At 40.3% G+C, this 144,179-nt stretch overlaps 1 protein-coding gene and 1 long non-coding RNA gene across 2 annotated transcripts; both read right to left on the bottom strand.

Annotated features, from left to right (window-relative positions):
• Positions 1–31,055: 31,055 nt before the first annotated feature.
• Positions 31,056–95,064, bottom strand: LOC128657882 (zinc finger and SCAN domain-containing protein 12-like). The gene is made up of 7 exons (XM_053712310.1): positions 94,845–95,064; positions 83,455–83,553; positions 83,148–83,234; positions 73,136–73,234; positions 47,922–48,029; positions 45,485–45,757; positions 31,056–31,174 (listed from the first exon to the last, which is right to left on the bottom strand). Exons 1-7 carry the CDS (start codon positions 95,062–95,064, stop codon positions 31,056–31,058), a joined length of 1,005 nt encoding a protein of 334 aa, XP_053568285.1.
• Positions 95,065–106,399: 11,335 nt separating this feature from the next.
• On the bottom strand, positions 106,400–135,540 carry LOC128655609 (uncharacterized). The gene is made up of 3 exons (XR_008401859.1): positions 135,459–135,540; positions 107,713–107,835; positions 106,400–106,464 (listed from the first exon to the last, which is right to left on the bottom strand). It is a non-coding gene; the product is annotated as an uncharacterized LOC128655609 (long non-coding RNA).
• Between the last annotated feature and the right edge of the window lie 8,639 nt (positions 135,541–144,179).

Raw genomic sequence — 144,179 nt, 5'->3', positions numbered from 1 at the left:
AAATGAACAAAACAATTATTACCTAAACAGATCCATATGGGACACCTTGGGATGTGAGAATGACACATAGTATTACCTGAATTCACTTTTTCCAAAAAAGGTTATAATTCAAGAATGATACATAATAGAATCAACATAACTTTACGTCAATTCTCACAAGGCCTGAGTAAAATGGCGCACCAATCACCTGAAACTTAAAAGAAATTGAACCATCGAATTTCATAGTAATACATAATGGGAACCAGAAATGAACAGGTCCCACTCACTTTGATTATCTATTATACCCAATTACAAACTTGATAAATATCCATTTACCCCTCACTGTTTAAAGTAAACTAAATGTTGCACTTTACAATTCACCAGCACACTTAATGATGCCAGCACACCCAGGACACTAAAAATTTAAGTCCCCATAGGCTTAAGAAGCTCACACCTACATAGTGTTGTCACTATTCTTTATATAATTATCTAGATAGCCCAGGACAATTTGACTCCGGGCTCCCACTCACACATGATGAACATACCCTTTACATCACACTCACATTCTGGGATTTAGAATACCAGTATGTTCAACAATGGGACACTAGACTAAAAGTCTCACGTTTGGCACTAGTTTTTAACCCTTTCTGTTGCTGTTCACCTCTGTTTTCCCTGCACTCGACATCACCACTTATAACCACACCACATTCCAATCTCACACATATAATTGGTCCTGCACTAAGTTCCCTCAACCTCTTTATGTGTTACTCGAGATCTCACAGCAAAGCAGGGAATGTATTTACTTTGTCCAATCTTATTGTTATTGTTTTATATTTTGGTGGCGATCCAATCATTAATATATACCCTAAAAAAGGAAGACAAGCCTATCTGGATGATGTTAGTCACAGCAATCCAGCAAGCGTATTATCTAATATCCCCTGCTGTGTCCCACCTCATTTAGGTATATAACCTCTATAAGATGCCCCAATACCATGATCGGACTCTGAGAATCAGAGATAGGCACACAACAAGCGCTACAGAAATGACGTTTCTCAACACACCCCCCTCTCCTACAGATACGATAGGAGAAACTGGGAACCAATCACAACAGCCGACGAGGGAGTACCTCCCACCGGCCAGCCAATAAAAAGCCCAAAGTTCGGCGGGCGCCCCACCTTTGACAAAGCCTTTGTGGCGAAACATGTCAGGGCAGCTGGAGAACTTTTCTCCTTTTTAAACTTTTCAAACAGTGTGACCTGGTGTATGAATGTTTAATTAGAAAAATAATTTAAAATGGTACATGTGTGAACCGTGTGTGAACTTGAGATCCTCTAGCCAGACAAGCTGTCAATAGCCAGTATTAGTACTTTACTAATCACTACCGCAAAAATAGACAAAACGAAATTAATATATTACGGTTAGAGGGTACTACAACCCTGAATGGTAAGGGATTGATATTTGTGTGTTTATACTATAAGCTGGGAAGGCCAAACGGCAACTCGAATCTTACCATCTAGATTATTATAATTGTTTAGCCACTACATTAACGCTGACTACTGAAAACTTCCGGCTAAACTAATCTCATTTACATAGTATATTGGGGAGCAAAACCCGAAAAAAACGGGGGGTTAATATATACAGTAATGACTGATGTAGTATACTGATAAGTCCTACTTTACGATAAGGAATTTAAAGGTGCATCCGCAATACTAAGAAAACCTATATATAGATAATCAAGCAGGGGCAGGTTTTGATATCACCGGTTTAGAAACCAGCTATTCTGACCTACAGGAAATTAATTTTTTCTGAATACTATTACTGTCCTTTGACAGTTAAGCTCCGCTCATTTTCGCCATTCAGGCTCTCTATATACCAAGTATTACAAAACGAGTAGAAGCACCGCACACTATAACAGATATTCAGTACAAATTGACAGCGTATTTAACGTATAGGTATATTTAGCTCTCTATATGGAATTATAATAACATATGTTGATAACTATAAATAATTCCAATTACCCCACAGGGCTATCTATACAACAGTTAAGAATATCTGTAATATCAGATCAATACTGTAGCACGATCAACCTGATTCCACATATAAACAGGAGAATACCTCCTAACCCTCGTAGATAAGTGGGTTAAACAATTTCTCTACAATAACGTGCTATATTGTCACCCCCCAGTTATAATCTCCACAATATAAGCATATCCATCCAATCCATCACTAAGCCGCTGATAGACTCCTTAGCACAGCCAGTCTGGTGATAATTCTATCCTATCCTTCAACAAAGGAGTGGCAAAGAACTGTACGGGACTGTTACATTTTGGGTTCTAAAATAAAAACCGAAATAAAACACAAACCAGAACTAGTAATCACACTCCCCACATTGCGGACTACACACAACTATTGGGGGATTAGCTACACCTGAGATATAACTCAGGCCCCTACATATAAAAGGGTGACACCCGAGGTATATTGTAGCACCCCATATTAGTGAGGGTACTTTCCCTTGGATTTACCAAAAATGTACTAATGGTCTATTCCTTTCTGGAACAACATTCCCTCACCCCACACTGTTTGTGGATTTTAATGTGTTGTAAAGATTTTAACTAACAAAATAAAAGTTAAGTTTTAATCGCCCCTCTTTGGGCTTCTTTACCTAAGGTAGCATTGGACCAAAATAGATCAATTGCTGGTGAGTGCTACACAAGTACATTCTTGCAATTGCCTAAGGCAATTGATATTTGTGAGTTAGTCTTTCCCTATGTACAGCACCCGGTCTCCCTAATCACTATAGGTATCTCTCATATTTAGAGAAGAAATTTAAAAACCAGTGAGACACAGCATCAGTAGTGCCGTCGCCTTTCTCTTGTCAGTTTCTCAATTCTGTTTCTGTGGTAACACAGTTTTCCAGACGACAGAGCACACACAAATTCAAACAAATACTTGAACCAGATAACGTTATTATCTAACAGTATTATTAAATTAATCTCAAGAGTCCAACATACCTAGGTAATTTGACAATATCATGGCTGACCTTTTCGGCAAAGACAGATCAGATAGACACTCTAAAAGAGCCACTGATTTGGACAATATGTTCAAAAGTAGTGCTACGGATGACTATACCCCTATTGGATCACTAGAGACCCTACTGAAAGAGGTACACAAAAATATGTTCAAACAGGAAAAAGTGTGGTGGGATCAACAATTTTTTGACAAATATATTCAACAAAAATTAATCCCTAGAGGACTAAGAATCCAGTTGTTCCCGGCCTTTGAATTTGAGAATCCAGTATTAACAGAAGACTGGGAAACAGCCTTATCGGAATGCTCCGTTAAACTCATGAACATCCTAATACGCCATGACAAAGAAAAATATGACAAATTAGAAACAACTATTCAAGAGCAATATACACAACTTAAAAAATATGAACTACAATCGGATTTTGAAAAGATGTATAAAACATATCAGAAAGAGTTAGACCAATACATTAAAGAGTTAAGAGACATGAAACAAGGCAAGCTTTTTAGAGATATTAATGACTACAAAGAGAAAAAGATCTATAAGTGGAGAAGAAGAAATTTCTATAAAGGTAACCCCAGAACCAACCATCCCAATATAATTCAAAGTGACATTTCTGACACGGATAGGGAAGACAATGCAATGAATGACAACAATGGAGATACCCCCAGTACTTCTACTGCCACTTTCTCCTTACCAACCAGAAACAAGAGAAAGAATTTTTTAGACGAGGGCACATCAGAAGAGGCAGAACCTCCAGAAGAGGCCAGAAGTACAAACAAAAAACCAACCAGGGCAAGAGGTTACCCGAGAGGAACACCACGGAGGGGCAGACAACACCAGAGAGCCCCGAGTCCCTTCTCACAGATGAGATTAAATCACTAAAAATCATAAACCTGTCAGAGCACTCCTTAACTCCAGATCATATCTCTGTACTATCCAAAGGTCTATCTTTCTGTCCCACGGGACAACTTAATAAATTCGAAATAATTAAAGACATACAGCTGTATATACGAAAACTTAACCTAAAAAAATTCTTTGCCAAAAAATCTGATCCCACCCTGTCAGAAGCTGACAGGATGAGCCTACAAGATCTGGAAAGCTTATTAGAGGATAATGAGTCCCAATCCAAATCCTGGAGACGAAACTTGAAGGCTAGATCCACATTTGTACCTAAATATAACTTATCCACGCAATTGGAAATATACAACCAGGTGGTCTGTGAAGAAATTTCACAATTAAAAGTGGGCTATCCGGAACAGAACCTCACAAAAACCGAAAAACTGGCTCTCAAAGAAATCCAGACATGGGACGACATAATAATAAGGGAAGCGGATAAGGGGGGCAACATTGTCCTCTGGCCTTTACCAATGTACTTGAAACAAGTTGAAAAACAACTAAAAAATAGACAATGCTATCAGAAACTATTTAACAATCCAAGTGAAACATATAGCAAGATCTATAACAACATAATCAATGAAGGCAGTAGTAGAGGAATAATAAATACTGATGAAAAAAAGTTCCTAACAGTCAGATACCCCAAAATCGCTACCTTTTATCTCATCCCAAAGGTTCACAAAGATATCACTAATCCGCCGGGTAGGCCCATTGTCTCTGGCAACGAATGTTTATCAGAAAATGCCAGTAGATATGTGGACCACAGATTACGAGAATTTGTGGAAGCCCTCCCTTCTTATGTCAAAGACACCATGGAGGTCCTACAAAGATTGGACAACAGCAACGCCGGAAAAGAAACATGGCTAGTCACAGCGGACGTGGAGTCCCTATACACCTCCATAGAACATGACAAGGGACTCAGGGCTGTTCAATTTTTCCTTAGTCAAGGCTCCTCGGAAGAGGAGGATCACGACCTGTTCATCCTAAAACTTTTGGAATTTGTCCTCAAATACAATTTCTTCACCTTTGCCAACCAGTTTTACTTACAAGTTCAAGGGACGGCGATGGGCACGGCCTGTGCCCCTACCTACGCCAACCTGTTCTTGGGTTTCTGGGAAAAACATGTGGTATTTAATGACAGGCACTCCACGGAAACAGACAAAATACCGTTCTGGATTCGATATATAGATGACATTCTGTTCATGTGGGAAGGAAGCAAGCAAGAATTAGAAACTTTCCTCTGTAATCTCAATCAGAATGATCTAAACATCAAGCTAACTTACAAAATGAGTCAAAAAGAGATAGATTTTCTAGATCTCACAATCTTCAAAGACCAGGAGGGAAGAATACTAACCAATCTCTACAGAAAAGAAACAGCAACTAACAGCTTGTTACATAACAGCAGCTCTCACGCCCCCGGAACCACCAAATCGCTACCGGTTGGGGAATTTCTGAGGATCAGAAGGAACTGTAGCAATACACATCTTTTCAAAGAACAATCAAAAATACTGGAGCAACGACTAGAGGACAGAGGATACAGTAAAAGAAATATCAAAAGAGCCAAAAACAGGGCATTACACACCAATCGAACAGAATTACTCCATAAGAAATCCAAGACTAAGGATGAACAAACTAGACTAATTCTAACTTATACCCCACAAGTGCATGCTGTCAATGACATACTGAACAAACACTGGCACATTCTCACTCTAGACCCAGATCTGAAGCCAATTGTAGGAGATAAGATACAAATAGGATACAGGAGAACCCAGAACATAAAAGATAGGGTATCCCGCAGCCACTACCAAGTGGGGAAAACCAGGACTGCCATCCGGGCAGGATCTTTCCCCTGCGGCACTTGCTCCTCCTGTAAATATATCCGCAGAACGGATATGATTCAAGATAGGTTTGGCCACACACATAAAGTCAAGAATTATATCAGCTGCACAACAGACAATATAATATATGCACTATCTTGCAGCTGTCCCAAGATCTATATTGGTATGACCAGCCGCCAGCTCAAAGTCAGACTACAGGAGCATGTAAGGAACATTAAAAATGCCGCTAAGGACCTTGAAGATGGGAAAACCATAACTTCAGTGGCCCACCATTTCTTTAAACGTCATCTCTCCAATCCAAGAGAGCTAAAGTGCCAAGGAATAGAAAAAATATCCTTAGGCATCAGAGGGGGCAACATAGAACAAGCCCTGCTAAGAGCAGAGTGCAGGTGGATATATCTGCTAGACAGTGTGTATCCTAAGGGATTAAATGAACAAAACAATTATTACTGTTTTCTGTAAAAATAAACTAGTTCAGAAACCATCCTAAAGATACACACCTAAACAGATCCATATGGGACACCTTGGGATGTGAGAATGACACATAGTATTACCTGAATTCACTTTTTCCAAAAAAGGTTATAATTCAAGAATGATACATAATAGAATCAACATAACTTTACGTCAATTCTCACAAGGCCTGAGTAAAATGGCGCACCAATCACCTGAAACTTAAAAGAAATTGAACCATCGAATTTCATAGTAATACATAATGGGAACCAGAAATGAACAGGTCCCACTCACTTTGATTATCTATTATACCCAATTACAAACTTGATAAATATCCATTTACCCCTCACTGTTTAAAGTAAACTAAATGTTGCACTTTACAATTCACCAGCACACTTAATGATGCCAGCACACCCAGGACACTAAAAATTTAAGTCCCCATAGGCTTAAGAAGCTCACACCTACATAGTGTTGTCACTATTCTTTATATAATTATCTAGATAGCCCAGGACAATTTGACTCCGGGCTCCCACTCACACATGATGAACATACCCTTTACATCACACTCACATTCTGGGATTTAGAATACCAGTATGTTCAACAATGGGACACTAGACTAAAAGTCTCACGTTTGGCACTAGTTTTTAACCCTTTCTGTTGCTGTTCACCTCTGTTTTCCCTGCACTCGACATCACCACTTATAACCACACCACATTCCAATCTCACACATATAATTGGTCCTGCACTAAGTTCCCTCAACCTCTTTATGTGTTACTCGAGATCTCACAGCAAAGCAGGGAATGTATTTACTTTGTCCAATCTTATTGTTATTGTTTTATATTTTGGTGGCGATCCAATCATTAATATATACCCTAAAAAAGGAAGACAAGCCTATCTGGATGATGTTAGTCACAGCAATCCAGCAAGCGTATTATCTAATATCCCCTGCTGTGTCCCACCTCATTTAGGTATATAACCTCTATAAGATGCCCCAATACCATGATCGGACTCTGAGAATCAGAGATAGGCACACAACAAGCGCTACAGAAATGACGTTTCTCAACACACCCCCCTCTCCTACAGATACGATAGGAGAAACTGGGAACCAATCACAACAGCCGACGAGGGAGTACCTCCCACCGGCCAGCCAATAAAAAGCCCAAAGTTCGGCGGGCGCCCCACCTTTGACAAAGCCTTTGTGGCGAAACATGTCAGGGCAGCTGGAGAACTTTTCTCCTTTTTAAACTTTTCAAACAGTGTGACCTGGTGTATGAATGTTTAATTAGAAAAATAATTTAAAATGGTACATGTGTGAACCGTGTGTGAACTTGAGATCCTCTAGCCAGACAAGCTGTCAATAGCCAGTATTAGTACTTTACTAATCACTACCGCAAAAATAGACAAAACGAAATTAATATATTACGGTTAGAGGGTACTACAACCCTGAATGGTAAGGGATTGATATTTGTGTGTTTATACTATAAGCTGGGAAGGCCAAACGGCAACTCGAATCTTACCATCTAGATTATTATAATTGTTTAGCCACTACATTAACGCTGACTACTGAAAACTTCCGGCTAAACTAATCTCATTTACATAGTATATTGGGGAGCAAAACCCGAAAAAAACGGGGGGTTAATATATACAGTAATGACTGATGTAGTATACTGATAAGTCCTACTTTACGATAAGGAATTTAAAGGTGCATCCGCAATACTAAGAAAACCTATATATAGATAATCAAGCAGGGGCAGGTTTTGATATCACCGGTTTAGAAACCAGCTATTCTGACCTACAGGAAATTAATTTTTTCTGAATACTATTACTGTCCTTTGACAGTTAAGCTCCGCTCATTTTCGCCATTCAGGCTCTCTATATACCAAGTATTACAAAACGAGTAGAAGCACCGCACACTATAACAGATATTCAGTACAAATTGACAGCGTATTTAACGTATAGGTATATTTAGCTCTCTATATGGAATTATAATAACATATGTTGATAACTATAAATAATTCCAATTACCCCACAGGGCTATCTATACAACAGTTAAGAATATCTGTAATATCAGATCAATACTGTAGCACGATCAACCTGATTCCACATATAAACAGGAGAATACCTCCTAACCCTCGTAGATAAGTGGGTTAAACAATTTCTCTACAATAACGTGCTATATTGTCACCCCCCAGTTATAATCTCCACAATATAAGCATATCCATCCAATCCATCACTAAGCCGCTGATAGACTCCTTAGCACAGCCAGTCTGGTGATAATTCTATCCTATCCTTCAACAAAGGAGTGGCAAAGAACTGTACGGGACTGTTACATTTTGGGTTCTAAAATAAAAACCGAAATAAAACACAAACCAGAACTAGTAATCACACTCCCCACATTGCGGACTACACACAACTATTGGGGGATTAGCTACACCTGAGATATAACTCAGGACCCTACATATAAAAGGGTGACACCCGAGGTATATTGTAGCACCCCATATTAGTGAGGGTACTTTCCCTTGGATTTACCAAAAATGTACTAATGGTCTATTCCTTTCTGGAACAACATTCCCTCACCCCACACTGTTTGTGGATTTTAATGTGTTGTAAAGATTTTAACTAACAAAATAAAAGTTAAGTTTTAATCGCCCCTCTTTGGGCTTCTTTACCTAAGGTAGCATTGGACCAAAATAGATCAATTGCTGGTGAGTGCTACACAAGTACATTCTTGCAATTGCCTAAGGCAATTGATATTTGTTGGTTTGTAAATAGTTACCTTCCTGCTTAGAGGAAGAGGAAGAGGGGATTCCCTTAAATTTTCAAAAGGAAACGAAAATTACTCTGCCTACCTGCTCTTTGGATTGGAGCTGGAACAGAGAAACCTGAAACCTATATGCTTAGTCATAGAGTTTTCTCTGACTCAGTGATTAATACTATGTTACAGGCTCGTAAATCTGTTTCTAGGAAGATTTGTTATCGAGTTTGGAAGACTTATATTTCATGGTGTTCTTCTCATAAATTCTCCTTGCATTCTTTTAGAATTCCTAGAATTTTACAGTTTCTTCAGGATAGTTTGGATAAGGGTTTGTCTGCAAGTTCCTTGAAGGGACAAATCTCTGCTCTTTCTGTTTTATTTCACAGAAAGATTGCTAAGCTTCTTGATATTCACTGTTTTGTACAGGCTTTGGTCCATATCAAGCCTGTCATTAAATCAATATTTCTTCCTTGGAGTCTTAATTTGCTTTTGAAGGCTTTACAGGATTCTCCGTTTGAGCTTATGCATTCTTTGGACATTAAATTACTTTCTTGGAAAGTGTTGTTCCTTTTGGCCATCTCTTCTGCTAGAAGAGTTTGCGAATTATCTGCTCTTTCATGTGAATCTCCTTTTCTTATTTTCTATCAGGATAAGGCAGTTTTGCGGACTTCATTTACATTTCTACCTAAGGTTGTGAATTCTAACAACATTAATAGAGAAATTGTTGTCCCTTCTTTGTGTCCTAATCCTAAGAATTCTTTGGAGAGATCCTTACATTCTTTGGATGTGGTAAGAGCTTTGAAATATTATGTTGAAGATACTAAAGAGTTCAGGTAGACCTCTAGTCTATTTGTTATTTTAAAAGAAATTAGCCAACTCAAGGGCTTGTATCTTAGCCTGGTACATCAGCCAGGGGAGAGTGTGAGTTAGTAGTATCAGAGAACACATCAGACCATACGCTGTTTTTTGACAGCTGGTAGTCAGTATAAATCCTGGTGTATGATCCCCTTTAAGATCTCACAGACCACTAAAGGTAACTTAGAACTCAGAGAGAGGCAGGACTAGAAAGCCCAGCCTCCAGCAAAGTGGACCATGGAAAAAACATCCTTTTAATGAAAGGGAATGCGGTTCTCCATCCCCATAGAGTCGGAGTCGCCCAGGATAGCTAAAACCTCCTGAGTCACAAACGGAGGTAGCCAAGCTAAGACAAAGGAAAAACAACCTCAGGGCCAAATAAAGAGATAATTCAAACTGAGCCTGAGAATTCCTTGACAGAAAATCCTGAAGTATCTTCCTCTTCGTCAACAGGGAAGAAATGTCTGGGATAGCAATTGTTAAACAATCATGCTGATTGAAATTAATTCCTCTAGAAACGTTTACTTCTACATAGGAAAAACTATGATGAATGAAATGTTAGAGGAAGCGCAGGCCATAAGTGGGCCATAATTATACGTGGCATAGGTCGACCACAGTCAACAGACTCCTATAGTAGAAGGAGGGCAGAAAAGCAACAAAATCTTATTTGCTTTTTTTTTTTAATTGAATAAATCAACACACACATTACGATCTCTTTAAAAATAAAGAGTAGCACATTTTTGTGTGAACTTATTCCATCCTGAGACATAAAGGCTGGAAAAAACAAACAATTAAATAGTAAAAAATCCTAAAGTAAAGACTAACATATAACTCTGTTACTGTCTCTTTAAATTTAAAAAATCACTCATTTAGTGCATACGTGATCCATCCACAATCCCATGATAACTTAAACAAAGAAAACCGTGAATTATGTCAAAGACAATGAACAGACTAAAAATTTTTACTGTCTCTTTAAATTTTAAACAGTAACTTTTTATTCTGTGTGAGCAGAAAGTTCCTAGACTGTAATAACCACGTATAGACACCGGAGGGAGTCTCGGCAAGTTTCCTCTGAGTTTTCTTGAGCATAAAATGTCATGTATTCCTATGGAACAACATGACAAAACACCAAAGCCCCAGATTATAAACCGACCCGGAGCGCATCTGTAGCGCTATCCGGACCCATGGACAAGACATATACAACTAGTCCTCATAAGTAACTCTGTCCCCGCAAAGAACAAGTGCGGTCTAAGTCGGCCCCATCGTGGGCGTGTCCATCTAAGCCAACTACATAGAGTCATGGAGGGGCTGAATCAACAACATAATACGGTTAAAACAAAAGACTTATCCCTCAAGGTAGCCTGCCTGTTTTTAAGAGTCCCCAAAGCTAATTCCTCCCAGTGCTTAAATAGGACCGGTAACAGAGTATGGGCGTAACACACCTGCCGGCATGATTTTCTTTATTATTGAAATGCCGGGAGAAGAGAAAAGGCGCGCTCTTCCAAGGACCGCCCTTCGTGGACGTTAACAACCAATACCGGTCGACATGTTTTTTATAAAAAAAAGATGACCGCAGGGAGCCAGAGACTTTTAACCACAAAAGAGCCCAATTAAGTCCACCACAGACATCTCCCGGTCGGTATATCTCTCTAAGAACCGCCGGGAGATGTGATTACCACATATTATAGAGAGCCCTCCAGTGCCTGCGCTGGCTGTCGCTTGTAGTCTCCCATGTAGTAGAGACAAGTGAAGCCAATAAAAATAAAGTGCCCAATTCTATTAAGGGCTTCCTTATTTCATCTAAACCAAGCAAGTGCCCAACTTCTTCTGAGTACTTTTTCTTCCTGTAACCCCAGAAATAAAAGTCAGCACTCAATCTGCCCGACAGCAAAGGCAGTCCACCCGGCTTGCGAGGTCCTAATTTTCTCCTCACATTGGCCTGTGAAAATAAAAAGTACTGAGTTTTACTTTTCCCTCAGACTTTACAAATAGGGCAGCATCAGTATGGGAGGCGCAGTGAGACTTATGTCCCACAAGTTCCCATGGCTGTAAAGCCACCAAATGCTTCTCTTTTGTTATGGAAGAGACTGATCTGGTCTAGGCTCACCCCAGAACAAAGTAGCACACTGCGGCACCACTTTAAAAATAATAAACTCTTGATTGAAGAATCTAAACTAACACCTCACTTTACCTCTTCCTATCACTAACACAGGCAAAGAGAATGACTGGGGTGGGAGGGAAGGGAGGAGCTATATATACAGCTCTGCTGTGGAGCTCTTTGCCTCCTCCTGCTGACCAGGAGGCGATATCCCATAAGTAAGGATGAAATCCGTGGACTCGTCATATCTTGTAAAAGAAATATATCTAAAGATATCTTTCTATTTAAGGTACAAAATAATCCAAAGGCTATTCATCCTGAAATAAGGATTATTTTTTAATTATTAAAGCTGTGAATTTGTCTTCAGAAATAAGCCTCTTCTTCACAGCTAAAATGTTACAGAATAAACAAAGTTGAGTAGACCTTAAAGGGACCTAAACCCAAAATGTTTCTGTTATGATCCTGATGGAACATACAATTTTATACAACTTTCAGATTTACTTCAATTATCAAATTAATTCTCTTGGTATCCTTTGTTGAAGGAGCAGCAATGCACTACTGGGCTGAACACATTGGGCATGCAGCCACCAATCAGCATCTAGCTCCCAGTAGTGCATTGCTGCTCCTGAGCCTACTTAGGAATGTTTTCAACAAAGGATACCAAGAGAATATATTTAAATAGATAATAGAAGTACATAGGAAAGTTGTTTAAAAGTGATTGGGTTAGTGAGCGAGTCGGGTGTTATTTTTCAACCTTTTTTTCTCCATTGACTTGTATGGGGCATGAGGTTTATCTTTTACGCGACAGTCTAATGGGGCTAGAAGTAACGTGTTTGCGCTCGTTGGATTAGCGAGATAACTTTTTATTTTCAACTCATAATACCAGCACAACGGCACAAACTTCTTAAATGTAGAAATGTTGTCTCCTGGGCTGTGATAAATCTGCCCCATATGATACAACATAGCTGCTCCCATTACTTTATAGGAATTCATGGGAATTGGAAAGCTAACAATTTTAAGAATTACATTACAGGTAAAGGGGACAAAATAAATAATGAGAGTATAATGCAAAGTAATTTTAATACACATAATTACACATTTTATATTACAATCTCAAAGTGTTTAGTCCACATTTCACCTTATAGCTGCTGAACCATTTCACAACCCTTATCTGAGCTACTTTGAGCATTTAGATGCTGCTCATATTTAAACACTATTGGAAGTCATTTGTCAGTGGCAAAACCACACAAACTAAATATTATTGCTTTTTTTTTTAGCTTTGTTGTTATGTTTTTTAGCAGACCCAGCAGATTCAAACTATACCATTATTTTATTTATCATATGTGAGAAATCTACAACAAAAGGTAAAAAAAAAGGAAATTTATGCTTACCTGATAAATTTATTTCTTTTACGATATGACGAGTCCACGGATTTCATCCTTACTTATGGGATTATGCCTCCTGGTCAGCAGGAGGAGGCAAAGAGCACCACAGCAGAGCTGTATATATAGCTCCTCCCTTCCCTCCCACTCCAATCATTCGACTGAAGTTAGGAAGAGAAAGGAAAAGCCAAGGTGCAGAGGTGACTGTAGTTTAACAAAAATAAATACCTGTCTTATAAATGACAGGGTGGGCCGTGGACTCGTCATATCGTAAAAGAAATACATTTATCAGGTAAGCATAAGTTTCCTTTTCTTTTACAAGATATGACGAGTTCACGGATTTCATCCTTACTTATGGGATATAATACCAAAGCTATAGGACACGGATGAAAGGGAGGGACAAGACAGGAACCTAAACGGAAGGCACCACTGCTTGAAGAACCTTTCTCCCAAAAACAGCCTCGGCCGAGGCAAAGGTGTAAAATTTGGAAAAAGTGTGAAGAGACGACCAAGTTGCAGCCTTGCAAATCTGTTCAACAGAAGCATCATTTTTAAATGCCCATGAGGAAGCCACAGCCCTAGTAGAATGAGCCGTAATTCATTCAGGAGGCTGTTGTCCAGCAGTCTCATATGCAAAACGGATGATACTCTTCAGCCAAAAAGAAAGAGAGGTAACCATAGCTTTTTGGCCCCTACGTCTTCCAGAAAAAACAACAAATAATGAAGATGATTGACGAAATTCTTTAGTCGCCTGCAAGTAAAACTTCAGGGCACGGACCACATCCAAGTAATGCAACAGACGCTCCTTCTTAGAAGAAGGATTAGGACAAAACGTCTGTCTGCTCAAAAAGTCCGCTTCCCAGTTGTCCACTCCTGGGATGTAGATTGCTGACAGATAACAAGAGTGAGCCTCTGCCCACCAAATTATCTTGGATACTTCTGTCATCGCTAAGGAACTCCTTGTTCCCCCCTGATGATTGATGTAAGCCACAGTCGGGATGTTGTCCGACTGAAAACGGATGAATTTGGCCGAAGCCAACTAAGGCCAAGCCTGAAGCAAATTGAATATTGCTCTCAATTCCAGAATATTGATTGGAAGTAGAGACTCCGACCGAGTCCACATCCCCTGAGCATTCAGAGAATTCGAGACTGCACCCCAGCCTAGTAGACTGGCGTCCATTGTCACTATCACCCATGAGGGTCTGCGGAAGCACGTCCCTTGGAACAGATGATCCGGCGACAACCACCAAAGAAGAGAGTCTCTTGTCTCCTGATCCAGATCTATCTGAGGAGACAAATTTGCATAATCTCCATTCCACTGCCTGAGCATGCTCAGTTGTAGCGGTCTGAGATGAAAACAAGCAAACGGAATGATGTCCATTGCCGCCACCATCAATCAAATGACCTCCATGCACTGAGCCACTGATGGCCGAGGATTGGACTGAAGGGCTCAGCATGTATTCAGAATCTTTAACTTTCTGACTTCCGTCAAGAAAATGTTCATGGATATAGAATCTATTAGAGTTCCCAAGAAAGGAACCTTTGTCTGTGGAATTCTAGATTCACCTTCCACCCGTGAGTCCTCAGAAAGGACAAAACCATGTCTGTATGAGATTTTGTCAGTTGATAAGATGACGCCTGGATCAGAATATCGTCCAGACAAGGCACCACTGCAATGTCCCGCGGTCTGAGAACCACCAGTAGAGACCCTAGAACCTTTGTGAAGATCCTGGGTGCTGTGGCCAACCCGAAGGGAAGAGCCACAAACTGAAAATTTTGTCCAGGAAGGCAAACCTTAGGAATTGGTGATGATCTTTGTGGATAGGAATATGAAGATATGCATCCTTTAAGTCCACGGTAGTCATATATTGACCCTCCTGGATCAATGGAAGAATTGTCCGAATAGTCTCCATCTTGAAGGATGGAACTCTGAGAAACTTGTTTAGACTTTTGAGATCTAAAATGGGTCGGAACGTTCCCTCTTTTTTGGGAACCACGAAAAGATTTGAGTAAAACCCCTGCCTCTGTTCCTGTATTGGAACGGGACGAATTACTCCCATAGTAGAGAGGTCTTTTTACACAACGTAAGAACGCCTCTCTTTTTATCTGGTCTACAGACAATCGTGAAAGAAGAAACCTCCCCCTTGGGAGAGAAATTTTGAATTCCAGTTGATACCCTTGGGACACGATTTCCAGTGTCCAGGGGTCCTGAACGTCTCTTATCCAAGCCTGGGCAAAGAGAGTAAGTCTGCCCCCTACTAGATCCGGTCCCGGATCGGGGGCCACCCCTTCATGCTGTTTTGGGAGCAGCAGCGGGCTTCTTGGGTTGTTTACCCTTGTTCCAAGCCTGGTTGGGTCTCCAGATGGACTTGGCTTGTGCAAAATTCCCTTCCTGCTTAGCGGAAGAAGAAGAGGGGACTCCCTTGAAATTTCGAAAGGAACGAAAATTATTCTGTTTACCCCTTTGTTTAGCTGCTTGATCCTGAGGTAGGAGATCCCGTAATGTCAGAAATGATTTCTTTCAAGTCAGGCCCGAATAGGGTCTTTCCTTTGAAAGGAATAGCCAAAAGCTTTGATTTAGAGGACACATCAGCAGACCAAGATTTTAACAATAACGCTCTATGCGCTAAAATGGCAAATCCTGCATTCTTAGCCGCCAGCTTGGCGATCTGAAAGGCGGCATCCGTAATAAAAGAATCAGCCAGCTTAAGGGCCTTAATGCTATCTAAGATTTCCTCTAAAGGAGTCTCAGTCTTAAGAGACTCTTCTAAGGCGTCAAACCAAAAGGCAGCCGCAGTTGTAACTGGTACAATACAAGCCGTCGGTTGTAAGAGAAAACCCTGATGAATAAATAACTTTTTTAGAAGACCCTCCAACTTTTTATCCATAGGATCTTTGAAAGCACAACTGTCCTCAATAGGAATATTTGTACGCTTAGCCAGGGTAGATATAGCTCCCTCCACCTTAGGGACTGTTTGCCAAGAATCGCCAACAGTGTCAGCTATAGGATATATTTTCTTAAAATTAGGAGAAGGTAACCTCTAAGTATTTGTCCATCTTGCACAATTTCTCTGGTGGTACCACAATAGAGTCACAGCCATCCAGAGTCGCTAAAACCTCCCGAAGTAACAGGCGGAGTTGTTCAAGCTTAAATCTGAAGGACATGACGTCCGAGTCTGTCTGAGGTAACACACTCCCCGAGTCGGAAAGTTCCCCCTCAGACAGAAGTTCCCTACCCCCCAAATCAGATCCCTGGGAGGGTACATCGGAAATAGCTATCAAAGCATCAGAAGTCGCAGGAACCAAAGTGGCTTCTGTCCTGCTGCGTTTGCCCTGTAACACTGGCAACTTGGATAAAACTTCTGTAAGGGTGGATGACATAACTGCAGCCATATCCTGCAGAGTAAATGGAGTGGACGCAGTTGAGGAACACGGCGTCGCTTGGGTGGCCGTTAAAGGTTGTAATGCTTGGGGAGAAAGTAGCGGCATACCCTGATTCTCATCAGTCTGAAAAGCATCCTTAGACATACTTTCATTAAAGAAAATGTGTTCTTTACATTGTAAGGCTCTTTCAGTACATGAGGGACAAAAAGTAATAGGGGGTTCCACATTGGCATCTAAACACATAGAACAGGTACTTTCCTGAAGTTCAGCCATGTTAAACAGACTAGCAATAGCAATATTAGTCGTTTTTCACTTGATATAATTAGCCTTGAAAGTAAAATCTTATAGTAAAATATTTGAAATAAAAGCCTACTGTGTCTTTAAAAAATAGCGCAATAATTTTTCTGTTTGCAGCAATAATATTTTTGCAACAATAAGGAGCGCCATTCAAGACTTAGCAAATACTGCTCTGTTTGTCCAGTTCAGCTATGTACCAAGCTTAATAACACTCTAGACACTTGCACCTTGCCACAGCTCTGCTGCGGCGCCTACCTGCCCACAGACAAACACTGAATCTTCCGTGAGCGGCGCTCCCAAGTCTATTTGTGCCCTTGTATACACAAACTGACTTAGGCCACACCGGAGCCCAGAGACCTGCTGCCAATCAAGGATCCGTATGACTACTGTGCGGCTGAGTGCGCGAAACCAGGCCCCGCCCATCGTGGGCGTAACTCGAGTCTAACAGAGACCCGCATGGGAAGAAAAACATGTCGGTTTTCACATAACCCAAATAACGAAAAACGCCAATGTGCCCCTCTTAAACACACACTCCCCTGACCAGTTATAAGTTACTACATATAACGATAGCCCTTGGGGAACAATAAGTGAACTGCACAAAAAACACAGTTGATAGCAAACAAAAAGAAAGGGGATTTCAGGTACACCATTTAATTTTACACTGTGCATACTGATTACCCCTCCCCAGTACAGGGAATAATGTCAGTCTGTTCTGATGTATCTAGTTTCCCCAGAAACAAATGACTGAACATACCTCAACGCAGAGCGCAGCATGACATGGTTCCACACACTGAAGATGTTCTTTACACTACCTTCAACCGATCTGTGGTAACCAGCAGGATCTTAGATAATGTTTGCTAAGATCATCAACATCAGGGCAGAAAATAAAATGTCTCCGCTCTTCTTGGGAAGTTATTGACTGACGATTTCTCCCTGAGAAAAATAGTACTCACTGGCACCATTTTAAAACAAAAACCATTTTAAAACAAAAAACTTCCTGATTGAAGAATCTAAACTAACACCTCACTTTACCTCTTCCTATCACTAGGGAGGGAAGGGAGGAGCAATATATACAGCTCTGCTGTGGTGCTCTTTGCCTACTCCTGCTGACCAGGAGGCGTAATTCCATAAGTAAGGATGAAATCCGTGGACTCGTCATATCTTGTAAAAGAAATGCATATTTTATTACAATTTAAATAAACAAGGTTGTAAACAATACAGTGAGAATTTTTTTCTCCACTCTACAGTCAAAACTGTTGTGGATCTATAGTTGTATGAGGTAACACTTTTTTTTTTAAATAGGCAGAAATTAGCTATTGAACTTCAAAAGGAAATCAGCGCTTTGCCATATTTATAACTTTGATCTGCACATGGGGCTTCAGGTGATCACTTGGCTATTTAATTTTTATAGGGACCCTGGATTGCCCCCGGGAATGGCAAACACACTGGGTCAGACAGGGTGGATAAAAATAAATAATACAAAAATGTAATTAAAAAATAATGGATTTTTTTTTTTTTTTTTTTTTTTTTTTTTAAATTTCTTTATTTAGTGAAAAAACCCCAGGGGGTGCAATACAACAAGTGATAGTGAAATACATGAAGAGGCGAAACAGAATTTATGTTTACCTGATAAATTTCTTTCTCCAACGGTGTGTCCGGTCCACGGCGTCATCCTTACTTGTGGGATATTCTCTTCCCCAACAGGAAATGGCAAAGAGCCCAGCAAAGCTGGTCACATGATCCCTCCTAGGCTCCGCCTACCCCAGTCATTCGACCGACGTTAAGGAGGAATATTTGCATAGGAGAAACCATATGGTACCGTGGTGACTGTAGTTAAAGAAAATAAAATATCAGACCTGATTAAAAAAACCAGGGCGGGCCGTGGACCGGACACACCGTTGGAGAAAGAAATTTATCAGGTAAACATAAATTCTGTTTTCTCCAACATAGGTGTGTCCGGTCCACGGCGTCATCCTTACTTGTGGGAACCAATACCAAAGCTTTAGGACACGGATGAAGGGAGGGAGCAAATCAGGTCACCTAAATGGAAGGCACCACGGCTTGCAAAACCTTTCTCCCAAAAATAGCCTCAGAAGAAGCAAAAGTATCAAACTTGTAAAATTTGGTAAAAGTGTGCAGTGAAGACCAAGTCGCTGCCCTACATATCTGATCAACAGAAGCCTCGTTCTTGAAGGCCCATGTGGAAGCCACAGCCCTAGTGGAATGAGCTGTGATTCTTTCGGGAGGCTGCCGTCCGGCAGTCTCGTAAGCCAATCTGATGATGCTTTTAATCCAAAAAGAGAGAGAGGTAGAAGTTGCTTTTTGACCTCTCCTTTTACCTGAATAAACAACAAACAAGGAAGATGTTTGTCTAAAATCCTTTGTAGCATCTAAATAGAATTTTAGAGCGCGAACAACATCCAAATTGTGCAACAAACGTTCCTTCTTTGAAACTGGTTTTGGACACAGAGAAGGTACGATAATCTCCTGGTTAATGTTTTTGTTAGAAACAACTTTTGGAAGAAAACCAGGTTTAGTACGTAAAACCACCTTATCTGCATGGAACACCAGATAAGGAGGAGAACACTGCAGAGCAGATAATTCTGAGACTCTTCTAGCAGAAGAAATCGCAACTAAAAACAAAACTTTCCAAGATAATAACTGAATATCAACGGAATGTAAGGGTTCAAACGGAACCCCCTGAAGAACTGAAAGAACTAAATTGAGACTCCAAGGAGGAGTCAAAGGTTTGTAAACAGGCTTGATTCTAACCAGAGCCTGAACAAAGGCTTGAACATCTGGCACAGCTGCCAGCTTTTTGTGAAGTAATACCGACAAGGCAGAAATCTGTCCCTTCAGGGAACTTGCAGATAATCCTTTTTCCAATCCTTCTTGAAGGAAGGATAGAATCCTAGGAATCTTAACCTTGTCCCAAGGGAATCCTTTAGATTCACACCAACAGATATATTTTTTCCAAATTTTGTGGTAAATCTTTCTAGTCACAGGCTTTCTGGCCTGAACAAGAGTATCGATAACAGAATCTGAGAATCCTCGCTTCGATAAAATCAAGCGTTCAATCTCCAAGCAGTCAGCTGGAGTGAAACCAGATTCGGATGTTCGAACGGACCCTGAACAAGAAGGTCTCGTCTCAAAGGTAGCTTCCAAGGTGGAGCCGATGACATATTCACCAGATCTGCATACCAAGTCCTGCGTGGCCACGCAGGAGCTATCAAGATCACCGACACCCTCTCCTGCTTGATCCTGGCTATCAGCCTGGGGATGAGAGGAAATGGCGGGAACACATAAGCTAGTTTGAAGGTCCAAGGTGCTACTAGTGCATCCACTAGAGCCGCCTTGGGATCCCTGGATCTGGCCCCGTAGCAAGGAACTTTGAAGTTCTGACGAGAGGCCATCAGATCCATGTCTGGAATGCCCCACAGGTGAGTGACTTGGGCAAAGATTTCCGGATGGAGTTCCCACTCCCCCGGATGCAATGTCTGCCGACTCAGAAAATCCGCTTCCCAATTTTCCACTCCTGGGATGTGGATAGCAGACAGGTGGCAGGAGTGAGACTCCGCCCAAAGAATAATTTTGGTTACTTCTTCCATCGCTAGGGAACTCCTTGTTCCCCCCTGATGGTTGATGTACGCAACAGTCGTCATGTTGTCTGATTGAAACCGTATGAACCTGGTCCTCGCAAGCTGGGGCCAGGCCTGGAGAGCATTGAATATCGCTCTCAGTTCCAGAATATTTATCGGTAGAAGAGATTCTTCTCGAGACCAAAGACCCTGAGCTTTCAGGGATCCCCAGACCGCGCCCCAGCCTATCAGACTGGCGTCGGTCGTGACAATGACCCACTCTGGTCTGTGGAACATCATCCCTTGAGACAGATTGTCCAGGGACAGCCACCAACGGAGTGAGTCTCTGGTTCTCTGATTTACTTGTATCTTCGGAGACAAGTCTGTATAGTCCCCATTCCACTGACTGAGCATGCACAGTTGTAATGGTCTTAGATGAATGCGCGCAAAAGGAACTATGTCCATCGCCGCCACCATCAACCCGATCACTTCCATGCACTGAGCTATGGAAGGAAGAGGAACGGAATGAAGTATCCGACAAGAGTCCAGAAGCTTTGTTTTTCTGGCCTCTGTTAGAAAGATCCTCATTTCTAAGGAGTCTATAATTGTTCCCAAGAAGGGAACCCTTGTTGACGGGGATAGAGAACTCTTTTCCACGTTCACTTTCCAGCCGTGAGATCTGAGAAAGGCCAGGACAATGTCCGTGTGAGCCTTTGCTTGAGGAAGGGACGACGCTTGAATCAGAATGTCGTCCAGGTAAGGTACTACTGCAATGCCCCTTGGTCTTAGCACCGCTAGAAGGGACCCTAGTACCTTTGTGAAAATCCTTGGAGCAGTGGCTAATCCGAAAGGAAGCGCCACGAACTGGTAATGTTTGTCCAGGAATGCAAACCTTAGGAACCGATGATGTTCCTTGTGGATAGGAATATGTAGATACGCATCCTTTAAATCCACCGTGGTCATGAATTGACCTTCCTGGATGGAAGGAAGGATAGTTCGAATGGTTTCCATCTTGAACGATGGGACCTTGAGAAATTTGTTTAAGATCTTGAGATCTAGGATTGGTCTGAACGTTCCCTCTTTTTTGGGAACTATGAACAGATTGGAGTAGAACCCCATCCCTTGTTCTCTTAATGGAACAGGATGAATCACTCCCATTTTTAACAGGTCTTCTACACAATGTAAGAACGCCTGTCTTTTTATGTGGTCTGAAGACAACTGCGACCTGTGGAACCTCCCCCTTGGGGGAAGTCCCTTGAATTCCAGAAGATAACCCTGGGAGACTATTTCTAGCGCCCAAGGATCCAGAACATCTCTTGCCCAAGCCTGAGCGAAGAGAGAGAGTCTGCCCCCCACCAGATCCGGTCCCGGATCGGGGGCCAATATTTCATGCTGTCTTGGTAGCAGTGGCAGGTTTCTTGGCCTGCTTTCCCTTGTTCCAGCCTTGCATTGGTCTCCAAGCTGGCTTGGCCTGAGAAGTATTACCCTCTTGCTTAGAGGACGTAGCACCTTGGGCTGGTCCGTTTTTACGAAAGGGACGAAAATTAGGACTATTTTTTGCCTTGAAGGGCCGATCCTGAGGAAGGGCGTGGCCCTTACCCCCAGTGATATCAGAGATAATCTCTTTCAAGTCAGGACCAAACAGCGTTTTCCCCTTGAAAGGAATGTTTAGTAGCTTGTTCTTGGAAGAAGCGCGCAACAATAGCAAACCCAGAGTTCTTAGCCGCTAACTTAGCCAATTGCAAAGAGGCGTCTAGAGTGAAAGAATTAGCCAATTTGAGAGCATTGATTCTGTCCATAATCTCCTCATAAGGAGGAGAGTCACTATCGAGCACCTTAAGCAGTTCATCAAACCAGAAATATGCGGCAGTAGTGACAGGGACAATGCATGAAATGGGTTGTAGAAGGTAACCCTGCTGAACAAACATCTTTTTAAGCAAACCTTCTAATTTTTTATCCATAGGATCTTTGAAAGCACAACTATCCTCTATGGGAATAGTGGTGCGTTTGTTTAAAGTAGAAACCGCTCCCTCGACCTTGGGGACTGACTGCCATAAGTCCTTTCTGGGGTCGACCATAGGAAACAATTTTTTAAATATGGGGGGAGGGACGAAAGGAATACCGGGCCTTTCCCATTCTTTATTAACAATGTCCGCCACCCGCTTGGGTATAGGAAAAGCTTCTGGGAGCCCCGGCACCTCTAGGAACTTGTCCATTTTACATAGTTTCTCTGGGATGACTAAATTTTCACAATCATCCAGAGTGGATAATACCTCCTTAAGCAAAATGCGGAGATGTTCCAATTTAAATTTAAATGTAATCACATCAGATTCAGCCTGCTGAGAAATGTTCCCTAAATCAGTAATTTCTCCCTCAGACAAAACCTCCCTGGCCCCCTCAGATTGGGTTAGGGGCCCTTCAGAGATATTAATATCAGCGTCGTCATGCTCTTCAGTAACTAAAACAGAGCAGCCACGCTTACGCTGACAAGGGTTCATTTTGGCTAAAATGTTTTTGACAGAATTATCCATTACAGCCGTTAATTGTTGCATAGTAAGGAGTATTGGCGCGCTAGATGTACTAGGGGCCTCCTGAGTGGGCAAGACTCGTGTAGACGAAGGAGGGAATGATGCAGTACCATGCTTACTCCCCTCACTTGAGGAATCATCTTGGGCATCATTGTCATTATCACATAAATCACATTTATTTAAATGAATAGGAATTCTGGCTTCCCCACATTCAGAACACAGTCTATCTGGTAGTTCAGACAAGTTAAACAGGCATAAACTTGATCAGAAAGTACAAAAAACGTTTTAAAATAAAACCGTTACTGTCACTTTAAATTTTAAACTGAACACACTTTATTACTGCAATTGCGAAAAAACATGAAGGAATTGTTCAAAATTCACCAAATTTTCACCACAGCGTCTTAAAGCCTTGAAAATATTGCACACCAATTTTGGAAGCTTTAACCCTTAAAATAACGGAACCGGAGCCGTTTTAAGCTTTAAACCCCTTTACAGTCCCTGGTATCTGCTTTGCTGAGACCCAACCAAACCCAAAGGGGAATACGATACCAAATGACGCCTTCAGAAGTCTTTTATAAGTATCAGAGCTCCTCTCACATGCGACTGCATGCCATGCCTCTCAAAAACAAGTGCGCAACACCGGCGCGAAAATGAGACTCTGCCTATGCTTTGGGAAAGCCCCTAAAGAATAAGGTGTCTAAAACAGTGCCTGCCGATATTATTATATCAAAATACCCAGATAAAATGATTCCTCAAGGCTAAATATGTGTTAATAATCAATCGATTTAGCCCAGAAAAAGTCTACAGTTTAAATAAGCCCTTGTGAAGCCCTTATTTACAATCGTAATAAACATGGCTTACCGGATCCCATAGGGAAAATGACAGCTTCCAGCATTACATCGTCTTGTTAGAATGTGTCATACCTCAAGCAGCAAGGGACTGCAAACTGTTCCCCCAACTGAAGTTAATTGCTCTCAACAGTCCTGTGTGGAACAGCCATGGATTTTAGTTACGGTTGCTAAAATCATTTTCCTCATACAAACAGAATTCTTCATCTCTTTTCTGTTTCTGAGTAAATAGTACGTACCAGCACTATTTGAAAATAACAAACTCTTGATTGAATAATGAAAAACTACAGTTAAACACTAAAAAACTCTAAGCCATCTCCGTGGAGATGTTGCCTGTACAACGGCAAAGAGAATGACTGGGGTAGGCGGAGCCTAGGAGGGATCATGTGACCAGCTTTGCTGGGCTCTTTGCCATTTCCTGTTGGGGAAGAGAATATCCCACAAGTAAGGATGACGCCGTGGACCGGACACACCTATGTTGGAGAAAACTCAATTATTCACAAAAATGGTATCATAGCAGGCACTTTACTTCATGGTCTATGTATTGGTCTGAAACAGTCTTGAAGCATTTATCACCCAACCTGGCATTTAAAATTTTGTGCCTAAAATCGGGGAGAAAGGAAAAAAAGGGGGGGGGAGGGGGGGGCAGGATGGGGGGGGAGGTGGGAAAGGGGGAGGGTCAACAGGGAGAGGGGAAAGGAAAGGCAAGGGATGGGGAGAGGGGTTAAGCCCATTGGAAGGGGAAAAGGGGGAAGGGAAGGGTGAGAGGAAGGGAGGGGGATGGGGAAACCAACAAAACAACAATAACAACAGTAAAGTTTCCCATGTAAATAACAAAACCTGGATCGGGTGGCATCATATAGAAAAGCAGTACCCCCGGCGAGGCGGCAATCCGATTAACATAATAACAGCTTAAGATATATGAGGAGATTTATATTTACATCCCATAGCCGGTACAAGTGAAGTAAGTTCCCGGGAAGGTTAGTGTTAGTATAAGTGGTCTCCGGGGAGGAAAGGGGACAAAACACTTCCAGATAATGTAAATAGTCAAAACCTCAACAACAACAAAGCCCTCCATTAGGGCAGTAGGATTCAGCTTTATGTTCCGTGAGAGGAGGCGAAAACCCCAAGACCGCTGGGTTTTTTTTTTTTTTTTGCTGGGGAGGAGGCACCCGGACTGTCCCGCCCGTTATGTCGCGGTTTCCTATACAGATTAGCTCCAACGCTTCAAGGTCTCATGGGAGAGGTAAAGATAGTCAGAAAAGTGAAGGGAGTAAGAGAAGGAAAGAAGAAGCAGGGGAGAGGAAAGAAGGAAGAGGAGAGGGGGAGGGGGGGGGGGGAGAGGGGGGTTAGTGTTTTTGAGAAGTATTTAGCCTTCCTATATGTCCTGACTTCTCAGTCTCTCTGTCATCATGAATGTACTGTTGGCAAAAGGTGTTATTATCTGTGTATAGATGCTGTCGGGTAAGGTCATGAGGTAGGGTTCCCATTTCCTGTAAAAGGTCTTAATTCTCCTCTCTAGGTCTCCCTTAACGTCCGCCTGCTCAATTAAGAGCTGTGTATGCAAGTGGCTAGTAAAGTGTGTGATATGTGGCGGTTTACTAGAAACCCATTGTCGTAGGATTAGTTTCCTAGCTATTAGGATGGCGGTGTTTATGAAGCGGTCCTGTGGGACGCTCCGTGTGTGTCCCCTGAGAAAGAAGACGTCATGCATTGTTAAGACTGATGTCTCGCTATGTATCCTGTTCAACCAGAATTGTATCTTATTCCAGTATTGAGTTATTTTAGGGCAGCCCCAGAACAGATGCACGATATCCGGATCAGGTAGAGAGCATTTAGGACATGAGTCTACCGCGCCCGGAACCCATTTGGCTCTAAGGTGGGGAGTAATGTAGCTGAAGTGAATGAATTTAAGGTGCATCTCCCTATATCGCATTGCTAATGTGCTAGTAGTAAGCAGCTTAAAGCTGTTTGATACAATGTCTTCACTAATGTCGAGGCCTGTGCAGCAGGACCATTTGGAACTCAGCTGTTGCATGATCTCAGTAGATTTGCTTTCAATAATTAGGCTGTAAATGTAGGAAATAGAGTGTGACCCCTGTTTAGTCAGAGAGCAAATGGAATCTATTGGGGATCTCGCTGTGACATCTAGACCTTCAGTGAGGAGCTTACGTGTGTAGTGAGCGGCTTGGAAGTATGCAAATGTACTGTGTCTGGGGAGGTCAAATTTATCTCGTAGATGTGCCAAAGGAAATAGTGTATTAGTGAGTGGGTTTATCAGCTGTGAGATTGCACCTAGTCCCTTCTCCTCCCACTGGGCGAATATTCGCGTAGTCATGCCTGGGAGGAAGTTAGGGTTGCCCCTCAGTGGAAGATGCTTAGTGGTTGCAGTGGAGAGCTTCCACCACTTGCATAATTTTGCCCAGGCACGTAACGGATCCCTGAAGAGAATGCTATTTTTGATTTGGGCAGGAAGAGTGTGAATAGGAGCATGTGGGAGGTGTAGACAAGGGATTTTTCGAGGGTTTCATCATTAAATACTGAGGTTCGTGCAAGCCAATCAAAGACTAATTTTGTCAGCGTCGCCCAGTTGTACCATTCAACGTTTGGGAGCTTTAGACCACCCTTGTCAGTAGGTAGTGCTAGCTTTGTTCTGCTGATTCTATGTTTCTTTGAATTCCACGCAAAGTTACTGAAAGCACTAGATATGCTCTTCAGGTCCTTCTGTGTCAATAGGAGGGGAAGCATCTGCAATGGGTATAATAATTTGGGCATTGCCAACATTTTAATTAAACTCACTCGCCCTGACAAGGGTATGGGTAATTTAGACCAGCTCGCCAATAGCGAGCAAACTTGCTTGATCACTGGGGGGATGTTTAGTTTGTATATTGAATGCGGGTTAACATGTAGGAGGATACCCAGGTACTTGAAGGAGCCATCCGTGATTTTGAGTGTAGTTTGTATGGGTGTGGGGGGGAGTCTGTTAGTTAGGTATGTCATTTCCGATTTGTCCAGGTTTACTTTGTAGCCTGAAATGGTGCCAAATTGTTGAAATATGGAGATGAGCTTGGGTATGTTATCATAGGGCTTGGTTACATATAAAAGTAGGTCATCGGCATAGAGTGAGAGGTGCATTGAATGAGGCCCCACTTGTAATGCTGGAAGCTTATTTCTAATATATATAGCTAGGGGTTCTATAGCCAGGTTGAATAGCAGGGGCGATAGAGGGCATCCCTGCCTAGTACCTCTTCCGAGAAGAAAAGGCTGGGATACCTCTCCATTTACTATCACTGAAGAGCGGGGGCTATGGTATAACGTTTGTATGAGTCTTCGAAAGTCCCCAACTATACCGAATTTTCCCAGGGTAGTCAAGAGGTGATCCCACTCTACTCTGTCGAACGCCTTTTCCGCGTCGACAGAGAGAAGGCAGGCCTCTGGGAGTGCGACAGATTCAGTATTGTTACAGTCTTTTCTTTGCCAGTAGTACTCTATCACCGACAGGGTCTTACGTATGTTGGTGACTGAGGTGCGGTGTTTCATGAATCCTGTCTGATCTTTATGAATGACTGACCCTATTACAGCAGCTAACCTATTTGCAAGTATGGCAGTAAAAAGTTTGTATTCGCTGTTCAAGAGCGCTATTGGTCTGTAGGAGGCAGGGGATGTCGGATCTCGTCCTGGTTTGGGGATTAAACACATAAGTGCGTCTGCAAAGTCAATTGGGGGGGTAGCTATGCCCTTCAGATAGGCTGTAAATGTTTGGGCCAGGAGTGGGCTAAGTTCTGCTTGTAATAACTTATAGTATTCAATGGGTATTTTGTCAGGCCCCGGGGTCTTGCCCAACTTAGCTGATTTTATGGCTTTCAATACCTCGGACGCATGGATCGGGGCGTTGAGGAGGTCTAGGTTGTCTGAGCTAAGAGAGGGAGGAGTAATCTGTTTCCAGAATTCCTCCTTGTCATTCTGTGTGCATGGCTGTGCGGTGTAAAGTGCAGAGTAGAAGTTTAAGAATTCTGACATTATGGATTTAGTGTCTGAGTGTGTCACCCCCTGCGCTTGGATTGAGGGGATTATGGATTTGGGGTTGGCCATTTTCACTACGTTAGCCAGTAGCTTTCCAGTTTTATCTCCAAACCTATAGAACCGGCCCTTTCTATGTGTCTGAAACAAGTGATCCTGCTGAGCCAGGGCATCCTCCCTAAGTCTCTTTTTCTCGTAAAATATGTTTCTGCTTTGGGGGGAGGGATGAGCTAGATATATTGATTATAAGCAGCTGTGACTTCTGCCGTAGTGACAGTTTCTACCTTTTTCCGTTTTGCATTGTAGTGGGCAGTAAAGCTGGTGATCTGTCCCCTCATGACTGCCTTTGATGCTCCCCAAAAAATCCCTGGGGTAAGGAGGTGTTGGGCGTTAAAAGTATAGTACTCCTTCCATTGAGTTTTTAGGTGGCTACTGAACTCAATGTTGTGGTATAGGTAAGTAGGGAATCTCCAGGACTTTTGAGTAGAAGTGTTGGGTTTAGGGCCAAGTAGTAGCCATATGGGCGCATGGTCTGAGATTATAATGTCTGAAATGTCTGTCTGTGGGATTTGTGTATGTAGCTGGCCCGAACACAGGAAGTAATCAATGCGCGAGAGAGTGCTGTGTGTTTTAGAGGCACACGTGAAGTCTCTCCTGGTTGGATTGCGAGAACGCCACACGTCTATGAGGTCTAGTGAGTTTTTAAAGGTTGCTATGGTATCTGTTTCTTTTTTCCGTGTCTTAGCTATAGTCTTTTCCTGTCTCTTAGTGTGTGTGTCAGTTCTGCGGTCTAGTGGCAGTTCCTGAGCCAGGTTGAAGTCTCCACCCATTAGGATGGGAGAGTCGGCGAGAGCAGCCAAGTGGGTCTGAATGGAGCGCCAGAACGATGGTCTGAGTTGATTTGGGCCATAGATGTTACATATGGTGTATGTGCGAGTATCTATCTGCAGACTTGCTATGATGTACCTGCCTCTAGGGTCTATGGTGGTAGGGGTGATTTGTACTGATATTCCTTTTCTAACGAGTATAGCAACTCCTCTCTTACGTCCTTCTGTAGGGGTGTAATAGACTCGATCAACCCACCTGCTTTTTAGTTTCTCATGTTCCGCCCCTGTGAGTCGTGTCTCCTGTAGGAGAGCAATGTCAGTTTGAAGTCGCCCTAGGTGGTGCAGAATGATGCTACGCTTGGCTGGGGAGGTAATCCCCCCCACATTCCAAGATACAATTTTAAGGGGACGCGCCATATTGTTGGGGAGGGGAAGATGTATTTGATTGGTGACGTATAACAGACGTGTAAGTTATAGGTGCATTGTGATCCTGCTTGAGTCTATATTTAGTAGTGGGTTGTGTAGTAGAACTGTTAGGGAATTGGGAAATAAGAGGGTTGTGTACAGAGGGGTGTGTCTGGAGCTTTAGCGACTTACGGTCTGAAGCATCTGCAGGTATCCAGCAGAACGGAATCCGGGTGCTCCTCCCACAGCCTGAGGAAAAAGACATGCAGGTAAGTAAAAGATTGACATCCTGGTTTCCAAGACATAAAGAGAATGAAAGGGAGTGAGAGAGACATATAAGGGCCAAGGTCAGGGTAGGGGGGGGAGGGAAAGAGACAAAAGGAAGGAAAAGAGGTAGGGGACTGATCAGCATAGAGAGTGGAAGGGGGTGAGGAGAATACACAGAGGCCGGGATCAGGGTTGGGGAGGAGGGGGAAAACATACGAGGTAAGATAAGAGGTAAGAGGCTGAGCAGTAAACCCTCAGCATGTTTAGGTATACACATTGTCAGAGTTATTATGCGAGACAAAAGAAATGGAAAAAGATTAACATAGACAAATACAGACAAGGGCAAATACTTAGTCCTTGGGTTAGGTGGTAATAGGAGTCTTTGGTATAGGTCATCCATTCCTCAAACTAAGTGAGGCCAGAGAGTGGATGTATGCAGAATGTTCTTTCAACCCTCGCCATTACGGGTTTCAGCATCCAGGAATTCTTGTAGTTGTTGTGGGTTCAAGAAGAACTTGGGGCCTCCAGGTGTCATCAGCCTCAGCTTGGCCGGGTATAACAGTGAGGCTTGCCGTCCCATGGAGTGTAGCTTGGAACAGAGGGGTGCGAACTCTTTCCGCTTTCTAGCCACCTCAGCAGAGAAGTCTTGAAAAATGAGGAGTTTGTGGCCTTCGTAGAGAAGGTCAGGTGTAGATCGATATGCCTTTAGGAGTGTCATTTTCTCTTGGTATCTGAGCAGTTTGAAGATGACCTGTCGTGGTCTCTGGTTAGGCTTGGATGGGAGGGATTCTGGGCCTATTCTGTGTGCCCTTTCGATATCAAGCGGCATAGTCTCCTGGTCCATTTTCAATAATTTGGGCAAGGTATAGGCTGTGAATTCAAGTAAGTCTTTATTTTTAATTGACTCGGGGACCCCCACAATCCTCAGGTTGTTGCGGCGGGATCTATTTTCGAGATCGTCTAACTTGTCTTGCAATGTGGAGTTGTGACGTTCTAGGCGTTGTATGGCCAGAGTGGATGTTTGTTGAGAGTCCTCCACATCAGATATCCTTTGCTCTGCATGTTGTAATCTATTGGCATATTGCCGGATCTCCGTGGTGAGGGTGTCCATTCCTGCCTGCAGTGTTTCCATCTTAGGCAGAAAAAAAGCCTTGAGGTCTTGGAGTAGGTCAGGAGGTGGGTCAGGATTAAAGTCCCTTTGGATGGGGGAGGGAGGATCCTGGTGGATTTCTGCAACATGCTTCTTAGTCTTGTCTGCTGCTTTTTGCCTACCAGACATGATGGGTATAGCCTGTGATGCTGATACCTTGAAATATTTGTCGACTTTCATAAGGGATGATATTCTTTACCTTCTCTCTTGCCCCTTGATTGCAAGTTTTTTCCTCTTGTGTTAGAAAAGTTAGTGCCAAAGTTCCATATGTGGAGTGTAAGGGCAGTAATCTTCCCCCTGATGGGGTGGTGGACATCTGTTTGGTCCGCTGACAGTTGTAGCGTGTAGGGTTAATATTTGTTTCTTGCTGACTCTGATTACTGTGATTCTCTGCAGCCTTAGGGAGGTCTGAGGCCTAGACCACGTGGGAACGGGTCCCTGTTCTGAAAGCGCAGGCAGCCTAGTGGTCGCTTCACCCCACAACAATATTCGATAAGTGTGCTTCAAAAAGCGTCTTAGCAATGAAGCTGTAGTTTTCCAATGTGTCAGATTTTTCAGGAGGGGTCAGTAGCTGCAGAAATAAGTGGCAGCCTGGGGGGGGGGGGGGGGTACAGCGGCTCAGTCCTGTGCTTTGCTGTTATAGTTATACCAGTGATGGAGGAAGTATGGTGTAGGATCGTGTGACTGAGAGCGTTAGGCTTTAATGTCTATATAGGGGACCTCACTGAAAGCTAGAGGTTAGAGGTTAGGCCTGGTGTATACCCCAGGAAAGTGGCTGGAGCGCTGATAGTTATGAGGATTGGTGTTCTTGCCACTTTGTACTACGGTGGCGCGCTTCAGTCAGGCCTGTCCCTGGGAATAAGTTAGAAAAAATGTCCCCAGCGGCACTATTGTGTGACCCTCCTCTCCTGACCCTCAGGCTCTATGTTAGTGCTAAAGTATCATCAATGTCCCCTTCCAAGATGCACCTTAGTTATGTGCTGTATTCCAGTGTGCTCAGATAGGGGAAAGATTGCAGCTGCGTAGACTGATTGGGGGCAAAATGGCGGGCGCGCCAAGGGTCAGTGTGTGCGATGCTCCCTTCCACCTTACCGCTGTGATATCGCTGTGATACAGTCTGGTTCGCCTGTGTAGTTTCTGATGCGGCAGAGTAGGTAAGGCCAGAGGGCTGCGAGGACACTACTTTCGTCCTATGTCTTCTGCCGCTCCTAAGCGCGGCTCTTTTCGGTAGTCGGTAGCCTGCCGGTGGGGAAGCCGTTTTTGGGGGCTCCCACAGTTTAAGATGCCAGGCAAGGTGCAGTGGTCACCTGTTAAGGCGAAGGGTTTTTTGCTCGGGCTCAATCGCCGACTGCCTTAGTATTTCAGCAAGAGATGTAGCGGAGCTCCTTCGTCTTGCGGCTTCGCCCGCCCACCGGAAGTCCCAATGGATTTTTTTTTAATCTGATTTTATTTTTTATTTAAATCGATTTTTTTAATTTAAATCGATTTTTTTTAAAATAAAATGCGTTTTTTGAAAAAAAAAAAAAAAAAAAAAATCTATCTAAAGATAGTTGCTATTTAAGATAACATAATTTATGTAAGAACTTACCTGATAAATTCATTTCTTTCATATTAGCAAGAGTCCATGAGCTAGTGACGTATGGGATATACATTCCTACCAGGAGGGGCAAAGTTTCCCAAACCTCAAAATGCCTACAAATACACCCCTCACCACACCCACAAATCAGTTTAACGAATAGCCAAGAAGTGGGGTGATAAGAAAAAAGTGCGAAAGCATAAAAAATAAGGAATTGGAATAATTGTGCTTTATACAAAAAAATCATAACCACCACAAAAAAGGGTGGGCCTCATGGACTCTTGCTAATATGAAAGAAATGAATTTATCAGGTAAGTTCTTACATAAATTATGTTTTCTTTCATGTAATTAGCAAGAGTCCATGAGCTAGTGACGTATGGGATAATAAATACCCAAGATGTGGAATTTCCACGCAAGAGTCACTAGAGAGGGAGGGAAAAAATAAAGACAGCCAATTCCGCTGAAAAAATAATCCACAACCCAAATCAAACAGTTTTAATCTTATAATGAAAAAAACTGAAATTATAAGCAGAAGAATCAAACTGAAACAGCTGCCTGAAGTACTTTTCTACCAAAAACTGCTTCAGAAGAAGAAAACACATCAAAATGGTAGAATTTAGTAAAAGTATGCAAAGAAGACCAAGTTGCTGCTTTGCAAATCTGATCAACCGAAGCTTCATTCCTAAACGCCCAGGAAGTAGAAACTGACCTAGTAGAATGAGCTGTAATCCTTTGAGGCGGAGTTTTACCCGACTCGACATAAGCATGATGAATCAAAGACTTTAACCAAGACGCCAAAGAAATGGCAGAGGCCTTCTGACCTTTCCTCTAACCGGAAAAGATAACAAATAGACTAGAAGTCTTTCGGAAATCTTTAGTAGCTTCAACATAATATTTCAAAGCTCTAACTACATCCAAAGAATGCAACGATCTTTCCTTAGAATTCTTAGGATTAGGACACAATGAAGGAACCACAATTTCTCTACTAATGTTGTTAGAATTCACAACCTTAGGTAAAAATTTAAATGAAGTCCGCAACACCGCCTTATCCTGATGAAAAATCAGAAAAGGAGATTCACAAGAAAGAGCAGATAACTCAGAAACTCTTCTAGCAGAGGAGATAGCCAAAAGGAACAACACTTTCCAAGAAAGTAATTTAATATCCAGAGAATGCATAGGTTCAAACGGAGGAGCTTGTAAAGCCCCCAGAACCAAATTCAAACTCCAAGGAGGAGAGATTGACTTAATGACAGGTTTTATACGAACCAAAGCCTGTACAAAACAATGAATATCAGGAAGATTAGCAATCTTTCTGTGAAACAGCACAGAAAGAGCAGAAATGTGTCCTTTCAAAGAACTTGCAGACAAACCTTTATCCAGACCATCCTGAAGAAACTGCAAAATTCTAGGAATTCTAAAAGAATGCCAGGAAAAATGATGAGAAGAACACCAAGAAATGTAAGTCTTCCAGACTCGATAATATATCTTCCTAGACACAGATTTACGAGCCTGTAACATAGTATTAATTACGGAGTCAGAGAAACCTCTATGACTGAGAATCAAGCGTTCAATCTCCATACCTTCAAATTTAATGATTTGAGATCCTGATGGAAAAAAGGACCTTGAGATAGAAGGTCTGGTCTTAATGGAAGAGTCCAAGGTTGGCAAGTAGCCATCCGAACAAGATCTGCATACCAAAACCTGTGAGGCCATGCTGGAGCCACCAGCAGAACAAACGAACGCTCTTTTAGAATCTTGGAGATCACTCTTGGAAGAAGAACTAGAGGCGGAAAGATATAGGCAGGATGATACTTCCAAGGAAGTGACAATGCATCCACTGCCTCCGCCTGAGGATCCCTGGATCTGGACAGATACCTGGGAAGTTTCTTGTTTAGATGAGAGGCCATCAGATCTATTTCTGGAAGTCCCCAGATTTGAACAATCTGAAGAAATACCTCTGGGTGAAGAGACCATTCGCCCGGATGTAACGTCTGGCGACTGAGATAATCCGCTTCCCAATTGTCTATACCTGGGATGTGAACCGCAGAAATTAGATAGGAGCTGGATTCCGCCCATACAAGTATCCGAGATACTTCTTTCATAGCCAGAGGACTGTGAGTCCCCCCTTGATGATTGACATATGCCACGGTTGTGACATTGTCCGTCTGAAAACAAATGAACGATTCTCTCTTCAGAAGAGGCCACGACTGAAGAGCTCTGAAAATCGCACGGAGTTCCAAAATGTTGATTGGTAATCTCGCCTCCTGAGATTCCCAAACCCCCTGCGCTGTCAGAGACCCCCATACAGCTCCCCAACCTGTCAGACTCACATCTGTTGAGATCACAGTCCAGGTTGGAAGAACAAAAGAAGCCCCTTGAACTAAACGATGGTGATCTGTCCACCACGTCAGAGAGTGTCGTACAATCGGATTTAAAGATATTAACTGTGATATCTTTGTATAATCCCTGCATCACTGGTTCAGCATACAAAGCTGAAGAGGTCGCATGTGAAAACGAGCAAAGGGGATCGCGTCCGATGCAGCAGTCATAAGACCTAGAATTTCCATGCATAAGGCTACCGAAGGGAATGATTGAGACTGAAGGTTTCGACAAGCTGAAACCAATTTCAGACGTCTCTTGTCCGTCAGAGACAAAGTCATGGACACTGAATCTATTTGGAAACCTAAAAAGGTTACCCTTGTCTGAGGAATCAATGAACTCTTTGGTAAATCCTCCAACCATGTTCTTGAAGAAACGACACAAGTCGATTCGTATGAAATTCTGCTAAATGTGAAGACTGAGCAAGTACCAAGATATCGTCCAAATAAGGAAATACCACAATACCCTGTTCTCTGATTACAGATAGAAGGGCACCGAGAACCTTTGAAAAAATCCTTGGAGCTGTTGCTAGGCCGAACGGCAGAGCCACAAACTGGTAATGCTTGTCTAGAAAAGAGAATCTCAGAAACTGAAAGTGATCTGGATGAATCGGAATATGCAGATATGCATCTTGTAAATCTATTGTGGACATATAATGCCCTTGCTGAACAAAAGGCAGAATAGTCCTTATAGTTACCATTTTGAATGTTGGTATCCTTACATAACGATTCAATATTTTTAAATCCAGAACTGGTCTGAAGGAATTCTCCTTCTTTGGTACAATGAAAAGATTTGATTAAAACCCCAGACCCTGTTCCAGAACTGGAACTGGCACAATTACTCCAGCCAACTCTAGATCTGAAACACATTTCAGAAATGCTTGAGCCTTCACTGGGTTTTTTGGAATGCGAGAAAGAAAAAATCTTCTTGCAGGAGGCCTTACCTTGAAACCTATTCTGTACCCTTGTGAAACAATGTTCTGAATCCAAAGACTGTGAATCGAATTGATCCAAATTTCTTTGAAAAATCGTAATCTGCCCCCTACCAGCTGTGCTGGAATGAGGGCCGCACCTTCATGTGGACTTGGGAGCTGGCTTTGGCTTTCTGAAAGGCTTGGATTTATTCCAGACTGGAGATGGTTTCCAAACAGAAACCGTTCCTATAGGGGAAGGATCAGGCTTCTGTTCCTTATTCTGACGAAAGGAACGAAAACGATTAGCAGCCCTATATTTACCTTTAGATTTTTTATCCTGAGGTAAAAAAGTTCCTTTCCCCCCAGTAACAGTTGAAATAATAGAATCCAACTGGGAACCAAACAATTTATTACCTTGGAAAGAAAGGGAAAGCAAAGTTGACTTAGAAGACATATCTGCATTCCAAGTTTTAAGCCATAAAGCTCTTCTAGCTAAAATAGCTAAAGACATATACCTGACATCAACTCTAATGATATCAAAGATGGCATCACAAATAAAGTTATTAGCATGTTGAAGAAGTTTAACAATGCTATGAGTATTATGATCTGACACTTGTTGTGCCAAAGCTTCCAACCAAAAAGTGGAAGCTGCCGCAACATCAGCCAAAGAAATAGCAGGCCTAAGAAGATTACCTGAACATAAATAAGCTTTCCTTAGAAAGGATTCAATCTTCCTATCTAAAGGATCCTTAAAGGAAGTACTATCTGCCATAGGAATAGTAGTACGTTTAGCAAGAGTAGAGATAGCCCCATCAACTTTAGGGATTTTGTCCCAAAACTCTAATCTGTCAGATGGCACAGGATACAATTTCTTAAACCTTTTAGAAGGAGTAAATCAATTACCCAGATTATTCCATTCCCTAGAAATTACTTCAGAAATAACATCGGGGACAGGAAAAACTTCCGGAATAACTAAAGGAGGTTTAAAAACCGAATTTAAATGCTTAGTAGATTTAGTATCAAGAGGACTAGATTCCTCCATCTCTAATGTGATTAAAACTTCTTTAAGTAAAGAACGAATAAATTCCATTTTAAATAAATAACATAATTTATGTAAGAACTTACCTGATAAATTCATTTCTTTCATATTAGCAAGAGTCCATGAGCTAGTGACGTATGGGATATACATTCCTACCAGGAGGGGCAAAGTTTCCCAAACCTCAAAATGCCTATAAATACACCCCTCACCACACCCACAAATCAGTTTAAAGCATAGCCAAGAAGTGGGGTGATAAGACAAAAGTGCGAAAGCATAAAAAAAAAAATAAGGAATTGGAATAATTGTGCTTTATACAAAAAAATCATAACCACCACAAAAAGGGTGGGCCTCATGGACTCTTGCTAATATGAAAGAAATGAATTTATCAGGTAAGTTCTTACATAAATTATGTTTTCTTTCATGTAATTAGCAAGAGTCCATGAGCTAGTGACGTATGGGATAATGACTACCCAAGATGTGGATCTTCCACGCAAGAGTCACTAGAGAGGGAGGGATAAAATAAAGACAGCCAATTCCGCTGAAAATAATCCACACCCAAAATAAAGTTTAAATCTTATAATGAAAAAAACTAAAATTATAAGCAGAAGAATCAAACTGAAACAGCTGCCTGAAGTACTTTTCTACCAAAAACTGCTTCAGAAGAAGAAAACACATCAAAATGGTAGAATTTAGTAAAAGTATGCAAAGAAGACCAACTTGCTGCTTTGCAAATCTGATCAACCGAAGCTTCATTCCTAAACGCCCAGGAAGTAGAAACTGACCTAGTAGAATGAGCTGTAATCCTTTGAGGCGGAGTTTTACCCGACTCGACATAAGCATGATGAATGAAAGACTTTAACCAAGACGGCAAAGAAATGGCAGAGGCCTTCTGACCTTTCCTAGAACCGGAAAAGATAACAAATAGACTAGAAGTCTTTCGGAAATTCTTAGTAGCTTCAACATAATATTTCAAAGCTCTAACTAAATCCAAAGAATGCAATGATCTCTCCTTAGAATTCTTAGGATTAGGACACAATGAAGGAACCACAATTTCTCTACTAATGTTGTTAGAATTCACAACCTTAGGTAAAAATTTAAAAGAAGTTCGCAACACCGCCTTATCCTGATGAAAAATCAGAAAAGGTGACTCACAAGAAAGAGCAGATAATTCAGAAACTCTTCTAGCAGAAGAGATGGCCAAAAGAAACAAAACTTTCAAAGAAAGTAATTTAATGTCCAGTGAATGCATAGGTTCAAACGGAGGAGCTTGAAGAGCCCCCAGAACCAAATTCAAACTCCAAGGAGGAGAAATTGACTTAATAACAGGTTTTATACGAACCAAAGCTTGTACAAAACAATGAATATCAGGAAGATTAGCAATCTTTCTGTGAAAAAGAACAGAAAGAGCAGAGATTTGTCCTTTCAAGGAACTTGCAGACAAACCTTTATCCAAACCATCCTGAAGAAACTGTAAAATTCTCGGAATTCTAAAAGAATGCCAGGAAAAATGATGAGAAAGACACCAAGAAATGTAAGTCTTCCAAACTCGATAATATATCTTCCTAGATACAGATTTACAAGCCTGTAACATAGTATTAATGACAGAGTCAGAGAAACCTCTTTGACTAAGAATCAAGCGTTCAATCTCCATACCTTCAAATTTAAGGATTTGAGATCCTGATGGAAAAAAGGACCTTGTGACAGAAGGTCTGGTCTTAACGGAAGAGTCCACGGTTGGCAAGAGGCCATCCGGACAAGATCCGCATACCAAAACCTGTGAGGCCATGCTGGAGCCACCAGCAGAACAAACGAGCATTCCTTCAGAATCTTGGAGATTACTCTTGGAAGAAGAACTAGAGGCGGAAAGATATAGTCAGGATGATAATTCCAAGGAAGTGACAATGCATCCACTGCCTCCGCCTGAGGATCCCTGGATCTGGACAGATACCTGGGAAGTTTCTTGTTTAGATGAGAAGCCATCAGATCTATTTCTGGAAGTCCCCACATTTGAACAATCTGAAGAAATACCGCTTGGTGAATAGACCATTCGCCTGGATGTAACGTTTGGCGACTGAGATAATCCGCTTCCCAATTGTCTATACCTGGGATATGAACCGCAGAAATTAGACAGGAGCTGGATTCCGCCCATACCAGTATTCGAGATACTTCTTTCATAGCCAGAGGACTGAGTCCCTCCTTGATGATTGATATATGCCACAGTTGTGACATTGTCTGTCTGAAAACAAATGAACGATTCTCTCTTTAGAAGAGGCCATGACTGAAGAGCTCTGAAAATTGCACGGAGTTCCAAAATATTGATTGGTAATCTCACCTCCTGAGATTCCCAAACCCCTTGTGCTGTCAGAGACCCCCAAACAGCTCCCCAACCTGTCAGACTTGCATCTGTTGAAATGACAGTCCAGGTCGGAAGAACAAAAGAAGCCCCCTGAACTAAACAATGGTGATCTGTCCATCACGTCAGAGAGTGTCGTACAATCGGTTTTAAAGATATCAATTGAGATATCTTTGTGTAATACCTGCACCACTAGTTCAGCATACAGAGCTGAAGAGGTCGCATGTGAAAACGAGCAAAGGGGATCGCGTCCGATGCAGCAGCCATAAGACCTAGAATTTCCATGCATAAGGCTACCGAAGGGAATGATTGAGACTGAAGGTTTCGACAAGCTGAAATCAATTTTAGACGTCTCTTGTCTGTCAGAGACAGAGTCATGGACACTGAATCTATCTGGAAACCTAAAAAGGTTACCCTTGTCTGAGGAATCAATGAACTTTTCGGTAAATTGATCCTCCAACCATGATCTCGAAGAAACAATACAAGTCGATTCGTATGAGATTCTGCTAAATGTGAAGACTGAGCAAGTACCAAGATATCGTCCAAATAAGGAAATACCACAATACCCTGTTCTCTGATTACAGACAGAAGGGCACCGAGAACCTTTGTAAAAATCCTTGGAGCTGTTGCTAGGCCAAACGGCAGAGCCACAAACTGGTAATGCTTGTCTAGGAAAGAGAATCTCAGAAACTGAAAGTGATCTGGATGAATCGGAACATGCAGATATGCATCCTGTAAATCTATTGTGGACATATAATGCCCTTGCTGAACAAAAGGCAGGATAGTCCTTATAGTTACCATTTTGAATGTTGGTATCCTTACATAACGATTCAATATTTTTAAATCCAGAACTGGTCTGAAGGAATTCTCCTTCTTTGGTACAATGAAGAGATTTGAATAAAACCCCAGTCCCTGTTCCAGAACTGGAACTGGCATAATTACTCCAGCTAACTCTAGATCTGAAACACATTTCAGAAATGCTTGAGCCTTCGCTGGATTTACTGGGACACGGGAAAGAAAAAATCTTTTTGCAGGAGGCCTTATCTTGAAGCCAATTCTGTACCCTTCTGAAACAATGTTCTGAATCCAAAGATTGTGAATTGAATTGATCCAAATTTCTTTGAAAAATCGTAATCTGCCCCCTACCAGCTGGGCTGGAATGAGGGCCGCACCTTCATGTGTACTTTGGAGCTGGCTTTGGTTTTCTAAAAGGCTTGGATTTATTCCAGACTGGAGATGGTTTCCAAACTGATACCGCTCCTGTGGGTGAAGGATCAGGCTTTTGTTCCTTATTGTGACGAAAGGAACGAAAACGATTATTAGACCTAAATTTACCTTTAGATTTTTTATCCTGTGGTAAAAAAGTTCCTTTCCCTCCAGTAACAGTTGAGATAATAGAATCCAACTGTGAACCAAATAATGTATTACCCTGGAAAGAAAGGGAAAGCAAAGTTGACTTAGAAGACATATCAGCATTCCAAGTTTTAAGCCATAAAGCTCTTCTAGCTAAAATGGCTAGAGACATATACCTGACATCAACCCTAATGATATCAAAGATGGCATCACAAATAAAGTTATTAGCATGTTGAAGAAGATTAACAATGCTATGAGAATTATGATCTGTTACTTGTTGCGCTAAAGCTTCTAACCAAAAAGTTGAAGCTGCAGCAACATCCGCTAAAGATATAGCAGGTCTAAGAAGATTACCTGAACATAAGTAAGCTTTTCTTAGAAAGGATTCAATTTTCCTATCTAAAGGATCCTTAAAGGAAGTACTATCTGCCGTAGGAATAGTAGTACGTTTAGCAAGAGTAGAGATAGCCCCATCAACCTTAGAGATTTTGTCCCAAAACTCTAATCTGTCAGATGGCGCAGGATATAATTGCTTAAAACGTTTAGAAGGAGTAAATGAATTACCCAAATTATTCCATTCCCTGGAGATTACTTCAGAAATAGCATCAGGGACAGGAAAAACTTCTGGAATAACTACAGGAGATTTAAAAACCCGTTTAGATTTAGTATCAAGAGGACCAGAATCCTCTATTTCTAATGCAATTAAAACTTCTTTAAGTAAAGAACGAATAAATTCCATTTTAAATAAATATGAAGATTTATCAGCATCAAGCTCTGAAACAGAATCCTCTGAACCAGAGGAATCATTATCAGAATCAGAATGATGATGTTCATTTAAAAATTCATCTGAAAAATGAGAAGTTTTAAAAGACCTTTTACGTTTACTAGAAGGAGGAATAACAGACATAGCCTTCTTAATGGATTTAGAAACAAAATCTCTTATGTTAACAGGAACACTCTGAGTATTAGATGTTGATGGAACAACAACAGGTAATGTAACATTACTAAAGGAAATATTATCTGCATTAACAAGTTTGTCATCACATTCATTACAAACAACAGCTGGAGGAACAGATACCACAAGTTTACAGCAAATACACTTAACTTTGGTAGATCCAGCACTAGGCAGCGATTTTCCAGAAGTATCTTCTGACTCAGGGTCAATCTGGGACATCTTGCAATATGTAATAGAAAAAAAAACATATAAAGCAAAATTGATCAAATTCCTTAAATGACAGTTTCAGGAATGGGAAAAAATGCCAGTGAACAAGCTTCTAGCAACCAGAAGCAATAAACAATGAGACTTAAATAATGTGGAGACAATAGTGACGCCCATATTTTTTAGCGCCAAAAAAGACGCCCACATTATTTGGCGCCTAAATGCTTTTGGCGCCAAAAATGACGCCACATCCGGAACGCCGACACTTTTGGCGCAAAAAAACGTCAAAAATGACGCAACTTCCGGCGACACGTATGACGCCGGAAACAAAGAAAAAAATTTTTGCGCCAAAAAAGTCCGCGCCAAGAATGACGCAATAAAATGAAGCATTTTCAGCCCCCGCAAGCCTAACAGCCCACAGGGAAAAAGTCAAATTTTAAGGTAAGAAAAAAATTGATTTATTCATATGCATTATCCCAAATATGAAACTGACTGTCTGAAATAAGGAACGTTGAACATCCTGAATCAAGGCAAATAAATGTTTGAACACATATATTTAGAACTTTATATAAAAGTGCCCAACCATAGCTTAGAGTGTCACAGAAAATAAGACTTACTTACCCCAGGACACTCATCTACATGTAGTAGAAAGCCAAACCAGTACTGAAACGAGAATCAGTAGAGGTAATGGTATATATAAGAGTATATCGTCGATCTGAAAAGGGAGGTAAGAGATGAATCTCTACGACCGATAACAGAGAACCTATGAAATAGACCCCGTAGAAGGAGATCATTGAATTCAAATAGGCAATACTCTCTTCACATCCCTCTGACATTCACTGCACGCTGAGAGGAAAACCGGGCTCCAACCTGCTGCGGAGAGCATATCAACGTAGAATCTAGCACAAACTTACTTCACCACCTCCATAGGAGGCAAAGTTTGTAAAACTGATTTGTGGGTGTGGTGAGGGGTGTATTTATAGGCATTTTGAGGTTTGGGAAACGTTGCCCCTCCTGGTAGGAATGTATATCCCATACGTCACTAGCTCATGGACTCTTGCTAATTACATGAAAGAAATGAAGATTTATCAGTGTCAATATCTGAGACAGAATTCTCTGAACCAGAAAAATCATCATCAGAAACAGACAAATCAGAATGATGATGTTCATTTAAAAATTCATCTGAAAAAAAATTAAGTTTTAAAAGACCTTTTACGTTTACTGGAAGGAGGAATAACAGACATAGCCTTCCTAATAGATTTAGAAACAAAATCTCTTATATTAACAGGAACATCCTGAGTATTAGATGTTGATGGAACAGCAACAGGTAATTGAATATTACTAATGGAAATACTATCTGCATTAGCAAGTTTATCATGACATTCATCACAAACTACAGCCGGAGGAACAGTTACCACAAGTTTACAGCAAATACACTTAACTTTGGTGGAAACAGCATCAGGCAGCGTTTTTCCAGAAGTAACTTCTGATCCAGGGTCAATCTGAGACATCTTGCAATATGTAAGAGAAAAAACAACATATAAAGCAAAATCTATCAAATTCCTTAAAAGACAGTTTCAGGAATGGGAAAAAATGCCAATGAACAAGCCTCTAGCAACCAGAAGCAAATGAAAAATGAGACTTAAATAATGTGAAAAAAAAGGTGGAGACAAAAATGACGCCCACATTTTTTAGCGCCAAAAAAGACGCCCACATTATTGGCGCCTAAATGCTTTTGGCGCCATGAATGACGCCACATCCGGTGACACCGACATTTTTGGCGCAAAACGTAAAAAAAAATGACGCAAACACGAACAACTTCCGGTGACAAGTATGACGCCGGAAATGATTAGAAATTTTTTGCGCCAAAAAAGTCCGCGCCAAGAATGACGCAATAAAATGAAGCATTTTCAGCCCCCGCGAGCCTAACAGCCCACAGGGAAAAAAAGTCAATTTTTAAGGTAAGAAAAAATGATTTATTCATATGCATTATCCCAAATAATGAAACTGACTGTCTGAAATAAGGAATATTGATCATCCTGAATCAAGGCAAATAAATGTTTAAACACATATATTTAGAACTTTATATAAAAGTGCCCAACCATAGCTTAGAGTGTCACAAAAAATAAGACTTACTTACCCCAGGACACTCATCTACATGTAGTAGAAAGCCAAACCAGTACTGAAACGAGAATCAGTAGAGGTAATGGTATATAAGAGTATATCGTCGATCTGAAAAGGGAGGTAAGAGATGAATCTCTACGACCGATAACAGAGAACCTATGAAATAGATCCCGTAGAAGGAGACCATTGAATTCAAATAGGCAATACTCTCTTCACATCCCTCTGACATTCACTGCACACTGAGAGGAAAACCGGGCTCCAGCCTGCTGCGAAGCGCATATCAACGTAGAATCTAGCACAAACTTACTTCACCACCTCCACGGGAGGCAAAGTTTGTAAAAACTGATTTGTGGGTGTGGTGAGGGGTGTATTTGTAGGCATTTTGAGGTTTGGGAAACTTTGCCCCTCCTGGTAGGAATGTATATCCCATACGTCACTAGCTCATGGACTCTTGCTAATTACATGAAAGAAATATATATTATACATTATAATCCAAATGTTATTCCTCCTGAAATATAGATTTGTTTTTAATTATATAGCAAGATGGTATAATGTTTTTTGTTTTATTTTTTTGGTAAATTAATTCCATTAATCCATTCACAATGTAATGCTCCCCCAGAGGTTTCTGTCAGATTATTTTGGACAATTTTTAAATCTTGAAGATATTATCACATATTATTGGTTTTGTAGTCCTCAAAACTGTGAATTTGTGTCTGCAGAAACAATATGCCCCTTATTCACAGCAAAATGTTATAAAATTAACATACAGAGTTGATAAATAGACCTTAAAGGGACATAATCATGAAAGATAACTTTTGGGTTTCAGATAGAGACTACCATTTTCAGATTCACTTCCATTATCAGATTTGCTTCATTCTCTTGGAATCCTTTGTTGAAGGAGAGCAATGCTCTACTGGGGCCTATCTGAATACAATGGGTAAGAGTGACAAGCAGCTAGCTCACAGTAGTGCATTGCATCTGAGTGAGCCTACCTATGCAGGCTTTTCAACAATGGATACCAAAAAGAACAAAGCAAATTAGATAAGAGAAGTCAATTAGAAAATTGTTAAAATTGCATGTTCATTCTGAATCATGAAAGTTTAATTTTGACTTTCCTTTCCATTAATGCCATTGCTCCCCTGCAAACCTATGTACACAACATCAACCCATACTAAGTTTCAAGAAGCTCACTGAATAGAAGATTGTTTGGAGTGGAATAGAACTGCACAAGTGTGAGGAGGGAGGGGCAGGCATTAAAAAAGAAAAAAAAATGTTTTAGTTAAATAAAACTCTCTCTATTGTTATTATTAATATAATAATTTTTCTCCGACTTCTGAATGATTAACCAATTAACCTGGAGATAGTTCACCTCCAAATAATGTAATTCATTTCAATGATCTATCTATGCATATCTAATGATATATAAACACATCAGTAATGGTCTGATATAACTGGAAAAATAATCTGAAAAGTTATTCTAAAAATGAAAAAAAAAACATGATTTAAATCGATTTAAATCAGTCTTACTGACTAGTGATTTTGATTCTGCACCTCATAAACGCTTGAGGTGCAGAAGGGGCCTCAAACGGCTTCAAAACTGTGTGCCCCAGGGGGGTCACATGCAGTCATCATTAACACTAGGTATTTTGTGGATGCCAACTATGTGTCACCCTCTGCACTTATGAGGTTAAACTTTTATAATGAGTCTTCTGATGCTTAACAAGAGCTGATTTTCGAGTAAAACATTTCCCACAGTCAGAACATGAAAATCCTTTCTCCCCTGTATGCATTTTCTGATGCCTTATAAGATTTGAATTCCAAGTAAAACATTTCCCACAGTCAGAACATGAAAATGCTTTCACACCTGTATGAATTTTCTGATGTTTAATAAGAGATGATTTCTGAGTAAAACATTTCCCACAGTCAGAACATGAAAATCCTTTCTCTCCTGTATGAATTTTCAGATGACGAATAAGATCTGATTTCCGAGTAAAACATTTCCCACAGTCAAAACATGAAAATCCTTTTTCTCCAGTATGAATTTTCCGATGAGCAACAAGAATGTTTTTGCGGTTAAAACATTTCCCACATATAGGACAAGAAAATGGATTTTCTCCTGTATGAATTTTTAGATGTTTAAGATGATGTGATTTCTTAAGAAAACCTTCCCCAAACTCAGAATATACATTTCCCATGTGGCTTCTTTGATTTTGAAGAAGATGTAAATAAGCATCTGCACTCTGATCATGACTAGGATTATTGCAGTTTGTGAATTCACCTGTCAATAAGAAACACAATGGGAGTCATGTTATTAAACACATAATTATTTTATCATGAGAACATATAAACTGTTCTGATTAATCAGTCCTCTGACCTTTTCACAGCTTCCATGCTAAGGCTTAAGGGTAAGTTTAAGTGGACATTAGGGACTATTTCTAAGAATTCACACTTAGGTAGAAAAAAAACATTATTTTCAATATAGTTTGGTCTCTGACTAAAGTATCTAGTCCTTTAAGAATTGTGTTCACAGAATCAAGTAATATAATTATTTCAGCACATAAACGTATCTTTAGAACTATTGCTCATGTGCTTGTAGTTAAAAGAAGGATGACTCTAGAACAACAAAAACAAAGAAAATGGCCCCAGGTGGTGTAGTATATCTAAGCAATATATAAAATCTTCATCAGAGAAAAGAATCTCACTCATGTGTTAACTTCACCACAGTTAAGGAATTTACTTAAAAAAGGCTAAGAACATTTACATCACAGGAAAGAGGGTTAATATGCAACATAAAGGACCATTAAAGGGACACTGAACCCAATTTTTTTTTGTGTGATTCAGATAGAGCATGCAATTTTAAGCAACTTTCTGATTTACTCATATTATCAAATTTTCTTCATTCTCTTGGTATCTTTATTTGAAATGCAAGAATGTAGGTTTAGATGCCAGCCCATTTTTGGTGAACAACCTGGGCTGTTCTTGCTGATCAGTGGATAAATTCACCCACCAATAAACAAGTGCTGTCCAGGGCCCTTAACCAAAAAATAGCTTAGATGCCTTCATTTTCAAATAAAGATAGCAAGAGAACAAAGAAAAATTGATAATAGGAGTACATTAGAAAGTTGCTTAAATTTGCATGCTCTATCTGAATCACAAAATAAAAAATTTGGGTTCAGTGTCTGAGTGCAAACGACAGCTCAGAGCCGTCATTGGCACTCACCCACCTTGAGGGCAATCTGGGGGCTCCGATCGACTCCCAACCCGGCGATCGGGACTGTATAGTGACAGGCATTGCCGGGGCTTCCCGTTTCGCATGGTGACGTCACGCAAAATAACGTGATGACGTCACTGGGCAACTTTATTTAAAATTTACAATGCACACTATAGGGAAAGAGGGCATGCTGCTTAGAAGCCTGTATCTCAGGCATCTAAGCAGCTATAGACCCCCAAGACCCACTGTTCGAAAGGTAATCACCTAACCTTGCCAACGGTAAAAATAAATAAATAAAAAAATAGTTTAAAAAAAAGCTTAAATCCAGCTTAGCACTCAAATATAATACAATTGTATAATTAACAAACACATAAAAATAAAGACAAGGCAATAACACCTACTCTGAATTTAAAATAAGCAGTACAATTTTTTTCTGTCAAATTTATTTTTTCTCCTCTTTTTCAGACCCCTGTATCATGTGACAGACACCAGCCAATCACAGACTAGTATACATATACCCTGTGAACTTGTGCACATACTCAGTAGGAGCTTGTTCCCCAGAAAGTGTGTATATAAAAAGACTGCAAAATTTGATAAAATTGGAAGTAAATTGGAAAAAGTGTCTTAAAACTGCATGTTCTTCCTGAAGCATAAAAGTTTATTTTGACTTGAGTGTCTCTTTGAATGTTTTGTGCACATAAGCAATAATTATTAAATTTTATTTTTTATATTATTTACTTGTAATAAAGACCAGATTATCATTTTATATAAAAGGTAATATATATAATATGTAGAATAAACTTTATTAGTGAACATACACATCAGACATGTACACTCACCTGTGCCTAAAACATGTCACACACGTGCACTCACCTGTGTCCTATTTCCCCTCTCACAAGTACACTCACCTGTGCCCTGCAACCCTCACATGTGGCACACATACACTATCTGTGTCCTGTTTCCCACAGACATGACACACAAGCACTCACTTTGCCCTACATCCCTCTGAAGTGTCAGACATGTACACTGCTTTCCTATCCCCTCCTTCCAACAGACATGTGACACACGTACAATCACATGTGCCCCGCATCCCTTAGACATATCACACACTTACAATCACATGTGCCCTACTTTCCTCAGACATGTCACACACATACACTTACCTGCACCCTACGTCTCCTAGAAATGTCACCTACAACCTGTGTCCGTAAGACATGTTACACACACTCACCTGTACTTAAATTGGCACAAATTTCCTGCTCTGCAGGTTCAGGCATATTTCTTAGCCACTGATATTCTGTTTTTTCCATGTTACATGAAATCTTAGCATCGTTTTCACCTGAAGAAAAAAAAATAAAAAAAAATATCACTATTTACAATTTCTGTTGTCTCTTTTTAAAAAATTGTTTAAAACAAAATACTTACCTTTTAATCTTGACAGCCGCTGCATTGCTTTGATTCCACGGGCTGTCGCAAAGCCTCTTCCTAGTTCTAAAATGAGGAATCCGGCTTCCTCCAATCACAGAGTTGAATCCGACACTGATTCCCCCGGGGGGGAAGCCGTGATTGGAGGATGACTGATCCGTCATTTCTGACATAGGAAGAGGCTTGCGACAACCAGGGGAATCAAATTTTTAAAAAAACGGGCACTTTATCATCAAAATTTACATTCACTTTAATTTCCCATTGGTTATTAAAACCTCACTATAGCCCATTTAATTATGTTAACATGTATTGCCTGTGTGAGAGAGTGTACCACAGTGATATGATAGAAACAGCAGATATATAAAAAGATTTATATAGTTCAAAACAAAAGTATTTTCTACTTCTTCAATAAAAGAGGAAAAGGAATAGAAATAATCACCTAGATAACAAGTTTTGCGCTAAAGAGCGTGCGAAAAGAACGCCAAAAAATTTGCGTTATTGCACTCTCCATAGCGCTGCCATTACGAATTACTGAAAAGCCTCCTTGTGCTGTGCGGTATGGTGCGTTAAGCTCCATACCGCGCAAATGCCAAGGGCTGACTTGATGTGCTCATGCACGCTTTCCCCCATAGACATCAATGGGAAGAAAATGTTAGAAAAAAAAAACACCTGCGATCGCGGAATGGAGATAGCCGTAATGCAACCCCATTGATGTCTATGGGGAAAAGAAAATAACATTTAAACCTAAGACCCTAACATAAACCCCTAGTCTAAACACCCCTAATACGCCGCTCCCCGACATCGCCAACACTAATAAAAATTAGTAACCCCTAATCCGCCGCTCCCCGACAATAAAGTGATAAATCCCTAAATCGCCACCCCCGACACTAAATAAAGTGATTAACCCATAATCCGCCGCTCCCTGTCACTAACAAAAGTTATTAATCCCTAATCCGCCGCTCCCCGTCACCTTAATAAAGCTATTAACCCCTAAACCATCACCCCCCACATCACAAAACACTAAATAAAACTATTAACCCCTAAACCTAACACCCCCCTAACTTCAAATTAAAATATAATTATCTTAAAATAAATCTAAACTTACATGTAAAATAAAATAAAAACTAACATTAAACTATAAATGAACCTAATATAACTATTCTAATAAATAATAAAACAACTACCAATTAAAAACCGAAATAAAATTTTGTAAAAAACCTAACACTACGAAAAAAATAAAAAATTACAAAAAATAAAAAGCACTACATTACAAAAAAAACATAATTTATGTAAGAATTTACCTGATAAATTCATTTCTTTCATATTGGCAAGAGTCCATGAGCTAGTGACGTATGGGATATACAATCCTACCAGGAGGGGTAAAGTTTCCCAAACCTCAAAATGCCTATAAATACACCCCTCACCACACCCACAATTCAGTTTAACGAATAGCCAAGTAGTGTGGTGATAAAGAAAGGAGTAAAAAGCATCAACAAAGGAATTTGGAAATAATTGTGCTTTATACAAAAAAATCATAACCACCATAAAAAGGGTGGGCCTCATGGACTCTTGCCAATATGAAAGAAATTAATTTATCAGGTAAATTCTTACATAAATTATGTTTTCTTTCATGTAATTGGCAAGAGTCCATGAGATAGTGACGTATGAGATATCAATACCCAAGATGTGGAACTCCACGCAAGAGTCACTAGAGAGGGAGGGATAAAAATAAAGAACAGCCATTTTCCACTGAAAAAATAATCCACAACCCAAATTATAAATTTATTCTTTAATGACAAGAAAAACTTAAAACATTAGCAGAAGAATCAAACTGAAACAGCTGCCTGAAGAACTTTTCTACCAAAAACTGCTTCTGAAGAAGCAAATACATCAAAACGGTAGAATTTAGTAAATGTATGCAAAGAGGAACAAGTCACCGCTTTACAAATCTGATCAACTGAAGTTTAATTCTTAAAAGCCCACAAAGAGGAGACTGATCTAGTAGAATGAGCTGTAATTCTCTGAGGCGGGCCTGACCCGACTCCAAATAAGCTTGATGAATCAAAAGCTTTAACCAAGAAGCCAAGGAAATAGCAGAAGCCTTTGGACTTTTCCTAGAACCAGAAAATATAACAAATAGACTAGAAGTCTTCCTGAAATCATAAGTAGCTTCAACATAATATTTCAAAGCTCTCACCACATCCAAAGAATGTAAGGATCTTTCCAAAGAATTCTTAGGATTAGGACACAAGGAAGGGACAACAATTTCTCTACTAATGTTGTTAGAATTCACAACCTTAGGTAAAAATTTAAATGAAGTCCGCAAAACCGCCTTATCCTGATGAAAAATCAGAAAAGGAGATTCACAAGAAAGAGCAGATAGCGCAGAAACTCTTCTAGCAGAAGAGATGGCCAAAAGGAACAATACTTTCCAAGAAAGTAGCTTAATGTCCAAACAATGCATAGGCTCAAATGGAGGAGCCTGTAAAGCCATCAAAACCAAATTAAGACTCCAAGGAGAGATTGATTTAATGACAGGCTTGATACGAACCAAAGCCTGTACAAAACAGTGAATATCAGGAAGATTGGCAATCTTTCTGTGAAATAAAACAGAAAGAGCAGAGAATTGTCCCTTCAAGGAACTTGCAGACAAACCCTTATCCAAACCCTCCTGAAGAAACTGTAAAATTCTAGGAATTCTAAAAAAATGCCAAGAAAATTTATGAGAAGAACACCATGAAATGTAAGTCTTCCAAACTCGATAATAAATCTTTCTAGAGACAGATTTACGAGCTTGTAACATAGTATTTGTCAGGAATTCTGTTCCACCTTACAGAAAGGCTGTAATCTCTCTATACCACCTTTACAAACTCAGGCCAACCCCTTACCCTATTTAAAGTTACTCTTGAGGCCAGCCAGGTGCTTAGTGATTAAGAAATCAACCTAACTGAGCTCCCTGCACATGTTTTGTGCTCCAGCTATTTCAAACCTTAGAAAGTTTATTCCTAAATCTTTAACCTGAATTTCTACAAGGAAACTGGACTGCTTTCTGCCTAGGCAGAACTTGCTACTTCTGCTCCGCTACTGCTGAAGTTTATCAAGTGATTTATTGACACTACAACAGCGTGACCTGCTTGTCACAATTTGCAAGATTGATACTGTTACAATTCCCGGTAAGCTGTTTACCTCTAATTCAACTGCCAGTCTGCATTGCAAGTTTCAGCAAACACGGAGCTGCTCACAGCAAGACATTCCTAAGCAGTGACATCACAACTATTCCAGACGGCTCAGCTTACAAGCAGATTTCATATCAGCTGTTCTACCATTCTGTCTCAGCCTGTCTCACTGATTCACACGTTCTGCTGCTACAGACCATTTCCCTGCTAATCTCTATATGCAGGTAATGTGGTCTCAGTGGTTTCCTAAACATTTTGGCTGTACTTAGAATTATATTACCAGCATAAAATCTTCATTGCTATTTTTCCAGTGTGGAAATTTATACTTTATTAATTTGCAAATATAAACATAGTGAGAGATTCTACACCTATTCACAGATTAATCCAAGTTTGTGAATTCGATATAAACTCACTTTGTGCCCTAAAATTAACATTTATCCATATGTTAATTTACAGCTAAGTGATACAAAACCTATCATCCACAGTTGTGATCCATACAAAGGATTGAATTGATACAGTGAATTAATTCATTACAGAATCACTAAGCCAGTAAGATGGATCCAGTGGATTTACCACAGGTGGTTTATGAACTGTCACAGAAGGTGGACCAATTAGGTCAAGCTATGAACAGTTTACAAATAGAAAATGAAACTCTAAGAAAGGTCATTAGAGATTCCATAGGATACAAAACACCATCACAAGACACTCATCCTGAGCCACAAATATCCAGTCCTGATTTATTCTCTGGGGACAGAAGAACTTATCGTCAGTTCAAAAATGCCTGTTTGCTCACTTTCACACTCAAACCAAAGACTTATCCCACCGACCATTTAAAGGTTTTGACTATGATCTCCTATCTGCGAGGAGAACCCAGGATATGGGCGGACTCATACTATGAATCTAACAGCCCCATTCTATTCTCTCTCCCAGACTTTCTTCAGGCCATGGATGAGCTATACCTTGATACAAATTCACAGATTACAGCAGAAACAAAGATGAGAGCCCTCAAACAGGGTACGAAACCAGTTGAACAGTATATTACTGAGTTCAAACAGTATTCAACGGACTCTCAATGGAACAGGGTAGCCTTGAAAAATCCATTCCGACTGGGACTCTCTGATAGTGTTAAAGATGAGCTTGCCAGAGTGGAGCTACCTGACACATTGGAAGCATTGATGAGATTATCTATGCAAATAGACAGGCGCCTAAGGGAGAGGAAGTCTGAACGCCATGGTCCAGAACCTACTTATCGTAAGACCCCCACTTCCGCAGTACCCGTAGGTAGTGGTGGGACATCTCAGGAACCAATGGAGATAGGGCTCTTGAGGGGTCCTCTGTCTACTGAGGAAAAGCAAAGAAGAAAAACTCTCTCGTTGTGTCTTTATTGTGCTAGTCCAGCACATTCAGTCAAGGACTGCCCCATTCTTCTGAAAAACAAGAAAAGTAAGTGTCTGCTAACCAATTGTACTACTTCACAGCAGAACAAACCTAATTATTGTTTCATCTCTCTCTCTTTGCAGTGGGACCGTAGACGCCTATCTTCTGAGGCCATTCTCGACACTGGGGCACATGGGAATTATATAGACATAGAGGTTGTTAAGGCAAATAAAATACCACTTGAAAAAAAAGCTCTCCTGTCTCCATTCGTGTTGTGGATGGTACATACATAGCTAGCGGTCCGATAACACACCACACGGTTCCTTTAATGGTTACCACTCAAAACTGCCATTTCGAATACATGTCATTTGATGTTTTACCTTCTCCTCTTTTTCCAATCGTTCTAGGTATTCAGTGGATACGCCTCCATGAACCCTCCATAGATTGGAAAACCCTAAAAGTCACTTTGAACTCCTCTCATTGTAAAACAAATTGTTACCATTCAACACATACCATCCACATAGCTGAACAAACTACAGATATACCTGAAGTATATTCACAATATACCGAAGTATTTAGTAAGAGGGAGGCAGAAACACTACCTCCACACCGTAGCTATGACTGCCCTATAGATCTGAAACCTGGTTCAGTAATACCACATGGTCATCTCTACCCTCTAAGCCAACCTGAATTAGCACATTTAAAAGGCTATTTAGACGAAAACTTAAAAAAAGGGTTCATCAGGCCGTCCGTGTCTCCTGCGGCAGCTGGTATGTTCTTTGTTAGAAACAAAGATAAATCACTACGTCCGATCATTGATTATAGAGAGCTCAATAAAGTTACCGTTAAAAACAGGTATCCACTCCCCTTAATTCCTGAACTTATTGAGCGACTCCATCAAGCTAAGATATTCACCAAATTGGACCTCAGGGGGGCCTACAACCTCATTCGCATAAGAGAGGGAGATGAATGGTTAACTGCGTTTAGAACGAGATATGGCCTATACGAATACCTGGTTATGCCATTTGGATTATGTAATGCTCCTGCAACTTTTCAGCATTACATCAATGATGTTTTCAGGGATCTCCTTGACATATGTGTAGTGGTCTATCTGGATGACATTCTCATTTATTCCCAGAATTTACAAGACCATATCAAACACGTCAGCTGGGTTCTATCCAGACTTCAAATACATCGATTATATGCCAAGGCCGAAAAATGTATATTCCATGCTGAAAAGATCTCCTTCTTGGGATACAATATCTCATCCGAGGGCATTCAAATGCAACAAGACAAAGTAGAAGCGGTAAAGAGCTGGCCTACCCCACAAAGCCGCAAGGATCTACAGCGGTTTTTAGGGTTTAGTAATTACTACCGAAAATTCATTAAAGGGTATTCTGGTATAGCTAAACCATTGACCTCGCTTACTGGTTGCACTTCCAGATTTCTTTGGAATGAAAAGGCAGCAGAAGCATTTGAATATCTGAAATCCTCTTTTACATCAGCACCCATTTTACATCACCCCAATCCTGATCTCCAATACTTCCTCGAAGTAGACTCATCTGATTATGCTTTGGGAGCAGTTCTTTCTCAGAGAAAAAGCCTAATGCATCCATTACATCCGATAGCCTTCTTTTCCAAGATGATGTCCCCCGCCGAAAGAAACTACCCCATAGGCGAAAAGGAACTTCTCTCCATCAAAAGAGCTTTCGAGACTTGGAGACATCTACTAGAAGGAACTCAACTACCAATAATAGTGTATACAGACCATAGAAATTTGGAATATTTACAAAGGAATAAGACTCTTTCCTCAAGACAAGTGAGGTGGAGTCTCTATTTCAGTAGATTCCTATTCCAGATAGTATATAGGCCAGCCTCTCGTAATGGTAAGGCAGATGCTTTATCCCGTAGAGACCCTAAACCCGATTGTAGCGAAACCCCTTCGGCTATAATTCCACACGACTCATACATTGGAAGCATTACCACCACAGCTTCCAAGTTTAAAAAAGCCTTGCAAACTGAACAGGAACTTCCACCTGATCTACGTATAGGATTGGATGGTCTCTACTACAAACAAAATAAGTTGTATGTTCCGACTACTTTAAGACAATACATCATTAGAGAACATCATGATACTCCTCTCTCTGGACACCCTGGGATCCAGAGAACTCAAGAGCTAATAAGTAGGGCTTACTGGTGGCCAGGAATGGCTCCGGAGATTCGCCTCTATGTACAGGCTTGTACTAGATGTATTACATCAAAATCCGAAAAAAGACCCCCATATGGATTACTCATGCCAATACCAGTCCCTGGAAGACCTTGGACTCACTTAGGCCTAGACTTCATTGTTGAATTACCTACTTCCGCCGGAATGAATACAGTCTTGGTTATAATAGACCTCCTCACTAAAATGGCTCATTTTGTACCTCACCACAAACTCCCAACCTCAGCCGAAACAGCTCAGTTATTCATTGATAATGTAGTAAAGTACCATGGAATTCCAGAGATTCTCACCACCGATAGAGGCACGCAGTTCACCTCTCGTTTTTGGAGAAACTTATGCCAGAAACTCCAAATCGACCATCGTTATAGTACTGCTTACCACCCCCAGACTAATGGCCAAACTGAACGATTAAACCAGTGGCTTGAACAGTACTTGAGGTGTTACTGTGCCTACCATCAGGGGGATTGGAATAAATACCTCTCTCTAGCTGAATTTGCTTACAACAACTCCCTTAACTCCTCTAGCAAAATGACACCTTTCTACGCAAATTACGCATTTCACCCAAAGATGGTCTTAACAACAACGGAATCCTGTTGTAACCCAAACGTTGAAGATTTAGCTGACCATTTACATGAGAATTGGAAGTTATTCCAAGAAAACCTCCAGACAGCTCAAGCTGTACAAAAGAAGTACTACGACCTCAGACGAAGACCTTCTCCACAATATTCCATAGGAGATTGGGCCTGGCTTTCCACGAAAAATCTAAAACTACAACTTCCCAGTAAGAAGTTAGCTACTCTGTTTGTTGGACCCTTCCAGATTATTAAAGTCGTCAATCAAAATGCTATAACGCTTCGCTTACCCTCATCTTTAAGTATACATCCCACTTTTCATGTATCCTCACTAAAACCAGCAGCTATTAACAGCACCCAAGTATTACCTCCAAAAACACAAATTCTAGAGGATAATATTTATGAAGTAGGTAACATACTAGACTCACGCATCAACAGGGGTCAACTTCAGTACCTGGTTAGGTGGAAAGGATATTCCTCTGACGAGGACACATGGGAACCCGTTAACCATGTCAATGCCCCAAGACTTATCTCTCAGTTCCATCGACGGAATCCCGAAAGACCACGCATGCAAGCCGTGGGACGGCATGCCTGAAGGGGGCATTCTGTCAGGAATTCTGTTCCACCTTTACAGAAAGGCTGTAATCTCTCTATACCACCTTTACAAACTCAGGCCAACCCCTTACCCTATTTAAAGTTACTCTTGAGGCCAGCCAGGTGCTTAGTGATTAAGAAATCAACCTAACTGAGCTCCCTGCACATGTTTTGTGCTCCAGCTATTTCAAACCTTAGAAAGTTTATTCCTAAATCTTTAACCTGAATTTCTACAAGGAAACTGGACTGCTTTCTGCCTAGGCAGAACTTGCTACTTCTGCTCCGCTACTGCTGAAGTTTATCAAGTGATTTATTGACACTACAACAGCGTGACCTGCTTGTCACAATTTGCAAGATTGATACTGTTACAATTCCCGGTAAGCTGTTTACCTCTAATTCAACTGCCAGTCTGCATTGCAAGTTTCAGCAAACACGGAGCTGCTCACAGCAAGACATTCCTAAGCAGTGACATCACAACTATTCCAGACGGCTCAGCTTACAAGCAGATTTCATATCAGCTGTTCTACCATTCTGTCTCAGCCTGTCTCACTGATTCACACGTTCTGCTGCTACAGACCATTTCCCTGCTAATCTCTATATGCAGGTAATGTGGTCTCAGTGGTTTCCTAAACATTTTGGCTGTACTTAGAATTATATTACCAGCATAAAATCTTCATTGCTATTTTTCCAGTGTGGAAATTTATACTTTATTAATTTGCAAGTATAAACATAGTGAGAGATTCTACACCTATTCACAGATTAATCCAAGTTTGTGAATTCGATATAAACTCACTTTGTGCCCTAAAATTAACATTTATCCATATGTTAATTTACAGCTAAGTGATACAAAACCTATCATCCACAGTTGTGATCCATACAAAGGATTGAATTGATACAGTGAATTAATTCATTACAGTATTAATCACTGAATCAGAGAAACCTCTATGACTTAGCACTAGGCGTTCAATTTCCACACCTTCAAATTTAATGATTTGAGATCCTGATGGAAAAACGGACGTTGAGACAATAGGTTCCGGCCTTAACGGAAGTGGCCAAGGTTGGCAACTGGACATCCAAACAAGATCCGCATACCAAAACCTGTGAGGCCATGCTGGAGCCTCCAGCAACACAAACGATTGTTCCATGATGATTTTGGAGATCACTCTTGGAAGAAGAACTAGAGGCGGGAAAATATAAGCAGGTTGATAACACCAAGGAAGTGTCAATGCATCCACTGCTTCCGCTTGAAAATCCCTGGACCTGGACAGGTATCTGGGAAGTTTCTTGTTTAGATCTATCTATGGAAGACCCCACATCTGATCAATCTGAGAAAACACATCTGGATGGAGAGACCACTCCCCCGGATGTAAAGTCTTATGGCTGAGATAATTCGCCTCCCAATTGTCTACACCTGGGATATGCACCGTAGAAATTAGACAGGAGCTGGATTCCACCCAAACAAGTATCCGAGATACTTCTTTCATAGCTTGGGGACTGTGAGTCCCACCCTGATGATTGACATATGCCACTGTTGTGATATTGTCTGTCTGAAAACAAATGAATGGTTCTCTCTTTAACAGAGGCCAAAACTGAAGTGCTCTGAGAATTGCATGTAGTTCTAAAATATTGATTGGTAATCTCGCCTCTTGAGATTTCCAAACCCCTTCTGCTGTCAGAGATCCCCAAACAGCTCCCCAACCTGAAAGATTTGCATCTGTTGTGATCACAGTCCAGGTTGGCCGAACAAAAGAAGCTCCTTGAACTAAATGCTGGTGATTTAACCACCACATCAGAGAGTGTCGAACATTGGGATTTAAGGATATTAATTGTGATATCTTTGTATAATCCCTGCACCATTGATTTAGCATACAAAGCTGGATAGGTATCATGTGAAAAACATAATTTATGTAAGAACGTACCTGATAAATTAATTTCTTTCATATTGGCAAGAGTCCATGAGCTAGTGACGTATGGGATATATATTCCTACCAGGAGGGGCAAAGTTTCCCAAACCTCAAAATGCTTATAAATACACCCCCCACCACACCCACAATTCAGTTTAACGAATAGCCAAGAAGTGGGGTGATAAGAAAGGAGCGAAAGCATCAACAAGGAATTGGAATAATTGTGCTTTATACAAAAAAATCATAACCACCACAAAAAGGGTGGGCCTCATGGACTCTTGCCAATATGAAAGAAATGAATTTATCAGGTAAGTTCTTACATAAATTATGTTTTCTTTCATGTAATTGGCAAGAGTCCATGAGCTAGTGACGTATGGGATAGCAAATACCCAAGATGTGGAACTCCACGCAAGAGTCACTAGAGAGGGAGGGATAAAAATAAAGACAGCCAATTCCGCTGAAAAATTAATCCACAACCCAAATCAAAAGTTTTAATCTTCATAATGAAAAAAACTGAAATTATAAGCAGAAGAATCAAACTGAAACAGCTGCCTGAAGTACTTTTCTACCAAAAACTGCTTCTGAAGAAGAGAAAACATCAAAATGGTAGAATTTAGTAAAAGTATGCAAAGAAGACCAAGTCGCTGCTTTGCAAATCTGATCAACAGAAGCTTCATTCTTAAAAGCCCAGGAAGTAGAAACTGACCTAGTAGAATGAGCTGTAATCCTTTGAGGCGGAGTTTTACCCGACTCCAAATAAGCATGACGAATCAAAAGCTTTAACCAAGATGCCAAAGAAATGGCAGAAGCCTTCTGACCTTTCCTAGCACCAGAAAAGATAACAAATAGACTAGAAGTCTTTCTAGAAGTAGCTTCAACATAATATTTCAAAGCTCTTACCACATCCAAAGAACGTAAAGATCTCTCCAGAGAATTCTTAGGATTAGGACACAAGGAAGGGACAACAATTTCTCTACTAATGTTGTTGGAATTCACAACTTTAGGTAAAAATTTTAATGAAGTCCGCAAAACCGCCTTATCCTGATGAAAAATCAGAAAAGGAGATTCACAAGAAAGAGCAGATAATTCAGAAACTCTTCTAGCTGAAGAGGATGGCCAAAAGGAACAATACTTTCCAGGAAAGTAACTTAATGTCCAAAGAATGCATAGGCTCAAACGGAGGAGCCTGTAAAGCCCTCAAAACCAAATTAAGACTCCAAGTAGGAGAAATTGACTTAATGACAGGCTTGATAAGAACCAAAGTCTGAACAAAACAATGAAAATCAGGAAGATTAGCAATCTTTCTGTGAAAAAGAACAGAAAGAGCAGAGATTTGTCCTTTCAAGGAACTTGCAGACAAACCCTTATCCAAACCATCCTGAAGAAACTGTAAAATCCTAGGAATTCTAAAAGAATGCCAAGAGAATTTATGAGAAGAATACCATGAAATGTAAGTCTTCCAAACTCGGTAATAAATCTTTCTAGACACAGATTTGCGAGCCTGCAACATAGTATTAATCACTGAGTCAGAGAAACCTCTATGACTAAGCACTAGGCGTTCAATCTCCATACCTTCAAATTTAATGATTTGAGATCCTGATGGAAAAAAGGACCTTGAGATAGAAGGTCTGGCCTTAACGGAAGTGGCCAAGGTTGGCAACTGGACATCCGAACAAGATCCGCATACCAAAACCTGTGGGCCATGCTGGAGCCACCAGCAGTACAAATGAACGCTCCATTATAATCTTGGAAATCACTCTTGGAAGAAGAACTAGAGGCGGAAAGAGATAAGCAGGTTGATAATTCCAAGGAAGCGACAACGCATCCACTGCTTCCACCTGAGGATCCCTGGACCTGGACAGGTACCTGGGAAGTTTCCTGTTTAGATGAGAAGCCATCAGATCTATTTCTGGAAGCCCCCACATCTGAACAATCTGAAGAAACACATCTGGGTGAAGAGACCATTCTCCCGGATGTAAGGTCTGGCGACTGAGAAAATCCGCTTCCCAATTGTCTATACCTGGGATATGGACCGCAGAGATTAGACAGGAACTGGATTCCGCCCATGCAAGTATCCGAGATACTTCTTTCATAGCTAGAGGACTGTGAGTCCCACCTTGATGATTGACATACGCCACGGTTGTGACATTGTCTGTCTGAAAACAAATAAACGATTCTTTCTTCAGAAGAGGCCAAAACTGAAGAGCTCTGAGAATCGCACGGAGTTCCAAAATATTGATTGGTAATCTCGCCTCTTGAGATTTCCAAACCCCCTGCGCTGTCAGAGATAACCAGACAGCTCCCCAACCTGAAAGACTCGCATCTGTTGTGATCACAGTCCAGGTTGGACGAACAAAAGAGGCCCCCTGAACTAAACGATGGTGATCTAACCACCAAGTCAGAGAAAGTCGAATATTGGGATTTAAGGATATTGATTGTGATATCCTTGTATAATCCCTGCACCATTGGCTCAGCATACAAAGCTGAAGCGGTCTCATGTGAAAACGAGCAAAGGGGATCGCGTCCGATGCTGCAGTCATGAGGCCTAAAACCTCAATGCACATAGCTACTGAAGGGAATCATTGAAACTGAAGGTTCCGACAAGCTGAAACCAATTTCAGACGTCTTTTGTCTGTTAGAGACAAAGTCATGGATACTGAATCTATTTGGAATCCTAAAAAGGTTACCCTTGTCCGAGGAATCAAGGAACTTTTTGGTAAATTGATCCTCCAACCATGTTCTTGAAGAAACAACACTAGTTGATTTGTGTGAGATTCTGCAGAATGTAAAGACTGAGCAAGTACCAAGATATCGTCCAAATAAGGAAACACCGCAATACCCTGCTCTCTGATTACAGAGAGTAAAGCACCGAGAACCTTCGAAAAGATCCTTGGAGCTGTTGCTAGGCCAAAAGGAAGAGCATCAAATTGGTAATGCTTGTCTAGAAAAGAGAATCTCAGGAGCTGATAATGATCTGGATTAATCGGAATATGAAGATATGCATCCTGTAAATCTATTGTGGACATATAATGCCCTTGCTGAACAAAAGGCAGAATAGTCCTTATAGTCACCATTTTGAATGCTGGTATTCTTACATAACGATTCAAAATCTTTAGATCCAGAACTGGTCTGAAAGAATCCTCTTTCTTTGGAACAATGAACAGATTTAAATAAAACCCCAGACCCCGTTCCGGAAAGGGAACTGGCACAATTCCCCCGGATAATTCCAGGTCTGAAACACACTTCAGGAAAGCCTGAGCCTTCACTGGAATGCGTTAGAGAAAGAAACTTCTCACAGGCGGTCTTACCTTGAAACCTATTCTGTACCCTTGAGAAACAATGTTCTGGATCCAATGATTTTGGATTGAATTGATCCAAACATCTTTGAAAAACCTTAATCTGCCCCCTACCAGCTGAGCTGGAATGAGGGCCGCACCTTCATGCAGACTTAGGGGCTGACTTTGGTTTCTTAAATGGCTTGGATTTATTCCAATTTGAGGAAGGCTTCCAATTGGAAACAGATTCCTTGGGGGAAGGATTAGGTTTTTGTTCTTTATTTTGATGAAAGGAACGAAAACGGATAGAAGCATTAGATTTCCCCTTAGGTTTTTTTATCCTGAGGCAAAAAAACTCCCTTCCCCCCAGTAACAGTTGAAATAATAGAATCCAACTGAGAACCAAATAAATTATTACCTTGGAAAGAAAGAGATAGCAATCTAGACTTAGATGTCATATCAGCATTCCAAGATTTAAGCCACAAAGCTCTTCTAGCTAAAATAGCTAAAGACATGGATCTAACATCAATTTTGATAATATAAAAAATGGCATCACAAATAAAATGATTAGCATGTTGCAGTAAGCGAACAATGCTAGATACGTCAGAATCCAATTCTTGTTGCGCTAAATTCTCCAACCAAAAAGTTGATGCAGCTGCAACATCAGCCAAAGAAATTGCAGGCCTGAGAAGATTACCTGAATATAAATAGGCTTTCCTTAGATAAGATTCAAGTTTCCTATCTAAAGGATCTTTAAAAGAAGTACTATCTTCCATAGGAATAGTGGTACGTTTAGCAAGAGTAGAAATAGCCCCATCAACTTTAGGGATCTTTTCCCAAAACTCTATTGAAATTGCTGGTAAAGGATACAATTTTTTAAACCTTGAAGAAGGAATAAAATAAGTACCCGGCTTATTCCATTCCTTAGAAATCAGAAATAGCATCAGGAATAGGAAAAACCTCTGGAGTAACCACAGGAGGTTAAAAAACAGAATTTAAATGTTTACTAGTTTTAATGTCAAGAGCACTAGTTTCCTCAATATCCAAAGTAATTAACACTTCTTTTAACAAAGAACGAATATACTCCATTTAAAATAAATAAGTAGATTTGTCAGTGTCAATATCTGAGGAAGGATCTTCTGAATCAGATAGATCCTCATCAGAGGATGATAATTCATTATGCTGTCGGTCATTTACAATTTCATCAACCTTATGAGAAGTTTTAAAAGACCTTTTACGTTTATTAGAAGGCGGAAAAGCAGACAGAGCCTTCTGAATAGAATCAGTAACAAATTCTTTAAAATTCATAGCTATATCATGTACATTAGAAGTTGAAGAAACTGCAACCGGCAATGTACTATTACTGATGGACACATTATCTGCATGTAAAAGTTTATCATGACAACTATTACAAATGACATTCGGAGATATAATTTCCACAAGTTTACAACAAATGCACTTAGCTTTGGTATATCAGGCAGCAAAGTTCCAACAGATACTTCTGAGACAGGATCAGATTGAGACATCTTGCAAAATGTAAAAGAAAAAACAACATATAAAGCAAAATTATCAATTTCCTTATATGACAGTTTCAGGAATGGGAAAAAATGCAAATAGCATAGCCCTCTGACATAGAAAAAGGCAAATAGCAATGGGGTGAAAAAATAATGAAAAAATTTGGCGCCAAGTATGACGCACAACGTAACTGAAATTTTTTTGGCGCCAACAACGTCCGGACACTCGTGTTACTAACGAGGCAACCTTGTGTAAGGAACTCGGCGTGAACTATGACGCTGGAAATGATGAACTTGCGTCAACGGACGTACTTTCGCGCCAAAAAAATCTCGCGCCAAGAATGACGCAATAAAGTCTAGCATTTGGCGCACCCGTGGGCCTAATTCTGCCCGCAATTTGCAAAGAAAATTATTTCTTAATATGTTTATTTTCCCCAAATATGAAACTGACAGTCTGCAAAAAGGAAATACATGAACCTGACTCATGGCAAATATAAGTACAATACATATATTTAGAACTTTATATTAAAGCATAAAGTGCCAAAACATAGCTGAGGTGTCTTAAATGGACAGTCTACACCAGAATGTTTATTGTTTTAAAAGATAGATAATCCCTTTATTGCCCATTCCCCAGTTAAGCATAACCAACACAGTTATATTAATATACTTTTAACCTCTGTGATTATCTTGTATCTAAGCCTCTGCAAACTGCCCCTTTATTTCAGTTCTTTTGATAGACTTGCAGTTTAACCAATCAGTGCCTGCTCCCAGATTAATTCACGTGCACGAGCACAGTGTTATCTATATGAAATACGTGAACTAACACCCTCTAGTGGTGAAAAACTGTTAAAATGCATTCTGAAAAGAGGTGGTCTTCAAGGTCTAAGAAATTAGCATATGAACCTCCCAGGTTAAGCTTTCAACTAAGAATACCAAGAGAACAAAGCAAAATTGGTGATAAAAGTAAATTGGAAAATTGTTTTAAATTACATGCTCTATCTGAATCATAAAAGTTTATTTTGGCCTAGACTGTCCCTTTAAGTAATAAAAACATACTTACAGAAAGACACGCATCCACATATAGCAGATAGCCAATCCAGTACTGAAACAGTTATCAGTAGAGGTAATGGTATATGAGAGTACAGGTGGCCCTCGTTTTACAACGGTTCAATTTACACCGTTTCAGAATAACAACCTTTTTTTCCAGTCATGTGACTGCTATTGAAAAGCATTGAGAAGCAGTGCATTTATTAAATAGCCAATAGGTGGAGCTGTCCGCTTGTGTTGCAGCAAAGCCAAGCAAGCTGAAATTAATCAGTTTAACCAGACCTGAGCTATCAAGCAGATTTAAAAGGAACAAGATCTTCCTGTCTATAAATCAGTCCAGATTGGAATGCATAGAAAGAAAGGTTTGCAGAAAAATGCAAGTGAAGTCTGTGTTGTGTGATTATTTTATTAGGTTTATAATGCTGTTTCACATTTAAAGTCTTCATTTCAAAGCTTTAAAAATAATGTATTAGGTGGTACTTATGACAATTTTGAGAGGGGCCTGGAACCTATCTCCCTCACTTCCCATTGACTTACATTATAAACTGGGTTTCAATTTACAATGGTTTCGATTTACAACCATTCCTTCTGGAACCTAACCCCGGCGTAAACTGAGGGCTACCTGTATATCGTTGTTCTGAAAATGGAGGTAGGAGATGAATCTCTACGACCTATAACAGAGAACCTATGAAAGAGATCTCCCGTGAGGAAAACCATTGCATTCAATAGGTGATACTCCCTTCACCTCCCTCTGACATTCGCTGTACTCTGAGAGGAATCGGGCTTCAAAATGCTGAGAAGCGCATGTCAACGTAGAAATCTTAGCACAAACTTACTTCACCACCTCAATAGGAGGCAAAGTTTGTAAAACTGAATTGTGGGTGTGGTGAGGGGTGTATTTATAGGCATTTTGAGGTTTGGGAAACTTTGTCCCTCCTGGTAGGATTGTATATCCCATACGTCACTAGCTCATGGACTCTTGCCAATTACATGAAAGAAATAATAAACGAAATGATCAAAAATAAAAACTACCAATAGCCCTTAAAATGGCCTTTTGTAGGGCATTGCCCTATGTTAAACAGCTCTTTTACCTTAAAAAATTACTAAGTCCCCTCTAAAAGTAAACCCCCAAAATAAAAAAAACCTAACTCTAAAAAATCCTAAGCTACCCATTGCCCCTAAAGGGGCATTTGTATGGGCATTGCCCTTAAAAGGGCATTCAGCCCTTTTACAAGTGCCCACCACTTATCTAAAACCCCCCCACCCAAACACTAACCCCATAAAATCTACTCACGGTTCCTGAAGTCCGGACATCCATCTTCATCCAGGCAGCGAGAAGTTTTCATCCAGGCTGTGACACCTTCATCCATCTTGGGAATGTCTTCTATCTTCATCCCGCGGCGTGGAGTGGAGCTATCCTGGAGGGCGATGATATCCTGCGCAGAGCATCCTCATTATATGGTCACCGCCGTACATTGAAGTTGAATGCAAGGTACCCGTTTCAAAAAGGCGTTCCTTGCATTCCTATTGATTTGAACAGCCAATAGGATTTCAGAAGCTCTCACCCTATTGACTGATTTGAATTTGAAGAATCAAATCAGCCAATAGTAATGCAAGGTGCGCCATTTTGAAATGGGTACCTTGCATTCAACTTCAGTGTACGGCGCTGACCATATGAAGAGGACGCTCTGCGCAGGATGTCATCTGCCTCCAGGATAGGTCCGTCCACAGGGATGAAGATAGAAGACGTCCCCGAGATGGATGAAAGTGTCACCGCCTGGATGAAGATGAATGTCCGGGCTTCAGGAACCGTGAGTAGATTTTATGGGGTTAGTGTTAGTTTTTTTTTTATTTGTTTGGGTGGGTTTTTTAGATAAGGGGTGAGCACTTGTAAAAGAACTGAATGCCCTTTTAAAGGGCAGTAGAAGAGCTGAATGCCCTTTTAAGAGCAATGCCCATACAAATGCCCCTTTAGGGGCAATGTGTAGTTTGGGATTTTTTAGAGTTATTTTTTTGGGGGTTGGTTGGGTGGGCTTTACTTTTAGGGGGGGACATATTTTTTTAAGGTAAAAGAGCTGTTTAATTTAGGGCAATGCCTTACAAAAGGCCCTTTTAAGGGATATTGGTAGTTTTATTGTAGGTTAGGGGGTGTTTTTATTTTGGGGGGCTTTTTTATTTTTATAGGGCTATTAGATTAGGTGTAATTGTTTTTATTTTTGATAATTTTGTTTATTTTTTGTAATCTTACGGCTAGATTACGAGTTTTGCGGTATGAGTGAAAAAGCAGCGTTATGGCTCTTTTTCACTACCGCAGGTATTACGAGTCTTTCAGGTTTAGCAACATAACTACCGCAACTTTCAAAAAGTCCTTTCTAAATGGGACTTCCTTTGCGCCGGTATTACGAGTTTGCCTGGGAGGCCAAAAAGTGAGCGGTACAGCCAATACCGTCAAGATTCATACCGTAAAACTCAGTAGTTATGGGTTTTATGCTACAACGCCGTACCATAAAACTCATAACTAAAGTGCTAAAAAGTACTCAAACACCCATAAACGACCTATTAACCCCTAAACCGAGACCCTCCCACATCGCAAACACATTACAGTTATTAACCCCTAATCTGCCGTCCCCAATGTCGCCGCCACATACATTACAGTTATTAACCCCTAATCTGCCACCCCAACGTCGCCGCCACTATACTAAAGGTATTAACCCCTAAACCTAACCCTAAGTGTAACCCTAACCCCCACTAACTTTAATGTAATTAAAATAAATCTAAATAAAACCTGCTATTAATAACGAAATAATTCCTATTTAAAACAAAATACTTACCTGTAAAATAAAACCTAAGCTAGCTACACTATAACTAATAGTTACATTGTAGCTAGCTTAGGTTTTATTTTTATTTCTCAGGCAAGTTTGTATTTATTTTAACTAGGTAGAATAGTTACTAAATAGGCATTAACTATTTACTAACTACCTAGCTAAAATAAATACAAATTTACCTGTAAAATAAAACCTAACCTGTCTTACACTAACACCTAATCTTATACTACAATTAAATAAATTACATTAATTAAATGAAATTAACTAAATTACAAAAACAAACAAACAAACATAAATTACACAAAATAAAAAATAAATTATCAAATAAAGAAATCAGCTCTTTTACCTGTAAAAAAAAAAAAAAAATACAAACAACCCCCCAACAGTAAAACCCACCACTCACACAACCAAACCCCCCAAATAAAATCCTAACTAAAGGGCATTTAGCTCTTTTTCCACCCAAACCCTAATCTAAAAAGTAAAACCCACCCAATAAACCCTTAAAAAAAAAACTAACACTAACCCCCGAAGATCCACTTACAGTTTTTGAAGAACCGACATCCATCCTCAACGAAGCGGCAGAAGTCATCGAGGCCGGCAGAAGTCTTCATCCAAGCAGCCTGAAGTCTTCATCCAAGCCTGCAGAAGTCTTCATCCATCTTCAAGACATCCGGCGTGGAGCATTCTCTTCAATCAACGTCTTCTTGAACAATGAATTCTCCTTTAAATGACGTCATCCAAGATGGCGTCCCTTGAATTCCGTTTGGCTGATCGAATTCTATCAGAATTAAAGGTGAAAAAATCCTATTGGCTATTGAAATCAGCCAATACGATTGAGCTTCAATCCTATTGGCTGATCCAATCAGCCAATAGGATTGAGCTCGCATTCTATTGGCTATTCCAATCAGTTTAAATATTTGATAATTTCTTTTTTATTTTGTGTAATTTAGTGTTTGTTTTTTTGTAATTTAGTTAATTGTATTTAATTAATGTAATTTATTTAATTGTAGTGTAAGGTTAGGTTTTAGTGTAAGACAGGTTAGGTTTTATTTTATAGGTAAATTTGTATTTATTTTAGCTAGGTAGTTAGTAAATAGTTAATAACTATTTAGTAACTATTCTACCTAGTTAAAATAAATACAAACTTAGCTGTGAAATAAAAATAAAACTATTAGTTATATTGTAGCTAGTTAAGGGTTTATTTTACGGGTAAGTATTTAGTTTTAAATAGGAATTATTTAGTTATTAATAGGTTTTATTTAGATTTATTTTAATCACATTAAAGTTAGTGGGTGCTAGGGTTAGGTTTAGGGGTTAATACCTTTAGTATAGTGGTGGCGACGTTGGGTGCGGCAGATTAGGGGTTAATAAGTGTAGGTAGGTGGCGGCGACATTGGTGGCAGGAGATTAGGGGTTAATAAGTGTAATGTAGGTGGCGGCGACATTGGGCATGGCAGATTAGGGGTTAATAACTATAATGTAGGTGGCGGCGGTGTCGGGGCAGCAGATTAGGGGTTAATAACTAATGTAGGTGGCGGCGATGTCGGGGGCGGCAGATTAGGGGTTAATAAGTGTATGTAGGTGGCAGCGACATGGGGGGTGGCAGATTAGGGGTTAATAAGTGTAATGTAGGTGGTGACGGTGGCAGATTAGGGGTTAATAAGTATAATGTAGGTGGCGGCAATGTCGGGGGAAGCAGATTAGGGGTGTTTAGACTCAGGGTTTATGTTAGGGTGTTAGGTGTAAACATAACTTTTCTTTCCCCATAGGAATCAATGGGGCTGTGTTACGGAGCGTTACACTCCTTTATTGCAGGTGTTAAGCTTTTTTTTAGCCGGCTCTCCCCATTGATGTCTATGGGAAAATCACGCACAAGCATGTAAAACCAGCTCACCGCAGCGCTGGTATTGGAGTGCGGTATGGAGCTCAATTTTGCTTTACGCTGCAATATTGCCCGCTAACGACGGGTTTTTGTAAACCTGTAATACCAGCACTGTAGGGAGGTGAGCGGTGACAATAACTTGCAAGTTAGCACAGCGCCGCTCATAACGCAAAACACGTAATCTAGCTGTTTTTTATTTTTCGTAATTTAGTGTTTAATATTTTTTGTAATTTTTTCGTAGTGTTAGGTTTTTTTAAATTTGTAATTTAGATTTTTTAATTGGAAGTTTTTTTATTTTATTAGAATAGTTATGCTAGGTTATAGTTAGTTTTTTTCTATTTCACATGCAAGTTTTTATTTATTTAAAGATAGTTATATTGTAATTTTAATTTAAAGTTAGGGGGGTGTTAGGTTTAGGGGTTAATTGTTTAATTAAGTGTTTTGCGATGTGGGGGGCTGGAGGTTTAGGGGTTAATAGGTTTATTTAGGTGTCGGTGATGTCGGGGAACAGCGGATTAGGGGTTATTAGGTTTATTTAGGTGTCGGCAATGTCGGGGGCGGCGGATTAGGGTTTAATAGGTTTAATAGTCGCGATGTGGTTGGGCTGCAGATTAGGGGTTAATACATTTTATATAGTGTTTGCAATGCGAGAGGGTGGCAGTTTAGGGGTTAATAGGTAGTTTATGGGTGTTTACTTTGTAACATTTTAGTTCTGAGTTGCGGTATGGATCGTGTCAGTATAGGCTGTAATGCAAGCATTTTAGGCGCTTTGGAAATTCAGCACTCAAATATAATTTTTTTGAGTGTGCAGAATGGAGGTTGCGTTACAGGCTAAAATGCTTGCATTAAAAGCTATACCGCAGAGACTCGTAATATGCGTTCCTGGCCATTCCAGCGTAATGGACAATTTTTTTGCGTTAATAGCCGTACCGCAACACTTGTAATCTAGCCAAATGTAAATTATCAAGTTTAACCTTTTTCACCACTAAGCCATTTAATACCCTTGTGCTGAAGCAGTTTTCAGTCTTTTGCATTCATTGTATTTAGAATTCAGCCCTACATAAATTATATCACAATCAAATAACAGGTGAGTTTTCATCTATGTGTTTTATTGGGCGGGAGTGCTCTTAAAGTGAGACACGTCACACACATACACTTACCCATGCCCTGTTTCACACAGACATGTCATACACGTCCACTCACCTGTGCCCTACATCCCACAGACACATCACACACGTACACTCACCTGGGCCCTACATCCCACAGACACATAACACACGTACACTCACCTGTGCCCTGTTTCCCACAGCCATCTCACACACGTACACTCACCTGTGTCTTGCATACTTTACATGTCACACATGTACACTCACCTGTGTCTTGTGTCCCTTACATGTCACACATGTACACTCACCTGTGTCCTGCATCCCTTACATGTCACACATGTACACTCACCTGTGACCTATGTCCCTTACATGCCACACACATACATACATTTGTGCCCTGCATACTTTACATGTCACACATGTACACTTACCTGTGCCGTATCCCTCAGACACATCCCTCACATACACTCAACTGTGCCTACATTGTCACATATTTCCTGCTCTGCAGCTTCTGTTATATTTCTTAGCCACTGATTTTCTGTTTGTTCCATGTTATATGAAATCTTAGCATCATTTTCAACTGAAATAAAAATAATGAAAGAATCACTATTTTAAGTGTCAATTGTCTCTTTTAAAAAAACTTAAGATTAAAATAAAATGTAAAAAATTGTATAATTTAACTAAACCGGAGTCTAGATCACTAGCAGTCACATCTGGAAGAAATTCTATGTAGTGACAGCATATCTGTAAGCATAACATGTGCCATGTAATAAAGCAAGTTAGCTGGGATTCAGTGACTTTACTAGCTGCAAATACACCCCAAAAAAAAAAAAAAGTTTTTTTGGAGTTTTCAAAATAAAATCCATTCTGTTTTTTTTGTGTGTTTTTTTTTATTAAAACCTTACATATGCTTTGCAAATGCACTCATATCACAGTAACACCCTTTATACCTGACATTGGGACAATACAGCACTAGTATTCAAAAAAACCAAATACCTGATATGGAAACAATACCGCACTAGTATTCCAACAGCAACTATAACTAACATAGGGACAATCCAGCACTTGTATTCCAACAAGACAATAAAGTAATAGTATTCCAACAGCACCCAATGTTCTCCCCAGGACCTTTTTAGCGGGTGCACCACCCGGCTCATTTTACTGACCACCCGGCTAAAATTTTAGCCAATATTAAGCTAAAATTAGCTAATATTAAAAATGTTTTTATTGCACAAATTATCATTAAACAAATTTCTGTTATTATGCTTTTAATTGGTGTTTTGGATAGCTTCAAATGATAAAATATCACACTGCCCCCACCCAGCTATTCATAATGCCACCCAAATACTTTATAATGCTACCCGGCTGGCAATATTTTCTGTGCAGAACACTGAGCACCTATACTGACATGGGAACAGTACAGCTTTAGTTTTTCAACAACCCCTGTATCTGACATGGAAACAATATAGCCCTAGTATTCCAAAAACCTCTATACCTGAGATGGGGATAATACCGCACTAGTAATCCAACAGCTCCTATACCTGACATGGGGACAAGACAGCAGTAGTATTCTAACAGCCTCTATACCTGAGATGGGGATAATACAGCACTAGTATTCCAACAGGCTCTATACCTGAAATGGGGATAATAGAGCACTAGTATTCCAACAGCTCCTATACCTGACATGGGACAATACAGCACTAGTATTCAAACAACCCTATACTTTACCTGGGGACAATATAGCACTAGTATTCCAACAGACCCTATACCAGACATGTGGACAGTACAGCATTAGTATTCCAACAGACACTATACCAGAAATGGGGACAATACAAAACAAATATGTATCTGGGAACATGCACAGACATTACATAAGTGCACACAGTCAAAACCGGATTACTTTATACAAACAAACAAACAATATTACAGAGAGGTTCATGGTCTTTCTTAATAAATATATCTAAAAAAAAAAATGTTCACCCACAGGCCAAATCTCTGCATCTACATCTGTGTGTCAACATGTACAGCTTATTAGTATACGCAATTTAATTGGATACACTATTGCACGCTTCTACAATTTCCATGTTCACTGCTGCTGCCACTTGTCACCACAGTAATTATTACTAATATTGCCTTTTTGAATAGGTGTATTGTGCTCTCTGCATCGGTTTGGTTAGTTCAATATTTAATGCTTTAGCTTGCTAGCAAAATAAAATATCCCTATAAAAATGTCTGCTGGTCTTTCACAGGTATGATAGAAGGTTTAAATACAATGTCCCTTTAACTCACAATATACAGATGAGTGGTGTGATAACTCCTTTTTATGCAAGGTGAAAGACTTCCCAGAAATAGTCATTGTGGGAGTGTGGCACAGTGTAAATTGACAGAAACAACTTTAAGCTTCCAAGGTAGATACTTTGTATCAGAAAGGGAATAGTATCTTCAATGCAGAATTATTAAGGTTAAAATTTAGATTTCCCACCAAATGGTGGCAGTGTCCCTCTTTTTTTGTGAACTACATTGCAGTGTGAAGGAAAACAACACAGTGTGATACAGGCTGAGTATTCACAGCAGGAATGTCTGTAAGTACTGCCAGCAGGGATTCAGGTTTATGAATTGGTGAGTTACCAGTGGTGGTTAGAGGAGAGCAGATCTGTCTTTGTACAGATGCAGCAGGAGGAAAGATCAACTTCAGCAGTTCCAGAAAATGGGAAAGGAAACTTGTTCAGTTGTAAGAGGTTAGAAAACACAGCTCCTTAGATGCTTTACACACTGGCTCTATAGTTACTAATAGGAAAACACACTGCAGGTGGAGAGGCTGGAGTAGGAGGTGCAACACAGAGTAGCAAGTATCCCCAGAATCCTCACTGAACAGGGGTCCTGCTGTTTGTTACCGCAGTGGAAGTAAAACCTCTTGCTTTGCTTACAGATTTATCTATCTAGCAGCCAGAACCAGGAGAGGTTTAGCAAATCTTGTTGAAAACTGAGAGGACAGGTCAGGAATAATCTGAATAGAGAGGTAAGAACTCAGCAAGCAGAATCTCAGAATGTTTTGCAGAGCACACAAGTGAAGCCTGCATGCATTTAGCTTGTCAAGCAAGGATATTCAGGCTAGGGGGGGTTAAATGTGCAATGTGACATCATAGCTGGAAGAGTGGTGTTAAAGGTATAACAAGCAGCTTTAAAGATTACATAAAGCTGTGAGATTTATTTTATGCTCCTACAAAGTGCTACCTGTGCATCTACAGCTGATTAGATCACACAATGATTATACTCTGGCAGATATAAATATCAGCAGCTGTATAGGGTCTTCCTGCTGATGTCATTATATGATCAGGACTGATTTAACTAAATACTACAAATGTGACAACAGTGAGTATCAGGCTATATTGTACTGTGACACTCAGTGTGTGATTGAGGTGATACTCTGACTGGTGATATAATGTACAGCACTTACAGACAATAAGCTATAAAAACCAGGTAATACCCAATAAACAGAAGACACGTCACACACGTGCACTTACCTTCATTGTCACTGTCACACATTTCCTGCATTGGAGCTTCCAGCTGACACGTTACACTCATATTTTCTGTTTTAACATCTACGTCAGTATTAATGTCATCTGTCAGAACATTTATTGCAGACAATATATCATTGTTTAGGACTTCATTTCACCCCAAAAGCCACTAATCTTTAACACAGTAATGGGTACTTTATACATTTCCTTACACTTAATATTTAGGGGATATTGAAAATGATCAATAATATCAAAATCTATTTTTTTTAGATTTGAAAATTAAGCTGTTATGTTGAATATTTAAAAAACATGGCAAATTTAAATGTTTGAGTATGAAGCATATACACCCAACACATACTTCAGAACTTAAATGTACTCATAATAATCTGTAGATTAAAGAAATGATCTACTACAGTCATTGATTTAAAAGGAGAATTATATTGCAAAGTACCAGTTGCCATTTTATTCCTATATTAAGACATTGATTAATGGCCAAAATGACTGAATTCACAATAAAAGCATAATTGTCAAAAACAAAATTTATGTTTACCTGATAAATTATTTTCTTTCCTGGCATGGAGAGCCCACAAATCCATTCTAATTACAAGTGGGAATTCAATTTCTGGCCACCAGGAGAAGGTAAAGAACACCTCAGCAAAGCTTTAAGTATCCTCACTTCCCACAATCACCCAGTCATTCAGCCGAAGGAATACGGAAGAGGACACAAATGGTATAGGAGGTGCCTGAAGTTTAGAAAATGACAAAGGCCATCTTAAAATTTAAATAAGGGCGGGTTGTGAACTCTCCATGCCAGGAAAGAAAATAATTTATCAGGTAAGCATACATTTTGTTTTCTTTCCAATAGCATGGAAAGTCCATGAATGCATTCTAATTACTAGTGGGAACCAATACCCAAGCTAGAGGACACAGAATGAAAAGGGAGGGAGAACAAGACAGGCGTACCTAAACAGAAGGCACCACCGCTTGAGAATCTTTCCCCCAAAGGAAACCTCAGTTGAAGCAAAAACAACATGAAAAAATTTGAAAAAATATGTAACAAGGACCAAGTGGCCGCCTTGCAAAACTGCTCCACAGAAAACTTGTCTATAAAGGCTCAGGAGGTAGTTGTCCAACCAACACATAGGCCGACCGAGAGACAATCCTGAACCAAAATGAAAAGAGAAGAGGACATGGCCTTCAGGCCCATACTTCTGAAAAAAAACACAAGAAGGGCAGAAGAAGCTAACAAAATAACCTAAGAACAGAATGCATAGACTCAAACTGAGCCTACTGCAAATTTGAGAACAAGATTAAAACTTCAAGAGGACAGGATTTAACACAGGCCTGATCCTGACCAGGACCTGGACAAGAACCAAACGTCTGAAAGTCAGTCAAACGATAATATAACAGAACAGAAAGGACAGAAATCTGATCTATCGGGAGAACTAGCTGGCAAACTCTTCTCCAGACAGTCCTGGAGAAAATGACAAAATACAGGGTACTCTCATCCTACGCCAGGAAACATTAGTTAGACAAAACTAGGCATTCAAACTCCATTAAGTGTCAGAGAATCTAAAATTGGGCGTAAAAAAAGACCTTGAAGAAGAAGGTCTGTCCTCAGGATAGAGGACATTGTTCAGTTCCGCAAACCAAATCTTGTGAAGCCAACCTGAAGCAATAATAATCACCGGAGCCTCTGGAGCCCCCCACCAGAGGATATTATAGAAATTACCTCTGGATGAGATGCCCACTCCCCTGGGAGAAACAACAACCTCATCGCTAAGGAACTCCATGTTCCTTCCTGATGGTTGATAAAAACCATCAAAGAAAGTTGTCTGTTTGAAATCAGATAAACAGGACTGAACTCAGTCGGGGCCAGACTATCAGGCCCTTAATGGTTCCCCAGCCGGAAGGCTGGAAACTGAATAAACAATATACCAGAACGGTAACGAGAGGCATATGCCTTGGGACCAAAGGTCCTAAGCAATCCAACAGAACCGAGAGAGACATGTCAGGTTGTCTAGGACAATCCTCTGAGAAGGTTCGAGTGGTTCACAGATCAGGGAAAGAAAACTGCTCCCCAAGTCCAAGTAGACCTGAAGAGAAAAGGTTTAAATGCAAACTGCATGGCGGGGACGTTGCTGGTGACCCCCTGGTTGGGTCCTGCCTGGTATTGAACCTGGGACTCCAGGTTCAGAGACCAGTTTGCTCTGTCTGTGCCTGAAATAACCCTACAAGAAATCATGGAGAGTTACAGCTACAATAATAATACATACTCTTGTCCATCTTGAAATAGCCTAAAAAGGATAAAAGAAGACCATGCAGCAACAGCTGTACTCAAATTCGCAACCTGACTTCTGAGGCAGCTCAGCTACCCACTAGGCTACATTGGCTGGATCTTGATCCAGAACTGAAGGATGAAACCGCAGAGGATTACCTCTTGGCTACTAAGTAGACCCAAAGTAGGGGTATTAAATAAACACTTCAGCAACTAGAACAAAATAGTCAGGTTGCTGAAAACACTATGACTACATGCTGTCAGCAAAAACACAAAATAGCAGCAAAGATGAAAACTAATGGCAACATAAAAATTATCCCCATAAGAGATAATAAGAAAAATTGCCCAATAATAAGAAGTAACATCAGCTCCCTATAGGGGAAAAAAGATCTATATTATTTAAAATAGGTCAGATCGGATGTATGAAACTGTCTGGGCATGCTCAGGACTGAACCTGGGCCTCCCAGACTTTCTGACTGTGCCCAATTCTTCTGAGCTAACTGCAGAGCTCTAATACTTCTATTATAAAGAGATAGGGCTAAACATGCAAACGTTAAAAAATCCCTAAAGGTCCACAATAATAAGAACAGCAGAAAAAAGATATGCAGAAATAGTGCTTATAACGATATCCAAAAAATGAAATGCAAACATTTTATTTAATATGTACCGTATAAGAAATGTAATGTAAGATAAACATATAACATATCAAAATATACTTCTACTATAAAGGATAGGGGTAAAAATGTACAGTAGAAAAGAATACGAGAATCAGACATAAGGCTTATAACGATATCAACTACCTACTGCTACAACAGAAAAAAGGGATAAAACGAATATGCTAATAATCCCTAAAGACACGCGATAATCATCATAGTAGAAGAAAAAGAAGATAAGCAAACAATGCTTATAACAATTTCAGAAATATACATTCTCTACTGCAGATCTTAAAAACATACAGTTAATATGTATGGCAAACAAAGGATATGTAGAAGGATAGGGATAGAAAGATAAGAATCCCTACAAAAAAAACCATACTGTACAGTAGGCAAAATATAAAATAAGCAGACAATGCTTATAACACATCTATAATGTAGAAAAATAGGGAGAAATCCTGAAAATGTAATAATCCCTAGAAACGTAAACAGTAACGTACAAAGTAACTTCTACTGTAAAAAGATATGGATAAAACAATAGTAAACATACAGTCAGTATAAGCAATATCTTTAATATGAAAGAAAATATATATGAGGGTGAAAGCACAATAAAATCCTAAAAACAATAAGAAATATAGGATTTGACATTCAATGATGTTGCAGTTTTAGGAAGAAGAATTAATCACTATCAGCTAGATTACGAGATTTGAGCGCTATAGGGAAATTAACAATCGGCGGTATTTAACCTCCCTATAGCGCTGCTATTACAGGTTTTCAAAAAAAGCAGGCTTGTGTGGGCGATATGGTGGCGTTGAGCTCCATACCTCACCCAAATACAAGCGCTGCTTTGACGTGCTCGTGCACAATTTCCTAACACCTGCAATCGCAGAGACAAAAGCTCCGTAACGCAGCCCCATTGATGTCTATGGGGAAAGAAAAAGTTATGTTTAAACCTAACACCCTAACATAAAAACCAAGTCTAAACACCCCATATCTGCCGCTTCCGATATCGCCGCAACCTACATAGTTATTAACCCCTAATCTGCTACCACTAACATCATCGCCACCTAAATACACTTATTAACCCCTAATCTGCCGTCCTTAACATCGCCGCCACCTAAAACTATTAACTTCTAATCTGCCGCTCCCGATATCGCCGCCACATACATAGTTATTAACCCCTAATCTGCTACCACTAACATCACCGCCACCTAAATACACTTATTAACCCCTAATCGGCCACCCTTAACATCGCCGCCACATACATTACAGTTATTAACCCCTAATCTGCCACCCCAAATGTCACCGCCACTATACTAAAGTTATTAACCCCTAAACCTCTGGCCTCCAACATCACTAACACTAAATAAATATATTAACCCCTAAACCTAACCCTAAGCATAACCCTAACGTAACCCTGTCTAACCCTAACACTCCCTAACTTAAATATAATTAAAATAAATCTAAATAAAACTTACAATTATTACCTAAATAATTCCTATTTAAAACTAAATACATATTTACATGTAAAATAAAACCTAAGCTAGCTACAAAATAACTAATAGTTACATTGTAGCTATCTTAGGTTTTATTTTTATTTCACAGGTAAGTTTGTATTTATTTTAACTAGGTAGACTAGTTAGTAAATAGTTATTAACTATTTACTAGCTACCTAATTAAAATAAATACAAAGTTACCTGTAAAAAAAGCCTAACCTGCCTTACACTAAAACCTAACATTACAATAAAATAAATTAAATTATTAAAATACAATTATGTAAATTAGAAAAAAATATAAACACTAAATTACACAAAATAAAAAACGAAATTATCAAAAATAAAAAACGAATTACTCCTAATCTAATAGCCCTATCAAAATAAAAAAGCCCCCCCAAAATAAAAAACCCTAGCCTACACTAAACTGCCAATGGCCCTTAAAAGGGCCTTTTGCGGGGCAACAGTAAAACCCACCATCCACCCAACCAAACCCCCCAAATAAAAACCTATCTAAATAAACCTAAGCTAACCACTGCCCTGAAAAGGGCATTTGGATGAGCATTGCCCTTAAAAGGGTATTTAGCTCTTATACATTGCCCAAACCCTAAGCTAAAAATAAAACCCACCCAATAAACCCTTAACCCCTTAAGGACCAGCGACGTACCCTGTATGTCACTGGCCTTTTTTTGGGACTTGATTGTTTTATAGCGCGGTCTTGCCATCAGCGTTGAGACTGCTCTATTCCACAAAGCCTGCTGGAGGGAGTGCATTAATAGCGTGTTCTTGCTAGACTTGTGCTATTATGTCCTGAAAAAACCCTTAACGACCAGTGACATACTGGGTACATTTGTGGTCATTAAGGGGTTAAAAAAACACTAACCCCCGATGATCCACTTACAGTTTTCGAAGACCGGACATCCATCCTCATCCCGGCAGCAGAAGTCCTCATCGAAGCTGGCAGAAGTCTTCATCCAAGCGGGCAGAAGTCCTTCTCGAAGCCGGCAAAAGTCTTCATCCAGACGACATCTTCTATCTTCATCCATTCTGCGCGGGTCTATCTTCAAGACATCCAGCGCGGAGCATCCTCTTCTTCCGATCGTCGCTGGAAAATGACGTTTCCCTTTAAGTGACTTCATCCAAGATGGCGTCCCTTACATTCCGATTGGCTGATAGAATTCTATCAGCCAATAGGAATTAATGGGGGAAAATCCTATTAGCTGATCCAATAGCAGGATGAAGAAATAAAGCTGCCCTCCTAAGCACACTGCAGATCAAATAGGAGCCGGAAAGAAAGTTTAACAGAGCCTCCAACCCCTTTCAATGGAGTCACCATGAACACGCTGCAGAACCCTTGCAGCTGGAGATGTCCACTCTGTATAAAGAGCACGCCAAGCGAAAACTCTTGCGGCGGGAAAACAAAAGGTTAAACAACATATAGGCCACAAAATAGCTAGGCGCCTGGTGTCTGAGGGGTGGTATCTCACTGGAACATACCCGTGTAACGGAAGATAGTCCTGAACGGACTATTACATTAATTCACACATGAAGCACTCACAGCCACAGATTCTGCCTGATGATACAATCGTATATATCGGGACCTACAGAGCTGTAGCTTTGCTCACTGTGCTAGAGGACATGACTGTACCCATCTGTAAACGGGGACCTATAACTCCTCTTGCCATATACCCCTCATAGTTAAGGATCCTAGAACTATTAAAATGAGTGCGGAAGAACACCCCCCATTAGGGAGACACCCATGTACTCACCCCCAGCAGAAAAATGGAAGCCGCAAAAAGTCGGACGTTGCCGAAGAAACAATGTAAAAATGGCAATGTGGGCCCGACCGGCTACCTAGCAGAAAGCAAAGCAGTCAGTGCCACTAACGCTAGTGGGGGACGAGAGAGTCTAGCAGGAAACACGGCCTTTCACTGATAGAGGCCGTAACCTGCACCATAAACTCCCAAGCGCATGAATCTTGCGCCAGACATGCTGGATTTAAGTTACTACTATGAGGCTTTACTGTGCTCCATAAAAAGGACAATGGCAGGTATAGGAGCTTGAGTGAATAAAAATTACTAACCCCCACACCCACTAAAGCCTGGGTCTTTATCTAGTACTCTGACCGATCAAAAGGCAATGTAAGCGTAATTCTTTATCCTGGTTGTTTAACCAAGGAAGCTGCTCTGCCGCAAAATATCCCAGATCTGCGGATATATAAAATAATTAATAAAATACATACCCCTCCTGAGGGAAGCAGGTCCCATTGGGTCCCTGATAAACTCAGTCCATCCACTGTTACTTTGGGTATTATGAAATATAAAGAAAGGACTTACCCTCCAGGGTCTTCTGCTGTGAAGCAGTCACAGCAGCTCCAGGTCTGCTAGCCTCATCCGACTGCTGACAGGGACCTGAAGACACAAGATTTAAAGTAAGGACTACCTCACCAACCTCCAACAGCTAATAGCCACCATTTCACAGCATAGCCCCAATCCTTGGTTGCAGGGAAAATACCCATTAAAGGATTAAAAACTTCATTTTCTTCAGATACCATCTTCACACACCTCCTACGATGTACACAGGCAAACAAATGACTGAGGGATTGTGGGAAGGGAGGATACTTAAAGCTTTGCTAGGTTGTTCTTTGCCTCCTCCTGGTGGCCAGGAGTTGAATTCCCACTAGTAATTAGAATGGATTTGTAGACTCTCCAAGTCATTGGAAAAAAATATAATTAAATGAACTAGATAGTGAGGAGAAGGGTGTCACAGATGCCGGGCTGCAGGGGTTTAACTCCTACTGCCCTACCACCTCTTGTATCTCAGAAGTTTTGGGCTTCTCAGAGCAACTGCGATCTCCCAGAGCTCTTGTTTCCCTTGTTTTGTTATGTAAACCTGATCTTGAAAGAGCTGGTCTCTGACGACCCATCTCTCTCATGCCGGCCGGGCCCCTGGACCTACTGCACCACCGCACCCAGCATCCTCCGGTAATCTTTACCTCCGGCCGCTTCAGAGGCCCCTTGCCCCAGAGCTTTGCTCTTTTGGGGATTGGTACCCTGTGGAGAGGGTGAGATGTGGGCCAATTGCCGGAGGTGAGCTCCATGGAGAACCGGGGTTTCCAAGCACCATTCAGCAGACGGCTGGCCCCGTGGAATTGCCAGCTTGCCACATCAGCTTGGATTCCTGGTCCCCTTTAACTGAGGTCGCTCCAGCGGCTACTTGTCCTAGAGCTCCGCTCTCTTGGGGATTTGGACCTCTCAGGGAGGAATAGAGAGGGGTGATTTTCAGGGGTGAGCCCTCTCAGGAACCGGGGGTTTTGTACCCCCCTCATTACCCCCTTTCCCAATGGCATTCCTGGTGAACATTGGATAGCTGGATGAACACAATTGAAAGGAAAAGAGTCATATATGTGCAGCCACCAATCAGCAGCTAGATTCCAGCTCCTGTGCCTATCTAGTTATGATTTTCAACAAAAGAAAATAAAGCAAATTAAATAATAGAAGTAAAATAGAAAGTTGTTTAAATGTGCATGCTCCACCTAAATCATGATTTTTTTTTTTAGTTTTATATCCCTTTAGGGTGAGAGAGAAGATAATAAAGGGCGTTAGGACTGTGCGATATGGCAAAAATAAATATCACGATTTTGTCCATAAAGTATCGGGATTTTAAAAAAAATAACTTTACTCATCTGTCTGTTACATGACACACAGCTCTTTGAAACCTTACAATTGTGTTACAGCTAATTTGTGATCAGAGGTTACTTAGAGTTGTGCATAATCAACCCACGTTCTTACACTGCGTGTTACCTGCTGTCCCCCCGGCTGTCTGCGCTTCCACAGAGGCCCTAGCAAAGTACATACAGAAGCATGGAACATTTTATGTCTTACCTACTCTAGTCAGATGTCATTACCGAAACCTAATATGACCAAAATGCTCTCAAATACCTGTACACATGGCAGATTAAAGTAAAAGTACTTTATATTCAAAGAGGGTGCACTATTTCTATGTGTTAAATGTAAGAGAAAAAATGGAGCAAATTTTTTTATATATATATATAAAACTTTCAGTATGAAACAAAATATAGAACTTTTAAAAATATTTTATAGCAGAGTCAACAAAAGATTAATACAGAGAGAAGGTCAACTCAGGAATATATTTGTTCTGAAACTTTTCAAAACTAATCCAGAAATGGATTAGATGAGTACTGGATAAAGATCTGTAGCAGTTTAGAAACCAGTATTCTCAAATTTGCTGTAGAAGCAACATTATCAGGCCCCAAATATTTTACTTACCTGTGCCTCAGTCTGCAGTAAAAAGGGCATCTCAGAGCAAGGGGCAAAACAGTACCAGGGGGCAATGCTATCTAAAAGGTCTCAGACACAATACAGGTTAACTCATTGGAGCAGTGACTGATTTGCAAGGAGAAACTCTCTCACTAAAAATGAGCTAAATTGCAGATCCAAGAGATGCCAGCAAACTACAAAAAGTAGCCCCTCATACCCATCCTAGCATTGTCCTGTGCCCCATGTTACCACTGCGCTCCAGGTTACCTGTAAGCCGATATGCTGTAGTAAATACCCAGCCCCAGTATCGATGTCGCTCCCCGGATTGTACTCTAATCTCTATACGCAGCTCCTACACTGCCCGGACACAGCGTCATGCTTGAATGTTAGTCCCATATTACAGATGTGCACCATATTACCGTGTAATGTTAGCACTGCGCATGTGCGAGGCATAGAGCGGCACTCACACAGCTAGGTATGCTTGCAAGCCGCTAGGTCTGTGGGATCAGAGTGACACTAACTTGTGTCTTCTGCAGTCTTCCATTTAACAAAGTAAGTACACTGACCACTGTGCAACATGTTCTGCCTTGGGGCTTTTAAATAGATTTACTCTGCAGCGGAGCCCTCTTGTACGTCATAGGTGATGTCATAGGGGGCGGGGTTATACATTGCATACTCCCCTAGAGGGCATGTGTATGTACTATTCCCATAAAGCAAAGGGTGAGAGAGAATAGAGGGCAAGTGTGTGTACTATTCACATAAAGCAGAGGATGAGAGAGAAGAGAGTGCATGTGTGTGTACTATTCACATAAAGCAGAGGGTGAGAGAAAACAGAGGGAATGTGTGTGTACTATTCACATAAAGCAGAGGGTGAGAGAGAAGAGAGGGCATGTGTGTGTACTATTCACATAAAGCAGAGGGTGAGAGAGAATAGAGGGCATGTGTATTTACTATTCACATACAGCAGAGGGAGAAGAGAGGGCATGTGTGTGTATTATTCACATAAAGCAGAGGGTGAGAGAGAAGAGAGGGCATGTGTATGTACTATTCACATAAAGCAGAGGGTGAGAGAGAATAGAGGGCATGTGTATTTACTATTCACATACAGCAGAGAGAGAAGAGAGGACATGTGTGTGCGTGGTATTTGCATTAAATAGAAGGATGAGAGAGAAGGAAAGACACAGTATGTTTGTGCACCAAATATATTTTATCATTGCAACCTGTCTGTACTGAAGCTCATCATTTACATAGTTATTAATAGGGTTAAATTATCTCAGTTTTCTAATTGTGAAGATTACACCATAGATCACTCACTTGCAGAGACATCTGATGGCTGAATATTCTGTACAAGTTCTCTATGTGCTCCTGTGTCTAGATTTTCATCACTGTGACCTGTTAGTTCTAATAAACAATAAAAATTAGTTTTTTGGTTATATGGATTAAAGTGCAGTTATCTCACACAATCTAAATATACAGTAATATTACACAACACATACATATTTTATTATTGTAATTGGTCTGTCTTCTGGTCCATCATTTACATAACTATTAGTATAGATTAAATCTGAGTTTTCACTTTGTAAATAAACATTAACAGCAGATTGTGCCATAGATCTGTTACCTGCAGAGACGTCTGATGGGGTCTTCACTGGCTGAATATTCTGTACAATTTCTCTATGTGCTCCTGTGTGTAGATTTACAACACTGTGACCTGTTAATTCTAATAAAGAGTAAAATTAGTTGATTTTGTTAAATGGATATGAAATTATTTTTGTTGCAACTAAAAAAGGCATTTAACATGAATCCCTCTTTACCCTTTAAATGTGTTTTTATTATTTATGTTGAGTAAAAAACTAAAGTTATAAATCAGACAGCTCATTAGATCACACATGACGCATTCAATGTAGATTTACTTTCTGTCTGTCACGTCTGTAGTCTATGTGCATCTCCTGAGTGAGATATTTATTACTACACAGCGTTACCTGAGCTCTCATTTCCTGGGATCTCCATAGTCCTTAGTGCTTGGTGAGTCTCCATCATGATGTCGTTGTAAAGCTCCTTGTGTCCCTCTATATACTCCCACTCCTCCATAGAGAAATACACAGCAACATCATCACACTTTATAGGCACCTGAAACACACACAACTCATTCAGGCCCTGATATTCTAAACCTCTCTGCTCAGGTGAGATGTTCTAAAATGATCCTCCAGCACTGCGAGATCCCTAGTGAAATTTTCAAAAGGCAGATTTTGCTTTACTTCTCCAAGGGGCATTCCCTGCATTTCTATATGTGAAATATAGACAAGCCCAGTGCAATAAAGCACTGCATGACATGACAGTTCTGCTGCATTTACACCTTGTGCTTTCTATTTTATATAACTTTGCACTTTAGATTAAACAATATTACATTTAAAATTTGCACTTTCCATTTTGTATTTTATATTGTGTATAGCAGTGTATTTAGTGGTCTTACAGATTCTGTTTATAGAGCAGAGGCAGAACTCACAGACATTTTCTAAGAAAAGGGAAGGAACCAGGAAATCCCAGAGAGGTGAGAGATGCCTTCCATAGAAAGTAATGATGCTCTCTGGGATACATAATTTCACATGGGAGAAGTTAACTGGAGAAACCTTGGTGCTCATATAAAGGCTCTGATTGCTTAAACTGAAATGTTTTCACTACAATTTAACTTGCTTTTGTCTATATTTTAGTATATATTATTTTTTTGTTAGTTAAAATAAGTGTATTGTAAATTTTGAGAAAACGTCACCTGCGTACAGCTGGTGAGACAAATCAGCGGGACCAGCTTGTTTAAAATGCTTACAAAATGTCACAAGACTTGTGAGAGAGCTTCAGACAAACCCTGGGAACTTCCCTGTTCAGCCCAGGAAACTGCCCTCTTTCTCCCACTTTCTGAAAAAGTGTCAGATTTAGTTTGCAATCCAGCAAATTCAAGGTGCAATGTAATTTGCATATATAAATAGAAATAAACAAAGTATGATATTAATTTGCTAAAGTAACACAGAAACTTTCAAAACATAATCAGAATTTGTAAAATCCCTGCTAGAGCTAAATCTAAATGTATTAAAATATAAATGAGATAGATGGAAACTGGGTAAGCCCATTAGAGGCTTGCTTTCTATTCAATATCGTGAGTTGGTATCTCCAAGAGATTTCGAGAAACATAGTCAATTCCTGGCATGGGAGAGAGACTTACATTTTGTTGAGAGGCGGAGGTTTGGTTTAGGGAGATTATAAAAACTAAACAAATTTTACACTCTGGGAATTATATTAAACCATTTTAGTCTGTTGGCACTTGGTTCCTACCACTTTTCATAGAATATTTTGTTCTTCCTCACCCTTATGTTGGAGAGAATGTGGCCATTTAGGCACAAACGCACATGTATGGTGGGAGTGCCCCAAGATTAGAGGGCTGTGGAGCTCTGTATTTAATCTCTTGCACAGACTCCAAATACCTGTATTGAAGCACCCAGCTGTAGGCCTCATACACATTAAGACGCCAGATCTCCAGACAAATACCTAATGACTTACCTATTGACAGTAACCAAGTTAGCAATTGCTAGAAACTGGAAGCAGACCACCCCACCTTCTTTGGTGCAGATTTTGACTATAGTGGACTACATCAGAAAAATGGAACTGGAACTCTATGTATTTAGAGACAATAATAAATAAGACCTTTACCGTGAGATCTGGTTATCTTGGGACACCCTATTCACTGACTAAACCCCCCCCTTTTTTTTCCCTCCCTTATACTTCTCCTTTTCCTATATCCCAAAAGTTGAAACCTAGTATTTGGTTAAGGCGTGAGAGGTTGTTATCTTACCATTAGATAATGTTTGTTAATTTTTCATCTGCTAACTTTTACAATGTTGTACTTTTTTTTTTTACTGTTATTTATTTGTCTTATGTTATTTCCTTTATGATTCCCCCCCCCCCCCCTTTTGCATCATGTTCTAAGCCCGGCTGGGCACAAAAGGTAGCTATCATGCACATAGGTTTTCCCTACATCGGAAGCCCCTTCGTAGGCAGTCTAATAGCTATAACCTTAAGTTATTACCTATCTTTAAAATGAGGAATCAAGACATCCTGATTAGACAATAATGTGCATAATTAGGTATTTTATTTATATTGTATACAATTGGCCAGATTACGAGTTTTGCGTTATGGCTCATAACGCTGCTTTTTCACTACCGTTGCTATTATGAGTCTTGTAGGTATAGCTGTACCACACATCTTTTTGGCCGTAACGCAACGTAACTACCGCACCTTTCAAAAAGTCATTTTTCAATGGGACTTCCATAGCGCCGGTATTACGAGTTTTGCCTGGGAGGCCAAAAAGTGAGCGGTACAGCCTATACCGACAAGAATCGTTCCGCCATCTAAAGTCAGTAGTTATGGGTTTTGCGCTACAAATCTGTAGCATAAAACTCATAACTAAAGTGTTACAAAGCGCACTAACACCCATAAACTACCTTTTAACCCCTAAACCCAGGTCCTCCCGCATCGCAAAAAAACCTAACCTGTCTTACACTAACACCTAACATTACACTAAAATTAAATAAATTACATTAAATACAATTAACTAAATTACAAAAAAAAACCAGTAAATTAGAAAAAAATAAATATTTAAACTAATTACACCTAATTTAATAGTCCTATCAAAATAAAAAAGCCCCCCAAAATTAAGAAAAAACCCTAGCCTAAACTAAACTGTCAATAGCCCTTAAAATGGCCTTTGCTGGGCATTGCCCCAAAGAAATCAGCTCTTTTACCTGTAAAAAAAAATACAAACAACCCCCCAACAGTAAAACCCACCACCCACACAACCAACCCCCCCAAAAAAAAAACTACCTAAAAGAGGAACTTGCAGACAAACCTTTATCCAAACCATCCTGAAGAAACTGTAAAATTCTAGGAATTCTAAAAGAATGCCAAGAGAATTTATGAAAAGAACACCATGAAATGTAAGTCTTCCAAACTCGATAATAAATCTTTCTAGAAACAGATTTACGAGCCTGCAACATAGTATTAATCACCGAGTCTGAGAAACCTCTATGACTAAGCACTAAGCGTTCAATCTCCATATCTTCAAATTTAATGATTTGAGATCCTGATGGAAAAATGGACCTTGATATAGAAGCTCTGGCCTTAGTGGAAGTGGCCAAGGTTGGCAACTGGACATCCAAACAAGATCTGCATACCAAAACCTGTGAGGCCATGCTGGAGCTACCAGCAGCACAAACGATTGCTCCATGATGATCTTGGATATCACTCTTGGAAGAAGAACTAGAGGCGGGAAAATATAAGCAGGTTGATAACACCAAGGAAGTGTCAATGCATACACTGCTTCCGCCTGAGGATCCCTAGACCTGGACAGGTACCTGGAAAGTTTTTTGTTTAGATGAGATGCCATCAGATCTATTTCTGGAAGCCCCCATATCTGAACAATTTGAGAAAACCCATCTGAGTGGAGAGACCATTCTCCCGGATGTAAAGTCTGACGACTGAGATAATCCGCTTCCCAATTGTCTATACCTGGGATATGAACCGCAGAAATTAGACAGGAGCTGGATTCCGCCCAAACAAGTATCCAAGATACTTCTTTCATAGCTTGGGGACTGTGAGCCCCACCCTGATGATTGACATATGCCACAGTTGTGACATTGTCTGCCTGAAAACAAATGAACGGTTCTCTCTTCAACAGAGGCCAAAATTGAAGAGCCCTGAGAATCGCACGGAGTTTCAAAATATTAATTAGTAATCTCGCCTCATGAGATTTCCAAACTCCTTGTGCTGTCAGAGATCCCCAAACAGCTCCCCAACCCGAAAGACTCGCATCTGTTGTGATCACAGTCCAGGTTGGACGGACGAAAGAGGCCCCTAAAATTATACGATGGTGATCTAACCACCAAGTCAGAGAAAGTCAAACATTGGGATTTAAGGATATTAATTGTGATATCCTTGTATAATCCCTGCACCATTGGTTCAGCATACAAAGCTGGAGAGGTCTCATATGAAAACGAGCAAAGGGGATCGCGTCCGATGCTGCAATCATGAGACCTAAAACTTCCATGCACATAGCTACTGAAGGGAATAACTGAGACTGAAGGTTACGACAAGCTGCAACCAATTTCAAAAGTCTCTTGTCTGTTAGAGACAAAGTCATGGACACTGAATCTATCTGGATACCTAAAAAGGTTACCCTTGTCTAAGGAATCAAAGAACTTTTTGGTAAATTGATCCTCGTGAGAGAAAAAATCTCACAGGCGGTCTTACTCTGAATCCTATTCTGTACCCCTGAGAGACAATACTCTGAATCCAATGATTTTGGACCAAATTGATCCAAAGCTGAGCTGGAATGAGGGCCGCACATTCATGCGGACTTGGGGGCTGGCTTTGATCTCTTAAATGGCTTGGATTTATTCCAATTTGAAGAAGGCTTCCAATTGGAAGCAGATTCCTTGGGGGAAGGATTAGGTTTCTGTTCCTTACTTTGTCGAAAGGAATGAAAACGGTTAAAAGCTTTATATTTACCCTTAGGTTTTTTATCCTGAGGCAAAAAAACTCCCTCCCCCCCGGTAACAGTTGAAATTATTGAATCCAACTGAGAACCAAATAATGTATTAGCTTGGAAAGAAAGAGATAGCAATCTGGACTTAGAAGTCATATCAGCATTCCAAGATTTGAGCCACAAAGCTCTTCTAGTTAAAATAGCTAAAGACATAGATTTAACGTCAATGTTGATAATATCAAAAATGGCATCACAAATTAAATTATTAGCATGTTGAATCAACTTAACAATGCTAGACAAATCATGATCCGATACTTTGTTGAAGCAGCTGCAACATCAGCCAAAGAAATTGCAAGCCCAAGAAGATGACCTGAATATAAATAAGCTTTCCTTAGATAAGATTCAAGTTTCCTATCTAAAGGATCTTTAAAAGAAGTACTATCTTCCGTAGGAATAGTAGTATGTTTAGCAAGAGTAGAGATAGCCCCATCAACTTTGGGGATCTTTTCCCACAACTCCAATCTAACTTCTGGCAAAGGATACAATTTTTTAAACCTTGAAGAAGGAATAAAAGAAGTACCAGACTTATTCCATTCCTTAGAAATCATATCAGAAATAGCATCAGGAACTGGAAAAACCTCTGGAAAAACCACAGGAGGTTTATAAACAGAATTTAAACATTTACTAGTTTTCATATCAAGAGGACTAGTTTCCTCCATATCCAAAGTAATCAACACTTCTTTTAACAAAGAACGAATATAATCCAATTTAAATAAATAAGAGGATTTATCAGTGTCAATATCTGAGGCAGGATCTTCTGAATCAGATAGAACCTCATCAGAGAAGGATAATTCAGTATGTTGCTGGTCATTTGAAATGTCATCAACCTTATGAGAAGTTTTAAAAGACCTTTTACGTTTATTAGAAGGCGGAATGGCAGACAAAGCCTTCTGAATAGAATCAGAAATAAATTATTTTAAATTTACAGGTATATCTTGTGCGTTAGATGTTGAGGGAACAGCAACAGGTAATGAACTACTACTGATGGATACATTTTCTGCATGTAAAAGTTTATCATGACAACTATTACAAACCACAGCTGGAGGTATAATCTCCACAAGTTTACAACAAATGCACTTAACTTTGGTAGAACTGTTATCAGGCAGCAGGGATCCAACAGTTAATTCTGAGACAGGATCAGATTGAGACATCTTGCAAATGTAAGAGAAAAAAACAACATATAAAGCAAAATTATCAATTTCCTTATATGGCAGTTTCAGGAATGAGAAAAAATGCAAACAGAATAGCCCTCTGACATAGAAAAAAGGCAAGAGGCAAATAGGAATGGGGTCTAAAATAATGAAAATATTTGGCGCCAAGTATGACTCACAACAAACAGAAAAATATTTTTTGGCACCAAAAACGTCCGGAAACGACACACTCGCGTCATAGATGATGCAACCTTGTGAAAGGACCCAGGCGTCAACTAAGACGTCGGAAATGACGAATTTGCGTCAACTAACGTAACTTCGCGGGAAAAAAATCTTGCGCCAAGAATGACGCAATAAACTTTAGCATTTTGCGCCCTCGCAAGCCTAATTCTGCCCGCAAATTTGAAAATGACAGTCAATTGAAAAAGACTACACCCCAGGTAAGAAATATATTTTCTAAAAAATGCATTTCCCAGATATGAAACTGACAGTCTGCAAAAGGAAATATACTGAAACCTGAATCATGACAAATATAAGTACAATACATATATTTAAAACTTTATATAAATACATAAAGTGCCAAACTATAGCTGAGAGTGTCTTAAGTAATGAAAACATACTTACCTGAAGACACCCATCCACATATAGCAGAAACCCAAACCAGTACTGAAATAGTTATCAGTAGAGGTAATGGAATATGAGAGTATATCGTCGATCTGAAAAGGGAGGTAGGAGATGAATCTCTACGACCGATAACAGAGAACCTATGAAATAGCTCCCTGTGAGAAAAACCATTGCATTCAATAGGTGATACTCCCTTCACATCCCTCTGACATTCACTGTACTCTAAGAGGAAATAGGCTTCAAAAATGCTGAGAAGCGCATATCAACGTAGAAATCTTAATACAAACTTACTTCACCACCTCCATAGGAGGCAAAGTTTGTAAAAACTGAATTGTGGGTGTGGTGAGGGGTGTATTTATAGGCATTTTGAGGTTTGGGAAACTTTGCCCCTCCTGGTAGGATTGTATATCCCATATGTCACTAGCTCATGGACTCTTGCCAATTACATGAAAGAAACCTAAGCTCCCCATTGCCCTGAAAAGGGAATTTGGATGGGCATTGCCCTTAATAGGGCATTTAGCTCTTTTTCGTTGCCCGAAGTCCCTAAGCTAAAAATAAAACCCACCCAAGAAACCCTTAAAAAAACCTAACACTAACTCCCGAAGATCCACTTACAGTTTTTGAAGACCGGACATCCATCCTTATCCAAGCGGGCAGAAGTCCTCATCGAAGTGGCAAGAAGACCTCAACGAAGCTGGGAGTCGTCTTCATCCAAGCGGCAAGAAGTCATCCTCAAGGCGGGCAGAAGTCTTCATCCAGATGTCATCTTCTATCTTCATCCTTCCGACGCGGACCGGCTCCATCTTCAAGACATCCGGCGCAGAGCATCCTCTTCTTTCGACTCCTCTTGAAGAATGAAGTTTCCTTTAAATGAAGTCATCCAAGATGGCGTCCCTTGAATTTCGATTGGCTGATAGAATTCTATCAGCCAATCAGAATTAAAGGGTAAAAAATCCTATTGGCTGATGCAATCAGCCAATATGATTGAGCTCGCATTCTATTGGCTGATTGGAACAGCCAATAGAATGCGAGCTCAATCCTATTGGCTGATTGGATCAGCCAATAGGATTGAAGCTCAATCCTATTGGCTGATTGCAACGAAAAAGAGCTAAATGACCTTTTAAGGGCAATGCCCATCCAAATGCCCTTTTCAGTGCAATGGGGAGCTTAGGTTTTTTACGTAGTTTTTTTGGGGGGGGGGTTTGATTGTGTGGGTGGTGGGTTTTACTGTTGGGGGTTGTTTGTATTTTTTTTTTACAGAGCTGACTTCTTGGGGCAATGCCCCGCAAAAGGCCCTTTTAAGGGCTATTGGCAGTTTAGTTTAGACTAGGGTTTTTTATTTTGGGGGGCTTTTTTATTTTGATAGGGCTATTAGATTAGGTGTAATTAGTTTAAATATTTTTTTTTTTTTTAATATATTTTTTATTGAGATTTGTAGTATATACAACAAAGTCAATATGTTCAAACAGTACAGAAACAAAGTCATACATATGTTTTAACAGAAACAATAGGCATAGTATGAGATACATGTATATAAACACCTGCGTTGAACTGGCTAATATGAAATCTCAGTTTTTTAGGATATAAAAGAAAAACCTCTCCTGCGAGTGTAAGGTCACATTTGATCCTAAAGATATAATATGCTGGAGGAGGGTTAATTTTATGTAAATAATAAAATTGATCCCCTCATTGCCATAGAGGACATTCAAGACGTTATATAAACTGGTGAAATTGAGGCAAGGGGGGGAGTTAGCTTTTTTCACTTTGGCCACTTTTGGACCATAGTGTATGAGAGAAGGAAAGGGGGAGTTCAGCGGGCAAGAGCCGCTCTAAATAAAGTGGGGAAGGGGATGGGGAGCGGAGCCATCGAGGATGCCAGAGCAATATAATGGAGGAGATGGATGAGGGTCCTGTTATATGAGTAAAGAGGTGGAATCAGAGGGAGACTGACTTTCTACTTATCTGCTAAAAGGGAGGGGCAGAATCATATCAAGGCCTCATTTTTAGGTGTCATAAAAGCTAAGAGTAAAGAGCGGATAAGTACTGCTTAGAAAGTGAGATATAAGATAAAGCGAGCTATGTGGAGGGACGGGTACAAAGCTAATATGTGGAAGGCTTATTGCTCATTATAGATAAACCAGCATTTTAGAAAATGATATAACATATATTATATTATGGGGCCAACAGATAAAAAGGCAGGGCATACATATCTGTGTCACATCTGTATAGGGTAAGCTATGTAGGGGGTACTTGTGTCATATAGGGAAGTTGGAAGGTGTTATGTGAGTAATATAGTCTAAATAGGATATGAACTGGGGCATGCTAGCCTAAACAGATATCTGGAGTTAGTAAATGTTCCTATTGGGGGTGTTCAAACTAATGAGAACTATGTTAGCGACACATGCTGAATAGAAAACTAATTCCTAAATTGAAGTATAATAGGTCCACTCCTGCCGTCCCGGCCGCAGACGACCCGAGATGAACCTCTCACTCCTGTGTAGGATATAATTTAAGTGTTATATGGTTAGTAGGGTATAAACTTAGATCTAGCTAATGAGAGACTATCATTCCTCTTATCGGAATAGACCCATACATTGTGTATTAAACAAGCATATAGATTATAGCCTACCATACCTCAAATTATTACCCATGGAAGTTAACAGTTAACAGAGAAATTGCATGTATAATAACTTTAAAAAGTGAGGGCTGTACGTACTGCATAGGTATTAGGTTCACACAGCCTCACGGCTAGTTTCGAGCCATGCACCAGCTGTAAAATGCATTAAAACCATAAATAGAAATTCACAGTCCAACCCACCCATATGTATTGCCTCCAAGAAAAATAGCTCCCCTATTAGAGCATTCTGGAGGGCAAAGTCCCTCTGCATAAGTAATTGGGTAGAACAAGTCATGACCCAAAGGACACTATACATGTTTAAACCAAAAGAAGAGAGCATGAGAAGCATCACAGTGCAATAACTTATATAATACAGGTCAGGGGGAGTATATGGGGATGGAATTTTCTATCTCACATCATAGATCAGCTTTAGTGATAACACTTTGTATGGGAAGAGTTTACTAGCATCTAGGAGAGCTAACTATAAAGCTATACTGCATAGTGTAGGAAGTATGTTGTGCTAGATATATCTGATAACTGGGCTACAGTGCTCATTTACATATAGTTATGAGAACATAATGGCAAGCCAGTGCCGTAGCCATAACACATCAACAAGCCATCTTATGTTGTTAGTTTATAGGGAAAATAATAGTTACCTGCTACCCATATCATAGAAATCTACAGAATATACAGAATATATGCTTAGCTATGAACCCTCCTGCGTTTTGCAGCTGCAGTTTTAAAACTGTTTAGCACCTGTGAATTATGAGAACTCCCATGAAACAGCTTAAGCTGCAATAACATACTCTCATGTAAGAGCTAAATAGCAGCCCATCACTCCTCAGGTTAAGTAGGTGTATGAGAAAATATATAATGTTATAAAACACTTAAGGAAATAGTAAACAATAAAATCTAATAACTGTAAAACAAACAGTTCACAATCCACTATCTAAAACTTCCTAGTTACAGGGCAAGTAATAGAATGGCTTAACATAGATTTGTCTAATGTGTCCCTTAGCGAGGTCTCATCCAGATGATTTCGAGCAGTGAGAGTGTCAGATTCTTGTAGCTAACCTACCCCTCTCCTCTGTAGCCGCTCGGATTTAAACAAATATTGAGGGAGAGTCCAATGCAGTTTGACTTTCTGAGGTTCTCTACAGAAATAAGGATGATGTGCCTTCCATGTCCTAGATTTTTGCTTTGGCTGGGGTTCTAGGAAGTCATCTCTCAGTGGACATGGGGGTTTAAAGGAAAAAGAAGCCAGACCGAGTAATAGCTGATATGGGTCTGTGTACATGAGCCAATGAGGAGTAAGGTATGTACCCGTTTGTAGGCTCATATAACATCTAAATAAGTGGGTAAGGTTTTGGTGAAGAAGAAGTGGGATGGACTGGTACTTAAGCTTATATAAGGGTAAGATATGTACCCGTGTGTTAGCTCATATCCTCATTTTGGGGGACAAGATTTACTCGATGAGGGAAAGTGGGGGTTCCACTCCGGAGCAGAAGTATTGAGGGGTTCTGGATTATCTTCTGAATTTTGATTTGTCTTCTGGGTGAGGTCAAGCCCCAGAGTGTGGAGAAGTTTCATTCCTTGATCGGGAGTGGAGATCACGTAGGACCTGTCCTGGTGTTGGAGAAAAAGCTTTACAGGGAATCCCCACCTGTATTTAATGTTGTTGTGTCTCAGGACTCTTGTGAATTGTTGGAAGGATCTCCTCCTTGCTAGAGTGTGCTGGGATAAATCTGGGAAGATCTGTATTCCTTGGTGTGGCTCTTTCAGCGTCTTGTTAGCGAATGAGGCTCTTAGTATTTTATCTCTGGTTGTGAAATAATGTAATCTCAGGACAACATCCCTAGGCGTGTCTGCAGCCGAATTTCAGGGTCTTAAGGCTCTATGAGCTCTATCTAACAGTAGATCTTGTGGTTGGAGTGTTTCTACTATTTCTTTGAATAGTCCCTGTAGATAGGTTGGAAGGTCTGCTGTGGTGACAGACTCAGGTATGCCCCGTATCCTCAAGTTATTACGGCGGGACCTATCTTCAAGGTCTGCTAGTTTGCCTTCCAATTCTGTGATCATTTCTGCTAGGTTTTGAGAATATGCAAGGAGGTTGGAGTGATCAAGAGCTAGGTCTTCATGCTTCTTTTCTAAGTTTTCAGTACGTTCATTCACTGATGATATTTCCCTTTTCAGGTCAGCTACTGATTGTCTAAACTCTTGGCGTAGAGAGGTGTGATGTGTGTCCATTTTGTCAGACAGGGTCTGTATGGTTTCTAGAAAGGTTGTCTGGGAGAGGGAGGGACCCTCTCTATGCCGGCTGTCTGGTTTGGGTAGTTTATTAAATGAAGCGAGCGAATCTCTGGAATCATCTTCCGAATTGTCCGGGTCAGAGCCATGTTTGTTGTGAAAATGATCTGTTTTTTCCTGATTATGTTGGCCATGATGAGTTATGTGGGTGTTGGTTTCTACTACAGGCGTAGATAAACTTTGAGGTTGAGTCCTTAATTTAGAGGGTTCCTGGAGGGTAGCAGCAGTTTATTTGTAGGGCTCTGGGAAATGCTGCAGTTTCCCCTGTGTAGTATAGTATGATTGTGTTCAATTTAGAGGGTCTGGATATCTTCAGTGTTCATTCAAAGCCCAGAAGTCTTTACTCCTCTAGGAGCAATCTATAATGTGGTACAAAGCCCCTGAAATACTGAAATTTAAATGTGCAGGACAGTTTCCTTAGTCTCACTAACGCAGTGATATATTGTAAGGCTTTGCTGGAATATCTCACAATCCCTGGGCCAGTGAGACACACATGAGGCAGGGAGAATACCCTATCAATATTATGCACAGTCTCTTGTGAGCTTTACAGTAGTGACGAGACTCTAGATCAGTTTATAGTAGGAGCAATAAGCCCAGCCTTCCTCTCAGCGCTCCTCATTTAACCAGAGACTTAGCCGTCTCCAACTGTCACTAATAGGCCGAAAAGTTCAATGAGGGAGGAACTGAGCCCAATAGGCGAGTACTGTCCCCACTGGCAAGCGTATTCTGCGTGTGTTTCTTACCCTCAGTATAGCGGTGAGAGCCGGTGATAATTGATCCCTCTGAAGCGGTAATGTCCGTCTCCTGATTCCTCATTAGTTTAAATATTTAATCATTTCTTTTTTATATTTTGTAATTTAGTGGGTTTTTTTTTGTAATTTAGTTAATTGTATTTAATTAATGTAATTTATTTAATTTTAGTGTAATGTTAGGTGTTTTGATAGGGCTATTAGATTAGGTGTAATTAGTTTAAATATTTGATCATTTCTTTTTTATATTTTGTAATTTAGTGTTTGTTTTTTTTAATTAAGTTAATTGTATTTAATTAATGTAATTTATTTAATTTTAGTGTAATGTTAGGTGTTAGTGTAAGACAGGTTAGGTTTTATCTTACAGGTAAATTTGTATTTATTTTAACTAGGTAGCTAGTAAATAGTTAATAACTATTTACTAACTAATCTACCTAGTTAAAATAAATACAAACTTAGCTTTGAAATAAAAATAAAACCTAAGATTGCTACAATGTAACTATTAGTTATATTGTAGCTAGCTTAGGGTTTATTTTATAGGTAAGTATTTATTTAGTTTTAAATAGGAATTATTTAGTTAATGATAGTAATTTTTATTTTTATTTATTTTAATTATATTTAAGTTAGGGGTGTTAGGGTTAGACTTAGGGTTTAATATATTTATTTAGTGTTAGTGATGTGGGAGGCCAGAGGTTTAGGGGTTAATAACTTTAGTATAGTGGCGACGTTGGGGGCAGCAGATTAGGGGTTAATAAGTGTAATGTAGGTAGCAGCGATGTCGGGGGTGGCAGATTAGGGGTTAATAAGTGTAATGTAGGTGTCGGCGATATCAGGGGCAGCAGATTAGGGGTGTTTAGACTCAGGGTTTATGTTAGGGTGTTAGGTGTAAACATACATTTTCTTTCCCCATAGGAATCAATAGTGCTGCCTTACGGAGCTTTACGCTACTTTATTGCAGGTGTTAGGCTTTTTTTTTAGCCGGCTCTCCCCATTGATGTCTATGGGGAAATCGTGCATGAGCACGTAAAACCAGATCAAAGCAGCGCTGGTATTTATGTGCGGTATGGTGCTCAACGCAACCATATTGCCCGCTAACGCAGGTTTTTGGAAAACCTGTAATAGCAGTGCTATTAAAGGTGAGCGGTGGCAATAACTTGCAAGTTATTACCAAGCCGCTCATAACGCAAAAATTGTAATCTGGCCGTATGTTTGGTTTGCATATTGTAATGTACGGAAAGCATTATTCATGGTCAGAATAATATAATTTGTTTGTATGTTCATCCTCAATAAAATATTATTTGAAAGAAGATATGAAATAAAATACAAACCCTAATGACAAAAAAAAAAAAAATATAAATGAGAAAGTTCAAAGCTTAAAGGGACACTGAACCCAATTTTTTTCTTTTGTGATTCAGATAGAGCATGCAATTTTAAGCAACTTTCTAATTTACTCCTATTATCAAATTGTCTTCATTCTCTTGGTATCTTTATTTGAAAAGCAAGAACGTACGTTTAGATGCCGGCCCATTTTTGGTAAACAACCTGTTTTGTTCTTGCTGATTGGTGGATAAATTCACCCACCAATATACAAGTGCTGTCCAAGGTCTGAACCAAAAATTGGTTGGCTTCTTAGCTTAGATGCCTTCTTTTTCAAGTAAAGATAGCAAGAGAACGAAGAAAAATAATAATAGGAGTAAAATAGAAAGTTGCTTAAAATTGCATGCTCTATCTGAATCATGAAAGAAAAAAACATAATTTATGTAAGAACTTACCTGATAAATTCATTTCTTTCATATTAGCAAGAGTCCATGAGCTAGTGACGTATGGGGGGCTAGTTATCAAGTCGTCTACTTTTCTGGCTTCGCCGGCCCAATACGTCCGCCTAAGCTCGCCTACCTTCGCCGCCGCGGACCTTGAATACGTTCGCCTAAGTTATCAAATAAAGCTGTCAAAAAGCCGCGGGGCGATGAGCAGCGGACTGTGACAGTTATCACTCATCCGATCTCGCTGCCCTTCGGCTTTTTCCCAGCTTTATTGCTAGCCTGTCACTAAGCACTCACACTAAACTACACTGTTCTGCCCCCTATACCGGCGCCCCCGGAGCCCCCCGCAACTAAATAAAGTTAATAACCCCTAAACCGCCGCTCCTAGACCCCGCCGCAACTCTTATAAATGTATTAACCCCTAAACCGCCGCTCCCGGACACCGCTGCCACCTACATTATACCTAGTAACCCCTATCCTGCCCCCCCTATACCGTCGCCCTCTATAATAAAATTATTAACCCCTATCCTGCTGATCCCGCACCTCTCCGCAACTAAATAAATAGTTTAACCCCTAAACCGCCGCTCCATGAACCCGCCGCAACCTATAATAAATTTATTAACCCCTATCCTGCCCCCCACTACGCCGCCGCCACTGTAATAAAATGATTAACCCCTAAACCTAAGTCTAACCCTAACCATAACGCCCCCCTAACTTAAATATTAATTAAATAAATCTAAATAAATTAACTCTTATTAACTAAATGAATCCTATTTAAAACTAAATACTTACCTTTAAAATAAACCCTAATATAGCTACAATATAAATAATAATTATATTCTAGCTATCTTAGGATTTATTTTTATTTTACAGGTACCTTTCAATTTATTTTAACCATGTACAATAACTATTAAATAGTTATTAACTATTTAATAGCTTACCTAGCTAAAATAAAGAGAAATGTACCTGTGAAATAAATCCTAACCTAAGTTACAATTACACCTAACACTACACTATACTTTAATAAATTATTCCTATTTAAAACTAAATACTTACCTGTAAAATAAACCCTAAGATAGCTACAATGTAATTAATAATTATATTATAGCTATTTTAGGATTTATATTTATTTTACAGGTAACTTTGTATTTATTTTAGCTAGTTAGAATAGTTATTAAATAGTTATTAACTATTTAATAACTACCTAGCTAAAAGAAATACAAAATTACCTGTAAAATAAATCCTAACTTAAGTTACAATTAAACCTAATACTACACTATCATTAAATTAACTAAATAAACTACCTACAAAGAACTACAATGAAATACAATTACATAAACTAACTAAAGTACAAAAAATAAAAAAAGCTAAGTTACAAAAAATAAAAAATTAAGTTACAAACATGTTAAAAATATTACAACAATTTTAAGCTACTTACACCTAATCTAAGCCCCCTAATAAAATAACAAACCCCCCAAAATAAAAAAAATCCCTACCCTATTCTAAATTACATAAATTTCAAAGCTCTTTTACCTTACCAGCCCTTAAAAGGGCCATTTGTGGGGGCATGCCCCAAAAAGTTCAGCTCTTTTGCCTGTAAAATAAAAATACAACCCCCCCCCCAACATTAAAACCCACCACCCACATAACCCTAATCTAACCCAAACCCCCCTTACAAAAACCTAACACTAATCCCCTGAAGATCATCCTACCTTGAGTCGTCTTCACTCAGCCGAGCCACCGATGGAACTGAAGAGGACATCCGGAGCGGAAGAAGTTAATCCTCCAAGCGGCGCTGAAGAAATCTTCCATCCGATGAAGTCATCATCCAGGCGGCGCTGAAGAAGTCTTCGATCCGGCCGATGTCATCTTCAAAGAGGCGCTGAAGAGGTCTTCTATCCGGGCGAAGTCATCTTCCAAGCCGGGTCTTGAATCTTCCTTCCGCCGACGCGGAACCACCTTCTTCACCGACGGACTACGACGAATGACGGCTCCTTTAAGGGACGTCATCCAAGATGGCGTCCCCTCAATTCCGATTGGCTGATAGGATTCTATCAGCCAATCGGAATTAAGGTAGGAAAATCTGATTGGCTGATGGAATCAGCCAATCAGATTCAAGTTCAATCCGATTGGCTGATCCAATCAGCCAATCAGATTGAGCTCGCATTCTATTGGCTGATCGGAACAGCCAATAGAATGCGAGCTCAATCTGATTGGCTGATTCCATCAGCCAATCAGATTTTCCTACCTTAATTCCGATTGGCTGATAGAATCCTATCAGCCAATCGGAATTGAGGGGACGCCATCTTGGATGACGTCCCTTAAAGGAGCCGTCATTCGACGTAGTCCGTCGGTTAAGAAGGTGGTTCCGCGTCGGCGGAAGGAAGATTCAAGACCCGGCTTGGAAGATGACTTCGCCCGGATAGAAGACCTCTTCAGCGCCTCTTTGAAGATGACATCGGCCGGATCGAAGACTTCTTCAGCGCCGCCTGGATGATGACTTCATCGGATGGAAGATTTCTTCAGCGCCGCTTGGAGGATTAACTTCTTCCGCTCCGGATGTCCTCTTCAGTTCCATCGGTGGCTCGGCTGAGTGAAGACGACTCAAGGTAGGATGATCTTCAGGGGATTAGTGTTAGGTTTTTGTAAGGGGGGTTTGGGTTAGATTAGGGGTATGTGGGTGGTGGGTTTTAATGTTGGGGGGGGGTTGTATTTTTATTTTACAGGCAAAAGAGCTGAACTTTTTGGGGCATGCCCCCACAAATGGCCCTTTTAAGGGCTGGTAAGGTAAAAGAGCTTTGAAATTTATGTAATTTAGAATAGGGTAGGGATTTTTTTTATTTTGGGGGGGTTTGTTATTTTATTAGGGGGCTTAGATTAGGTGTAAGTAGCTTAAAATTGTTGTAATATTTTTAACATGTTTGTAACTTAATTTTTTATTTTTTGTAACTTAGCTTTTTTTATTTTTTGTACTTTAGTTAGTTTATGTAATTGTATTTCATTGTAGTTCTTTGTAGGTAGTTTATTTAGTTAATTTAATGATAGTGTAGTATTAGGTTTAATTGTAACTTAAGTTAGGATTTATTTTACAGGTAATTTTGTATTTCTTTTAGCTAGGTAGTTATTAAATAGTTAATAACTATTTAATAACTATTCTAACTAGCTAAAATAAATACAAAGTTACCTGTAAAATAAATATAAATCCTAAAATAGCTATAATATAATTATTAATTATATTGTAGCTATCTTAGGGTTTATTTTACAGGTAAGTATTTATTTTTAAATAGGAATAATTTATTAAAGTATAGTGTAGTGTTAGGTGTAATTGTAACTTAGGTTAGGATTTATTTCACAGGTACATTTCTCTTTATTTTAGCTAGGTAAGCTATTAAATAGTTAATAACTATTTAATAGTTATTGGACATGGTTAAAATAAATTGAAAGGTACCTGTAAAATAAAAATAAATCCTAAGATAGCTAGAATATAATTATTATTTATATTGTAGCTATATTAGGGTTTATTTTAAAGGTAAGTATTTAGTTTTAAATAGGATTCATTTAGTTAATAAGAGTTAATTTATTTAGATTTATTTAATTAATATTTAAGTTAGGGGGGCGTTATGGTTAGGGTTAGACTTAGGTTTAGGGGTTAATCATTTTATTACAGTGGCGGCGGCGTAGTGGGGGGCAGGATAGGGGTTAATAAATTTATTATAGGTGGCGACGGTGTAGGGGGGGCAGATTAGGGGTTAATAAATGTATTATAGGTGGCGACGGTGTAGGGGGGGCAGGATAGGGGTTAATACATTTAATATAGGTTGCGGCGGGTTCAGGGAGCGGCGGGTTAGGGGTTAATACATTTATTATAGTTGCGGTGGGCTCCGGGAGCGGCGGTTTAGGGGTTAACATATTTATTATAGTGTCGGTGGGCTCCGGGAGCGGCGGTTTAGGGGGTAATAACTTTATTTAGTTGCGGCGGTGTAGGGGGGGTCAGATTAGTGGTGTTTAGACTCGGGGTACATGTTAGGGTGTTAGGTGTAGACAGCTCCCATAGAAATCAATGGGATGTCTGTCAGCAGCGAACTTGTACTTTCGCTATGGTCAGACTCCCATTGATTCCTATGGGATCCGCCGCCTCCAGGCTGGCGCTTTGAAAACCAGGTACGCTGGCCCGTAAAAGTGCAGAGCGTACCTGCTAGTTTTTTGATAGCTAGCAAAAGTAGTGAGAATGTGCCGCACTTGTGTGCGGAACATCTGGAGTGACGTAAGAATCGATCTGTGTCGGACTGAGTCCGGCGGATCGAAGCTTACGTCACAAAATTCTACTTTTGCCGGTCTCGAGCCTTTGATAACTAAGGCGTATCAGCCTCGCCACAAATACGCTGCGGAATACGCAGCGTATTTGAGGTTGACGGCTTGATAACTACCCCCCACGGGATATACATTCCTACCAGGAGGGGCAAAGTTTCCCAAACCTCAAAATGCCTATAAATACACCCCTCACCACACCCACAAATCAGTTTAACGCATAGCCAAGAAGTGGGGTGATAAGAAAAAAGTGTGAAAGCATAAAAAATAAGGAATTGGAATAATTGTGCTTTATACAAAAAAATCATAGCCACCACAAAAAGGGTGGGCCTCATGGACTCTTGCTAATATGAAAGAAATTAATTTATCAGGTAAGTTCTTACATAAATTATGTTTTCTTTCATGTAATTAGCAAGAGTCCATGAGCTAGTGACGTATGGGATAATGAGTACCCAAGATGTGGATCTTCCACGCAAGAGTCACTAGAGAGGGAGGGATAAAATAAAGACAGCCAATTCCGCTGAAAAAAATCCACACCCAAAAATAAAGTTTAAATCTTATAATGAAAAAAACTGAAATTATAAGCAGAAGAATCAAACAGAAACAGCTGCCTGAAGTACTTTTCTACCAAAAACTGCATCAGAAGAAGAAAACACATCAAAATGGTAGAATTTAGTAAAAGTATGCAAAGAAGACCAAGTTGCTGCTTTGCAAATCTGATCAACCGAAGCTTCATTCCTAAACGCCCAGGAAGTAGAAACTGACCTAGTAGAATGAGCTGTAATCCTTTGAGGCGGAGTTTTACCCGACTCGACATAAGCATGATGAATTAAAGATTTCAACCAAGATGCCAAAGAAATGGCAGAGGCCTTCTGACCTTTCCTAGAACCGGAAAAGATAACAAATAGACTAGAAGTCTTTCGGAAATTCTTAGTAGCTTCAACATAATATTTCAAAGCTCTAACTACATCCAAAGAATGCAATGATCTCTCCTTAGAATTCTTAGGATTAGGACACAATGAAGGAACCACAATTTCTCTACTAATGTTGTTAGAATTCACAACCTTAGGTAAAAATTGAAAAGAAGTTCGCAACACCGCCTTATCCTGATGAAAAATCAGAAAAGGAGACTCACAAGAAAGAGCAGATAATTCAGAAACTCTTCTAGCAGAAGAGATGGCCAAAAGAAACAAAACTTTCCAAGAAAGTAATTTAATGTTCAGAGAATGCATAGGTTCAAACGGAGGAGCTTGAAGAGCCCCCAGAACCAAATTCAAACTCCAAGGAGGAGAAATTGACTTAATGACAGGCTTTATACGAACCAAAGCTTGCACAAAACAATGAATATCAGGAAGATTAGCAATCTTTCTGTGAAAAAGAACAGAAAGAGCAGAGATTTGTCCTTTCAAGGAACTTGCAGACAAACCTTTATCCAAACCATCCTGAAGAAACTGTAGAATTCTCGGAATTCTAAAAGAATGCCAGGAAAAATGATGAGAAAGACACCAAGAAATGTAAGTCTTCCAAACTCGATAATATATCTTCCTAGATACAGATTTACGAGCCTGTAACATAGTACTAATCCGTAGGAATAGTAGTACGCTTAGCAAGAGTAGAGACAGCCCCATCAACCTTAGGGATTTTGTCCCAAAACTCTAATCTGTTAGATGGCACAGGATATAATTGCTTAAAACGTTAAGAAGGAGTAAATGAATTACCCAAATTATTCCATTCCCTGGAAATTACTTCAGAAATAGCATCAGGGACAGGAAAAACTTCTGGAATAACTACAGGAGATTTAAAAACCTTATTTAAACGTTTAGATTTAGTATCAAGAGGACCAGAATCCTCTATTTCTAACGCAATTAAGACTTCTTTAAGTAAAGAACGAATAAATTCCATTTTAAATAAATATGAAGATTTATCAGCATCAACCTCTGAGACAGAATCCTCTGAACCAGAAGAACCATTATCAGAATCAGAATGATGATGTTCATTTAAAAATTCATCTGAAAAATGAGAAGTTTTAAAGGACTTTTTAAGTTTACTAGGAGGAATAACAGACATAGCCTTCTTAATGGATTTAGAAACAAAATCTCTTATGTTATCAGGAACACTCTGAGTATTAGATGTTGACGGAACAGCAACAGGTAATGTAACATTACTAAAGGAAATATCTGCATTAATAAGTTTGTCATGACATTCAGTACAAACAACAGCTGGAGGAGCAGATACCACAAGTTTACAGCAGATACACTTAACTTTGGTAGATCCAGCACCAGGCAGCGATTTTCCAGAAGTATCTTCTGACTCAGTGTCAATCTGGGACATCTTGCAATATGTAATAGAAAAAACAACATATAAAGCAAAATTGATCAAATTCCTTAAATGACAGTTTCAGGAATGGGAAAAAATGCCAGTGAACAAGCTTCTAGCAACCAGAAGCAATAAATAATGAGACTTAAATAATGTGGAGACAATAGTGACGCCCAAATTTTTTAGCGCCAAAAAAGACGCCCACATTATTTGGCGCCTAAATGCTTTTAGCGCCAAAAATGACGCTACATCCGGAACACCGACACTTTTGGCGAAAAAAAAACCGTCAAAAATGACGCAACTTCCGGCGACACGCATGACGCCGGAAACGGAAAAAAGTTTTTTGCGCCAAAAAAGTCAGCGCCAAAAATGACGCAATAAAATGAAGCATTTTCAGCCCCCGCGAGCCTAACAGCCCACAGGGAAAAAAGTCAAATTTTAAGGTAAGAAAAAAATTGATTTATTCATATGCATTATCCCAAATATGAAACTGACTGTCTGAAAAAAAGGAATGTTGAACATCCTGAGTCAAGGCAAATAAATGTTTGAATACATATATTTAGAACTTTATATAAAAGTGCCCAACCATAGCTTAGAGTGTCACAGAAAATAAGACTTACTTACCCCAGGACACTCATCTACATGTAGTAGAAAGCCAAACCAGTACTGAAACGAAAATCAGTAGAGGTAATGGTATATATAAGAGTATATCGTCGATCTGAAAAGGGAGGTAAGAGATGAATCTCTACGACCGATAACAGAGAACCTATGAAATAGACCCCGTAGAAGGAGATCATTGAATTCAAATAGGCAATACTCTCCTCACATCCCTCTGACATTCACTGCACGCTGAGAGGAAAACCGGGCTCCAACTTGCTGCGGAGCGCATATCAACGTAGAATCTAGCACAAACTTACTTCACCACCTCCATAGGAGGCAAAGTTTGTAAAACTGATTTGTGGGTGTGGTGAGGGGTGTATTTATAGGCATTTTGAGGTTTGGGAAACTTTGCCCCTCCTGGTAGGAATGTATATCCCATACGTCACTAGCTCATGGACTCTTGCTAATTACATGAAAGAAATTGGGTTCAGTGTCCCTATAAAGGGACAGTCAACACTAGAATTTTTTATTGTTTATAAAGATAAATAAGCCCTTTTTTTACCCATTCCCCAGTTTTGCATAACCAACACAGTTATAATAGTAAACTTTTAACTTCTGTGATTAACTTGTATGTAAGCCTCTGCACCCTTATTTCAGTTCTTTTGACAGACTTGCATTTTAGCCAATCAGTGCTAACTCCTAGGTAACTCCACGTGCATGAGCTTAATGTTATCTATATGACACACATGAACTAACACCCTCTAGTGGTGAAAAACCTTTCAAAATGCATTTAGATAAGAGACGGCCTTCAAGGTATAAAAAATTAGCATAGGAGCCTCCTAGGATTAGCTTTCAACTAAGAATACCAAGAGAACAAAGCAAAATTGGTGATAAAAGTAAATTGGAAAATTGTTTAAAATTACATGCCCTATCTGAATCATAAAACATTATTTTGGACTTGACTGTCCCTTTAATTGCAATAATACTGAAAGGACCCAATCTAAAGTACAATGCACATAGTGTAACTAAACTCTCATATCATGCAGTGCTGTATTGCACTGGGCTTGTCTCTCCACCATATATAGAAATGAGAGAGATCTCACAAGTGCTGGAGAGTTCTGCCCTTTTTCTTTTGACTATTCAGTGAGTACAGACACTGAAGTGTGAACTGCAATTTCTCTCTAAGCTGGAGAACCTTTGAATATCAGGGCCTTAGCACTGAGACAGGGACTGGTTCTGCAGCTATAAATATGGTCAGCACATGTGTCATCAATCTCTGCGTGCAGACTACAGGATCCCTCCAGGAACCCCAGTAATAACAGTAAATACAAAAAGTAGCCGCACAGGTTGCAATAAAACTGCTTTATTCAGAGACTGGTTCTGCCGGACACTTTTACTGACAAAGCCAGGATAATGTTACTGAGAGCATGAAGAGACACAGACAGAAGGTAGGAAAAACACACACAGGGCCAGATGCGTCAGTAAATAGAGACACTGTCACCTGACTCTGATATAATAATGTTACATTCCCCAGCAGTGCTCACCTCTCCTTTCAGCTGATTAATGCTGCTGTGTGAGGGCCTCTTCTTCACAACAACATATTCCTATTAAATATAGAAGAGAAAATCATCAGACTCTATTTCCCCAGACTAACATTTCTCCAGTTTTCATTTGCTTCTAAATCTCATTAAATTAACGGCGTTTTCTTCACAGTCTTGATCATCACAAAGTAACGTAACTGACTGAATTACTTTGTGGGACATCAGTGGTTTGAAGACTGAGGATATGAGCTTCAATAAAAAATTAAAACATTGCAGTATAATTAATTAATTAATGTAAAATATAACCTGTGTGTGTGTGTGTTTGGGAGGGGGGGTCTGTTTTGGGGACCATAAAATTGAGTCTTTGGTGATAGGAGGTTCCTCAGATGCTTGGGTCCTGCAATGTATCCCTTGGGAACTGGTGTTTTATATTTGTTTGTGTTTTTGGAATTATGCAGGGGTTCTGGAGGAAGTATTTGCTACAGGGGCTATGTAGTAGGACCTGGGAGGGTCATGCAGCGGGAGGGGGCTTGGGTGATAGGGTTGTTTAATTTTTAGTGAAGGGGCCATGAGCCCTTGGGTGCTGGTGGAGGTTTTGCAGTGAATGGTTGTGCAGGAGACCCTGAGTGTTGGGGGATGTTTTACAGTGGATGGTTGTGCAGAAGTTCCTGGGTGTTGGGGGAGGTACAAATGATCCTGTGTGCTTAACAGTGATGACATGTTTAGTAGTGGAAGGTTTTCCAGGCAACCTTGGGTTTTAGAGTGTATAGTTGTGCAGGGGATGCTGGGGAGGATTTACAGTGGAATGGTGTACAGGGGATCCTGGATAAGCTGAAGTTAAGGTTAGTGAGATGGCCTGGGTGAACTGAAGTCAGGTTAGGGCGATGGCCTGGGTGAGCTGAAGTCGGGGGTTAGGGCGACGGCCTGGGTGAGCTGAAGTCCGGGTTAGTACGATGACATGGGTGATATGGTCTGGGTGAGATGAAGTTAGAGTTAGTGAGATGGTCTTGGTGAGATGAAGTTAGGGTTAGTGAGATGTTCTGGGTAAGATGAAGTTAGAGTTAATAAGATGGTCTGGGTGAGATGAGGTTAGAGTTAGTGTGATGGTCTGGGTGAGCTTAAGTTAGGGTTAGCTAGATGGTCTGGATGAGATGAAGATAGGGTTAGTGAGATGATCTGGGTAAGCTGAAGTTTAGGTTAGTGAGATAGTCTGGGTGAGATGAAGTTAGGGTTAGTATAATAGGTCTGATGTATCAGAAGCAGCACAGTAAATAGGACCAGTGTCACATGACTTAACCCAGCAGCTCTCACCTCTCCGGTCAGCAGGCAGATAATGCCCAGGGCCTGACTCAGGAACTGCTCTGCTATCTGCTTCCTATATTTGTTCATCTTGTTCTTCGTTAGTGACTGAGTTAGATGCTATAAATGTGACACCTACAAAAGAAAGGAAAACGGCAACATGAGAGATGGGAAATAATCTGAGCTCTTCCTGTATTTATATTAAAGGGACACTAAACCCATTTTTTTATTTCATGATAAAGTATGCCATTGTAAACAATTTTCTAATTTACTCCTATTATCAATTTTTCTTTGTTCGCATGCTATCTTTATTTAAAAAGCAGGAATGTGATGCATAGGAGCGGGCCCATTTTTGGTTGAGAACCTGGGTTATGCTTGCTTATTGGTGGGTAAATGTAAGCTTCCAATAAGCAAGCACTATCCATGGTGCTGAAACTAAAATGGACTGGCTGCTAAGATTTATACTCCTGCTTTAAAAATAAAGATAGCAAGAGAACGAAGAAAAATTGATAATTAGAAAGTTACTTAAAATTGCATTCTATATCTGAATCATGAAAGAAAAAACTTGGGTTCAGTGTACCTTTAAGGATAAAGAGCTGATTATGTGTTATAAAACATGTTTATTTTACTTATGCACAATCTAATACTACACATGTGACCAGCTGCATGTAGAGTAATAAATATAAACAGTCATAAAATGTAACAATATTTATAATGCATGTGTCAAATGTTATCAAAGATACATTTATGTAATAGCACCAGAAGTCACGAAAAGCAAGAGGTTGGCTGTATACAGGAATATGAAGAATAAACTGATATGTTATGAAGCAGATGTAAAATACTGAATAGCTCCCTGAATCACAGGATTTGTTAAAGGGACAGTCGACACCATTTTTTTATTGTTTAAAAAGATAGATAAACCCTTTACAGGTTGTCCCTTTAAAACAATTATCCTGTAATTTATAGGAATATTCCAAACTGAGCTCTGTCTTGATGTTTCTTAGTTCCTCATCTATTTCTAACCCACCAGACTGTGCCCCTGAATCAGTCTGTCCTGCTCATGCACCACCCAGACTGTGCCCCTGAATCAGTCTGTCCTGCGCATGCAACAATAGAACTATGGCCCTGAATCAGTCTGTCCTGCGCATGCAACAATATAACTATGGCCCTGTATCAGTCTGTCCTGCGCATGCAACAACAGAACTATGGCCCTGAATCAGTCTGTCCTGCGTATGCAACAACAGAACTATGGCCCTGAATCAGTCTGTCCTGCGTATGCAACAACAGAACGTGTTAGAACAGAGTGTTAGAAGAAAAAAACACCTGCGATCGCGGAATGGAGATCGCCGTAACCCAAACCCATTGATGTCTATGGAAAAAAAAAAGTTATGTTTAAACCTAACACCCTAGCATAAACCCCAAGTCTAAACACCCCTAATCTGCCGCCCGACATCGCTGACACATAAAGTTATTAACCCCTAATCCGCCGCTCCCCAACATCACCGACACTAATAATAGCTTTTAACCTCTAATCCACCGCTCCCCGACATTGACGCCACTATAATAAAGTTATTAACCCCTATTCCGCCGCTCCCAGACATTGCCGCCACTAAAGTTATTAACCCCTAAACCTCCGGTCCCCCACATTGCAAAACACTAAATTAAACTATTAACTCCTAAACACAACACCCCCTAACTTTAAATTAAAATTGCAATCAGCCAATAGGATTTCAGTAGGTCTTATCCTATTGGCTGTTTTGAACAGCCAATAGGATTTCAGAACCTCTCATCCTATTGGCTGATTTGAATTTGAAGAATCAAATCAGCCAATTGGAATGCAAGGTACGCCATTTTGAAACGACTACATTGTATTCAACTTCAGGATGTCTTCAGCTTCCAGGATGTCTCCGCTCCGTCGGGATGAAGATAGAAGACGCCTCAGTATAGATGAAGACCTCGCCGCCTGGATAAAGACCTCGACAACTGGATGGAGATGGATGTTCGAACTTCAGAAACTGTGAGTAAATCTTCTGGGGTAAATGTTAGGTTTTTTTGTTTTGTTTTTTTGGGTGTTTTTTTTTTAGGGATTTGGGCTTTGAAAAAGAGCTAAATGCCCCTTTAAGGGCAAAGCAAAAGAGCTAAATGCCCTTTTAAGGGCAATGCCCATACAAATGCCCCTTTAGGGGTAATGGGTAGCTTAGGTTTTTTTAGAGTTAAGTTTTTTTTATTTTGGGGGTTTGGTTGGGTGGTGGGATTTACTGTTGGGGGCATTTCGTATTATTATTTTTTTTACAGGTAAAATAGCTGATTTCTTTAGGGCAATGCCCTACAAAAGGCTATTTTAATGGCTATTGGTAGTTTATTGTAGGCTAGGGGGTGTTATTTTTTTGGGGGGGGGCTTTTTTATTTTTATAGGGCTATTAGATTAGGAGTAATTGTTTTTATTTTGGATAATTTTGTTTATTTTTTTGTAATCTTAGTGTTTTTTTATTTTTTTGTGATTTTAGTGTTAATTATTTGTGGTAAACTTAGATTTTTCGTAGGATTTGCTTTTTGTAGTTGTAATTTAGATTTTTAATTTTCTTTCTTAGTGTTAGGTTTTTTTAAATGTGTAATTTAGATATTTTAATTGGTAGTTATTTTTATTTTATTAGATTAGTTATGTTAGGTTAATTTATAGTTTAATGTTAGGTTTACATTTATTTCACAGATATTTTTTATTTATTTAGAGTTATATTGTAATTTTAATTTAAAGTTAGGGGGTTTTAGGTTTAGGGGTTGATAGTTTAATTTAGTGTTTTGCGATGTGGGGGCAAAGCTCGTCCTCACCATCTAACCCTCCTCATCCATTAAACCCCTTCCCACATACAGCCCCCTCCTCACCCTCTCCCTCACACACAGCTCGTCCTCGCCATCTAACCCTCCTCTCTCCTTCACAAAGCCCCCTTTTCACCCTCTAAACAACCCCTCCCTCACACACAGCCCCCCCTTACACACAACTGCATTCTCAGCCCCCTGACACACAGCCACCTCTTAGACCTCACCATTTAAGACCCCCTCCCCTAACACACAGCCCCCTCCTAGGCCTCACCCTCTACCTCACACACATCTGCATCCTCACCCTCTAAGACCCTCTCCCCTCACACACAGCCCCCTCCTAGGCCTCACCCTCTACCTCACACACAGCCCCCTCCTCCCCCTCACACACACATCTGCATCCTCACCCTCTAAGACCCCCTCCCCTCACACACTGCCTCCTCCTAGTCCTCACCCTCTAAACCCCTTCTACCTCTCACACAGCACCCTCCTTACCCTCAGTGGTTCTCAACCTAAGTGACCTCAAGGCCTGGTAATTAGCCAGACCTGTCCAGGGTCCGGTAAGCATCGGGAGTGGGTTGGAGTAGGTTTGGAAGAAATATATATAAAGTATATATATATATATATATATATATATATATATTTATATATACATATATATATCGATCAATCTATTGGTAATCTCTTATTTTAGCGTATTTTATTAGGAGCATCTGCCCAATTTAGTATTTTAGCGTATTTTATTGTCAGTGCTCTAACTGGTAACACAATGTTTATACAATGTTGCAAGTAATCAGACAGCATGAAAACCTGTGAAGCTAACCATTTCATGCCTTCAGTTTCAGTTTTAACAAATAGTATTATGCCCTGCAAAATTAACCCTTTATTACTAGTATTAGCCCTGTAAAAGTAACCCTTTTTTAAATTTAAATTTTATTAAAGATAAGACATATTAGACAATCATAACCATCTCAAAAATAATCCATTACATCTTATTGCATTTATCCTTTGAACATCATAAGAAAGCAAGAAGAAAAAAAGAAAAACAATTTATCGTTATGTGTTCTAGTATGACACCCTCTACTGCCTCCAACACTTCTCCTCTAGCTCTTATTACAAGTGAGGGATACTATTTCCACATTTAGATACTACATTAAACCGTTCTCTGACCCTTCCTTTCTCCAAATTGTCCCACCGATCTTAATAGTCCTGAGGTATATAGACCCTCAGTACTATATTCCTATCGATTGAGGCTACCAACTATCCTCAGTCTATCCCTATTGCTGTTAGTCTCTTGGTTACAAAGAACTAAACACAACTTCTCCTAGATTTAGACTGCAAATTAAAACCCGTTTGAATATTAACACCCGGGGGGGGGGCAGGGGTATGGAAAGCTGGGGGGGGGGGGGAGATGAGAAGGAGAAAGAGAGAAAAAAAAAAAAAAAAAATTTCCCCCTTGAGAATATTTGTGTGTTTTTCTAAAGATTTCAAAACACTACCCCAGACGGATGTGTCATCTTATCTGTTCCATCCAATGTGACGGCAGAATTTCTGCAACTACTAAATTCAGGAAAGGAACTGTGCCTTGCAATGGGTCGAGGAACTGCTGTTGTAAAACTATTGGCCAAGACTCAATATATTTTTTCCATTTACAAAAATACCTTCTGTAATGTTTGTCTGTGTTTTTCAAGTCCTGCCTTTCTACTGTCATTTGAACTTTCATATTATTGATAAACTCATTCATACTTGGAGCCGCTATCTGTTTCCATTTCTTAAATATGAGACTACGGGCTGCTAAAATAGCCAAATTTATAAGATTTGTATCCCCTGAGTTTTCAGCCTGGTAAAAGAAAAATATCTGTATTGCTTCTAATTTTATCTTGTCATGTAAGTATTTATTGAGCCAGAACTGAACTCTCAACCAGAATTGGTGCACTTTTGGGCAACCCCATAAACAATGTAGCAGATTTGCTTTCATATAATTACATTTGTAGCAGCTTACTGGGGCGGCTCTAGTCCATCCGCTGATTCTCTCTGGAGTCAAGTAGAAATTATTTAACAATTTCGCGTGCGACTCCCTCCAACTAATTCTCTCAGAGGCTGCTTCCACCCTTTTGATACTATCCAGAATATTTTCAGCTTGTATAGAGGGAAAATACCTAGAAAATGTTTCTGTACTCAGATTTATTTGTCTCAATCCTAGCCCCCGCATTATATTCTGATACCACATCGCTATTGAACGCACTCCTGCCTTATATAATTTTAGACCCGCTTCGATAGCATCCTGACTCCAATCCACACCATATTCCATAGTATGTGATTCTACATAATGTCTTGCTTGCAGGTATGTATAGAAGTATTTGGCGGGGAGATTATATTCTAGCGCTAAGCTCTCAAAGGTCCGCGATAGTCTCTCCTGCCCCATTCTTATCTGGGAAAAGTATCTCAAGCCCCTGTCTTCCCATTCTCGAAACGTCCTGTTATGCAACCCTGGAGCAAAATCTACACACCCAACAATCGGAAGCATTGTTGACACCTGATACTTTTGTCCCAATATGTCGCAGTATTTTTGCCATGCCCACACAATACTAGAGAATGTTACCAAATTTGCCACATTACTTGGTAAGCTCTTATATGGGCAGTGTAATATTGCTTGTAACTTAAAAGGTTTCACCATTTCAGTTTCCAGCTTGTAATAGGTGACATATTCTGACTCAGCTAGCCAGTCTATTCCAAGCTTAATCAAAGAGACATAATTGTAATACCTAATGTTGGGGAGGGCAAATCCACCATATTGTTTTGGGTAGCTTAGCTTTTCCGCAGAAATGCGGGGCTTCTGCTTACCCCAGATGAATAGTGCACATGCTCTATTGTACCTATCTATATCTTCCTTTTTGATTACTAAAGGTAAATTCTGGAGACGAAATAATACCTTCGGAAAGAGAATTGTTTTTATCAGTATAATTCGCGCTGATAATGATAAATAATACATATTCCACTTTCCTAATTCCAATTGGATATTGTCAAACAGATCTTTATAATTCAGCTGATACCATTCACATGGATTTTTCGCAATTTTAATCCCCAAGTAATTAATATGTTGGACTTCTTTGAAAATTGTGTTCTGACTCGCTTCGGTTTTCTTTAGCCATAGAATTTCAGATTTTGTGGGATTTATTTTGTAACCTGTAAATGAACTAAATTTCTGGATCATCAGCAGAAGTTGAGGGACGCAATTAGCTGTATCTTGTAAAAATAACAGAATATCGTCTGCGTATAATGAAATCGTCATTTTTTCTGCACCTATCTTTACCGGTGGTAATTTATCTCTGATATATATTGCGAGGGGTTCTAACGCAATGTCAAACAATAAAGGGGAAAGAGGACACCCTTGACGCGTTCCCCTGCCCAGTATTATCGGCTTCAGTAATTCCCCATTAATTAACAGCTGTGACTTAGGTTTCTTGTAGATCATTTTGACCAGGTCGAGCAGGGCACCCGAGAGACCAAATTTCTCCAGAGTTACGAAAAGATGATCCCATCCTATAGAATCAAATGCCTTTTCGGCGTCTATTGTTACTATTGCAATGTCTTGATCCATCCTATTCTTTTTCTGTCGTGAGGCGGGCCGTCCGACCTGATAAAAATGATCCACCATTGTCAACACCCTTCTCATGTTACGTACCGAATTCCTGCCAGGTATGAACCCGACCTGATCTGCATTTATTAAATCTGGTATTACTTTCTTTAATCTGTCTGCTATTATAGACATTAATATCTTGTAATCTTGGTTTAGTAATGAGATAGGGCGATATGAGGACAAATTTGAGGCATCTTTCCCTTTTTTTAATATTAATGATATTATTGCGTCAGAAAAATATGGGGATTTCATGTCTTTCTTAATATAATACCCGTTGTATAGTTTGGTAAGAGTCCCTACTATCATTTCTGAGATCATTTTATAAAATTCAGCAGAGAGACCATCTGGTCCTGGTGCTTTTCCTGTTTTGGCTTTTTGAATGGCTCCCAACACCTCCCTTTCCGAAATTGGTGCGTTAACCTGCTGTAATGCTTCTGGGGTGATTTTAGGAGTTTTTATCTGGTCCCAAAATTGTTCCTTGCACTCCCTATTTATGCCCTCCTTGGAATATAACTTCTGATAGTATTGGGGAAATGCCTCTCTAATTGCAGTGGGGGTAGTGTGTATATTCTCACCTTCTTTGATCAGAGAAATTATATTTTGTTTCTTACGATATTTTGTTATCTTGGCTAGATGTTTTGCCGAAACTCCCTGAAGGCCTTGAAATTTTGCTCTGCACTTTGCCTCTTCGTTTGCCCATTTTTCTTTCATAAATTGTTCTCTTTCTGCTTTAGCTTGCGTATATTTTTCCCACCGACCGACATTGGGACTGTACAAATACCTCGCGTGTGCGTTTCTAACCTGGTTGGCCAGCTGAATTTCTCTCGCCTTGTTCTTCCGATTTAATTTAACCATGTACGCCTTTATGTCCCCGCGCATGACCGCCTTCCCTGCCTCCCACAAAGTCTCTGGTTTATCCGTGTACTCCCTATTGAATGAAATATATTCTTTCCATTTATTCGATGCCCAATTAATGAATTTTGGATTGTTAGACATATATCCAGGGAATCTGAATGTATTTGTCTTAAAACTTGACCTGTCAGGAGGTACAATCTTGAAACTAATTATTGCGTGGTCAGATAATATTATCTCTCCTATGTGTGTCCTAATTTCGTATTTTAAAAGCTGTTCTTCTATTAGAAACATGTCTATCCTAGAAAAACACCGATGAGCCTTAGACTCACACGTGTAGGTACGATCATCTGGGTGCTGCAGACGCCAAATGTCGTTAACTTTGATTGTTTTTAAGAAATTCCGAAAAATTCTTGCTTCCCGATGGTATGCTTGTCTGTGCCCTGCCTTAAATCTGTCGCTGTTTGGATGTGGTGTTGTATTCATGTCTCCCGCCATAATCAGGTTCTGACCTAAGTACGGAGTCAGCTCTTTTTGTATCAGGTGCCAAAATTTAACTTCAAATGTGTTGGGTGCGTATATGTTACACAGGGTCCATATTCTATCCTCAATTTTTATTTGCATAATAATAAATCTCCCCTTCTGATCCAGTTTTACCTTAATTATCTCGTAATCCAAACTCCTATTTAATAATATAGCAACCCCGCGTTTACGTGACTCACAAGGAGTTGCAATAACTTCAGCAAGCCAATTGGTTCGTAGTTTATCTATTTCGGACGCTTTCAAATGCAATTCTTGCAATAATATGATATCTGGTTTCTGCTTTTTTAATAATTTGAAAATGTTTTTTCGTTTAATGGGGGAGGTTATCCCTCCCACATTCCATGATACAAAATTAAGTGACACACTCATCTTTTACAAATAGTAATCTATCTTTTAGAGCCATTATTCTACCACAACAGGAGGGCTGGCGAGCATACAAAAAAAAAAAAAAGAGGAAAAAAAAAGACCCCCCCGCGCCCCCCACATCCCCTCCCTGTGTCTGTTTCTCTGTTCCTTCTTATCATTACTCTACAATTGCGGAGATCTTCTGGCACCCCTACCAGTACATCATAGTTCTATGTTGTTCTCTACGCAAAAAACTTTCGCTTCTTCCACCGTATTAAGTGCCATGACACCGTCCATGCCCAGGACCGTCATTTTTGCTGGATATTTCATCGTGGCTCTCAGCCCGGCTTTAATCAGCCCTGTGCAGTACGGTGCCATGGCCCGTCTTTTGACCGATGTCTCCACTGAGAAGTCTTGAAAAATTAAAATTGGTTTGTCGCCTATCATGATTGTTCTTGTTTTCCTATAGTGATACATTATGTTTACCTTATCCTGAAAATTCAGGTATTTTATAATAACCACTCTTGGCCTGGTATTATTCTCTCAGGGTTGTCTTAGAGGGCCAATCCTATGCGCTCTTTCAACCAGCAGCGCCCCGTTTACAGATTGCATCCCTAATAGCTTAGGCAGTGTGACAGCGCCAAAGGTCAATAGATCTTCCTGCCCATTTGTTTCAGGTAGACCTACTACACGAATGTTGCTCCTTCGTGACCTGTCTTCCAGGTCCTCTATCTTTGTCTGTAATGCGCTAATTTTTTCTGTATGTCTAGTCAATGTTGACTCCTGTAAGTTTGTTTTATCTTCTACCTCTGACACTCTGCTTTCTACCTCAGTTAGCCTGATCGAGAATTGCCTGAATTCATACGAAAAATCTGCAATCTCTTTTTTGACAATTTCGAATTGTGGTAGAATTAAGTCAGCCAATTGATTAATTGTAAGCTGTGTTTCTACATTCTCTCTGGACTCTGTGTATTAGATTCTGCGCTAATTTCACTTTGTGCTTTCTGTCTTTTATCTCTTCTTATTGGCATTGCTGGTGATTTGTTTTTCACACTTGTAACGTATTTTTCCATTTGTATGTTTCCTTTTCTCCTGCAACCTAGTGTTACCACGACCCTTTGTGTACACTGTATTTCCTCTGATACTTCTTCTCTACTACGTTTCTCTTGGTGTTCTCTAATAGACCTATACCAGCTGCCACTCACTGTTGGAGTTACTCTATTAGGCTCTATTCCTAGGTTGTTGTTCTACGAATGAATGTATATCTATCAGCGCCACAATAATACCATACAAGCTATATCTGATATAGGCGGAGTCTCCCAACCAGACTCCAAAAGTTAAGAGTAAAAAGAAATGCCAAGATACAGCGCTACACTACCCTCAGATGAGGGTTGGGTTGCTAAAGATGGTGTCCACGACTAGGAATGTGTATACATCAAGGTTAATATATAATATTGTGTTACACAAAGAATATATATAAAACCATGTGAAAAAGTACTTAAAAGGTAAAAGATTAAAAACAAAATATATATATATATATAGGATGTGATATTAAAATTTATTAAACAAACATTTTACTAACATAAACTGACAGTTAAAAATACAGTTAAAAATAGATTCAACAATCTAATGGATTGCCCCATACAATGTCCAAGAAGTTATGTCCTATGTAACATACAAGTGTTTAAGTCCCATACCAAAATGTCCAAAGCAAATGTTCAAGGTTAATATCCAAAAAAAAATAAAAATAAAAATGATAATATGTCCAAAGTTGGTGTAAAAATCAAAAAGGTGAAAAAATGTAAAAAATATAAAAATATAAAAAATATAAAAAATATATTAAATATTTTTTGAAAAGATGAAAAAATGAATAAAAATATATAAAAAATATATGAGTTGTGATCAGCAACCCATATGGAAGGAATATAATATATGTGATAGTGAATAATTCTCGTGAGGTGTACACCTAAAAAGTGTGTATAAAAATGTGTGTATATAAAAGGGTGTGGTAAAAAATGTGTCATAAAAAATGTGTCATAAAAAAGGATTCAAAATCCTGGTGAAATAAATAAAGTCCAAATTGCTCCAAAAAAATGTGTATATAATTCCAAGTATTCCAAATGTGAGTGTAGAAAGTGCTGGGTTGATGTTCCTCTTCTTAAAAGGTTATCAAATGTAATGGGATATCCTCCTGTACCTAAAAAAGTGTACAGAAAATAGACATAGTGCAATAAAATCACTTTAGAATGACAACAACAGTATTCTACTCACCAGATATATTCTGAGCTGCAATACCAGTGTATAGCCAACGCGTTTCGGTCCTCAGGGACCTTTCTCAAGACTGGTTGTCTTGAGAAAGGTCCCTGAGGACCGAAACGCGTTGGCTATACACTGGTATTGCAGCTCAGAATATATCTGGTGAGTAGAATACTGTTGTTGTCATTCTAAAGTGATTTTATTGCACTATGTCTATTTTCTGTACACTTTTTTAGGTACAGGAGGATATCCCATTACATTTGATAACCTTTTAAGAAGAGGAACATCAACCCAGCACTTTCTACACTCACATTTGGAATACTTGGAATTATATACACATTTTTTTGGAGCAATTTGGACTTTATTTATTTCACCAGGATTTTGAATCCTTTTTTATGACACATTTTTTATGACACATTTTTTACCACACCCTTTTATATACACACATTTTTATACACACTTTTTAGGTGTACACCTCACGAGAATTATTCACTATCACATATATTATATTCCTTCCATATGGGTTGCTGATCACAACTCATATATTTTTTATATATTTTTATTCATTTTTTCATCTTTTCAAAAAATATTTAATATATTTTTTATATTTTTATATTTTTTACATTTTTTCACCTTTTTGATTTTTACACCAACTTTGGACATATTATCATTTTTATTTTTATTTTTTTTTTGGATATTAACCTTGAACATTTGCTTTGGACATTTTGGTATGGGACTTAAACACTTGTATGTTACATAGGACATAACTTCTTGGACATTGTATGGGGCAATCCATTAGATTGTTGAATCTATTTTTAACTGTATTTTTAACTGTCAGTTTATGTTAGTAAAATGTTTGTTTAATACATTTTAATATCACATCCTATATATATATATATTTTGTTTTTAATCTTTTACCTTTTAAGTACTTTTTCACATGGTTTTATATATATTCTTTGTGTAACACAATATTATATATTAACCTTGATGTATACACATTCCTAGTCGTGGACACCATCTTTAGCAACCCAACCCTCATCTGAGGGTAGTGTAGCGCTGTATCTTGGCATTTCTTTTTACTCTAGGTTGTTGTTCTAACTGAACACTAGTGCTGCTGTGTCTATTTCCTAGATATCTAAGATTTTTACGCCCTCAGAAGTATTAAATACATTCCAACGTTCAGCTGTGTCCAGTAACTAGTCTAAATACTGAATGTTATTAGACTCTGTTCCTAGATTTGTAGTTTTAGTTAGACCTTAATGCTGCTGTGTCTGCTCCCTATCTGTGCTTTACATTTCTGGAATTAATCTTGAAAGGCACACGTAACCCCCTTACATCTATAACAATTGTGTTTCACACTTGTTTGTAGCCTTTTTCAGTACTCAGATACCTTAGTAGGCGTAGAAATTCGTGGCACAAACTGTTATATTGTTTTTAACTAAGGTTAAACATGCCCAACCTATTAACCTGCACACTTTCTTACACAGAGTATCTAGTATTTTGCAACATCAAAAATACAAAAAATGCAGTTAATCTTGTAATGCACATGTGGTCCCTTCACATATATAACAATTATAAGAATTTTTTTTTTTTTTTTTTTTTCTTGTTTGCGGCCTTTTTCAATCCTCAGATACCTTAATAGTCAGAAAAAAATCACAATCCACTCAGCTGTATTACTTTCAACTGGAATTAAGCAAGCCTAGTCTGTTAATCAGCACACTATCTTGTACAAAATGTCTAGTATTTTACCACATTAACAGTGTGAAATGTCTTTCAACCTTCAACTGTGGCCAGCAGCTATTCACAAAATTAAATGCTAAACAAAGTTATAGCCTTGTTCCAGTGGCTCCTTTATATTGCACCAAGAAGCAGCTACCACGTCTGCATCTCTAAGTCACAGAGTTTTTCCTCAATTTAATACTGAGAGAAAGAAGCTGCTTTAAGTTACACCACCTCCTGCCACATAAATTCTGGCCTCTTACACTTTCCCTTTTGATGCTTGCCGGGGTTAACTCCGAGAGTACAGGGTAATCTATAGCTTGTTTCCCAGCAAGTCCTGTTCACATCATGTCCTCAAACTGTGAAAAAAACGGCCCAGTACTCAAGTCTCATGAACCTAAGTCTTTGGATTTTTTACTGAACTGGTCCCGCTTTGTTAATCTGTGCGCACCGGCCTTTATATGTTCTACCCTCTATGCTCTCGAAGGGGAGGAAAACGTATATGAAGTGGGTGATGCCCTCTATTGCTGAAGGGATTATATTCTACTGTTACTTTAAGAGTTCCAGTGGCTGCTGCTATGTATCTGTGTATAGTCACTTCTGATCAATAAAGCCACTCCAGCCCTGGGTGCGTTACAATTGCGTGCCTTCCCCCTGTTCATTTAACCCCTCAAGCTTTGCATACATCAAATCTAGCCTCCGCAGCTTTTCATTCAGTCATATGTGAATTAATGTTTTGTAAACTTACCCCCCCTTTCTTCACGGCAGGTTTCGAGTAGCCATTCTCCGTTGGTTTGCCCCACCCGGGGGGCCTCTGCTTTTAGTCCGCCTGTAGAGTCTGTGTCTCAACCCGCGGTTCAGCTTAAACCGCAGCTCCCGTTCGGCAGCTCCTCTCAGCGCCACCGCCTTGCGGTTATGACGTCACGTTTCCACGCCGACTTTCCTGCATGGGGGGGGTATTAGTGCCGCTGACAGTTATGCTCTATGCGGTGGCCCCCTCGTCACTCTCCTGAGCCAACCGCTCCTCTTGTGCCTCGGATCCCCACCTTTCTGTAATCAGGTGCGATTCAGCTCCCTCCGTGCACAGTGTTAGCTTCGAGTTATGTCTGTCCTCCTTACAGGGGTGGCTGCCGCATTCCTTCCCAGCGGGTATGTTATGTCCACTTGTTAGGGGTGCTATGACTTCCTCACACCACACTTTCTCTCCCCCAGGCTGGGTATGTCTTTTGCCCCAGCAATAGGGCTTCGTGGTAGGGTGTTAGGTCTAAAGTTAGCTCCACATACGAGAGAGCTCAGCGTGAGTGCTCCTTCCTCAACGCTCCTCCCACAGGAAGTCCTCAAATCGCAGCTCAGCCAAAAGTAACCCTTTATTGCCTATAGTAACTGGTATGCCCTGTAAAATTAAAAACGCTTGTTTCTCCCATAGAGGATAAAATACGCTAAAATAAGAGATTACCTATAAATATTGTTTACCATGGGTTAATTATATGATAATTCATATATATATATAGTTTACAGTGGGTTAATGAATGATAATTCATTGGTGTCAGTGGGATCTATATATATATATATATATATATATATATATATATATATATATACACACACACACACACACACACAGTTTACACATACACATTGGTGTAAGGTTGATTATACATACACATTGGTGTCCAGTGGCCGCACTAAATATATACATTGGTGTCAGTGGGCTTACTTACCTGTGAGCCGATGCTTCACGCTCTGCACGCCGCTACCCGCTCATAGTGCACAAACGGACATGCGCAGTGGCACTCTGACAGGCCCATCCAAAATTTTGGAGATGTGTAAAGGCGGGCCTGTCACAGCAAGTGTCTGGAGGCTATGTCGGGTCGCGGCCCGGCTGTTGAGAAACAAACCCCTTTCCCTCACAAAAAGCTCCCTCCTCACCCTCACAGCCCCCTTTCCCTTACATACAACCCCCTCCTCACCATCTAACCCTCCTCTTTTTTACAAATCCCCCTCCTTACCCTCTAAACCCTATCTCCCTCATACACAGCCCCCTTCTCACAGTCCCTCTCACACAACAAGCCGATTCCGTTCGTTTTCACACACAGCCCCCTCCGATAATAAGCTGCTGTCATTACCTGTCACACACAGCCGCTAACTATTAACTAAGGTCTCCCTATGTACAGCACACAGTTATCTGGTAGTGGCTAGATCCCACAACGCTAAAGGACCTAAATATGTCACATGGTACAGGCAATGGTCTTTAATTTAAGACCATTTCCTACAGAACATTGGGTAGAAATTTGCAGCCCTATGCCGTAATATAGTGTTGGGTAGTAATACACTGTGCTATGCCGCAATTACACTAGAGATTACCAGCCTTGAGACAACATTGTGTATATATAGAAGCAAGGTCATTTTCATTTGGCCATAATAACACTATGTGTGTAGTGTCCATACTATCTATATAACTGCCGATATAAGACAACATAATTTTAGAAGAGACTATTTAATATAGAAGCTTTGTGTATCACTACAGCATACTACTAAGTTGCCAATCTCATATAGCAAATAAATATATACAATTGTCGGTTCGTCCACACAGCACCAATATTTATACAACGCTAAGATTCCAGCGCTGCTATTACAAAATCCTAAGATTGCAATATTGTGACTAAACTTGTTGATGAACCTTACATTATTACCTACTAAGAGAGTAAATTATTTGCTGAGTTGATTACATAGTAATACCATCTATGCCATACGCAGTTTTTGGCGCTGTTTTTATTAAACTCAGTTAATGTTATATGTTATAACATATATAGCGAGCAGCAGTCTGTCAAGCTGATCATACAGCATTACATAAATATTAAGTATTTTGTGTTGTTACATACGATCAAGCCAAGAGCATAAAATTATTTGAACAAGGTGATAAATGTAACAATACAATATATACTGAGAATAGTAACAGTTTACCTAAATAGGAAACTCTGCTATATTGTTATTAAACGGTAACTGCATATTACCTGCTACGTAGCAACAATTACCTATTAAGGGAGAATCATACAATTCAATCCCAACAGTACCAGTTTAAATTATAATCAACCAACGTTACAGATATCCTGTTTCTAAACTAGTTTATTTCAAACAGCTTGATTAAACATCAATTATTCTTTAGCGTAAATTGCTATAATTTCTTCGATTAGTGTGTGTCACGGATACCAGACGGCTAAGGCTATCCCCCACCCCCCCTACAACCTCACCCCTGTTGTTTCTCAGTGGTTTTGGGCTCCTCAGAGCAACCACCATCTCTGGAAGCTGTTTGTTTGCTTTGTGTTGGCTTGTTTTTGTGTTCAGAGAAAATTTGGTGTATGACCTGGAAAACCCTCCAAGGCTGGCCGGGCTCCTGGAACTCCCGGTCGGCCGCCTCACAACGGACACCCGCCTAACCCCTCTCAGGCTGGCCAGGCTCCTGGAACTCCCAGGCAGACACAGGACAGCAGAGCACCCGCTAACTTTAACCCAGGTCGCTCCAGCAACCATGTGCCCCAGAGCTCCGCTCTTTTTGGGATTAGTAGCCCCTGGGGAGTACAAGGGGTGGTGGAATTGCCGGAGGGGAGCTCCTTTGGGAACCAGGGGTTTTAGACACCCCTAACCCCATAACTTCAACGGACTGTAACTCCGGTCCCCAGTAACGAATCATGCTGATTTTTGGACTGTGAAATCTGGGGACCGAGAGCTTTAAAATGACACACTGGAAGCTCCACCGGGATCACCCCGAAACCGCCACCCATATGTATTGGGATTATGTGGGACTGTGGCTCCTATGGAGGTGCTGGGCTGTCTGGAGAGGACATGGCGGGAAAATAGTGGGATTGTCTAGGGTCTTATCAAGATGAGCTGTCTGTATAAAAGGAGTGCATGTTTTCAATAAAATCAGTTCTTGTTCACCTGAAGGCTAGTCTGTCTAGTTATTTGGGTGAGCTCCAGCTAAAATCACTTTCCTGGGCTACATAGAAATCACTTTCCTGGGCTACATAGCCAGCCTGTTCCAGGCAGAGAAAGGATCATCAATCAGAGCTACCCAATCTGGGTAGCTGGAGTCTGCCACAGGGTGGGACCCTGGGTAATGATGCTGTCGGGCATCAGGGGTGGCTACAGGCTGTGGTCTCTTGCCAGCTACATAGCTGCAGTCGGCAGGGAGGAAGCAGGACCCATTTGTCGGAGCTACCCAGTCGGGGTAGCTGGGGAATCCGTCACATTGGCTGGCAGCGGTGGGATCTGCTTCTATCACACAGTTTCTGCCGACAGAGGAGACGTGCCACAGTAGCCGGTAACTATGGGAACCAAGCTCCTAAAGAGAGCAGAGGAGGCGCTGGCCCAGCTGGACATTCCTTGTCCGCCGACGACTCTGGAGGGAGGCTCTTAAACAAGAGCAGGGCTATCGAGTAACAACCCTCTCCCCTGATGACGAAGATTACTGGCTCCAGTGGAAGTTCCGAGTACCTTGCCTGGGAGGACAGCCCCGGGCGGAATGGCTGTCTGAATTGGATGGACTGGTCCAGGAGGAGATGGTTCTGGATGACAGCTACAGGGCCCTCCGATGGTATGCTATGCAAGTGTGGCCATGGCTGGGTGATGGTGTCCCCACAGAGGGCTTTGGCTACGGCGGCCCTGGATTACTATTTGAACTAATGGCAGAGGACCCAGATTTTGGGAGTCTGGAGGAGTGGAGTCTTAAGTACATTTGTGAGTACCGAGGGAGCCTGCTGAGTCTCTCAGGGGTACCATGGCTGCAAGCCGATTTCGATTATATATGTAGCCAGGCATTGGAGATGGAACAGAGATACAAAAGACTGATAGATTGCGTTAAACAGCATGCCACAGAGCCTGCAGGGAGCTATGATACAGCAGTCTGGGAATCATGGAGGTTGGCCTTAGAGAATTGGCAACAGAGCATAAGCGACAAAGAGCTGCTAGATACAGATCAGCAGTCGGGCTCCGAGCTTATGGGCTTGGACAAGGGAGAGATGGATGATGATATCTCTCCCCAGCAGCAGAATCCCTTCCTGGGAGAGGAGACAGTGGGTCTCTCTCCCCAACGGCACAGCCATCCCCTGGGAGCGGAGGTAGTCGTCCTCCCTCCTCGTAAAGAGAACCCCTTTTTGGGAGAGGAGACAGTCGGTCTCTCTCCCCAGCGGCAGAGCCATCCCCTGGGAGAGGAGGTAGTCGTCCTCCCTCCCCGCAAGCTGAACCCCTTCCTGGGAGAGGAGACAGTCGGTCCCCCTCCCCAGCGGCAGAGCCAGGAGCCGGGAGAGAAGACAGTCGGTCTCTCTCCCCAGTGGCAGAGCCATCCCCTGGGAGCGGAGGTAGTCGCCCTCCCTCCCCGTAAACAGAACCCCTTCCCGGGAGAGGAGACAGTCGGTCTCTCTCCCCAGCGGCAGAGCCAGGAGCCGGGAGAGGAGACAGTCGGTCTCTCTCCCCAGCGGCAGAGCCATCCCCTGGGAGCGGAGGTAGTCGTCCTCCCTTCCCTTACAGAGAAGCCCTTGCAGGGAGAGATGGGTATCGATATCTCTCCCCAGCGGCCGAATCCCTTTCTGGGAGAGGAGACAGTTGGTCTCTCTCCCCAGCGGCAGCACAGTTTCCCATGGAGCGGAGGTAGCAGACCTCCCTCCCCAGCGGTAGATCTCCTTCTCCGGAGAAGACAGACGGACTCTCCCCTCAGTAGCTTGGCAGGGTCTCTACCCTTTTCTTGTCCTGGAGTATATCTCAAAAGGTGGCAGGCAAAGGGGGTACCCGCTCATGCAGTTGGTGCCACAAGTTTGGGCACCCGAGTTTTGCCTGCCCCACCAAGGAGCAACCTCAACCTACAGTCTGGGGTGGGTATACCGCCGGGAAACCGGTACTGGCTTTGTTTGTGGGTGGGTCAGCCGGTACTCAACAGAGTGTCACAGAGGGAGAGAGTTTGGCCATGGAACTTAAGGACACTGGAACTTGTGGAACAGCAATTGTTTGGGAGCCGGCCTTAGCAAACTTGTTTGGGACTTTGCATTTTGTGGCTATCCCTGCGCTCATGGCGCAGGGTATAAACGCCAGCAGGAACCCCCCAGGGTGCCCCAAGCTCAGGAGAGATGGGATAACCTCTCTCAGCAACCGAGAAGTGGAGGGCCACCGTCGGACAGCCCCAGGCCAACCCGTTAAGGGTCTAGCCGGGTCTGCCAAACTGGAGGGGGGGACATGTCATGGATACCAGACGGCTAAAGCAATCCCCCACCCCCCTACAACCTCACCCCTGTTGTTTCTCAGTGGTTTTGGGATCCTCAGAGCAACCACCATCTCTGGAAGCTGTTTGTTTGCTTTGTGTTGGCTTGTTTTTGTGTTCAGAGAAAAGTTGGTGTATGACCAGGAAAACCCTCCAAGGTTGGCCCGGCTCCTGGAACTCCCGGTCGGCCACCTCACAACGGACACCCGCCTAACCCCTCTCAGGCTGGCCAGGCTCCTGGAACTCCCGGTCGGCCACAGGACAACAGAGCACCCGCTAACTTTATCCCAGGTTGCTCCAGCAACCATGTGCCCCAGAGCTCCGCTCTTTTTGGTATTAGTAGCCCCTGGGGAGTACAAGGGGTGGTGGAATTGCCGGAGGGGAGCTCCTTTGGGAACCGGGGTTTTTGGACACCCCTAACGCCATAACTTCAACGGACTGTAACTCCGGTCCCTAGTAACAAATCATGCTGATTTTTGGACTGTGAAATCTGGGGACCAAGAGCTATAAAATGACACCCTGTAAGTGCCGCTGCTCCACCCCGAAAACGCCACCCATATGTATTGGGATTATGTGGGACTGTGGCTCCTATGGAGGTGCCGGGCTGTCTGGAGGGGCGGGAATGGCGGGAAAATAGTGGGATTGTCTAGGGTCTTATCAAGATGAGCTGTCTGTATAAAAGGAGTGCATGTTTTCAATAAAATCAGTTCTTGTTCACCTGAAGGCTAGTCTGTCTAGTTATTTGGGTGAGCTCCAGCTAAAATCACTTTCCTGGGCTACATAGAAATCACTTTCCTGGGCTACATAGCCAGCCTGTTCCAGGCAGAGAAAGGATCATCAATCAGAGCTACCCAGTCTGGGTAGCTGGAGTCTGCCACAGGGTGGGACCCTGGGTACTGATGCTGTCGGGCATCAGGGGTGGCTACAGGCTGTGGTCACTTGCCAGCTACATAGCTGCAGTCGGCAGGGAGGAAGCAGGACCCGTTTGGCGGAGCTACCCTGTCCGGGTAGCTGGGGAATTCGTCACATTGGCTGGCAGCGGTGGGATCTGCTTCTATCACACAGTTTCTGCCGACAGAGCAGACGTGCCACAGTAGCCGGTAACTATGGGAACCAAGCTCCTAAAGAGAGCAAAGGAGGCGCTGGCCCAGCTGGACATTCCTTGTCCGCCGACGACTCTGGAGGGAGGCTCTTAAACAAGAGCAGGGCTATCGAGTAACAACCCTCTCCCCTGATGACGAAGATTACTGTTGAGCCAATCAGATTGAGCTCGCATTTTATTGGCTGTTCCGATCAGCCAATAGAATGCGAGCTCAATCTGATTGGCTGATTGGATCAGCCAATCGTATTGAACTTCAATCTGATTGTCTGATTCAATCAGCCAATCAGATTTTTCCTACCTTAATTCCGATTGGCTGATAGAATCCTATCAGCCAATCGGAATTGAAGGGACACCATCTTGGATGACGTCCCTTAAAGGAATATCCATTCGTCGGTAGTCGTCGGGAAGAAGAGGATGGATCCGCGTCGGCTCGTCTGAAGATGGCTCCGCTCCGGATGGATGAAGATTGAAGACGCCGCTTGGAAGATGACATCGCCCGGATGGAAGACTTCTTCAGCGCCGCCTGGATGATGACTTCATCGGATGGAAGATTTCTTCAGCGCCCCTTGGATGATGACTTCTGCCGCTCCGGATCTCCTCTTTGGTTCCATCGATGGTCGGCTGGCTGAAGACAACTCAAGGTAGGATGATCTTCAGGGGGGTAGTGTTAGGATTTTTTAAGGGGGGGTTGGGTTAGATTAGGGGTATGTGGGTGGTGGGTTTTAATTTTGGGGGGGTTGTATTTTTCTTTTACAGGCAAAAGAGCAGTTTTCTTTGGGGCATGCCCTGCAAAAGGCCCTTTTAAGGGCTGGTAAAGGCAAAAGAGCTTTGAACTTTTTAATTTAGAATAGGGTAGGGAATTCTTTTATTTTGGGGGGCTTTGTTATTTTATTAGGGGGCATAGATTAGGTGTAAGTAGCTTAAAATTGTTGTAATATTTTTTAAATGTTTGTAACTTATTTTTTTTATTTTTTGTACTTTAGTTAGTTTATGTAATTGTATTTAATTGAAGTTATTTGTAGTTAATTTATTTAATTTAATGATAGTGTAGTGTTATGTTTAATTGTAACTTAGGTTAGGATTTATTTTACAGGTAATTTTGTATTTCTTTTAGCTAGGTAGTTATGAAATAGTTAATAACTATTTAATAACTATTCTAATTAGATAAAATAAATACAAAGTTAGCTGTAAAATAAATATAAATCCTAAAATAGCTACAATGTAATTATTAATTATATTGTAGCTATCTTAGGGTTTATTTTACAGGTAAGTATTTAGTTTTAAATAGAAATAATTTATTAAAGTATAGTGTAGTGTTAGGTGTAATTGTAACTTAGGTTAGTTTTTATTTTACAGGTAAATTTCTCTTTATTTTAGCTAGGTAGCTATTAAATAGTTAATAACTATTTAATAGCTATTGTACCTAGTTAAAATAAATTGAAAGTTGCCTGTAAAATAAAAATAAATCCTAAGATAGCTACAATATAATTATTATTTATATTGTAGCTATCTTAGGGTTTATTTTACAGGTATTTAGTTTTAAATAGGATTAACTTAGTTAATAAGAGAAATATTATTTAGATTTATTTAATTAATATTTAAGTTAGGGGGGTGTTAGGGTTAGTGTTAGACTTAGGTTTAGGGGTTAATAATTTTATTACAGTGGCAGCGGTGTAGTGGGGGGCAGGATAGGGGTTAATAAATGTATTATAGGTGACGACGGTGTAGGGGGGGCAGATTAGGGGTTAATAAGTTTAATATAGGTTGCGGCGGGGTCCAGGAGCGGCGGTTTAGGGGTTAATACATTTATTTAGTTGCGGCGGTGTAGGGGGGGACAGATTAGGGGTGTTTAGACTCGGGGTACATGTTAGGGTGTTAGGTGTAGACAGCTCCCATAGGAATCAATGGGATGTCGGGCAGCAGCGAACATGAACTTTCGCTATGGTCAGACTCCCATTGATTCCTATGGGATCCGCCGCCTCCAGGGCGGCGGATTGAAAACCAGGTACGCTGGGCCGGAAAAGTGCCGAGCGTACCTGCTAGTTTTTTGATAACTAGCAAAAGTAGTCAGATTGTGCCGCACTTGTGTGCGGAACATCTGGAGCGACGTAAGAATCGATCTGTGTCGGACTGAGACCGGCGGATCGAAGCTTACGTCACAAAATTCTACTTTTGCCGGTATCAAGGGCTTGATAACTAAGGCGAATCAGCCTCGCCACAAATACACTGCGGAATTCCAGCGTATTTGAGGTTGACGGCTTGATAACTACCCCCCCATAGGCCCCTAAAACTTTACATTAACACAACTGTTTGTCCAATGTTTAAGCAGCAGAACACAGTTTTATAATGAAACAAAACCAAAAACTGTTTGAAAAGAGGTAGAACTTCCACCTTGGCAAGGGGCGTCTCAATAAAGTAACCCTTGACTTCATTCTAACATAAAAAATATCTTGAATATCTATATGCAATGATAAATAACCAGCTATAAGGTTAGGGAAAAATATCCAGCCCTCTCTAAAAATAACAAAATTTATTCTTACAAAGTTTAAATCTAGTACATATTATCACAATTGATTAAAAATATAAAAAAAAACGATAAAAAACAAATCAAAAGCTAATGACTATATATCATTAACAGGACAAAGCCTTACACATTTATCTATACAGAATATATCATCAGCAATAACAAGCAATCCACTAATAATTGTGCAAACAGATAATAGTGCACATTAATTCAAATAACTCCCATCAATCTAGGGGCTAGGTGTAAAAAAACAAGCTCAGCACTATATCATGCAAAGCATAGTTCCAAATCACCTGATTTAATATAAACAATCCAAATGATGACTCCTATTATATCTGGGTTGCACATAAGCCAGGGGTAGTTGTAAACTTATACTGTTCTGAAAAAGTGAAAAGTAAAAGTTTAAATGTAATCCTATTATAGTCTATGGGCATTCTATTTTATCATTCACCCTTGTCATTCCATAGAAAGCAGCTATATTCTGAAGTATTCTCACTTTCAGAATATGCTACTGTACCTGGGGAACATATCTAGTTAATATGTCTAATATTTTAGTTTCTATATCAATTTTAAATGTAATCCCATTATAGTCTATGGGCATTCAATTTTGTCATTCCATAGAAAGCAGCTATAATCTGACGTAATCTCACTTTCAGAATATGATACTGTATCTGGGGAACATATATGGTAAATATCTAGTTGATATATCTCATATTTGTGTTGTAATATATCACTTTTAACCCCTTAAGGACAAGACCATTTTTCAATTTCTTTCCCTTAAGGATCAGGGCTATTTTTACATTTCTGCTGTGTTTGTGTTTAGCTGTAATTTTCCTCTTACTCATTTACTGTACCCACACATATTATATACCGTTTTTCTCCCCTTTAAATTGACTTTCTAAAGATACCATTATTTTCATCATATCTTATAATTTACTATAATTTTTTTTTTATAAAATATGAGGAGAAAATGGAAAAAAACACACTTTTTCGAACTTTGACCCCCAAAATCTGTTACACATCTGCAACCACCAAAAAACACCCATACTAAATAGTTTCTAAATTTTGTCCTGAGTTTAGAAATACCCAATGTTTACATGTTCTTTGCTTTTTTTGCAAATTATAGGGCAATAAGTACAAGTAGCACTTTGCTATTTCCAAACCATTTTTTTTTTTCAAAATTAGCGCTAGTTACATTGGGACACTGATATCTGTCAGGAATCCCTGAATATCCCTTGACATGTATATATTTTTTTTAGAAGACAACCCAAAGTATTGATCTAGGCCCATTTTGGTATATTTCAAGCCACCATTTCACCGCCAAATGAGATCAAATAAAAAAAATTGTTCACTTTTTCACAATTTTTTTTTACAAACTTTAGGTTTCTAACTGAAATTATTTACAAACAGCTTGTGCAATTATGGCACAAATGGTTGTAAATGCTTCTCTGGGATCCTCTTTGTTCAGAAATAGCAGACTTATATGGCTTTGGCGTTGCTTTTTGGTAATTAGAAGGCCACTAAATGCCACTGCGCACCACATGTGTATTATGCCCAGAAGTGAAGGGGTTAATTAGGGAGCATGTAGGGAGCTTCTAGGGTTAATTTTAGCTTTACTGTAGTAGACAACCCTAAGTATTGATCTAGGCTCATCTTGGTATATTTCATGCCACTATTTCTCCGCCAAATGCGATTAAATGAGAAAAACCTTAAATTTTTCACAATTTTAGGTTTCTCACTGAAATTATTTACAATCAGCTTGTACAATTATGGCACAAATGGTTGTAAAAGTTTCTCTGGGATCCTCTTTGTTCAGAAATAGCAGACATATATGCCCCAAAGCAGAACATGCAGTGATCTGAGATGTCATCGCAGAAAATGCATCATGTCTGCAGAAAGAACAGGACACATGCAGGAACTGTTATTGCTTTAGCTTTACAGCGCTGCTCCACATCAGGCTGATTTTTCCAAACAAAGCTTTGCTAAAGTTCTGCCTCTGGGCATATATGGCTTTGGCGTTGATGCAGCTGCGCACCACAAGTGTATTATGCCCAGCAGTGAAGGGGTTAATTAGGGAGCTTGTAGGGTTAATTTTAGCTTTAGTGTAGTGTAGTAGACAACCCAAAGTATTGATCTAGGCCCATTTTGGTATATTTCATGCCACCATTTCCCCGCCAAATGCGATCAAATAAAAAAAAACATTCACTTTTTCACAAACTTTAGGTTTCTCACTGAAATTATTTAGAAACAGCTTGTGCAATTATGGCACAAATGGTTGTAAATGCTTCTCTGGGATCCCCTTTGTTCAAAAATAGCAGACATATATGGCTTTGGTGTTGCTTTTTGGAAAATTAGAAGGCCGCTAAATACCACTGCGCATCACACGTGTATTATCTCTAGCACTGAAGGGGTTAATTAGGTATCTTGTAGGGAGCTTGCAGGGTTAATTTTAGCTTTAATGTAGAGATCAGCCTCCCACCTGACACATCACATCCCCTGATCCCTCCCAAACAGCTCTCTTCCCTCTCCCACCCCACAATTGTCCCCGCCATCTTAAGTACTGGCAGAAAGTCTGCCAGTACTAAAATAAAAGGTATGTAAAAAAAAAAAAAGTCTCATCTTTTAATTTCTATTGCACTTTTAAATGTAATCCCATTATAGTCTATGGGCATTCAATTTTGTCATTCACCCTTGTCAGTACATAGAAAGCAGCTATAATCTGACGTAATCTCATTTTCAGATTACGCTACTGTACCTGGGGAACATATCTGGTAAATATCTACTTGATATGTCTGGTATTTTCGTTGCTATAGCACTTTTAAATGTAATCCTATTACAGTCTATGGGCATTCCATCATGTTTTTCAACCTTGTCATTTCATAGAAAGCAGCTATAATGTGACGTAATGTCACTTTCAGAATCTGCTACTGTACCTGGGGAACATATCTGGTAAATATCTATTTGATATGTCTCATAGTTTTATTGCTATAGCACTTTAAATGTAATCCTATTATAGTCTATGGGCATTCCATTCTGTCATTCACCCTTGTCATTGCTTTTAGTACATCCCTGTCAAATTCCTTATACAGGTATATAGATATACAATGTTATAGAGATATCCCCGCTGTTTCACACACCGCCCTCCTAGTCACTTATATTGAGATATTTAATATTATAGATATAGAGGATCCTGTCTCACACATAGCCCCCATTCTAGCACATAATACAGCATATAACAGTATATAGAGGTACCGTCTGCCTCACACTCATACCACCTCTCCCCAACACCTTATACACAGGCACATAACACTACAGATCTGTCTCACACTCACACCACCTCTCCCCAGCACCTTACACACAGCCACATAACACTACAGATCTGTCTCACACTCACACCACCTCTCCCCAGCACCTCATACACAGGTATATAACACTACAGATCTGTCTCACACTCACACCACCTCTCCCCAGCACCTTATACACAGGTATATAACACTACAGATCTGTCTAACACTCACACCACCTCTCCCCAGCACCTTATACACAGGTATATAACACTACAGATCTGTCTAACACTCACACCACCTCTCCCAGCACCTTATACACAGGCACATAACACTACAGATATGTCTCACACTCACTCCACCTCTCCTCAGCACCTTATACACAGGTATATAACACTACAGATCTGTCTCACACTCACTCCACCTCTCCTCAGCACATTATACACAGGTATATAACACTACAGATCTGTCTCACACTTACACCACCTCTCCTCAGCACATTATACACAGGCACATAACACTACAGATCTGTCTCACACTCACACCACCTTTCCCCAGCACCTTATACACAGGCATATAACACTACAGATCTGTCTCACACTCACACCACCTCTCCCCAGCACATTATACACAGGCATATAACACTACAGATCTGTCTCACACTCACACCACCTCTCCCCAGCACCTTATACACAGGCACATAACACTACAGATATGTCTGACACTCACTACACCTCTCCCCAGCACATTATACACAGGCACATAACACTACAGATCTGTCTCACACTCACACCACCTCTCCCCAGCACCTTATACACAGGCACTACAGATCTGTCTAACACTCACTCCACCTCTCCCCATCACCTTATACACAGGTATATTACACTACAGATCTGTCTCACACTCACACCACCTCTCCCCAGCACCTTATACACAGGTATATAACACTACAGATCTGTCTCATACTCACACCACCTCTCCCCAGCACATTTTACACAGGCACATAGCACTACAGTTCTGTCTCACACTCACACCACCTCTCTCCAGCACCTTATACACAGGTATATAACACTACAGATCTGTCTCACACTCACACCAACTCTCCCCAGCACCTTATACACAGGCACATAACACTACAGATCTGTCTCACACTCACACCACCTCCCCCAGCACCTTATACGCAGGCATATAACACTACAGATCTATCTCACACTCACTCCTCCTCTCCCCAGCACCTTATACACAGGTATATAACACTACAGATCTGTCTCACACTCACGCCACCTCTCCCCAGCACCTTATACACAGGCATATAACACTACAGATCTGTCTCACACTCACACCACCTCTCCCCAGCACCTTATACACAGGTATATAACACTACAGATCTGTCTCACACTCACTCCACCTCTCCTCAGCACATTATACACAGGCACATAACACTACAGATCTATCTCACACTCACACCACCTCTCCCCAGCACCTTATACACAGGTATATAACACTACAGATCTGTCTCACACTCACACCACCTCTCCCCAGCACCTTATACACAGGTATATAACACAACACTACAGATCTGTCTGACACTCACTCCACCTCTCCTCAGCACATTATACACAGGTATATAACACTACAGATCTGTCTCACACTTACACCACCTCTCCTCAGCACATTATACACAGGCACATAACACTACAGATCTGTCTCACACTCACACCACCTCTCCTCAGCACATTATACACAGGTATATAACACTACAGATCTGTCTCACACTTACACCACCTCTCCTCAGCACATTATACACAGGCACATAACACTACAGATCTGTCTCACACTCACACACCACCTCTCCCCAGCACCTTATACACAGGCACTACAGATCTGTCTCACACTCACACCACCTTTCCCCAGCACCCTATACACAGGCATATAACACTACAGATCTGTCTCACACTCACACCACCTCTCCCCAGCACATTATACACAGGCACATAACACTACAGATCTGTCTCACACTCACGCCACCTCTCCCCAGCACCTTATACACAGGCATATAACACTACAGATCTGTCTCACACTCACACCACCTCTCCCCAGCACCTTATACACAGGGATATAACACTACAGATCTGTCTCACACTCACACCACCTTTCCCCAGCACCTTATACACAGGCATATAACACTACAGATCTGTCTCACACCACCTCTCCCCAGCACATTATACACAGGCACATAACACTACAGATCTGTCTCACACTCACACCACCTCTCCCCAGCACCTTATACACAGGCACTACAGATCTGTCTCACACTCACACCACCTCTCCCAGCACCTTATACACAGGTATATAACACTACAAAGCTAGTCATATAAACCAATGAGATACACATATCACACACAGTCTGCGCATTGTGTACTTACCTCACTATACATAAACAAGTAGCAAGTAGGCGCTGAATCAATATCTCCAACCCCCTTGTGTTTCCCGATGTGTAGCAGCTAGTTCCCATCCAGCAGAAGGACCTGTGATGTCACAAGTCACATGACTGATGTGACCACAAGGGAACAAAGTAGTCTATCTGCAGAGTGGAGCTCCACTCTAGACAGGAAACATGTGACCTCCACTGCAATTTTTTTTTCTATTTCAATAAAACTTTAATGTATCAAACAACCAATATGCACAATCATTCAGAAAACGTTTTTTTAGATATATAAACTTTATGCACAATCATTCAGAAAACTTTTTTTTTTTAAATAAACTTTAATGTATCAAACAACCAATAGGCATAATTCTGAAAACTAAATTGCTTTCTTTTGGTTTATGGCGAGTGACATTTATAAGGTTAAGGCAAAGTGTAAGCAAATGTAATGATTAAGTTATAAATAGATCAGGAAATCACAGGAGGAATTCTTTATCTACTGTTTTAAATGAACAATACTGAACTATTTAAAGCTCCACTCTACACAACAAAAAAAATGTGACATCCACAACCTCCACGGGGAAGTTCTCTTTAAACAAGAAGAAGTTCTGCTGCTTTCTTTTTTTTTTAACCATATTTAACCCCTTAGTGACCTGACTTTTGTACCAATTTTTTAGCGTTAGCGACCAGGGCTATTTTTACATTGCTGCGGTGTTTGTGTTTAGCTGTAATTTCCCTCTTACTTATTTTTTTTTTACCGTATTTAACCCCTTAGTGACCTGACTGTTGTACTAATTTTTTAGCGTAAGCGACCAGGGCTATTTTTACATTGCTGCGGTGTTTGTGTTTAGCTGTAATTTCCCTCTTACTTATTTTTTTTTTACCGTATTTAACCCCTTAGAGACCTGACTGTTGTACTAATTTTTTAGCGTAAGCGACCAGGGCTATTTTTACATTGCTGCGGTGTTTGTGTTTAGCTGTAATTTCCCTCTTACTTATTTTTTTTTTTTTTTTACCATATTTAACCCCTTAGTGACCTGACTGTTGTACTAATTTTTTAGCGTTAGCGACCAGGGCTATTTTTACATTGCTGCGGTGTTTGTGTTTAGCTGCAATTTTCCTCTTACGCCTTTACTGTACCCACACATATTATATACCGTTTTTCTCGCCATAAGATTAACTTTCTACAGATACCATTATTTTCATCATATCATGTAATTTTTAATAAATATTTTTATAAATTATGATTAAAAATATTAAAAACCACACTTTTTTTTTTTTTTTTACTTTTACCCCCAAAATCTGTTACGCATCTACAACCCCCAAGAAAACAACATGGCTAAACAGTTTCTTCATTTTGTCCTGAGTTTTGAAATACCCAATTTTCAATTTTTACGATTAACCTTTTTCTCCTTCAGTGACCTTTTAACCCCAACCCTACCCCTAGATCTACCACTAAGCCTAGATCTAACCCTCCCCCTAGATCTAACCCTCCCCCTAGATCTAACCCTACCCCTAGATCTAACCCTCCCCCTAGATCTACCACTAAGCCTAGATCTAACCCTACCCCTAGATCTAACCCTCCCCCTAGATCTACCACTAAGCCTAGATCTACCACTAAGCCTAGATCTAACCCTAACCCTAGATCTAACCCTCCCCCTAGATCTAACCCTCCCCCTAGATCTACCACTAAGCCTAGATCTAACCCTAACCCTAGATCTATCCCTCCCCCTAGATCTAACCCTCCCCCTAGATCTAACCCTCCACCTAGATCTAACCCTCCCCCTAGATCTAACCCTCCCCCTAGATCTAACCCTCCCCCTAGATCTACCACTAAGCCTATATCTAACCCTAACCCTACATAACTATTTATTTTTATTATTTTTAATATTTAATTTTTTTTCATCTGTTACAGCTGCGGCCCTTAAGGAGATAAAGGGATAGTAAATTCAAAATTTAACTTGCATGATTCAGGTAGAACATGTCATTTTAAGACACTTATAAATTCACATCTATTTTTAAATGTGCTTTGTTCTCTTGTTATCCCTTGCTGAAAGAGAATACGCACATATTCAACACTAGTGGGAGCTAGCTGCTGATTTTTGCCTGCACACATTTGTCTTTTGGGATTGGATGACTATGGCTCCGTTCGGGCAGCGCTCCAAGCGAACTGGGACTCGCTTGTAGCGTTTTCCTCACATTTGCAAGTGAGATGCCTGGCGTTTTTGAGTGCTCTGATGACATAAGTCCCAGCGCTTCCATCGAGCTGGAAAAGCTGTCACTTTTCAGAGCAAGCTCAGACGCTTGGCAACATGGCAGCCTCCACACACGTTTTGCTGTGGAGGCTGCCATGTTTTTATAAGCAGCAGAGGAGGGACAGGTGAGGCGGATAAGTCTGACAGCAGCATTTAGTACAGGGCGAATGGGAGATAGGTTAAGTAAGCCCTGTACTAAATGCTGCTGTCAGACTTATCCGGTGTTATGCTGAGAATTGTTTCCCCAGTGTCTCTGGTTTCCCCTGCCTCTCGGCAAACATCAGAACTCTGACCCACCTCCATTCAGCTGCTCTCAGCTCAGCACCTGTAGTATTATTAGCTGAATGGGGCAGGATAAGCTACAGGGCTGAGCTGAGAACAGCTGAAGGAAGGTGGGTCAGAGTTCCAATGTTTGCCCTGTACTAAATGCTGCTGTCATGCTTATCCGGTGTTATGCTGAGAATTGTTTCCCCAGTGTCTCTGGTTTCCCCTGCCTCTCGGCAAACATCAGAACTCTGACCCACCTCCATTCAGCTGCTCTCAGCTCAGCACCTGTAGTATTATTAGCTGAATGGGGCAGGATAAGCTACAGGGCTGAGCTGAGAACAGCTGAAGGAAGGTGGGTCAGAGTTCCGATGTTTGCCCTGTACTAAATGCTGCTGTCATGCTTATCCGGTGTTATGCTGAGAATTGTTTCCCCAGTGTCTCTGGTTTCCCCTGCCTCTCGGCAAACATCAGAACTCTGACCCACCTCCATTCAGCTGCTCTCAGCTCAGCACCTGTACTATTATTAGCTGAATGGGGCAGGATAAGCTACAGGGGCTGAGCTGAGAACAGCTGAATGAAGGTGGGTCAGAGTTCCGATGTTTGCCCTGTACTAAATGCTGCTGTCATGCTTATCCGGTGTTATGCTGAGAATTGTTTCCCCAGTGTCTCTGGTGTCCCCTGCCTCTCGGCAAACATCGGAACTCTGACCCACCTCCATTCAGCTGTTCTCAGCTCAGCACCCGTACTATTATTAGCTTAATGTGGCAGGATAAGCTACAGGGCTGAACTGAGAACAGCTGAATGAAGGTGGGTCAGAGTTCCGATGTTTGCCGAGAGGCAGGGGAAACCATTCTCGAACAACGGTGTTGTGTAAACAGCTTAAATAAAAATAATCCTCCACTAATAAAGAGAGACACAATTTAAACATTTTTACAGTCAGCTACAAGGGAGCTTATTTAAAAACGTTCATTATTGTGCAGCAGATCCCTTTGCGCATGCAATCGTTTTCTCTAAGCTCCCTTGCTTGTGACGTCACCTAGCGCCACGTTATCGCTGGAAGTGAAGCGCCTCCACTAGCTCCTGAGCGCTGCCCGAACGCTGCCCGAACGCGGCCTATATGTGTTCATCTTGCTGCCAGTAGTGCAATGTTGTTCCTTCAGCAAAGGATAACAAGAGAACGAAGCAGATTTTATAATGGAAGTAAATTGGAAACTACATGTTCTTTCTGATTTATAAAAGTCTGTTTTTGACTTGAGTGTCCCTTAAATTATTTTTTATTTATTATGAAAATAACAGTTTTGATTCTGACTATGACTAAGTTTCCTCCCATGTGCTTGACACAGGAGCCAGCAATCATTAAAGATCTACACATTGCTATACAATGGGTTGTCAAGAATGAGGCACTGTTCTGTGGGCGCATAGCCATGCCAAGTTATGTGTCAATGAATGAAGATGACCGCCAGAAGGCCATAGATAACGTGATGCAAAGAGAAGAACCAGAAGCAAGGGAGCCATTCCTCTTTGTATTTCAGCACAGAGAAGATATGGAGTTGTTTTTGCAGGCATGTCTTGACCAACAGGGCCTCCAAGTTAATGCCATGTTCAACAAATGACTGATGGACAAGGAGTGGTGGTGTGTTTCTGTTTAAATTATTGATAATAATAAAAAAATACGATAATTAACACCATTTCTGAGTCAGTGCTTTAATAACACACTACCACAAGTATGAAGGTACAAGATAATTATAGGTAACAGTATATATATATATAGCAGTAGCCTATTGTTGCTTCTGCTTTCATAGTATAAGGTTAGGGTTATAAGTTCAAATGGTTTCTGACCTTGATTGAACACGATTCTCCAGAGCTCCGGGGAACAGCAAGAAAGCACACAAGCACAGAGAGTGTTTCTCACTAGTTCCGTTTACTGTAAGTATACACAGCAGTTATATAGCAGTCTCGCATCATGAGGCTACAGGAAATGCAGTTAGAGGAGTAACATAAAATGTCCATATATGTCTATCTAAGAAACATGTTAAAGGAAGTTGTTTGCTGTATTACAGACAATCATATGAGTTTCAAAATGCCCTCATGTGTCGGTTACAAGTCACCCACTAACATAATATACCCATCAACACACAGACACATAAAACACACAAAGACATAGAGACACACACACACCCTCACTGAGACATCCAGAGAAAACAGAGAGACATACACTCTCAGAGAGACACCCACAGAAATTGCACATACATACACACACCCTCACAGAGACAACCAAAGAAAACACACAGACATACTCACACACCCTCAGAGAGACATCCACAGAAAACGCAGGCATACATACATACACCCACCCACCCTCAAAGAGACATCCACATTAAAAAAAAAGTCATACACATCCACCCTCACAGAGGCATCAAGAGGAAATACACAAAGACATACATACACACACCCTCACAGGGACACAAATAGAAAAAGCACAAAGACATACTCACACACCCTCACAGACATACACAGATAATGCACAAAGACATATACACCCACTCTCACAGAGAGACCAACAACACAACAGTGTGTGACATGCATGATAAAAAAAATTGCAGAAATTAAGAGATCACTTTTTAAACAATCAGATTTGCAAATGTGCAAACAAAAATTAAACTCTATGAATTCAAAATTGTAGATTAATGTTATCGGTAGATGGTTAGATGAAGAAAAGGTTGACATATGTTTGTGTTTTTTCCCCCAAACAAGAGCAACACTTCAATTATGGTGTAAACATGTTCCCATCTGTCAGCTGTACTTATGGATTTTGAAAATGCTGTACTCTATATGGTCTTGGTGGAACCATAAGCCGTGGCACTAGGTCTCATACCATTAGATATGGTTAAATGCATGATTTAGGCTCGTTTGTATGTATTTCAAAATTAAGTCAGCTGTAGTGTAAACTGAACAGTGTTAATTTGACCTGTATCATTTGAAACACTGAGAAATCTTAGTTTGAAAGTATAACTTTTTATGCATATGTAAAAATCATAGATAAAATGCCTCCTTGCATCTGTAAAGTCCTTGCATAAAGGGGCAGTAAACTGAAATGTAGTTAAAATGTATATATTAAAAAAAAATATCTTTCAAAAGGGCAACTACCATTTGTGTATTAAGGAGGAAACCTTTATGCATGGCTTTAAATATAGAATTTCTACAGCATTGTCAAATAATCATAAATACACTGCTGCAGATTGCTAAAAAAATAAATGTTTTTTTATGGACCCCTGTCCCCACCATACTACTACCACACTGAAGTTACAATCCAAAATTGCACAAAGAAATAAAAAAAATTACTATGTAAGTCCTACCTCCTCTGAAAATGAAAGTGCTCTGCCATCTGACTCAGACACACACTGTACAAAGGGCTACTGGACCCACATTTTTTCTTTCATGATTCAGATAGAGCATGCAATTTTAAGCCGCTTTATAATTTATTCCTATTATAATGTTTTATTCGTTCTCTTGCTATCTTTGTTTGAAAAGTTAGGAATGAAAGCTTTGGAGCATGACTATTTTTTGTTCAGTACCCTGGATAGAGCTTGCTAATAGGTGCCTGCATTTAGCCATCCAATAAGCAAGCGTAACCCAGGTTCTCAAACTAACATGGGCCGGCTCAAACGCTTTTATTTCTTTTTTTTCAGATAAATATAGGAAGAGAACGAAGAAAATTTGATAATAGAAGTAAATTAAAAAGCTGCTTAAAATTGCGCTCTATCTGAATCTAGAATGAAAAAAAATTGTGTTTAGTATCCTTTTAAGTGCCAAGTCTGTCTCACTACGCATAGTGGTTTAGTGTACACTCAAAAATCCTTTCAAATGCTAATGCTTTACTCATTTTAATAAAATTGACCACACTCAGTAGCACTCTGCTGTAGTACCCTCTGGTGGCTGCCAAAATTGTTTAAAGAAAATAATAGTTGTTCTTGCCTCATGGGGCACCCTGGCCCATTGGCCCCTGACAGGAGTCACCCCTGTAACCCCCTGATGGCAGCCAGGTGTGATTTACGGAGATGATGTATTTATAACTTACAATAATCATTACTTTTGCTTATACTTTTGCCCTAACAGAACATAAGTTATTGTAAAGAATGTGCTTATTTAACCTTATTAATAGCAATCAGCATAAACCACTGTCAATGAACATTAAGAACAGGAAAGCAAAATATTTAGTTTTCTGAATTATTGTGTCTATTGATTGCTACGTTAAAGTCCATTTAAAAAAATATATATATATTGAGTGGAGGTCAAATGTTTCCTATCTTGAGTGGAGCTCCAGTTTGGCACAAGTTTGTTTGCCATATAAAGCGTTGGTTCAGGCTTAGAACATATATCCACACAGAAATGAGTGTCGCAAATAATTTTAAACCTTTTTAAATACAAGTTACTTTTAAAAAAGGTAAAATATATTCAGTGGCAAGGTTGGCACAAGTTTGTTTGCCATATAAAGCATTGGGTCAGGCTTAGAACTTAAAAATATGAAGTGGTTCATGCCCTCTATATATGCACACAGAAATGAGTGACTCATCGGATTTCAACCCTTTTTAAATACCAGTTTAAATACCAGTTACTTATTCAGAAAAGGTAAAATATATGAAGTGGCCAGGTTGGCACAAAAAAATTGCTATAAAAAGCATTGGGCACGGCTGAAAATATGTATATTCTATGAAGATGTTCATGCCGAGTATATATCATCACAGAAATAAGTGACCAAAAGGATTTTAACACTTAAAATACCAGTTACTTATTCAGAAAAGGTAAAATATATGAAGTGGCAAGGTTGGCACCAGATTGTTTGATATAAAAAGCATTGTGACAGGCTGAAAACATGTATATCCTATAGAGAGGCTTATGCCATGTATATAAGCACACATTAATGAGCGTTCCAAAGGATTTTAAAAGTTTTTAAATACCAATTACTTATTTAGAAAAGGTAAAATATATGAAATGGCAAGGTTGCCTGCAATTTTTTTGCTATAAAAAGCGTTGGGCCAGGTTGATAACATGTCTATTCTATAATGGGGTTCATGCCCTGTATATTTCCACAAATAAATTAGTGGGACAAATGATTTTAACCCTTTTTAAATACCTTTACTTGATAAGATAAGATAAAATATATGAAGTTGCAAAGTTGGCACCAGATTGTTTGCATTGGGCCATGCTGAAAATATTTGTCTATTCTATGATGAAGTTCATGCCGAGTATTTATCATCACAAAAATGAGTGACCCAAAGGATTTTAACCCTTTTAAAATAACTGTTTATTATTCATAAAAGGTAAAATATATGAAGTAGCAAGGTTGTCACCAATGTTTTCCATAAAGAGCGTTGGGCAAGTCTGATAACATGTCTGTCCTATGATGGGGTTCATGCCGTGTATATATCCACAAATAAATAAGTGGCTCAAAGGATTTTAACTCTTTTTAAAATAACAGTTACTTTTTGAAAACATAACCAAATTTGTTCCAAATTTGCTATCTGTTTATTGCAATACTAGTGTTAAAGTCCATGTAGACGGTCAAAAATGTGTCCAACTTACTAACCACTCCCTTATTTACCCACCTCTCCCTCCAAGAACCTTTGCCTACCATCTGACCCCCCCATCCACTCAGATCTCCTCTCTCTTATCCCCCCTCCCTCCTTCACCCTCCCTGCCACTTTCAACATCTAATTTTCTGCAGCGCAGAGGTACCACCCGCTCCCGTCTATATCTATCACCAATCCCTCTATCTCTATCACTATCCATATATCCCTCTATCCCTCTATTGCTGTGTCCATCTATCCCTATCCGTCTATCCCTCTATCTCTATTCCTCTATCTCTATCTCCCTATACCTATATCCATTTATCTCTATCCATCTATCACTATCCTTCTATCCCTATCTTAACATATTTTTTATATGCAGCGCAGTCGTCCCAGCCTCTCCAGCCCCTCCAGCGATGGGGCTCCCACCTGCCTCCCTCCTTACCCTCCCACGCCACCAATTGGCACCACCGCTGCACAATACAGAAAGGGACACAGATTGCAGAAATGCCTCAATATTGAGGCATAGTGCATTACCATTTTCTAAGCAACCATTGCAGAGAGGGCCAGTGATGGTGCCGATCGTTGGTGGCATGCGAAGGATAGGAGGGAGGCAGGTGGGTGGCCCATCAC

The sequence above is a fragment of the Bombina bombina genome, chromosome 4 (assembly GCF_027579735.1).
Source record: "Bombina bombina isolate aBomBom1 chromosome 4, aBomBom1.pri, whole genome shotgun sequence".
Classification (NCBI taxonomy): Eukaryota; Metazoa; Chordata; class Amphibia; order Anura; family Bombinatoridae; genus Bombina; species Bombina bombina.
The sequence above is the reverse complement of the archived record's forward strand: the minus strand, read 5'-3'. Positions and strand labels throughout refer to the sequence as shown.

What these genes read in the sequence shown, in the direction of transcription:
- LOC128657882 (XM_053712310.1), bottom strand. Translation starts at nt 95,064, where the DNA reads ATGGACACACATCACACCTCTCTACGCCAAGAGTTTAGACAATCAGTA. An exon ending in CCTTGAAGATAGGTCCCGCC is followed by an intron (nt 83,554 to 94,844) that starts GTAATAACTTGA and finishes ACTCTTTATTAG; the next exon opens with AATTAACAGGTCACAGTGTT. An exon ending in AGGATTTTCATGTTTTGACT is followed by an intron (nt 31,175 to 45,484) that starts GTGGGAAATGTT and finishes CCCCCCCCCCAG; the next exon opens with GCTGCCACTTATTTCTGCAG.